At 39.1% G+C, this 144,179-nt stretch overlaps 1 long non-coding RNA gene across 2 annotated transcripts; it reads right to left on the reverse strand.

Annotated features, from left to right (window-relative positions):
- Positions 1–10,641: 10,641 nt before the first annotated feature.
- On the reverse strand, positions 10,642–104,994 carry LOC134297866 (uncharacterized). 2 transcript variants are annotated; one of them, XR_010004756.1, is made up of 2 exons: positions 104,407–104,994; positions 10,642–13,329 (listed from the first exon to the last, which is right to left on the reverse strand). It is a non-coding gene; the product is annotated as an uncharacterized LOC134297866 (long non-coding RNA). The 2 variants fall into 2 exon arrangements; XR_010004755.1 differs by lacking the exon at positions 104,407–104,994 and adding an exon at positions 35,742–38,304.
- Positions 104,995–144,179: the final 39,185 nt, after the last annotated feature.

The raw sequence follows: 144,179 nt of genomic DNA on the forward strand, positions 1-144,179 counted from the left end.
ATGTGCAATGACAATTGGAATGGCCACGGTGTACAATTTTTGGATCATGTGATTTTAATATTTATATTAGGATGTTTTTAATGCTTTTTCTTAGTGTTTAAATGTTGTATATTCTATGTTTAACGGATTTAATGATTTCAACATATAGTTATATGTCACTGTATTATTATTAATATTAATATTATTATTATTATTGTTATTGTTATTGTTATATGTATGTTGGCACTGAATTCTTGCTATTAATATGTTGTAAACCACCTTGAGTCCCCCCCAGGGGTGAGAAAGGCAGTATATAAATATACTAAATAAATAAATAAATCTTGCTTATATTTATTATTTATTTATTTATTTACAGTATTTATATTCCGCCCTTCTCACCCCGAAGGGGACTCAGGGCGGATAACATTACACATATAAGGCAAACATTCAATGCCTTAACATAGAACAAAGACAAGACAAACACGGGGCTCCGAGCTGGCCTCGAACTCATGACCTCTTGGTCAGAGTGATTTGTTGCAGCTGGCTGCAGCTGGTTGCTCAACAGCCTACACCACAGCCCGGTCCATATCTATCTATGATAAATCCAGTATCTGATGTCATGTCAAATTATTGAACAAGCTATCGTTCAGCCAGTAGAGACCAACCCCTTAAATGTATTTCCTGTACATATTCAAATCCATTGTGGGGTTTTCCACCAAATCTCATCCTCTGTACTGAAAAAGGCTAGAGATAAATAAATTATACCACAGTTCATGTCCATTCTGATATTCAGTCTATGTACTTCAATGTCTTCTTCTGCTTCCTGGTCAAAATGCCCCTTTCTCTATTCTTCTCTGCATTTGTGTTACATTTCTCTGTCTTCTCCTCTTTTTTTATTTCTCTAACCTCCAAGACCATTAATTCTTGTTTGACATTGACACTTTTGATCTTGATAAAGTTTGCCAAAAATACACTCTTTCCTCAGATATTAAATCATTTGATCTCACAATCCCCCCCCCCCCAAAAATCTCCCACAGACCATCTTCTTCCTCTGAAAGTATTGAACTGTTCCAGTCCATCTCTAATTCCTCCTTCTGGTTAAAAACTCCAACCATATACACCGCAGTTTCTTCCAAAATGCCCTTCCAACATCTCTTCCTCAACATCTGGTTGACTTGGTCAATAATCCTTTTCACTTTGTTATATATTTCACCTGAAGAATCCTCCTTCACCTGAGGTGTTCCATCACAGGGTGTTGAGTCTGATTTCATTCAGTCCTTTCCTCTGTCTAGGTGTGGCATGGGGCAGGCTAACCTGTCCCTTAGCCTTAGGCAGCAAAATGTCTCCTCTTTTCTCACTTACTAGCTTTCCTTCAAATAAGTCCACTTAGTATTTATTTCAGAAAGTTGAGTAGGTTGCTGTGGCATCTATTAGCCAGAGTGGGGAATTTTAGGCATTTTGCAGACTTGCATCCTCAGAGGTTGTGAGGTATGGATAAACTAAGTAAGGAAAGGAAAGAATATATATCTGTGTAGAGTCCAGGGTGTGGCAAGAGTCCTTTGTCACTGGGAGCCAGCATTAATGTTTCAGTTAATCACCCTAATTAGCATTGGAAATGTTTTGTCTCTTGCCTGGGGGCATCCTTTGTTCAGTCAAGCCCTCAGAGTGTTGGTTCCCATCTACTGTTTTGATTTTGGAGTTTTGTAATACTGGTAGCCAGATTTTGTTCATTTTCATGGTTTCCTCCTTTCTGTTGAAGTTGTCCACATGCTTGTGGATTTCAATGGCTTCTCTGTGTAGTCTGACATGATAGTTGTTGGAATGGTCCAGCATTTTTGTGTTCTCAAATAATATCCTGTGTCCAGGCTGATTTCTCTGGTTGAATTAGTCTTCAGTGCCTTTCATGTTCTTTGACTCTTGTTTGGACGCTGCGTTTGGTGGTCCCTATGTATACTTGTCCACAGCTGCATGGTATCCGGTAGACTCCTGCAGAAGAGAGAGGATCTCTTGTGGCGTACCTCTTAAAAGCACACAAAAGTACTAAAGCACAGAGATTCTGACATTTTGGATCCATTATATAGAATCCCACCGTGAGGAAATACTTTTATACCACTCTTTCATAGTAGCTATTATACACTCTATTAAATCTTGACTTGGATCTGTTGCATTCAGGTTGAGATCCTGTATTAGCCAGACAGACGGCAAAGCTTTGCCAGACAGTCTGTAGCTTCCCTTTTTCCTTGTTCACTTTTTGTTGTGTTGCTGCTATTGATTTTGCTATGGTTATGTCTTTGTATTTTGACATTTTCCCAAGACTGGGACTCAGGGTGCTTTACTCATGGAAAAGATTACAATTAAGATATTTTAAAACCAATATTAAAATCAAATTAAACTATAAACCATATTAAAAACATGTACTCCAGAAATGTTTTAAAAAGTACACAGTACATTTTAAAGAAGTCCTTTTGCTAAAAGACTTCTAAGAGCTTGTCAGAAGAAGAAGAAAAAGAATAATAATAATAATAATAATAATAATAATAATAATAATAATAATAATAAAACTTTATTTATAACCCGCCACCATCTCCCCAATGGGGACTCGGGGCGGCTTACATGGGGCCATGCCCAGACACCATACAATATAACAAAATAAAACAATATATCATAACACAATATAATAGTACAAAAATAATCATATACATTACAACACAAATCAGAGCAGACAGGGCGGGCCACATGAACATTTAATTAAAAACTCGGGAGAGAGAGGCATATAAATAAAGAGAACAGGGGTATAAGATGGAACAGTCCAAACAGTCCAAAGGATAAAATCCAAGGGGAGTAATCAAGAGGTATATAACATTTACTCCCCGAAGGCACATCGAAAAAGCCATGTTTTTAGATCTTTCTTAAAAGCCAATAAGGTGGGGGCTTGCCTGATCTCAGAGGGCAATGAATTCCACAGTCGGGGGGCCACAGCAGAAAAGGCCCTCTCTCTCGTTCCCACTAGACGGGCCTGGGATAGAGGCAGTGGCGAAAGAAGGGCCACCCCGGATGAGCGGAGGGATCGAATAGGTTTATAATAGGAGATACGGTCACGAAGGTAGGTGGGTCCCAAACCGTTTAGGGCCTTATAAATGATGGTATTCACCTTGAATTGGGACCGGAAGGTGAACGGCAGCCAGTGGAGCTCCTTGAACAGGGGAGTAGATCTCTCCCTGTAGCTCGCCCCTGTAATTAATCTGGCCGCCGAGCGCTGAACCAATTGTAGTTTCCGGGCCGTCTTCAAGGGAAGCCCCACGTAGAGCGCATTACAGTAGTCCAGTCTAGAGGTAACTAAGGCATGCACCACCGTGGTCAAGTCAGACTTCACGAGGTATGGTCGCAGTTGGCGCACAAGTTTGAGTTGTGCGAAGGCCCTCCCGGCCACCGCCGACACCTGAGCCTCAAGCGTCAGCGCTGAGTCCAGAAGGACCCCCAAACTGCGGACCTGTGATTTCAGGGGGAGTGCAACCCCGTCCAGGACAGGTTGCCACCCAATACCCCGATCCGACGCGCGACTGACCAGGAGGGCCTCTGTCTTGTCAGGATTGATCCTCAGCTTGTTCCTCCTCATCCAGTCCGCCACAGCGGCCAGGCACTGGTTCAGCATCCGAGGGGCTTCCTTGGATTCAGATGGAAAGGAGTAGTGGATTTGCGTGTCATCTGCGTAGAGATGGCAACGCCCTCCAAAACTCCGGATGACCTCTCCCAGCGGTTTCATGTAGAAGAAGAAGAAAAAGAAGAAGAAGAAGAAGAAGAGGAGGAGGAGGAAGAGGAAGAGGAAGAGGAAAAGGAAAAGGAAGAGGAAGAGGAAGAGGAAGAGGAAGAGGAAGAAATAAGAAAATGAACATGGAAAACTACTCTGGGACTTCTGAATTCAGACTGACAGAGTTTTGGAACACAATACCCCTGAAAAACAAAGCATGGCTCTTCAATGGTGCAAACCCAGGTGACAGCAGGATTGACGAGAAACAATTGGAACGCATGCATAATATGAGGATTTAAAGATTGAACTGCAAAGACTCTGGCACAAGCCAGTAAAGATGGTCCCAGTGGTGATTGGCACTCTGGGTGCAGTGCCTAAAGACCTTGGCCAGTACTTGAAAACCATCAGTGCTGCCAAATTACCATCTGTCCACTGCAAAAGGCCACCCTATTCAGATGTGCATGCATTATTCACTGATACATCACATAGTCCTAGAAACTTGGGAAGTGTCAGACGTGTGATCCAATACAACAGCCAGCATAGTGATCATGCTTGCTGTGTACTAATCTTGTTGTGTATATAACAACAACAACAACAACAACAACAACCGCAACAACAATAATACTTTGCCTGCTAATGGAAGGACAGCAAGAGAGGGACCATTCTAACTTTCCTTGGGAGGGAGTTCCAAAGTCTCGAGGCAGCCATATAGAAGGAGCAGCCACTGCCAGATTGCTAACTGGGACTGGATACAGGAGCGTACAACTCCTCTGTTGCAACAGCACCACTGGCAGTCAACCCATTTCCAGGCACAATTCAAAATGCTGGTTTTGACATATTTTTACTTTATACCCACACACCGATATTTTATTATTTTTAAAATTTTTGTATTTGCTTTGTTTTAAATTGTCATTAGATATTGAGTCCCCACAAGGAGAAAGGTGGGGTATAAATAAAGATGATAGTGGTGGTGATGATGATGATGATGATGATGATGATGATGATGATGATGATGATGGAAGAATGGCTTTCATGATCCATCAATTGTACCTGTGAAGGTGGTGACACTGAGAGAAGGATCTCTCCTGTGGATCTCAGGATACAGGCCAGTTCATACAGACCACTTTTACACTTCTGATCCAGAATCTGATCCCAGATTATCTGCTTTGAACTGGATTATATGGCAGTATAGATCCAGCCACAGTCTGTCAGAGCCTGGGCATAAGATACATATGGGTTTATAGGTCATAACTGCCCCTTCCCTGATGCCTGGGAGTCTCCTCCTCCAGACCATTAAGTGACTGAAGGAGAGTAAAAATGGGCAGGAAATTTCTAGATGTGTTTTAGAAGCTGGGTGCATCAATACAACAGTTCCCTCTTGAACCTTCAGAGAATTTCTGGGAAGTTAATTTGTCTGGCTAGAGTCTTGACCACATTCACCCACCCACTCCTCAGTCACTGAATACCCATGGGGTGTGGCCAATGCAGTAGGGAGGCAGATGGTATAGCTGAGAAATAACTATGAGTTGAGTTGCTGCATAGAAAGATATATGGAGGTGTGTGTCACCAGCAGAATTCCAGCCTCGAGTTAGTTCTAACAGGTTGCTCATATTCAGTTAAAGGCTGTGTGAGGTATAGGTATTTTCCAAGGAAAGTCAAACTGCAATCATGTAAACACTGTAGATACAGGAAATACAGTCCTTATCCTTCTAGCCTTAATAGCCAGGACTTCATGTATTTTAACTGGTAGTGTATATTGGATATGTATTAGTTAAAACTTAGATATTGGCAGAACCACAACAATAAGAGTTTGCATCCTTATTCAATGTTTTCTCCTTTACAATGTACCAGAAACATCTGGATGGAAAAGATTGGGATCTATGTGATAAGTGCAGATCCAAATCTCTCCTTTAAAACAGCCTCTATATTCTTGTTAGTGCTTTCTTTCCAGTTGAGTTCCCATTTAATATCCCTATTTCAGGGGATCCTTGGGGCCAGGGGAGACTCTCCATTGGGAGACAGCAGGAAAGTGCTATTGTCCAAAGGAATTCTACTCATACAGTTTGAGAGCTTGTCTACACTGTCAAAAAACTTAGGACTCACCTCGAATGGAAAGTGATGCACACGTACTTCTGGTGAGTATTCATCATCATCATCATTATCATCATCATCATCATCATCATTTAATTACTTATTAATCACCCTCCATCCACGATGCTCTGGGCGATTTACAAGACAAAATTGTAAAGGATAAAAATACATACATACAAATATTAATAAAATTAGCATAGATTAAAAGCTCTAGTAAAGAGCCAGGTCTTGAGTGCTAGGGTAAAAGGCCCTAACTCACGCATGGCTCTCATATAGGGTGGCAAGGCATTCCATAAGGCAGGGGCAGAAATAGAAAAAGCTCTGCGCCTGGTCCTTTCCAAGTGCACTTCTTTAGGACCCGGTACATAAAGTAAGTCTCGTTGGGATGGTCATTGCAACCTCCGATGATGGGAGAAGGAGAGACGGTCCCTAAGGTACGATGGGCCCTGGCCGTAAAGAGTTTTAAAGGTCAGAACTAGCATCTTATATAGACCATGGTAATCAGTTGGAAGCCAATGCAGATGCTGCAGCACTGGTGTTATTCCAGTTTTTTGCTGTGGTTTAGACTGACTTTGTCCCACTTCAGGCAAAGTTGGATAAATACTCAGGAGTTTGCAAGAAGATCTAGAATATCTCATGGCTTTGGGGTAGTGTGGTCAGCTAGATCGTGTCTGATCCAGCCTAATCTGCTCTCCAGTCTAGACTCCTGCACCAGCAACCTTTCCCTGCACTCATCAGGTATGGATTTTTGTTGAATTGTGAGCTGCTGGCCATCACAGATGTTTCTGTTAACATCAGAAGAGAGTGTCAGCATGACTAGTATGAAGGAGGTGCTGCTCTCCTCTCCTTTTTTCTGGTTACATGGGTGCCCCATTCTGATCTCAGTACAGTCGAGGTACTCACACTGTCAGGTGATGTTCCCTATTTTTTTTCTTGGACGTTCTGTGGCTAGATAGGAATGGTAGCAATGATATGGAGGAGGTAAGATGTGCACTGCCACAAAGGAGTTGATGTACTCCCTAGGGCTGTGTGAACAATGGCCCCAGTTTTGGGACTGCTCCGGGGCACATTTGCATTGCACTAAACTGCCCAGTGTAGCTGCACCCTTAGATTTCAGTATACGCTCAGGTAAAGCTTTACTTTTGGGCTGTTGTCTAAAAGGAAACCTTTTGTTTTTTAAGTGTGGTTTGTCTCTTCTGCTAGAAAAAGTGCTGTACCAAAAACAGCAAGCAAAGGTCTGGCTGCACGAGTATCTCTCTTTTGTGAATGCTTCTCTCCTCTTTAGATCCCAAATAATATCCCCATTGCACGTGAAAAGTCGAGAAAAGAACCTGCATTTATTTTTGTGATGTATGGATCCTATTAATGAGCTCTGTCTGACACAAGAGTCCCTCAAATACAAACCAAATAAAATATTTTTTAATTATTATTGTTCATTATTTATGATGAATCAGAAACTGCAGTTGCAAAGCATCACCTTTGATTTAAGTTATGCATGTTCAGACCTTCTACTTCCATTAGTGCAAAGGTTTTGCTTTTACTTTTGGGTTTTTATCAGTTAAACATGGTTCTTTACATGTATCATTTCAGTCATCATTTTAGTGAGTGTTTCAACCTATGACACACACACACACCATAAATGCTTTCTTGAAAACCAGTGGAAAATGTGCAAAGAAACACATATTGTGTAAAGTCAATTCTTCACAAAGATACAATACTGTAAAAAGGGTCCCACATGATATGTTAACTTTTAAGAATGTTTTCATACTTTTGCTGCAGATGAGATAAGAGCTTAGCTAGTAGATAAATTATTTGGCTCTTGTGTGTGCACATGCTTCTGTTCTTTGGGTCATTTAATATTTGCAAAGTGTAATGGGTGAGTCCTGTTTTATTGCTACCATCTGTTTTCCCTGCATATTGGGAAAGTATCTCTGAAAAACAGGGCAATGATTGTCAGTGGATTCATTGGATCCTGTCATTGGGTTGGATCCAGACTTAGCCATATATAGAGTGGATTTATGGAAACTGATGATAGGACTTTTGTTAGTTCTGACTGATGCAAGTTCCATTAATTTCAGTCAGTAGACTCTAAGGCTAGGCATACATGCATGCATGCATCCATATCCACCACATTCTTGAAAGATTGAAACTATTGCTATATATTTTTGAAAATAGCCAAAAATACATTTTAAACAGATGTATATTATAATGTACATACATAGAAAAACATCTCAGATCTATTTCAATCTATGCTCTATCTCTATCTATCTATCTCTATCTGTCCCTAGGTCTGACTATCTACCACTTCATCTACTCTGAATAAGAAAATGTTTAAACTCTTTTTTGCTGCATCCTGCTGGTGTTTGCTTTCTTGATATTCTGACCATTTGTGAACCCTTGAACTCTGGCAAAGAGGAGGGACTTGGGAAGGTTGTCATCTGATCTATGTAAGAAGGCAAAAGGAATAGCTTTCTCTTTAATAGCACTCTTTCTGCTTAACAGTTGGTGGGAGATTAAAATGATCTAGGTGGATAAGGCAGGTTAAAGGTCAAGGGACACCACCATTTTTTTCCTCCCCTTCATGTCAAAATAGAGACAGGTCGTTAGACATTAGAAATGGTATGTTCTTTTCCCCTCCTCCCTGCAAAATATATTTCAATCTATTTATGCACTAATTTTATTGTAAATTCCAATTCTTCAGGGGGACTGGACCCCTACCAAGCCACTGCCCAGCCTGTATAGTTGTCAGGTGCTGACATTCTGAGTTTCAACCATATTAATTGCTGGATAAAGGCTATAATCCCCTCTCTTTGAAGCCCGGGGTTGATTTTAGACAGTACTTCAAAAGCAGCACACACAACTGAAAGAGACATATTTCCGACTAGCACTGAATCAATATGATTTACCCTTTTTGCATTTGTCTACATAATGCTGTACATATTTGTCTGCATATGCACGAGGTGTGATTTGACTCTAAAAACACAGTAAAAATAGACTTCCTTTCCACTCTCTTTCACACCAAACAAAATGGAGCACTGCAGAACTTTGCTTTGAACATCATTCATAAAGTCTATGTTCTTGCATCATATTTTGATTAACAATGGAGAATATTCATGTACTTAATTTGGGTAATTTATTCTAAGTCTACAGTGACAATAAAACTGCAATCTGGACAGATTCCTAAAGCTTGGATGAACGAGTCCAATTTGAAACAAAGTAGTTTTGAAAGGCCACTCTTAATATTGTAAATTCAAGCAACACTTTAATTAAATAAGCCTGTGAGCAAGTATTCTGCATGCAATAACAAATGTCTAATGATTGATTAAACGTATTGTTTAACTGGGCTGCAAACAGTCCCCCACTGCACCCCATCCCACACGCCACAAAGGAACAAAAACGAACAATGCCCAGAAGTGCACAGAATTGTGTAGCTAATATGGGACTCTTGATTGGCACATATTTCACTTAACGGCTCTCAGTTCTGCAGGCCTGCACTATATGAGAACTCTCTCTTACAGGATTTGCCAAGTGTACTTAGTGTTATGTTTGAAAAAGATTAACAGTATTTCAGATCAAAGGCGAATCCTGCCGCATAGTCTTAGGAGATTGTCATTCACTTCCATTATGGCTCATTTGCACAAGATTTTCCTGTAATATGAACCATTGTTTTGATGGCAGTGATTTGACATCAAGACAGGGCCAAATGCATCTCAGCATCCAAAGCAGCCAGAGCTTGGGGTGACTGGGTCCAAAAGGGTATGATCTTCATAAACTCTAACTGCTGCTTTGTTACATTAAGCCTCTTTTCCAGGTTAAAACAAAAACAGCAACAAAATTCTGGAATAATTCCCCATCTGAACAAAAGCTAGCACTGCATATTTCTTCATCTAGTTAAGTGTCCTTGTTGCTAGAAAAAGTATGACTTCAATTAAATGATGTTGGGGTGGGGACAGAAAAGGCATTTTAAGAAGAACAATTGTAGTTTATTCTGTACCAAGATATCTCTCTTCTTATTTCAGAAATAATCTGGTTACATATTTTATAAAATAAAATTCAGCCCAACACTCTCAATCAAATAACTCTATCGTTTCATTTACTAACAAGAAGGATATAAAATTTGCAGAATTCAATAGACATGGGAGGAAGAAACAGCAATGTATCGCTCTATGCTAGATCATCTTTTGTGAGCAAATGAGTATGAGCAAACAAGGGTTAAATCCCCAACAATGTTAGAAGCTTTATTCAAACGAGTACATTGAGAAGGAGATATGACTATACAAGGTATACATATCCTGATGCTGGCAAAACATAGGATATTTACTTTTGCAAGTAATACATATTTCACATCTTATCTTGCATTTTTTCTTGTGTTCAAGATTCCTCCCCTCTCCTTATTTTCCCACAAAGCATCTTTCTCCACACTTCTGAGGCAGGATTAAAACCCATGATTTCAAACTTCATTATGAGTTTTTGTCCCAGTCCTCCTGATTGCCATTCTATAGAATTTTTAGTAGAAGTAAAGGTAATACAGACTTAAAAGTCCAATCCTATATATTTTTACTGAGAAGCAATCTCATTCAGTGTGTTTGCTACCTGGTAAACATACAGTAAGTTTGAAGCTATTGATTTCACTGGGCAGATCCACTTAAATTTGTGTTGGATTATTGGTACAGGGAGGAAAGTTTAAAAGGTTGTATGATAGTGTTCTGATTGGAAGTAATTTTTTTAAGAAATGCACATGGCATTACCAACTTTAAGTTACTTCAAAAGTTTTAAGTTGAGACAAAATATCTAAGGTAAAAATACACAGTGAGGAAATACAGTATTTGCAATTATCAAACTTTTATTTCAAATACATGCAGTACTGCTGAATAATTTTTTAAAACAGGCATATCGCATCTAACATATGAATTTCCGTGCATGAAATAAATAGTATACAATGCTGATTGCATGTATTACATGGGAGAGTTGCTTTTATTGAGATTAAATCCATATGAAAAAAAATACACAAATTTAAGTTTTTACTGAATTTTTCAAATTGCGGTGGTGACGTTTATAAGGCTTGCTGTGCAATGCTTGAAAAGATGTCCCTTGAGATGTGATCTTGCACACTGTTGTGTGCTTGCAAAGTGTGCTGAAAACTAAGAGAAAAGCATTCTTAGTATAAATGCATGTGCAGAATGGCATGTCGTTTTCAGAATAGCTGGATGTGTGTGTGTGTTTCATTTATTCTTAAACTTTTATTTTGTACAAAAATCTCAAAATGAAACTATTTTTCCTATAACTTTTGGAACACAAGGAACTCGAAGCTGAGTTATCAATCTCTGCCAAAGGAGTTTTATATGGAAACATTGACATTTAACTTTGACAGTGATTGTTTGCAACCCAGCAGTCCTTTGTGGGGAATAAAGAATCTATTTCCATAATGCCCTCAAATAAAAGAGAATATAAAATGTTCTTGTTCTCCATGTATGGGGAACTTTTAAAATGTAAACATCAAGCTATTAAACAAATGTGAGCTTCTCTGCACACACACTTCTCATGTGAAAACTGTTGCAAAATACATGATCAACAGCGCCCTCTACATTTGGAAAAGTGGTGACAAATTAAAGCCGTCCAAGCAAGGCTTATGGAAAAGTATCTTTAAAACCTAGTACTGTCCATTCATCCTTTTGTTTTGGGGCTTTGGAAGACTAAACAGTAATTTGAAAGGTATGCAGAATTATCAAATGAGACATCACTTTTGCTTTGCTTTATTTACAGTACTAACGATTACAACAAACTACAAAGAGAGAGAAAGTGAGTCCCTTACTAGCACAGCTAAGGAAATGAAATTGGGTTTGTGTGATTGATTGTATATGCAAAGTGCAGCGTTCTCTTGTACTCTGAGTACCTAGTGCATTATTAAATGTTACTGATTATTTATTAAAAGTCTTCCATTACAATCCATCAAGAGTTAGATACATGGTTGTGATAGCCCTCCAATCAACATTAAATGCACAAGCTGGTATAAATCAACAAAACAGATTTGTTTCATTTCCCCCTGAAGATGCAGGTTATGAAATAAAATGATGAAACCATGTGAACTGAACACTGAAAAAGCGACACTCTTCAAATATATTTCATAATAAACTGTCATTGCTCTTGCACTGAGAAAAATACTTTTAAAGTGAGTTTTATAAATAAAGAGAGCACAATTGTAATTGTCATGTCTCTGATAATTATACCTATATAGACAGACAGTGGACTTTAACAGAACGTATTTCCTCTAGATATATTTATTAAATGAGGAATATATGCAATGAAAATTTCAATGTTGTATTTTTAAAAAGCAATATTTTAGTAACACATGATGGAAAAGGTATGAGAGCATTCACAATATGTATTGCATTAAAGATATTTGGCAAGCTTTCCACATTTTGTCCTAAATACATGATATTAAAAAATTACTCATATTATTGATTTTTAGTCAAATGCACCTCCAAATAGAATATTTAGGATCAAGAATTATGGTTAGTACAATAGATAAATAAAGATAATAATACATAAAAATGAAAAGATGCATACATCTTAATTTTCAATGCCCTCCATTTAATTTTGTTGCCACAAAGAGTTATTGCTCTAATTAATCCCATTCTGGGAGAAAAGTGGGGAATAAATCCAATAAATAAATAAATACTATTTTATATTTTGTTTTACATTTCAAAGTGGTAAAATCCCTTTAATTTATATGTTTCATTGAAAGGTTTCTTAACTTTTCATTATACTTAGTTAAGGCTGAAGTTCTATACTCCTTCCTGTCATTAAATTCCACTGGGACCTGTTTTTGAGGAGAAATAGATAGAGGTGTTGTGAATGTATATCATATCCATAATATACTTTCCAATTATTCTGAAACTTTCTCTCATGCAAGTATATAACTTATTACTGTATATCTTGCATGTCAAAACTTATACTTAAATTTGTAAGTTAAAGTCCTTGCTCTACCTCAAATATTTTGGAAAGTAGGAACTGAAAAAGAAGGGTGGAAGAAGGTTACAGGTCCTGTGTCCCAAAAGTGATTTCACAAACATCAGAACATGATACTATTATGACAATGAAAGCCATTTCATCATCTGGAAATTATGATTCTTGGTTGAATTTCTATTTTAATGTTCTTTACATGCCAGTTTGAAACTCTGAAGTCAATTACAAAAATTTACAAAGTACAGTGGTTTTTACTAGCATTGTGCCCTTGTTGAGACTGAATTAAAACAGTGAAAGAATGGTGAAAATAATTGTTTCATATGTTCTCTGTGCTCGTGACTTTTATAATCATCCAGGCTGATTTACAAATGTAGACTTCAAGGTTGCTCAGCTTCCTGCCGCGTCGAAGACTGCCACTTTGGCACTCGTACTCATGCCCTTGTAATCACCACTCAGAAACTGTGCCCTGGTTCTTCCAATTCCCAGTCTCTTGATTGAACACCTCATTCTGTGCTAACAAGGTGTCCAAGGTATTTCAACGGGGTCTGCAGTCAGGGAGAAAAAAATTGTTAATGGGGTCTCTCATTAAGACTTGCGGCACCATTTTTTGGTAATTTGGTAACTGTCTAAATTACATGTTGATTTCTCCTTTCTCCATTTCTAAGAACAGAAATTGATGTCATGGGTGTGTGTGGGGAGGGAAGGGATTGGTTTGTATTGTTGGGCAGAAAATTATATAGATAAAAATGCAAATTAAGGGGACTCATATTGATTTATTTGAATCGTTGCTGGGACATTAGAACACTGTTTTGCTTCAATACATTTTGTGTTGTAATTGTTTAGGATTCAAATGTATATAAAGTTGTTGGAAAGAAAACATTATTCTATGTTTTAAGAAAAACATCCACACACACATTTATTTAGAGTTTCTTTCCAATTGGAATCAAATCTAAAAAAGAAAAGAAAAATGAGTTATAGATGGCAGCACATTGTTGGCAAGGAGTAGAAAATTATGGACAGATCAAAACTATAAAATTTATTATATCACTTTGGAACAGGGCTTGGACAAATGCATTCTATAGCAAAATAATGCATATGCTCAACATGTTTTTTTTTATTCTTGTCAAATTCGTTCAGAAGGATTTTGAAAACCAACTCCACATAGAAGAGATGATAGAATTACTTGGGATGGGTATAATATTAAAAATGGTATATGTTTTATAATGTTAAATGTAAATATGTAAGAAATGTGACAATGATGCAAAACAGGATGTAGAATTATATTTGTGGAGGGTCAGAGAAGATGGGCCTTGCCAATTGGGTTTTTCATAAATGTTTTAAAAAGTAAACAAAATTCAAGGATAAAAAGCAATAAACTGTCAAGCAAGTCCCAGGATATAAGTCATAAATAGATTTATTGGAGGGAACATGACTTCATTGGTGTGTATAAAAAAATAGTATGATACATGAAAAGAATTTTAATAGTCCCACCGAAACATACTTGGAGAGAAGTATACGCTCCATTCAATTGGGGCTTAAATCGGCTTTCCTTTATGAAGTCAACTTGTTGACTTGGAAAGATGCTTTCAAGGGATGCAAATTCAGGCTTACTGTTCTGCTTCAGTGCTGAGAGGCAAGTAGATTAACTGGAACATGTTTTAAAAGAAGGGTCAAAATGGACGGATAAGAAGGAGATCTGTCCCATTTAAATTTTAAAACTATTGAGGTTTATACCCGAGTCACTTGTTTCAGAAATGCAAACTAAGGCTGCAGTCCAATGATGGCTTCAGTTCCTTCCCAATGTTTATCAATACAGGATATTGGGTTTGGGAATGTAAGGACCTAAAATGTACAATTGCCTAATGATTCTTTAATTGTAAAGAGAAATCATAATCTGGAAAAAGAAGAGACAACAGCCAATCTGTGGTTTTAACATCTTATTCCTTGATTCTCCAATCCTAAATTATAGTATTTTATGTGGAAGCAAATCCCATCATAGCAAAGAGTAAGTATTTATGTATAATGTGTATTTGTACTGGGTCTGTGAGACTTAACCAAAGTGTCTTTATTCAAACATTTAAGGTGGTGAAATGTTCTCTGTATGGTGAAATGGTTTCTTTCTCTCTTATAATCTCAATTGTTTCAATAATAAATGCTAATGCATCTCTTTTAAGAAAAAGAAGCTGAATTGCCTAAGAAGACACTTCCAGGTAAATGACCACTGGAAATAAAGTCTGTTTTGAATTTCTTTAAAAAATTGCAGTAGTAATATTCAAATTCAGCTTAAACCCCACCAGCTACAATCGCATGAAAACATAGATTTAAGTAGAGGGCATTGCTGATTATATTGAACATGGTCCTTTAATTCATAGCAAGAAATTTCTTTAATTTCACTGTTATTCAGCATTCTTAACATGGTGAATGTTTGACAGGGACAGAAACATTAAACTTGTTTACTTGTCCATATTCGTTTTAGCATCAGACCTTTCTTCATTTGACAGTTTAATGTGTCAGAAACTACATTCCATTCATTCTATTTTATGAATCAACAAACTTTCCAAAATTGATGCCATCAAAAACATAACCAAATGTGAACCTGTTGTTTGTTACTATTCTTAATCATCAAATTAAAGTGATCTGCATCTAAAATCATCGTGTGATTAAGTTTTGCCCTCTTCAGTTTTGCATCTTTGCATAAATAAATATTGTGGATTATTTACATACATTTGGTATAGTTTTTTTTTACCTTAGTGCTACTAAATCTGGTGTATTTGTCAGACACTGCAGTGATACTTCACTAAGAATCTACAAGTGTATATATCTAAGAGCAATGGTTTGTTTGTTTTTTTTATTTTATTTTTTGCATGCAACCAACAAAGAGCAGATTCTGGCTCCAGTCTATTTCAGTGTGACTTTCTCTGATGTGAGAATGCACAGGATGGTTGGAGCATCTTCAGCAACATCCCTTTACATACTTACCTGCAAATAAGTTTCATTGAACTCAATAACATTACTTCTAAGCAGACATATCCAAGATTCCTAACTTACATAATAGTACTTGGTTTCCATACCTCACCATAAAAATATGTTATGTGTCAGCTTACATTCATATAACCTTTTCTCTGGATGTTAATGACTAGGTAAATTGCTAAAATACTCTTTTTTTTCAAAATACGTTTGTCACCTAAACCTTTTTGTTTTGAGCTTTCTCAGTAATATATGTGTGTGCTTTTTGTATGTTGTTGCTCTGTGTCTTCAAGTCATTAATAACTTATAGTGACTCTAAGGCTGGATCTACACTGCAATATCTGTATCCAAATTATCTGCTTTGAACTGGATTATATAAGTCTACACTGCTATATAACTCAGTCCAAAGCAGATAGTCTAGATTCAAAAACTGGATTATATGGTTGTATAGAAAGGGTTAAAGGGGCCTGAGAGAAAACCCACTGGGTTTTCATGGTTGAGCAGGGAATTGAACCATAGTCTTTAGAGTTGTAGTCCAATGGCCCCTTTCTCTCACTCTTGCTCCCCCATTATGTGTATGTATGTATGTGTGTGTGTACACACACACACATTTAAAAATGGTTTATCCCACTGCCCTTATTCAGTAAGAATCCAAACATGTTTATGTGAAAATAAATAAATATAAATGTGTTTCCAAGGACACTTGTTTGATAATGGGATGTATGTATTCAAGGGGGGTTAGAATGTTAAATACTGTTGCTGTTCATGGCTATTATTCAGAGCTTTTAAAATGATCTCTGATTTCATCTCTGTACTGCAGATGCCTTTTACCAGACTTAAAGAAGTATAATTCAATAGGAAAATATTTTTCTGTTCATAGAAAAGATGAAAAAAGCAGTTCCAAGAGTGACAAGTTCATCATTTTTCTCCCTTAAAAATATAAAAGAACTGGTTGTTGAGTTTTTTCTTGACACTTTCACTGAATGGACCTAAAATAGGAAAGCGGAAGATCTGCAAATGACTAAATATTCTGTTACTGGATTCAAAATATACAGAACTAAATCCAGTCTAATGCTTTACTTTCGCTACTGGGGACATACACAAAATTAGGCCACTGCCCCTGCAAATCAGAATTCTATCTCCTCATTGAATTTTCCTCCAATCTCCAAATTTCTAGTATTGCAGAGAAAATCTAGATATTTTACATTTGCTATGTTTGCATTCCCTTGGGAATATTGCCTCCTCTTTTCTTTGGATGCCTAAACTCTGTTTTTGAAATGGCCACTACAACCCTCCTCACTCAGCGATATGTAGCTCCAAAAGGTTTCTAAGCATCCTTAAATCCAGTTTGGGTTTTTTGGAAGGACTACAAAGGACATGGGCATCACTCCCTCTTTCTTCGCCATCATTTGACCCTACAAACTCCCTTTTTAACAACAAATACTGAGATACAACTCCTCCACCCTGAAAATGCATTTTGCTTCTATACTACATCTACCAGGAATCATTCATTGAAATCACAATGGAAAACAATGGAAATGTTCACACTATCCTATAGATGTGTCTACTCCGAAATAACTCCATTAAGTTCAGTGAGTACATGTAGTGAATTAATTGTCTCAGCAGACTGCAGAATTGCAGCTAAAGTCACAAAATAAAAAAGAAATTGTGGCAGCTTTCCAAAACTACGGTACAACCATAATGCAAGTAACAAAGGGTATTTACTATACTCCTTCCTGTAGAAGACCGGGCTGCCCCCCTCTCTGTTCTTCCACCTGGAGGCAAAGACAATTATTATTAAATGGGCATCTGTCTATAATTGGTAATTTTAATTGTTGGAGATGCTGCACTTCCATTTTCATGCTTATGCGTTAAATGTTTTAAATAAATTGTGAGTTTATTTAATTTTTAACCATTTCTCTTCCTTTTTTTGTATTATTATGATTGGTTTTTTTCTGTACTTTGTTCCAACTGTGTTTTGTGCTACCAAGTTGGAAAAAAGGTGAGGCAGAAAAGATGAGGCAAACAAATTACAAAAATAAATTCTACACCTTAGGTTTAAAAGCCTGACTCCAATGATTAAACCTAGGGTGCATGTACACTGCTAAATAATGAAATAGAAATTCACATTAGCCTGCATGCGTTCACACAAAGCATGTAAGCTAATGTGATTTAACCTGGTATAAGATTACTGTGGCCACACCCTGGGTTCAAAAAATAACAGGGGAAGGTCTGTATCCTGCTCCAGGATTCTGATCTTTCCCTATATTATGACAGTAGGGACATCCATCCTGGATGCTTATGCTGGATCCGGTATCATGTCCCCACAGCCACTGTGCACTCCCCAGGCTCAGGCAGCTCAGGGAGGCCGCACGGCTGTGCCTTCCTGTCCACTGCACTCCAGGTTTTCCTCAGCCAAGGTGGCCATTGGATTTGTTGTTCTCAAGAGAGAGCCGGTCCATGATGTCTAGAAATTTGCTTCTGAAAAAAGCATTCAAAAGAAATTTGTTATATAATGTGATGTGGTTGTTAAAAACAGAAAAGAAAAATGGGGAAAGAAAATAAAATCTCACCAGGAATATTTAAATCTTCACATATCGTATATTAAGCTCCCTATATCCTCTTTAGGACTTGGTCATCAGAGACACTGATGTATGCCTGTATACACATACATACACATACACACACATACGCAGTTCTCTTATTTTGTATATCATGGTAGGCCTCATCTGACCCTCCAGATGTTGTTTGCCTACAAACCCCAGCAGTGCTAGCAAGTATAGTTCATGGTGAGAAAGGATAAGAATTGACATTCTGCAACACCTGGAGAAACAGATTGCTCCTCACTCTGATGTGTATCTTGAATGCATATCTTGAATAACGTGTGCATACAAGATACATGACTATAGATCTATTGTCTTATTATATGCTCTGTACTTCAATACTGAAATTGGATTAAACCAGCACAAATTTGAGAAAATAGAAGTTCAAGTCCTCCCCCTCTTTGCATTGATCTATGACAGTGGTTCTCAACCTGTGGTTCCCCACGTGTTTTGGCCCACAACTCCCAGAAATCCCAGCCAGTTTACCAGCTCTTAGGATTTCTGGGAGTTGAAGTCCAAAACATTTGGGGACCCACAGGTTGAGAAGCACTGGGTTATGAAGAAAAAATTCCAACCATTTAACAGCAATTTGCCCAGTCTTTTGTTAATAATAATAATAATAATAATAATAATAATAATAATAATAATACTTTATTTATACCCCGCCACCATCTCCCCACGGGGACTCGGGGCGGCTTACATGGGGCAAGGCCCGACTAGCACAATTTACAAAAACAACAGCATAAATACATTGAACAATATACAAAAAATGAAACACAGTAAGTCAATAAAACAAGAGTTAATAATATCAATCAACCACCAAGTAAAATTCAGTCGACTTCATTGGTGGGGGAGACTGCAGCAGCAATATAAAAATAACATCATCACTTAATATGGGCAATTCTAATTTGGATGGTATAGTTGACATAATTCTATGGATGTAACTTTGGCTCCAGCATGGACAGAGGAAATTGATAATTTTCAACCTGTACATTTTGGAGATACAGACAGGATCATTAGAGAGGTGAAAGGCATCACATGTCTGCCACATGGAAAAAAAACTGACATGACTGAATCAATGAGCTGGGTGAGTCAAGGAGAGACGGAAGGGTACCAACATGTCTAAAAGAGGAACGTATTAAGGTTCTATCAGAAAAAGCCCTTCCCTAAATCCCAGCACAATTTCTTGCAAGTTTCCAATATCTCATTTTTGGGTAAGGCGCTGGTCTGTCAGCTTCAACAGTTCCTGGATGAAGTGGTAAACTTAGACCCATTTTAATCTGGCTTTAGCCTGGTTCTGAGACAGAGATGACTTTGATCGCATTGGTAAATAACTATATTGAGAAGTGGATGGATGCAGAAATGTGATTTGTTGGTTCTGCTGCACCTCACTGGAGTAGATCAGAGAGGCATTATTATACAGTGGCTCCATTCCTTTCTGGAGTGGAAAGCACAAGATGATGCAAGGGAATTTTTGATTAATATCTTGGCCATTGGCTTGTGGAATCCCTTCAGTTTTTGCTCTTTCTCCATTGATATTTAACACATACATGAAACTATTGGCCAAGGTGTTACATGTCTGCTGATGACATGTAACTTTGTTTTTCCTTTTCCAGAAATTCACAAAAATGGTTTCCATTTTAAAACAGTGTCTGTTAGTAGTAATGGGCTGCTTGAGGATGAACAAATCAAAGTTTAATCCAAATAAGACAAAATTACTATTCGTTCTTTGAAAGGCAAATCAATGAACAGAGACTTCAGCCTGTGCTGGACGGGGTGCTTTCCTTTTGGCATGATTGCACTTTACTATTGATGTGAATGCGGTTTTTTTCATTATTATTATTATTATTATTATTATTATTATTATTATCAACACAACAACGTTGTATGGCACAGCAAACAAGATAGATATGCTGGATTTCGTTTCGCAAAACCACAAGTCGAACACTTCCCAAGTGTCTAGGACTGTGTGATGTATTTTCTGATGATGTGTGCAGATCCCAGTAGGGTGGCCTTTTGCAGTTGGCAGATGGTGATTTTGTCAATGTCTATTGTTTCCAATTATTATTATTATTATTATTATTATTATTATTATTATTATTATTATTATTATGGAAAGTCTGCTCAAGCGGGATAAAGTGAATCCTGCGGAGGAGGGAAGACAGTATTTTGGAGGACAAGGGGAAAAAAATACTAGGGAAAACAGAATTAATGATGCAGGAGAAACTGGAATGGTGATTCATGAACCCAGCAATGGATAGGAAAAATCAATAAGGAACCAGCTGGAGGGGATGAACTATGGGTTCAGCTGTCTTTACAATAATATATAAAGCATGGAAGGTGAAAAGATGAACTCAAAATGATCAAAGGGAAAGGAGTTCACAAAACATGGAAGTTTCGTAAAGGTGAGATAGTGAAAGCACAATTACAAACAATTCCTGGAGAAAACAGGGTGGTTGCGTAAAGAACTTCATCACAAGCTGAGGTTGAAATACCCAGTTTTCCTCAAAATCAGACAGAGTCTTATATTAATTGTTGATCCAAAGGATGTGTTAGGGCTTGTTTTCAGGGGCAGTCTTATTTTTCCAAATTGACTTTTTAAAAGGGCTTATTTTTGAAATAGGGCTTATATTTCAAACATCCTCAGAAATACTAAAAAATCATGGTAGGTCTTATTTTTAAGATAGGTCTTATTTTGGGGAAAACAGGGTGTGCATAACAATACCCTCCCCTTCCTCATTCTTGGATGTACATTAGACTTATGGATAGACTTAACTTACTAACAAAACATAGATAGAGTTACAACTCGAGCTGGATGGGGTTACACTCCCCCTGAAATCTCAGGTCCACAGTCTGGGGGGCAGTCCTGGACTACGCCTTAAATCTGGAAGCCCAAGTGACAGTGGTGACCACGGCTGCCTTTGCACAACTAAACCTTGTGCACCAGCTGCACCTGTTTCTGGAGAAATTTGACCTGGCCACGGAAGTACACGCACTGATTACATCCCGGTTGGACTATTGCAATGTACCCTACATGGGACTGCCCTTAAAGAGTATTCAGAAGCTGCAATTGGTCCAGTATGCGGCAGTCACTGCTTCCTGGAGCTGGCTTCAGGGAGCACACTATCCCCCTGCTGAGGCAGCTCCACTGGCTCCCAACTTGCTTCTGGACCCAATTTAACCTATAAAGCCCTACATGGTTTCGGTCTGGGATACTTGAAACAGTGTGTCCTACCTATATACGCCGGCTAGACTCCTAAGGTCAAGCAGCGAAACGCTCCTCTCCACTCAGCTCAGGGACAAACTGCATCTAAAAGTGGCTAGAGACGGCTCCTTTGTAGGTGTGGCACCCAAACTCTGGAACACTTTGCCAGTATTGATCAGGGCAGCCCACACCCTTCTGTCCTTTAGGTAAAGATAAAGGTAAAGGTTTCCCCTGACATTAAGTCCAGTCGTGACCGACTCTGGGGGTTGGTGCTCATCTCCATTTCTAAGCCGAAGAGCCGGCGTTGTCCGTAGACACCTCCAGGTCATGTGACTGGCATGACTGCATGGAGCGCTGTTACCTTCCCACCTGAGCGGTACCTACTGATCTACTCACATTTGCATGTTTTCGAACTGCTAGGTTGGCAGGAGCTGGGGCTAACAGCGGGTGCACATTCCGCTCCCGGGATTTGAACCTGGGACCTTTCGGTCTGCAAGTTCAGCAGCTCAGCGCTTTAACACACTGAGCCACCAGTGCCCTTTAGAAAGAACCTCAAACCCTTCCTATGTTACTAATGTTGACAGGAGCCTGGAGCTGCATTTTAATCATTTTAATTATTTCTACTACTTTAGCTTATTGGGAATTTTACTGGTTTATTATTAAATGATAATTTTATGTCCATTAGGATGGTGAGGGATTTATTTGATGGACTTTTATTTGATGGTTACTTTTATATTGTGTGTAATTGCTGCTGTAAACCGCCTTGGGTCTTCAGAGAAAGACTCAAATAAATAAAATAAATAAATAAAACTCCATAATCAACTTTCCTTGGCCTTTCCCCCATCTCTTATGGCATAAATGTATGAAAATAAAATTTCAAAATTTCAAAATGCAAAAATTACAATTAATGAATGTTAAAATAGGATTACATTTTGTTAATATAAAAATAGCTTAAAACTTTATTTTAAAAGATAAAAACATTAAAAGGTAAAAAGTTATTAAAACAATTTAGTCCAAAACAAGGAAACTCCATCCTACAAAAACTTTCCATCTTAGAACTTGCCAGAGGAAAAAGGTCTTTGCCTGGGGCAACAGAAGACAGGGAGAGAGGAAGGGGGCCATTCTGGCCTCCCCAAGATGGGAGTTGCAAGGTCTATGGGCAGCCACAGAGATGATCCTCTCTCTCTCTCTCTCTCTCTCATCCTCATCAAGTGTGCTTGAGACTTTTAAATAATATTTTATTGTGTTTTATTCTTGCATCTTAATATACATGTTTTAAATAGATTTAATTCTGTAGATAGTTAACAATAGGTAGGTGTCAGGAGTGACTTGAGAAACTGCAAGTCACTTCTGGTGTGAGAGAATTGGCTGTCTGCAAGGACATTGCCCAGGGGATGCCCGGGTGTTTTGATGTTTTACCATCCTGTGGGAGGCTTCTCTCATTTTCCCTCATGGGGAGCTAAAGCTGACAGACGGGAGTAACTATTATGATTTGTCAGGTGCTTGCTTTAATAATTACAAGTCACTTTGAATTCTAGTTGTGGGAAAAAGGTGTGATACAAATGAATATGATAATAATCATACTAATACTACTTCTACTATTACTAATGGATGTAGTCCCATGCAACTAGAGTTTTTTTTACTAAAGAAAATTGCATTCAATTAAACACTTCATTTCTTTAGCTGCTGTGGATATAAAATGAAGAGGATGTCTGAGGCACAGGTGTCTGAATATTTTACAGCACACAACTCCCACCAGTCCTACTTCATAGCCATGGTAAGGGACGATGGCAGTTGCAGTTCAGCTACATCTAGAAGACCGCATGTGTCCCATGCCATTTTTACAGTCATATATAATTACATTGACCCTCCAAAAGAAAACATAATACATGTGTGTGTGTGTGTGTTTATGTGTTTAGTGTCTACAGTAGAGTCTCACTTATCCAACATAAACGGGCCGGCAGAATGTTGGATAAGTGAATATGTTGGATAATAAGGAGGGATTAAGGAAAAGCCTATTACACATCAAATTAGGTTATGACTTTACAGATTAAACACCAAAACATCATGTATACAACAAATTTGACAGAAAAAGTAGTTCAATAGGCAGCAATGCTATGTAGTAATTACTGTATTTACGAATCTAGCACCAAAATATCACAATGTATTGAAAACATTGACTACAAAAATGGCTTGGATAATCCAGAACCTTGGATAAGTGAGTGTTGCATAAGTGAGACTCTACTGTATATCAGTAAGGACAGTAGAACAGTGGAAATGAATTAAAATATGATTGTGTAAATAACATACATTTATTTATTATTTATTTACCATATTTGTACCCTGCCCTTCTCAATCCCGAAGGGGACGCAGAGTGGCTTCACATATTGGCAACAATTCAATACCTTAAAAACATACAACTGGTAAAACATCTACATTAAAACAATCGAAACAAATAAAAACAGTTATCCAACATAGCATAGTTAGTTATCTCAGCCATTTTAAAAAAGAACAATAGACCATACTAACCTCAGTCCCTGTATAAAGCCAAAAAATGCAGTTCTTTGTGGGGTGGGCGAGTGAGTAGGTTCTGTGTTGTTAGCTCCTCCTTAAACTGCTGTCCTTTGAGAGGATGTAGCATTGACAGCACTGATACTAAGCTGAAGAAACTCTTTAGTAGCCTAAGATTCATGCAAGATGTGATTTAAACTAAAGGGTTAAACCTTTTAAATATGTAACTACAAAGTTAATGGAGCATACTAATCCATTCTGAGATCTAATGAAATACCCCACAATTTAAATTGCAATTAAACAGAGAAATGTCAGCGGACATTGCATGTCTGTACAAAATTGGAAAAAAAATGCCTGCCACAAACTTGCAGCTGTTGACGTGACTAAATTTTTTAAAAGCAGCTTGACATGTTTTTAAAAAGAATCAGTTCATGTCTAGTAGGGAAGGAACTCTGTTCTGAGTTTTAGTCTGAACTTTAAAGGAGCCAGGACCCTATTCCCAATATAGATTCAGGACCATTGACTGCTCTTCTAAAATTCAGACTACAACCCAGAGCAGAATAATAGTACTGACATAGAAGCCAACATCCAGCACTGGTGAAATTCATATATGACAAGTTTGAATGGATACTTTTATAGTGCCACTAAAATTGTATCATAAACTCAGCAGGGGGAAAAAATGAGCCAGCTTGACAAGGGCTGCATCAAGACGTTTGCTGTGTGCAGTGAAGCAATTAACTGTGCCACCTACATATCAAGGTACAAAATACCCAAAGTCAACCATGTTATTTCGGCACCTAAGGCAGAACATTCCAAAACCCCCTCAGGCAGAAGAATGCACAAATATATGCGATGAAATAATGAACAATTTGCCGCCTTTTCAAATTCTGCTGTCTGGGGCAGATGCTTTCTAAGTCAAGCCTAAGGTGTTAAGGGAAATAATTATACATTAAAAATGATCATAAGTATAATCACAAGTGAAAAAATTTGATTACCTTGGTTAATATTGTTTATGTTTATTAGTCTATTTAGGTACTTTTGTTGATGAAACATTTATCCACTAAGAAGCATCTATGTGATTGTTTATCATATGAGAATATTTTGTACTGTCACCTTTTTGGGAGACATAGCATCTATGGAAATCCAACATGAAGACTCTGCAAATGTAGTAGCATCAATTGATTCCTCTCCTCTAACAATAAAACATTTCTTTTGAAGAGTATGGCTTATGGTATGTGGACTGGAAGCCTAAAATATATTGGTTATTTTTACAAGTTTTTTTCATGTCAGGAGCAACGTGAGAAACTGCAAGTCACTTCTGGTGTGAGAGTATTGGCTGTCTGCAAGGACATTGCCCAGGGGACACCAGGATGTTTGATGTTTTATCATCCTTGTGGGAGGCTTCTCTCATGCCTCCATGTTAATATTGTGGGTTATATACAGTAAATATATTTTTTTACTGTTTAAATAGCAGTAAATTCCAATTCAGCTCTTTCTGGCCTATAGACTGGAAATTGACATATTTTCAAGGCACCAGTTGGGACCCAATTTTGATCTTTGAACTTCTGGTTGGGAAATCAGCCTGGGACCAATTATCTTCAGATTTGGCCATGATCAAATTAGCATAGTAATGTGGGTTTCCTAAATGCTTGAAAAATGCTTTTATATCATTCTCCAGTCTCTTCTAAGAAATAGAATTAGTCTGCAACACAATCTGTTTTTTCAGAACCAGCCATGTTTCTAAATAACCCTCCCATGTGTGGTTGATGCATGTGGTTCCAGGGTTGAGGAGTTGGCGAGCTCAATAAAGTCCCTGGAAGCCCAGAACTAGTTGCAGATTTGTCTGAATTATAGCCTTGGCTGGTTTTCATTACATCTTTGGTTTCAGCATTTAAACCAAATTTTCTGCCTAATTTTGAGGTGACATCATGCTGGGTGTAATGGGTAGGTGCACTTTGATTCAGATATCCAACTTTGAGAAGATTTGAAATATTTGCTTCAATGTGCTAGAAAATCATCTGTAATCAATAGCCTTCCCTGAAAAAGTTCAAAATGCCCCCTAATTGCCTTTATTTTGCCTATTGAAAATGACTCTGGGAAAAGTGTTCAATAGGTTTGCTGGACAAATCTGATAGTGATTCCAAACTGATCCCTAACATCTCTGTGCTGTGCAGATTGACATGGAGCAGCTATAGCCTGAGCCCAGGTACTCGCTTATCATGGGTTCAGAGGTGTGTCCATCCCATGGAAATGAAAGACTTTGAATGACAGGTATTTCATGCACTCTGGTCTTTTTGGAACTTTTTGCCACCTGCCTGAGTGAACTTGTGTAAGGCTTTTAGTAAACCCTAGAGTAGGCTGTTGATAGCCAATGCATTCATTAGCTATGACAGAGTTCATGCTCAGTACTAGAGCATGACAAGTCTTTTCCCCAAGGGCTTGAATGAAAAGATCCTGAAAAGTGGATGCATTCTTAGCATGCTTGCAAGATGGTAGTCTGGAAAAGATATTCTACTTGATAAACTTGAGTCTTCAGACTGAATAATCCCTGAAGATGGGCTCACTGAGTTGCCTGTTCAAGTCAATTCACCGTCTTGCTAGTGATTCCAATCACTGCCACTCCAATGACATTCAAGCAAAATCCTGTGGAACTGGGAAGTGTTCACCCTAAATGACCAATGAGAAGTACAGATGCTAACATCTGAGACTATAGGATTTATGTTAATATACTTGGTCTACAGTCCCCATCCCCTTGATCAAGGTTGTTGTGTTATTTATTGCTTATTTAATTGTATAGTTTTTACCTTGTTTTAATAATGTGTTATTATGCTGTTATGTAATGTACTTGTTGTTTTTATGATTGGAAACCGCCCTGAGTCCCTTCTGGGAGATAGGGCGGTATATAAATAAAGTTTTATTATTTATTATTACTATATAGCTATTATATTATCAAGAAACTTCACTGTTACAGCAGCCTTGTTGTTGAAGAATTAGATTTAGTGCATACCCTGAAGGTACAAAGTCCTATCCGATCTTGGAAGCTAAGTAGGGTTAGCCCTGGATGGAAGACATTCCAGAGAATCTCAGATGCAATGTCTGCAGAATCTGTGATTTCTATTTTATTTGGGGGGCGGGGTGGGAAAGAGAATCTACATTCAGAAATTCAATTAGTAATATTTGAATAATGCCTGCATATGTAGCTTTGGGGCTGTACAATACCTCTTGCTGTACAAGGAGTCATTCATACTTTCTTGTAGTCTCTCCTTGCCCAACTGAACCTATTGAAGCCAGAGTTGTTCCCTCATCAGTGTTTTGAGGAGGAAAGACATGGGTGGAGGTATCTGGCTATGGTTCTACAGCCAAAAAAGAAAGACACCATCCTTATGAATATCCAGCATACTGATGTTTTCCTACTGAAGATTTGAGAGGATAGTATTTTCTGTCTTCTTCCACATATAGAATCACTGCTGGATACTTCTCCTCTATCCCATACATTGCCTTGTGCAGTAACTGGCTGTGTGAGCATGCTACAGTGAGGAATAAGTTGGTTGCACCATGGCAAAATGGGAAGAGGGTCAAGATCCTTTGGTGGAGCATTATTTTTATGTCACTGACTTCTTGGTGGGTACAGAGGTAACGTCTTTCTCACCAAGGTGGAATTTGGGTCTACATTAGAATACTTAGCAATGGTATTCCCCATAGTAACCTAAGATTGCGAGAGCTGGACCATAAGGAAGGCTGAGCGAAAGAAGATAGACGCTTTTGAACTTTGGTGCTGGAAGAAAATCCTGAGAGTGCCTTGGACCACAAGAAGATCCAACCAATCCATCCTCCAGGAAATAATGCCCGACTGCTCACTGGAGGGAAGGATATTAGAGGCAAAGTTGAAGTATTCTGGCCACATCATGAGAAGACAGGAAAGCTTGGAGAAGATCATGATGCTGGGGAAAATGGAAGGAAAAAGGAAGAGGGCCTGACCAAGGGCGAGATGGATGGACAGTATCCTTGAAGTGACTGGCTCGACCTTGAAGGAACTGAGGACTGTGACAGCCGACAGGGAGCTCTGGCATGGACTGGTCCATGAAGTCACAAAGAGTCGGAAGCGACTGAACAAGTGAGACGATGACGACGATTAGAATACTTGCAGAATTCTGGAATTGGTTTCAACTATGCCTTGGATAATGTTTATGAAAGACGAGTCTCCTTTACTGATTGTTTCAAGCTAGCTGAATTCTACTATTTTCAGGATATTTCTGGGCAGATGGATTTCGCCCCATTACCTTTCACATGTTCCTTTCCACAGACAAGCAACAGTAGCTGTAAAGCAGCTTAAATTGTTAATTTTTGCCCAGGGAAAATTGATCTTTGTGCCAATGATAACATTTAGCATATGCAGTTTAATTCAATAGACTGGTTCTTATTATTCAATTCAGTTTGAGGTTGGGAAAGATTGAGATTACCTCAAGGGGATATTTTGTATAAAAATAACATGAAGTTGAACTACTAAAATATCAGCCATGGTTGAGTGATATTAACCACATGAAAAAAATATAGAGGGCATACAAATGTAACATGAAAAATAAGCATTCAACCACACACATTTTTTCCTTTGAAAATGTATGTCCAGCTTTTATATAGTCTTAAGTTACCCTTCTTAAAATGCAATGGAATTTACGGAGAGCAGATATGCTTTGTTGGCAATACACCACAGTATAAGAGGGGGCAGAGAATAACCTCTCATTACTTTTAATGCAGGGTGGAATATAATGAAAGATTTTCAGAACTGATGTTTTGTGCCATATGTGCTTGCACCATAGTCATGTGCCATGCGAAAGAGTGAGGCAAAGGCTTCAGCAGAACCAGCAACCTGCTTTCTGTACTGGAATTAGCAATAAAAACATGTTATACCTCTACTCTAATATTTACATTGATTCTATATTCTATATATAAGCAAAAGTGCTCAATTTATTACAGAAGAGTTAGTTAGCATCCTTTCTTGGAAAAATCCCCAGTTTTGGCTGCAAATTCAAAATGCCTTGTTTGGAGTTGTAGTCCAAAAGGAACTTTTCACGCTTTATCTATGTCATGGGCACCATTTAGGTCTGGCCCATGAATTGCTTACTTGGGGTAAACCCCCCTTCCCCTATGGATACAAGAAAGCTATTTTAGTAATTTAATCTTAGTTCAACATTCATGTGGAGCCTCCGGTGGCTCAGTGTGTTAAAGTGCTGAGCTGCTGAACTTGCAGACCGAAAGGTCTCAGGTTCAAACCCGGGGAGCGGAGTGAGCGCCCTCTGTTAGCTCCAGCTTCTGCCAACCTAGCAGTTCGAAAACATGCAAATGTGAGTAGATCAATAGGTACCGCTCCAGTGGGAAGGTAATGGCATTCCATGCAGTCATGCTGGCCACATGACTTTGGAGGTGTATACGGACAACGCCGGCTCTTCAGCTTAGAAATGGAGATGAGCACCAACCCCCAGAGTCGAACATGACTGGACTTAACGTCAGGAGAAACCTTTACCTTACCTTCAACACTGATGAGGTGTCTTCCATGAAATAGATAGGAGTGGATTAGAAAGGTGATCTAGGAGATGTTCTTTCTCCCCTTGCTCCCACTTTCCACAATAGTTACCATATCCTGCCTTACAGAACATCTAGATATAGACTAATAATTCAAAAATTAGCATCTCTTGCATTGTTGCTTCTAAGCTAATAGTTTTGGGCCAGCCACATTGGAAGAGGACCTATGAATCAAGACCATGAAGAAATGAGATCTTAATATGCCCTCATTTCCCTGATTATTGCATTTGCTATATTTTACTGTGGACAGTATCATTAATAAACGCCATCATGGAATAGTTGCTCAAGAACTGGGCTATGGAGACCAGGATTTGAATCATCACTTGGCCAAACCTACTGGATGGCCTTGGGCAACTCACACACTCTCATCGTCAGAAGAAGGCAATGCTAAACCTCCTCTGTACAAATCTTGCTGAGAAAATGCTGTGGTAGAGTCACCAGTGCAATAATGTAGCATACATTACACATTAAGTGAGAATCAAAGTGATTACAATTAAAAATCTTTAATCAGATAACATAACAGGAATGCCATAACAGATGTCCTTTCCCGCGTTCCAGATCTCTTGTTCTCTGACTACCTGGACTGATGGGACACAAAAGCGAGGATCCACCAGTACTTTGTATCTATCAGGAACAAGTCTTTTATAAAGCCAAGCTGCCCAAAATATCAATTACAGCCAAGATAACTCTGAACAATACATTGCTGTTGGAAAAAAAATCCATGTCCCCTAATCACTTTGAAGCTAAATTTTGAGGAAGCAGGGAATCCAAATGGTGGGACAGATAATGTCATAGTTCTTGCTAGTTTCACACCTTTGATCCAGGTGAGTCCTGGATCCACTGCATCATCTATATATATAAAATGATAAAGTTGTTTGCGCAGTGACTATAACAACAAAACTAAACATCCCAGAAATACGAAATTTGGCAACACAATGCAAAAGGCTTGCCTCCAGGTTACAACAACACAACCACACCACAAAACCACAATCCAGACCCACAAAACTCACAACAACGCATCATGCAATAACAACACAACTAAACACCCCAGAAATACAAAACTTGGCAACACAATGCAAAAGCCTTGCCTCCCAGTTGTAACAACACAACCACACCACAAAACCACACAGGGCCCACAAAACTCACAACAACGCATCGTGACTATAACAATGCAACTAAATGCCCCAGAAATACGAAACTTGGCAACACAACGCAAAAGCCTTCCCTCCAGGTTGTAACAACACAACCACACCATAAAACCACAATCTGGACCCATAAAACTCACAACAACGCATCGTGACTATAACAACACAACTAAACGCCCCAGAAATACGAAACTTGGCACACAACTAAACGCCCCAGAAATATAAAACTTGACAACACAACGCAAAAGCCTTGCCTCCCGGTTGTAACAACACAACCACACCACAAAACTACAATCCGGACCCACAAAACTCACAACAATGCATCGTGACTATAACAACACAACTAAACGTCCCAGAAATACGAAACTTGGCACACAACTAAATGCCCCAGAAATATAAAACTTGACAACACAACGCAAAAACCTTGCCTCCCGGTTGTAACAACACAACCACACCACAAAACCACAATCCGGACCCACAAAACTCACAACAATGCATTGTGACTATAACACAACTAAACGCCCCAGAAATACAAAATTTGACAACACAATGCAAAAGCCTTGCCTCCCAGTTGTAAGAACACAACCACAACACAAAACCACAATCCGGACCCACAAAACTCACAACAACGCATCATGACTATAACAACACAACTAAACGCCCCAGAAATACAAAACTTGGCAAAACAATGCAAAAGCCTTGCCTCTCAGTTGTAACAATACAACCACACCACAAAACCACAATCCGGACCCACAAAACTGACAACGCATTGTGACTATAACAAATACAAAATTTGACAACACAACTCATCCACCTCCCCAATCCCTACATTCACACTTGACCTCCAAAAAAAACAATTACAATAATAACAATGACAACAACAACAACAAGAATCAACACCATCACAGGCAAGAAACAGCCAGGCACTGAGGCTGAGAGGCCAGTCAGTGCTACACTGGGCCTCCAAAAAACAATACAGTAGCATCTAATTTATCCAACCTTCATGACCACTACAACAATAATAATAAACACCTACATAGGCAAAACAAAAAAAAGACTATTGTACCACAATAAAAATATAAACCGCACTCAGCAGAATCAGACATTACAACTAACAACAAACCAAAGACAACAGGGATCTCAAGCAATTATCAATCAACACAAAAATTGAAGAAGGTAACAGACTTCAAATACTATTACTAATGTGAGTATAAAGAAGGTGGAGGTCACAGCATAAATACAACCTAATGTAGACTGACCAACACCACCAGACTAAGCCACAGCAACGCGTGGCCGGGCACAGCTAGTAAATTATAATTTTCTCTGCTTATTTTTTTTTGTATCAGGAGTGACTTGAGAAACTGCAAGTAACTTCTGGTGTGAGAGAACTGGCCATCTGCAAGGACATTACCCAGGGGACACCCGGATGTTTTACCATTCTCTCATGGGAAGCTAGAGCTGACAGATAGGATCTCACCCCACTCCCCGGATTCGAGTTCTGCCAGCACAAAGGTTTGACACATTGTGCTATTGGGGACTCCATTCTCTGCTTATATTGAAGATAGAAACCTCACATTATAATAAGCATGAACTGAGCTAGAGAATTTTGTTTATGCATAGCATGAAGTCTACTGAGCAACATCCCTTTTCCAATCAAAGTTTGGTTTGGCATCCTGATCAATTTTGTTCACTAAAATCCTGCACATAGTTTACAGAACTATTTCTGCTGATGAGAACATGATCTAGTTTTTTGGACTTGCTTGTAAAACAACAGCAGAAAAAGGAGTCATTATAGTCTGTGCTGAAGAAATCACTAGAAATACCAGCTTCAAATCAAATAAATATTACACTTGTTTTACAATGTTCACAGCCCAAAAAAACATTTCTAAAGTCTGGAAGTGACTACACCGCTACATACATGCAAACCCATTACTCCAGGGAAGCATATCTGTGTGCTGTGTGATGTGTTAAAGGCTTCAGTTCATAGATAAACGGCTGTGTTGCACACATTGCCCCACTGTATGCTCCAGCAATTACTCACTTGAGTGGACAGCATGTAATTTTTTGCTTCTCCCAGGGCACTAGTAACTTGTAGTTCCCCACTTTTTAATGATTTGTTCAAAGGCTTTTGATGAATATGCGCATTATGTAGCTTGGAGCTATGCTGGCCTATTTAGCATCTGACTCGGTGCCCTTTTCAGAGCTGTACATCTTGGAGGTGCTTAAAAGTGAAGTGCTCACAAAACTAGGTGCACTGGGGTATGGAAACACACGTTTAATAGATGTCACACAAGAACAACTTATGTAGGAAAAAGCATTAGATACTTCCCTTGAGTAATGATAATGTGAATCAGAGGGAAACAAGCCAAATATTTCTTTTTGAATAGGACTCTTAGTTTCCAGCATTAGCGTGAGTCAGGCCATTCAAACAAGGCTCGGAGTGTTCCTAATCTTAATCCCCAAGTGCAAATCAGGTGAGAATTGACATTCCCTTTGGAGCGGGTAATTGATGTATAGGCTGAGCACATGAAGTTGCTGGCTTGTGATGTTTTTATGGATTCAACACCATCTTTTCTCACATTTGAAGTCTTGCGCTTCTCTTTTTAGTTGAAATCAACTTACTTTCACTAAACAATATATTCCTTCTATTGTTCTAATTTAGAAAAAGAAATTATTTATAGCCTGCCCTTTTCAGAGCCATTCAGTACATTTCAGATGCTGTATAAATAGGTCCCTGCCTCCCTACAAAATAAAAATAGACAGAATAGTCTGCATGGATATTATAGAGTACTGAGACTGGGGGTTCTTTCACACTGAAAAATTATAGCACTATGATTACTTTAATTGTCATAGAATCAGCCAATTCTGGGACCTGTACTTTAGGGCAGCAGTTCCCAAACTTTCTTGGTCATGGAACCCTTCAGATGACCCTCTCCCTCCAATAAAAGCCCTCTAAATATGTCCCTAAGCATTGTGAACCCACAAAGTTATTCCTTCTTTTATTTACTACTATTGCCAGAGTGTTTTGTATAATGTAATAGATCTGAAAATAAAAATAGAACATTTAAAATATAACCAAAAACCATTATTTTAGTACAATAAAATTTTGGATGTACAGTGTTCCCTCACTTCTTGCGGGTGTTCCATTCTAGGACCACCCACGATAAGTGAAAATCCACGAAGTAGGGACTCTATATTTATTTTAATAAATACTGTATAGCTTCCCTCTCTCCCTATTTTAATGTACAGTACGTACTGTATTTCTGAAGCAGTGGCCATCAAAAAAATCTTTTTTTACAGAACCCATACAATGCTTTTGTGGAACCCTAGGGTTTTGAAGAACCCAGTTTGGGAACCATTGCTTTAGGGAGAAGTATTTAGAATTTTCAGTCCGAGAGCTCTAGCATTTCACCAAACTACAAATGGCAGGATTCTACTTGATTGTGCAATGGTAGTTAATGTGAAATCATAGCACTATAATTGTGTGGTATGAAAGAACCTTTGGCAAGCAAGGAAAAAAGAAGCTAGGAATGATAAATGTTTATTTTTTTTCTTGGTTACATATCCTTTAGATTCCTCCTGATGATTTTGTTTAGCTTTCCCAAGAAATGTGCAAGACGGGATTGATGAGAATTGTGTCCCAACACACACTAAGGATATTAAATCAGAGGAAACAATTCTACCACATGGAGCAGTCTATGTCCAAACCAAAGTCCTTAGCGTGTGACTACACATTTTGCCTCAACTTCATGTTTCAAAGGCCCACCCATTGCCTTCATGATGCTAATTGCAGCTGGAAACATGTGATTCGCAGTAGAGAAATCTTGAATAAGAGGCATTCACTTACCCTTATAAGTTGTTTTCCCTTCACAATTCTCTTATAACCAGCTCAATTTTCAGAACTTTGTACACATTTTGTTTTTACTCACTTATCCAGCTCTTTGCTTCATACCTCAACTTCATCAGATGGGCAAAATTGCCCATCCTACAACACTTGGACTTCAGTTGAGGCACGGAGCCCACCAGTTCCCATCACACAACGTTGATCTACTTCCGGTGGGGCTCCATGTCTCAACGGAAGTCCAAGTGTGTTAAGAGGCTGCATCTGCAACATGGGGGGCTTTTTGTGTTGCACAGAAAACAACGGGGGGGGGGGGAGCTGGGTGGTGATGCTTCCCTCTATGGGATGGGGTGAGGGGTATGGCGGGCGATGTAGGTGTGGGGTGACAAGTTTTCTCTGTCTGACCCAGCTGGATTTGCCATGATTTGTAGTGAACCCTCCCCTCTTAATGTGATGAGGTCCTAAGAGTTGTAGCGGAGAGGAAAAATGAAGGCATATCTACTAGGCACGTGCGATCCATGAAAAAAATGGTTCAATACTCGCTTTGAAAGCAGGGGGCGCTGGCGCTTCGTTTCTAAAGTCATTTCTGAATTCTGAAGCAAAAAGTTCAACACTTTCTGAAAGTTCCGATTCTTTGTATGTACCTCATTAATGGTGGGTGTGCATGCGCATGAAGAGAAACATTATTGTCAATGGGGAAACTTGAGGAGCCCTTCTCTCCCTCATTTTTTGACCTATCTAATGAAATTTGCTACAGTGGTAGAACACATTTACCACTGTTAGCTCACCACATCTAAGAACATTTGACTTATCCTCAGAGTTTTGGCGAATTTTCAAAGTTTTGATAAAAAAAACATTTTTTAATAATAATTTGGTAGTGTTATTTCCCGTTTCATTTGGTTTTTTGGGGCTCAGAGTGTGTGACTTGCCCAAGATCACCTAGTGGGCTTCCACGGCTGAGTGGCAATCAAGCACAATTGTAGTCCAACTCTCAAACCAGTATACCAGCGGGCCGTTTTGAGAACCATACTGTTTCAAAACAGCCTGCTGTTTCTTCCTATGAGGCTTAGCCCTGTCCTAACTACCCAGGAGGGGAAACGCTCACCTTTTCATCCTTCTCCCTTCCCTGGTAGAGGATCACGAGGCAGCCCTCATCGCTGGGGAGTGCTTTTCTCTCCTGGCAGAAGCGCCATCGCTGCAAAGGGAAAGAGAAGGAGAGTAAAGCACTTGACTTTCCCTCTGTTTCCTTCCCTTCCCTGGGAGAGGAGCAAGAGGCAGCCCTCGTTGCCAGGGAGTGCTTTTCTCTCTTTCTCCTCCCCTTCCCTGGCAGAAGCGCCATGGCCGCCGAGGAAGGGAAAGAGAAGGAGAGTAAAGTGCTTGACTTTCCCTCCGTTTCCTTCCCTTCTCTGGGAGAGGAGCAAGAGGCAGCCCTCATCAACTGGGAGTGCTTTTCTCTCCTTCTCCTCCCCTTCCCCAGCAGAAGCGCCATCACCCATATATCCAAAGGTTTTCGAGGCCATTAAATAAATGGGCTCCAATGCTTCGAATTAGAAGGTTAATTCTGAAGGGCCAAACCACCTCTGAACCAATTCGGAACCCAAAAAGATAGGATTTTTTTACGATTAATGACGATTCCGAGAAATTTTCTCATTCCTATTATCTACCCATCCACCAAATGACCTGTCAGAAGAGATCCAACAGCTAAATCAGCTGTCAAAATTTAAGATGCAGCTGACACCCACCTCTTCCAGCAGGCCTATCGAATCAATTTTAACTTGTGAATTTTAAGCCACAGGGTGAATTTTAATCTATATTTTATCTTTGTATATTTGTTATATGTATTTGAATAGTGTTTTGTTTTATCTTGTTTTAACATGTTGTACCCCGCCTCAAGCAACAAGGAGAATGAAAAATAATGATAATAATAATGATGATGATAATAATAACAATAATAATAATAGAATTCTGATACACATATGCATATTTTCTTTGGATGTCAAACATTACAAACATTACATTCTAACATTACAAAGTGAGTCAATGAAAATTGTTTACACTTGGAGCTCTTTCTTTCTCCATGCTTACATTCCCTTCTTGACTGGGCCTGCACCTTTCCTTTGGATGTCTCGATTGTATTTCTAAATGTTCAACTGATATTTTGAGTTACTGTAATGTTAGAATGTTAGGGGTTAAAGTACAATTTCGTTCAGAAGAGACCAGAATTCTTATTTGAGAGGGCAGTAACCACACTTTGCTCTGCCATAGCGATACTTCTGTTGCCTTAATGTCTATGTCCGCAATCTGATTCAGAAGCAATTCTGACCTGCCACTTTAGCCTTGAACTGTCCCACACCTAGACATCACAAAAACCTATCATATGACATAAAATGTTTGGGTCTAAACTACCTGTATCTCACCCTGAGTTATTTAGGGAAGGCTTTCTGTCATCCCCACCATCCCCACAGACAGATTTGATAAGGATTTTCTTGGTGGATACTCCCAGACTGTGGAACTCTCTTCCGTGGGAATCTAGTCTGGCTCTGCTCTCCCTGCACTGGGCAAATACCTTTTCATTTAGGCAGGCTACACGTGAAGAATCTTCTTAATTGTTGAGGGGGGTGGTATTTGCACTCCTCTCTTTTCTCATTATGTTTTTAAATGCTTTTAAAGCATTTTAATTCAGCACTTGGTTTAAACATGATAGCTTATTTAATTGTTTTTAAATTGCTCTTTAGGGTTATAATTGACTGGTTTTTTAAGCTTCTTCTTGTTTTAATGCACACCATGCGCCACTCCAGTATTGGGAGAAAGGCGTGATATTGAATAAGTAAGGGACTGGAGTCCTCCTGCAGGTAAGCATAATTCCTGCTCCCATCAAGTGGGAAAGAAATGAGAGATAATGAAAATGGATTGTCTCCAGTGCTGGATTTAGGACAAATGAGGCTCTGTGCTAGTTAAGTTATGAGGCCCCTTACTTGGGCCCTGAAGGGGGTCGGCCCGGTAGACCTACACTGCCTGCTTTGTGGCACACTCCCATAGATTATCAGCTCTATCATTATCTCTGGAATTGCTCTAGAACAGAAGGCCTTCACATTTAGAATTGTACCACATAAGCAAAATCAATTGTAAAAAAAGTTTTTGGCAAGAAGATGGGGCCCCTAGCCAATGGGCCCCTGTGTTTAAGAACAGGGAGATGTTGACAAGCTGGAAAGCGTCCAGAGGAGGGCGACTAAAATGATTAAGGGTCTGGAGAACAAGCCCTATGAGGAGCGGCTTAAAGAGCTGGGCATGTTTAGCCTGCAGAAGAGAAGGCTGAGAGGAGACATGATAGCCATGTACAAATATGTGAAGGGAAGTCATAGGGAAGAGGGAGCAAGCTTGTTTTCTGCTGCCCTGCAGACTAGGACACGGAACAATGGCTTCAAACTACAGGAAAGGAGATTCCACCTGAACATCAGGAAGAACTTCCTCACTGTGAGAGCTGTTCGACAGTGGAACTCTCTCCCCGGGGCCGTGGTGGAGGCTCCTTCCTTGGAGGCTTTTAAGCAGAGGCTGGATGGCCATCTGTCGGGGGTGCTTTGAATGCGATTTCCTGCTTCTTAGCAGGGGGTTGGACTAGATGGCCCATGTGGTCTCTTCCAACTCTACTATTCTATGATTCTATGATTCTAAGCAGAATGGTAAATCTGGCACTGATTGTCCCCATCCAAAACTAACCAAAACTCTAACCACCACACTTTTATATTCCTGATTTTAAACCTCCTCTGCACTTGCCAAGTTAAACATGTGTAGGTTTCATAAGAATCTCTTCTATGGGCATAATCTTCATCTTATGCAGGCGGGTCCTGCTTAAGTATGTATATGTTTGAATAAATGAAAATCTATTCTTTGTAAACTAATTAATAAAACAAATATATAATTCTAGGGATCCTAACAATATGGGTTTTTATGAAATCTGTCATCTGTGGATAATTTAAGAAACCCAGTTAGACCATCAGTCCAACAATAACTTGTTTGAGACACATTGGGCCAACACTTTCCTTTTCTCATATGCATGCATGCATGCCTATACATACATTCTCAGTTTAATAAATCATGCTGTAAGTTATTGTTTCAGTGATCTTTGTTATGTACAAAGCAAATAATGAGCCTAAAGAGGTAAAGGTTTCCCCTGACGTTAAGTCCAGTCATGTCTGACTCTGGGGGTTGGTGCTCATCTCCATTTCTAAGCCGAAGAGCCGTCGTTGTCCGTAGACACCTCCAAGGTCATGTGGCCGGCATGACTGCATGGAGCGCCGTTACCTTCCCACCAGAGCGGTACCTATTGATCTACTCACATTGGCATGTTTTCGAACTGCTAGGTTGGCAGAAGCTGGCGCTAACAGCGGGCGCTCACTCCGCTCCCGGGATTTGAACCTGAGACCTTTTGGTCTGCAAGTTCAGGAGCTCAGTGCTTTAACACACTTTGCCACCGGGGCTCTTAGGTAGATATAAATTTACTGATACAAAATTTGGCTACCTGCAACATGTTCGTATACAGGATGTTTACAACAAATTTGAAAAAAGACAGACATATCCACTTTAGTTCATACTTGGAACTCAGCTGGAATTGGATTCAACTTCAGGAGCATAGCCAGAAATCTTGTATCAGAATGACCTCAATAGAATGAAGGTGGCCAGCAAAGCTAAATGAAAAGCAGTGAAGTGTAATACTTCTAACTATTTTTATTACAAAGGGCCTACATCCTCCATCAGGAAATAAATGTATACTGGGCAGAATTAAGATAAGGTTATACACACATTTGTATTCCATAGGATGTTCACTGCCTATATCATTAATATTCCTGATACATATGTGCAACTTCACTTAGGTGTACAACTTTGACTGAAGAATTACTGGTTTTAGCTAGTCTTCCAAATACTGTGTTTTGATGGAGACACACACTTCTCAAAAACCTAGTGCCTTCTGGAACTATAATATTATATGTATAAGATTTGTAGAGGCATAAATCCAGCTTGCCTTAGACTACAGTCAACTCTCTGTACCCACAGATTCTACATCCATGGATTCAAATATCCACAACTTTAATTCTTAAAATTGAGTTTTGATTTTGCCATTATGTATAAGGGGCATAATTTTACTATGCCATGTATATAATGGGACTCAAGTATCCACAGATTTTGGTATCCATGTGTATGTGTGTTTCTGTGCGTGTCCTGGAACCAAACACCAGTGAATGCCAATGGAAAACTGTACTTTGGGGCAGTGCTTTCTTGCTCCAGTGTGTGTATTGTACACTTGACACTTCTATTGCTTTAAGACACACAAACATAACAGGCTCCATTACACTCATTGTCCATTTTTGTGTTTAGAGGGTGTTGTAAACTGCACTGTAATGGAGTTGGAAAGTCCCTTGGAGGATCAATGAAACACTTCAGCAGGCACAGTTTAACACTAACGGAAGCAAGCTTGTTGCTTCTTTGGAATAAAAGGCACAGAGGTACCATGGGACCTTCTTAACATCAACTGGCCCCAGTATCAAGTATTCCCATGCTGCCCATGTAATGTGAATTATTAGCAGATTGGAAGTGACATCAATTAGTTATAAGTCTGCCTTTCTGGTGGAAAATAAAAATGAGCTACTGTACACACAAATCTCAAATTCATCTCTACATTGCCTAAGGATTTTTCTCTCTCCTTTCCTTCCCACAATATCAATTATCAGTTTATAATATAATATTGTTGACTTAACAATGATATATTTCCGGCTGAAGGCAGAAATGCATTTTGCATTAATAAATTGTTTTGAAATGGGTTTAAGGAATATTTCATTATATATGAAAGGCAGCTACAAACTGTATTTGGTGGTCTCTCAATCACTAGTACCTGTGGCCTGTTTGTGAGGCTAAGCATTTATCAATGTGGCAGGAAATATTATACATGTGATAGACAGCTATTAGTTCTCCTCAAGCAGAAGTCACTGTACCTTATATTCCCAACGCCATGGGAAAAATTCACTTGGTATTTTCTTTCTGACAACTGTGCGGCTGTTCATAATTTGATGGAAAATTGATTAATCACACATTTAACTCAATGCAAGATCTTCTGCACTGTAATAAATTATGGCCATTAATCAATAAGTACAATGTAATTCCAGGAGTCTGGAGACATGCTGGTTTCTAATAGAAAAGCTTGCGCTGAGGCCTTCCTGCCAGTGACCACTTCATCTGAGGTATTTTGCACCTGCCTCAATCCAATTAGATGACATAATTAATGAACCTCAATGCACTTGATAATGTGTTATACAAAAGGAAGAATGTTTTGGCACATCCATTAAATTCTGATGTACAGCCTTCTACAAAGAGAGATAGAGAGAGAAACCAGAACAAGAATGAAAGAACAGTCAGAGCTGTATTGCTCAGAAGTATATACTTGTATGTAAATAATCAAATTGGGGATGAAGAAGAATTACAAATGAACGTGTCTGCTAGAAATGAGGGAAACTACATGTGACTGAGTGTGTGCATGCACACGCACGCACATACAGAGTGTATCCAGGCCATCTTACTCCTTTTATGACAAATTAAATGGTATGATTACAGTAAGTAGTCAGGAAGTATTGTTTCCCAGCCAGTCTAATCAATGTTTCCTTGGTTAAGTATCAGTTACAGTTTTACATATCGCAGTCCTTTTGCACCTGTTCTATGGAACCAACAAATAGGCACTCATTCGATTTTATAGGGAGAGAAAAGCATGCACAGATAAAAAGAAAAGCCAGGCTGCTGGTAATTCTGTCACCAAGAGACGACATGAGCAGATTTTGTTTAGAGACTTTGAAAAACAATTAGCTGAGGATTAGAGGACTAAAAGGCCTTTCCTAGCTGTACCTGGAAAATACTTTGCCCATTTAATGCCTTCTAAGCTGTCATTGTGCTTGAACTTCAGTCCCAGTGATTAATGAAAAGCTGGAGGGCACAGCTAGGAGCTAAAGTCTCAATTATGAAAAAGCAGTAACTAGTTTAATGTGCTGATGCTTTTATACTTAAAGTGACAGCTGTGAAAAATGGCAATATTTCCAATCATGCTTTAATAATTTATCATTCATTTATTGGCATGTCCAATGCACTTTACTCCCACTTTTCTTTTTCTCCTTTGAGGTTCACAGTGGCTTGACAGAGAGAAGAACAAGAACTATTGCTAGTCAGGGAGGCTCAGCTTTCCTTTTGAGGAATAACAACCCAATTCCTTAAACCAGTTTTACTTGGAAGACTGTATTTAGGATCTGAGCAGTAGTCCTGCTATAGAAGTACTATACTACTGTTGCTCCTATGGGTACCACCAATAGTATCCTTCAAAGTTGTCACCCTATCTATCACTTGAGACCATCTTTAAAAGGCTCTTCTCTGTTGAGAGTTTGCATCGATAGCTTATGTCTAGAGTTATAATGAGAAACCCCAACAGTGGAATCCCCCCTTAGCTGGCCCAACTGCATAGCCATCTTCACTCATCAAACCAAGTCCTCGTATTAATCAGATGACCAGAGTCTTAATCCAAAATGAATATCCCCTGTCTTGTTGCATAGTTGCATCTGTGACTGCATATTTATTATTATGATTTAACTGCTTGCAAAGCAGATGGGTGCTAGTTCACTTTCCCCAGTAATCAATTGATATAAATCCCAAGTTAATTCCATTTTATTAATAAGGAAATCTGCAAAAGCTGATATGTTTGTAGAAATAAACAGGATATGTCTATATTGTGCAGGCCTAAGCCAAGGCATTTTTTTGCCAAAGGTCCAAGATATTTTGTTACCCAACACCCTGTAAAGGTATATAACATCTAAATGTAGATACATGTAACAAAAAATCCCACTAGTACTTCTCACCATTGTTGGTAATAAATATAATACAAAATGTAATGACAGCAAATTAAATGATTAGTAATCTGTCCCATGACACCCAAGCTTGCTGTCTCATCCTTCTTGTGGCAGGGAAAGCCCTGACATTGGCCAGACTCAACAGGCAAAATTATGTCCCAGTATGAACTGAACTGCATTGTATTGTCCTGTCATGTAGACAATGAAAGGGTGCTTACTGGGGCATGTTATAGGGAACATAAACCCAAAATAGCTCCACTGGTTGCCAATCTGTTTCTGAGAAAACTTCAAATGCAAGTTACAGCCTTTAAAAATCCTATATGGCTCCAGAATATCCCTATATGAGCTTATTTGAGCTTTAAGATTGTGTGTGTGTGTGTGGGGGGGGGGGGGGTCTCTTGGTTCTGCAATCATCGCAAGCTTGGTTGAAGAGGAAAAATACATTTTTAGGGAGGCATTTGACTTTTAATATATTGGGGCAGCTGGAGCCTTTTATGGATATGTGTTGTTGTATGATCTCTAATTGCATTTTTAAATCTGTATTTTAACTTGTGTTTTTAAAACAAAAGTTGGCTTAATGGTTTTAACCATTCTGTTCTAAGAAGGTCTTGTTTTTACTCGTGTTTTTTATGAGGTTGAAAGCCACTTTGAATCATATGCTGGGTGAAAGGAAGGATGTAAGCGAAATGAAATAAATAACTACATAAAGATTATGAGCCTGTTAGGAAAAAGAGAATGACAGTCATGCTTAATCAACATCACAAATGAGGTTGAATAGTAAGGACAGAAAGAATATTCCAAAATATTTGAACAACAGGTAAAAATGGGTTTCTCAAGAGCTGGAAAACATCGATGAGGAGACTTTTTGATGGAAAAAAAATCGACACTGACAGTTCTGTCCAGAAAATGCTACTTGACATATTCTACGCAAATGAGCTATGTAGGCTAAATTCCAATCTGGAAAGAGTCTTCAAAAATTGCCTAGTTTTTAAAGATATCCTAGCAGTGGGGAGAATATTGGTAAAATTATGGGTATACTCCCATAAAAATAAAATTGATGAAGTTTTATATTCCTCCATATCATTTGCTACTGTGTTGTCCTCTACAAAAGGGAAGAGGCATAGCACCATTGTACCTGGACTCCAGATGCTGAGGAAGGTCTTTTTTCCAACTGCTGTTATTCTGGCCTTTAAATTAGAAAAAAACAGTCAGCATCTGCTGGACTTAATCCTCAGGTCCCCATTGGGGAGGTAGGGTGGGATACAAACAAAGTTTACTGTTATTATTTATTATTATCCCCTTACTAGCTGTCATGCCCTTTTCCTTGTCTTTCTGTGTCTTTTTAGATTGTAAACCTAGGGCAGGGAATTGTCAAGTTAACTCTGTAAATTGCTCTGGGGAGACAGAATAGTGTTGAATGTTGGACTACGATTATGGAGACCAGATTTTGAATCCCTGCTGAGACATGAAGCCCATTGGGAGACCTTGGGCAAGTCACATTCTCTAAACCTTGTGATGTCTTAGGATTGTCGTAAGTGAGAAGCAACAGGAATAGCAGCAACAAGCTGATTTGAGAGCTTTTGGGGCTGTTGGATAAATACTCTAAATAAACAAATAAATATTGAATTCATAGAGGATCAAACACTGGCTTTTAAGAGCTAAGCATTCAAAGCCCTCTGGGTAATGGAATAAATCTCCTGTTATCATTTATTCCTCCTTTAAAAACAAACAACGAAAGCGCTTTCTAATTCATGACAAATTTGTGAATGTTTGTAAGAAAATATGAATGAAATTTTTGCTTAGTTTATTTATTTATATCTGCTAGCAGCATTCCAAAGAGATGCATAATAGATTGCCTGCTTAGGCCTGAGCAGGGCTTTTGGTGACTAGGGATTATGGAGCTCCTTCACTCACATGGTCACCAGAAGTCAAAGCTTCCTTGCTGGTGACAAGAATGGCATCAACAATTAGGCAAAAGGCAAAAAAAGAAAAAGAAAAAAAAGAAGTAAAAATGTCTGTCTGACTGAACTAAATAAAAAACAAAAAGAAAACTAACTTATAGAAAATCAATAATTATTATGAGCAACAAATAGAGTACAACAACTAAATCAATTGGCTTTACTTATGAGTTGATTGACCATTTAGTCACTTATTCAATGGATGTACTTTAATTAGGAATAATCCACATGATTCAAATAAGATTGACATTTTTACCTTACTTCTTCACTTGTCTCTGACCATTCCTGTAGAAATGATGGATTCTTCCTCCTCTTCCTATTGTTTCTGGTTGAAGTTGAGTGGCAGCCAGTAGGTGTATGCCTGTCTCCTCTTGCCTCATTTTATATCCCACTGCCACCACCATGTCATATGCTATTTTAAGGCTGAGGAGAGTACCCATCAACTTGCTCTTGCTAAAATGTACCCTGCTGTTTCAACTTTGCAATTCTAGGTTTACTTTACAACTGCTATTCCCAACACTAGGCTCTCACCAACCCTTTGACCTAAAGATGCAGTCAGATAAAAGAACGTGCTTCAGTCAAGAGAAGCACACCACAAGCACACCAGAGTAGAGATCATAAGCATCTTTTTGGACTACAGTTTCCACAATCCTCCATGGCTGGGAAATTTGGGGAACTGTATTCCAAGCAACACCCAATTTCCAGGTCTTGGCACATACAGATGTTAATTACCCAGCATGAACTTTAGCTTATTTACTTGAAGTCCTGTGGAATTCAAAGGGACTTCCATCTAAGCTTTGCTTTGAAACATTATTAAGACATAAAAAGCAACTGAAACATTATGCCACATTTCCTAAATGCACTCACAAATAGAGTGCACCTCCTTTATCTTTCTCTGTGGAGACCAAATTAGATGAAACTTCATTGTCAGCATTGCCTTCCCCTCCGTGCCCTTCCAGGTCTTAAAAGCTACACATTATTATATTTATTTATACCCTGCTTTATCTCCCTGAAAGAGGTCTCAAAGTGGTGATTTTGGATAATACGCATAGTTTTGGATAATAGTTTCCTGTCCCTATCCACAAACAGACATGTGTAAATCTAAACCACACTAACATGGATGCATGTCACTAGTGGTGGACTGGCCAGGATGTTAGCTTGCCTGATGGCAAGTGAGCCTCCTTAAACATGAGACGGTATGTTAAAAATGTTGATGATCTTTTAGAAGCTTGAAAATATAATAGTTTCAATATTATTACTAATGTATAAAACTAAAATTTATGTTGTATTACTATTTTAATTTTAAAAATAAATAAAATCATTTTGAAGCTCCTTTATATTTAAAAATAGAACAAATAACTCTAAAATTATTTTTAATTCAGGTTATGTGAGACCCGCACATACTTTATTTAGGTTCAAATCTTTACTATTTCATATAAAAAATAAATGATAGCCTTATAGTTGTGGGTGAGCCCATTTGTCTACTGGAAACCAATGTTTTTAGACCCTGTTCGCCAGGATCCCAATCTAGGTCATACATTCTCTGATGTCAGCAAAATATTAGAATGAGCCAAAGGCAAAACAATTTTTTGTAAGGAAGGTTTATATTTTTAACTCATGACAACTCCATCTGGATAAGGATAGCTCTCCCACTGTTTCATACACTGTTATTTTATTACTAGACTACAACAATACATGATATGTGGGATTACCTTTGCACCTGCTTTGAAAATTACAATTTAGGCCTCATCTACACTATAGTAATTATTATTATTATTGTTAATAAAACATTATGTATATTCCACCCTATCTCCCCAGAGGGATTCGGGGCAAATTCCAAACATAAAAGGCAGACATTCAGTGCCTGAACATAATAACTATACACCCATAATAACAAAAATTGATAATCCAAAATATAAAAACAAATTATGACTTAACAACTAAAATTAAATGAAAAACGCAACCTGTTATATCAGACATGAAACAAAACACTACATCAGAACTGAACAATTATAGCAAATTAAAACAATTCAGCAAGATCAAGTAAGGTATAGACATCTATAGAGAAATAGATCAGAATTAAACCATAGTCATTGAGCCCAAAGGTTTTGTAGGGACAACACAGTTTTAATTTCCTATTGAAATTAAGCCTATTTTGGTGCACTCAAGGAGACAAGGTGGGGTTGAGAGTAGAAGAGATGTACTGGGTTCAGACTTCCCTTCTAGCTCTTTCCTCTTTATCATTCTTGCTGTAGCTCATATCAGTCTGGTTTTCTTTCTTTTGTTCCCCTTTTTCTCTTCTATACCCTCTCCCCCCATTTCTTTTCTCTCTCCTATATGGCAAAACATGGTAAGGTCTTCTGAGTGCATACTGGGCTGAGAAACTATTGCTCCAAGAGCGTTGAAGTTACTTTTTTTGGTACTACAACTCAAGCAGCAAGCATATGCACTGGCCATGCTGACTGGGGGGATTTTGGGAGATGTATTGTTAAAGAATGAACGTTTCATAAGGTTTCATGGTTCCTGAGAAATACAGTACAGCCCTTTACCCATGGATTTAATATCCGTGATTTCACTTACTCATACTGGAGCCCCCAGTGGCGTAGTTGGTTAAACCATTGTGCAGGGAGGACAGCTGAACTGAAGGTTGGGTTGATGACTTGAAGGTTGCTGGTTCGAATCCAGGGAGAGTGCAGGTGAGCTCCCTCTGTCAGCTCCAGGTCTCCATGCGGGAACATGAGAGAAGCTTCCCACAAGGATAAAACATCAAAACATCTGAGCATCACTGGGCAACGTCCTTGCAGATGGCCAATTCTCTCATACCAGAAGCGATTTGTAGTTTCTCAAATCGCTCCTGACACAAAAAAACTTACTCATGATCCAAAAAAATCCCCCCAGAAGCATTTGTGGGTCTTTTTAGGTTCTCCAGTGTGATTCTATGATATGCTTCTGGCCCAATATATTCAAAATATAGGGTTCACTATTATTAATGGTTTCAGGCATCCATGGGAGCTCTTAGAACATATTCCCTGCAGATAGATAAGGTCATACTGTATTAACATGTGAAGTGAAACAGAAGAAGAGTGAAAAGATTTTTCTCTGTTCTATACATCTTGCCCTGATCCTATTCTTCTTTGGGGAAAATTGCTGGCATTGAAATCTATGGGACGGGTTTAAAAGCATGTTGAAGATTTGGGTCTAAATACTCCTTTTGTGTGTGTGAAATTCGCATCTTATTGAAGAAAGGCGAATAAAAGGTTTTTTACCTGCAAGATTTATTTGAGATAAATAATTTTGGGATCCCTTGGAATGTTCATGGTATCAGTGATAAATACATGATTTCATACATGGAAGGATAGTGTATGTTGATAATAAGGCTGTGTTATAATGGTCTGTAAAACAAGGCATTCCAGATTTATACTTTGAGAGCTCTGTTAGTAGTTAATCTCCTGCTGACCACCTGTGGAGGAGAGCTGGAAGAGCTGTCTTTTGATCTTCTTTGTGAAAGGACCTTAAAGGGTGGGAAAAAATAGAAGGGGAAATAAATGTGGATGAACCTTAAAAGCTTTTGGTGAAAATATTCTGTTTGGAACCATTTGGTCTTTTGAACAAGGAAAGTCCATATAGAACATTAAATGTATGGCTGGGGAATTAGAGGAGGGGCAAGTGGGATGGACATCTGTGTTTTAGGTCAACGTACATTTAATGTAACTTTGTTAACTTCTCACAGGTCATTGCCTGCCTGCTAGACTCATTTGTAAAAGGCTTCTGTTCTCCTGTAATGGTTCAATAAAAGACACACCAGTTTGACCTGAGTAGAGGAGGTGAGTGTGAGCAATGTTATCTGCTACAATTTAGAATAATAGAATCACAGAGTTGTGAGGGACTCCAAGGGTCATCTAGCCCAGCCCCCTGCCAGTGCACAATCTATAACTAAGCATCCTACTAGGTGGCCATCAGGCCTCCATTTGGAAATCTCCTATGAAGAAGAGTCCATCATTTTTCAGGGCAGTATATTTTATCATCAAATTGCCCCTTCAGCTTACATTTTGTCATTTGAATCCACTAGTTAAATAGAAATAGGACATTTCTGTAGTAGTCCTATTCAGGGCTAGCGCCACCATCATGCAGAATGGGTTGGCTGTATCAAGACCCAATGTGTGTCATGAAAAAGCAGAATATTCTTACTATAAGTAGGTGTTAGTTATTCATCTATTTTTATTGCATGTACTTATGGAGAATGGCTGATGTATTAGTAGTATTTCCTGCCCTGGTGTATCATGATTTGGATAGTAGTGCCATTTGTTGTTCTGCTTGGGCCAGTCAAGGTTATGTTGTTTTTGATCAGCATTGCTCATTGATTAACATGGTATTTAATTCATATAGTGTTCAATTAGAGCACTACATAGTTTCCTTAATAGCTGTATAAGATAATCTGATATAAGTTCACTATCATAAAGTTTTGTGTTTTGAAAGTTTTTTGTGAACATCTGTTTAGGAAGAAAAATTAGGAATAGGAGCAGACTATGTCCATGTAATCCTACCTTTGTCTTTGTATTTCTCCGTGTAGCCAAATATCATTGGTAGATGATGGAGATCAAATGACAAAAGAACATCAATCTGTTCAACAAAGATGACTATGAAGTCGACCATTGTATACAGTATGGACTTGATTTATGTGTAAGATGGCTTTGTGCAATTTGGATCTAACTTAAAAGGTCTGAAATTTCGGACTAAGGGCTGTTCTTGTTTTGTTGTTCATTCTTTTTGACAGCTGGAACAAGAAAAAAGGATTTCATTCTCTTAGCAACTGGTGATTTTATTTTCCAGGCTCAAATACTACAGGTTGAGTATTCCTTATTCAAAAGGCTTTAGATCTGAAGTGTTTGGATTTGGGGGTTTTGAGGGTTTTGGGATAGCTCTATTTGCATTTTGTACATAATGAAATGTCTTGGAGATGCGGCCCAAACCTAAACACAAAATTCATTTTGTGTTTTACATATACCTTATATACCTCTGGTGGCACAGCAGGTTAAACCGCTGAGCTACTGAACTTGCTAACCAAAAGGTTGATGTTTCAAATCTGGGGAGCAGGATGAGCTCCCACTGTTAGCCCCAGCTTCTGCCAAACTAACTGTTCAAAAGCACGCAAATATGAGTAGATCAATAGATACTGCTCTGGCGGGAAGGTAACGGCACTCCACGCAGTTATGCCACCCACATGACCTTGGAGGCGTCTATGGACAATGCCAGCCCTTCAGCTTAGAAATGGAGATGAACACCAACCTCTAGAGCAGGGGTCCCCAAACTTTTTAAACAGGGGGCTGGTTCACCATCCTTCGGACCGTTGGAGGGCCAGACTATAGTTGGCCACCGAGAAATAATAATAATAATAATAATAATAATAATAATAATAATAATAATAATTGTGTGGTTTTCTGGCATTGTATATTTTTGCCGCTTCTGTGACTGTTCATTTGGGTTTTGATGATTCCGTAGCCCACTTGTCGATGGATGTCCAGAATCAGCAGCATCCACCGCGGTCCTTTTTATCCTGGGCGACGACCGAGCCAGTATAGACTTCGTTTGGGTTTGATTCTCCATAATGCTAATGGGTTAGGTGCTCTTGGTTGTGCTCCTCAGCTGAGGCCTCTCTGGCTTGGTTGGACCTGCCGGTAGTTACACTACCGCCAGCACAGCCCTCAGTCATCATTGGAGCAGCTAAGCCCCCCCACCACGTCAAGGTGGCACCTGCGGGGGGGGGGGGGGTGGAGGGGGCACCCGGATAATAATAATAATAATAATAATAATAATTCCAGCATATCTATCTTGTGTGCTGTGTCATACAACAAAATAACAACAACAACAACAACAACAACAATCAAAAAGAGGGTTGAGAGACCCTTTGGGCCATTAAGTCCAATCCCCTTCTGCCTTTGTGCATCGAAAGCACAAGAAAAGCACCTCTGACAGATGGCCACCCAGCCTCAATGTTAATAATAATAATAATAATAATAATAATAATAATAATAATAAAGAGGGTTGGAAGAGACCCTTTGGGCCATTGAGTCCAATCCCCTTCTGCCTTTGTGCACCAAAAACACAAGCAAAGCACCCCTGACAGATGGCCACCCAGCCTCAATGTTAATAATAATAATAATAATAATAATAATAATAATAATAATAATAATAAAGAGGGTTGGAAGAGACCCTTTGGGCCATTGAGTCCAATCCCCTTCTGCCTTTGTGCATCAAAAGCACTAGCAAAACACCCCTGACAGATGGCCACCCAGCCTCAATGTTAATAATAATAATAATAATAATAATAATAATAATGTGATTTTGTGATACGAAATCCAGCATATCTATCTTGTTTGCTGTGTCATAAAATATAACAACAACAACAACAACAACAACAACAAGGGTTTTAAGAGAAGAAGAGACCCCTTGGGTCATTTAGTCTAACCCCCTTCTGCCCTTGTGCCATGGGGGCCGGATAAATGGCTTCGATGGGCCGCATCCGGCCCCCGGGCCTTAGTTTGGGGACCCCTGCTTTAGAGTCAGACACAACTAGACTTAATGTCAGAGGAAAACCTTTATCTTTACCTTATATACATAGCCTGAAGTGACCAATTTTGGAATTTGGAGTATTTTTATTTCAGAATTCCAGACAAGAAATGCTCAACATTTTAACCAAATATAATGGGGTGGGGGGGGGGGGATTGGAAAACTTCAGATAGTGGAGTTCCGAAATAACTTCGACCTCCAAGGTGAGCCTGTTCCTTGGTATACTCATCTTAATGCCAATGTTCACTCCAATACTTCACTTAATGCTCACTCCAATACTTTTTTCCCCATCCCCAGCCAAAGCACTGCTCTAGTCAGCACATTCCTTTAGCTCCTTATTTTGATTCTTTCTCTCCTTTCTCTCCTTTCCCCATGTGAATCCTGGCATCTACAAACAATCACTGAGATTTCAGTTCAACCTCTTCTGCATCTCCCACATTCAAGGAAGGGGAAATGAAGCCAGCTATAAACTCAGACAATGCTAAAAACCCATTGAGCTTCAAACTCCAAATTAAGTTGGCTCTTGCCAACATAGACTGAGAGCAGGTCTAGCCTCACATACTTCTCTTCATCCCAATTGCAAAGGGGGAGAAGTACATGAAGGATTCCTTGATGCTATTTCTGCTCAATGATGGAAGTAGCAGCAGGGATTCTCTTGCATGTTGCCCTCCTTTTCAACTGGAAGGAAGAGTAGTAATCTGTGCCATTATCAGAGATCAGACGTAACAGCAGGGAACCCTGGTAGCAAAAGCAGGGTGGAGCTTCAGGAGCAGAGAGGGCTTGTACTCTGACCTGGAAACTACTGTGGGCTTATATTCTAATGCCCATTGTTGATGATAGTGATGTTGTGTGCCTTCAACATTTTTCCAACTTATGGTGACCCTAAACCTAAACCTAAGGAACCCCAGTGGTGAAGTGTGTTAAAGCACTGAGCTGCTGAACTTGGAGACTGAAAGGTCCCAGGTTCAAACCCGGGGAGCGGAGTGAGTGGCTGCTGTTAGCTCCAGCTTCTACCAACCTAGCAGTTCGAAAACATGGCAATGTGAGTAGATCAATAGGTAACTGCGTTTCATGCAGTCATGCCGGCCACATGACCTTGGAGGTGTCTACGGACAACGCTGGCTCTTCGGTTTAGAAATCGAGATGAGCACCAACCCCCAGAGTCGGACACGACTGGACTTAACATCAGGGGAAACCTTTACCTTACTAAACCTAACCCATCTTTTTTTTCTGAGGGCGTGTGATTTCCCAAGGTGAACTACTGGATGTTTGTTGCCAAGTGGGAACATGGACCCTGGTCTCCAGAGTTGCAGTCTAATGTTCAAGCCATTGGATCACACTAGCTCAGCCCAGAAGCCCACTATCACCAACATGGAGAATATATTCAATGCTTTAGATTTTCCATAACCAAGGAAGAGACGGTATTACTCAGACCGGTCCAAGATGAACCCCTTTCCAAAATATTGCAAATAATCTTGAACATTTTGTCCTCATGTTTCTAGTATAGAGACACATGTAGGAAAGAGGCTTAGGATGAAAGCTTATGGATGACTTCATTGTTAAAGGCACAACAGAAGAAAAAAGAACTCCTCTATCCAATAAATAAAATACTATTACTGAACATAACAGTTTTGTCCAGCATACATAGACTGGATAAAAAGACATTAGACAATTTTTTTTGTTATTTTCACCCATCACTGTACCTTTGAAACAAGAAATTCCCCCTGTGTATAGATTTTAGATATTACTGTGTGATGAACGCTGCCTAAGGGAGACCTTGGGGAGAAATTCTCGCTATGTAACCCAATAAAAAAGGTTGCACTTTATAATATTCCTAGAGGTATCATTTTGAAGGAGGAAATTCTTCATGGATTTGTAATGTGCAGACAGAAACAATAATTGTCTACATTCTCTAAAATGCCACAATGGTAAATAAACAGCTGTTTTCTAGCTGCTTGAAGCCATCATGTCAGATATTAGACAAAGTCTCATATCAGCTATGTCTCATGCACCAAAGACAAAGAAAAGGGCTGATAGAAAAAAGAGACTTGTTCCATTGGGGGCCTCATTCATTCAGGAGTAATCTTTTGGGACCATGAGCTGGAAAAAGATAGTATTAGGATTAAGGCTCTACACTCCCTCTACTCCAAGATCTGATCCCAGATTATCTGACAGTGTAGATTCATATAATCCAATTCAAAGCAGATCGCCTGGGATCAGATCCTGGGATATAAGGTAGTGCAGATCCAGCCTGAGAAGCAAAGTCTGCAGGGTCAGCTCAAACACTGAAGTTGAGGCCCTTTCTACACTGCCATATAATAGATTATCAAATCAGATAATCTACTTTATCTACTTTGAACTGGATTATATGAGTTTACACTGCCATATAATCCAGTTCAAAGCAGTTAATCTGGATTTTATATGGTAGTGTAAAAGGAGCCTGAGTTTGCACCACTGGAGATATATATAGTGTGCTTCCTCTCCTTCTGTCTTTTCCCCTTCTCTCTATGGGCCCTTCTACACTATATCAAGGCAGATAATTCAATATTATCTGCTTTGAACTGGATTATATGAGTCTACACTGCCATAGAATCTAGTTCAAAGCATATAATCTGGTTTTTATACAGCTGTGTTGAAGGGGCCTCTCACTCGTGTGATAGTATAGTACACCAAACAATCCTATTTCTCTCTCCTTCCTACAAACTAGAGTGACTTTCTTCCTTGTCAGTCTTTTGTAACCATCAGGGAAGGCACCAAATCCTATCGGATCTTGGAAGCTAAGCAAAGTCAGCCCTGGTTAGTACTTGGATGACTGCCAATGAATACCAGGTGCAGTAGGCCAAATTTCAGAGGAAGTAATTGGCAAAACCACCTCTTGAGTATTCTTCCTTTCCCAAGAAAATATCCTATGAAATACAGTGTCACCATAGGTTGACAGGTGACTTGAAGTAGAGTGAAGAAACCCTTTCTTAACTGCAACCTCTTCTTTCTAATCCCATCCAAGAAAATTAAACACTTTTCTTTAGACCCACACAAGGAAATTTAACAGTGAAATTAACTATACCGTATCATGGTCAGCCTGGCTGTCTCAAGCAATCAGAATCAAAGAATAATAAAGTGAGAAGAGACCACATGGGCCATCTAGTCCAACCATGCAGGAAAAGCATAATCAAAGCACTCCTGACAGATGGCCATCCAGCCTCTGTTTAAAAGTCTCCAAAGAATGAGCTTCCACCACATTTCAATGCAGAGTTCCACTACTGAACAGCTCTTAGTGTTCTAGTTCTTCCTAATATTCAGATGTAATCTTCTTTCCTGTAATTTGAACCCATTGTTCCAAGTCCTAGTTTCCAGGACAGCAGAAAACAAGCCTGCTCCCTCTTCCTTATGACAGTTTTTCAAATATTTATACATGCCTACCATGTCTACCTTCAGCCTTCTTTTCTGCAAGCTAAACATACCCAGACCTTTGATGATTTTAGTTGTCCTCCTCTGGGCATGTTTCAGTTTGTCACTAATGTATCTCTCTTAAATTGTGGTGCCCAAAACTGGACACAGTTAATGTCTCAACTGTTTCATGTTAATGTTGAGACACTGAATGTTAATAAACTTAGCTGACTGATGCTCAGTACTTGCTTTCCTGACTCAAGACATGAGAAACATGATGAGATGTAGAGCCCATCTACACTGCCCATTTAATGCAGTTTCAAACCAACATTGAAGGAAGTGGTTGCTCTGTGCAGATACTACATAGGTAATTCTGGAATCAGTTTGAAGCCCAGATGGTGAATACACAAACCACAGAGCACTTTCTTTCCACAGCCCTAATCATTACAGAGTCTGATGTTATTCCTGTTTTTCCCACATGTCAGGAGCTACTTGAGAAACTGCAAATTGCTTCTGGTGTGAGATAATTGGCTATCTGCACAGATGTTGCCCAGGGGACACCTGGATGTTTGATGTTTTGCCAGCTTGTGGGAGACTTCTCTCATGTCCCCGCATGGGAAGCTAGAGCTGACAGATGGGAGCTCACCCCATTCCCCGGTTTCAAACCACCGAACTTTCGGTTAGCAGTCTTGCTGGCACAAGGGTTTACTCATTGCACCACCAGGGGCTCCGGTTTCTCATCCTGTGTCTGTCCTAGAGGGAATCTACATTACAAAATTACATCTCCTCCATTCTAGTTCAATTATCATAGCTCTGTTCTGTGGAATTCTGGGATCTCAAATTAGCTGTAAGACTGTAATTCAGGGGCGCATATTAGAGCTGTCCAGAAGAGGAATCTAAGTATCTTAGTAAACTACAAATCCCATAATGTGGAGCTCTGGCAGTTAAAGTGACACCATACTGTTATGCAGAATAGATATTATCTCCATCCTAAATGCCCCCATTCTGCTGAATTTCCCTATCACCCCATTATACACTTCCAAATAATGATTCCCAAGAAACCTGTATTGGTTCCTTAGGGAGGTATTTTTGTTCTTTGAATTGATATTCTGAAAGTTGCTTTTTCCAAAAGAAGAAATGCACCTTTAGTTTATTTTCACGCTGAATGGGAATGCAAATATAATTCTGCAGGGACTAATGTTGTTTGGTTAGCCACAAAACACACTTGACATTTACTGTTAAGTCTTTGTGTGTACATTCTTGGAGTACACTGTTCAGACTCACTGCAATAAATCTAGAAAAAGTGCTTCCCCAAAGTTCATAGCAGAATTTGCCACCTTTAATATTAATAGGAAAGTATCTTTTAAAGTGAGCAAGTCGAGAAAGTGGTGGAAAGTATAGTTTATAAAAGAAGATTAGTGGGTTTAATATGCACTGGAGAGTCAAAGGAAAATCTTATTACTGTATGGAGAAATTACCTCATAAAGAAGCTAATACAACAGGCTAGGGAGTAATTTTTAACAAGGTTTTTATGATGCACAAGTGTAGGCAAGCTAATGAACTTATCTTTCTGGTTATGTTCACATTAGAACAGAGTTACTCCCGCCTTCCCTTCCAGATCTTGTTTTTTTGAGAAAGTAAAATATATTTAATCACTTTCAATAAAACCAAGTCATTAATTTGATGAATTAAGCAAAGCCTTCTGCTTTGCACTTCACAGGGACTTAACAATAGTGTTAGAACCAGGATCAGATCAGAACATTTAGTAAGAATTGCACTGGAAGTTTAACTTCTTGGGTTTTTATTGTTATTGTTTTAGGAGAAATAGGAGGAAGGGCAAATATTCATTTCTGGAGAGGAGCTGCTAGTGGCTAAATGACCTAGTTATATTACAAGTCAATAAATGTTTATTTCTTGATAAGTCTGGATCAGTGGTCTTAACTCAGGGAAGTTGTACAAGCTTTCAGGCATAAATGGGAAGGCCAAAGTACGTAACCAAACTTTTGTTTTAGCACTGCTGTTGTGTGTGAAAGAACCATGTGGTCTTTGACATTCATAAAACAGACATCTGAAGAATGTCATCTCCAATAGCAGGAAGCCATGTGGGGGAGGGTATTGGTAAATACCAAATGTCCATCTGTCAGCACCTCAGCAGGCCATGCAGAGGTATTGTTGAGGAAGAGAATGACCACATTTTTCTTTTGCCCAGATGCCAAAGACAAACTGCTGTGTAAAACAGAGCCTTTCTTTTTATTGAAACCACAATGTATGCCCCTCAAATTAATTTACTCATACCCTAGAGTTTAGAATGAGGTTTGGAAGATATTCCCTGTTAGCTTGATGTGTGATTATGCACTTATTGGAAAGTTTCATGACATTTTTAGACCATGACCACACAATCTAGCATCACATTGGGTTCATTGCGTTTAAACATGTTTTAATTTCATGCTGAAATACATTTACATTTACCTGAATTATCCCCCTTTGAATTCTGCAGGATTTTATTTTCTGTACACGCACAGGATTAGTGTGCAAGACAGTAGTCCTATATGTCCTTACCTATCAATGTCAATATCATTGACATTGAGGATTTTGATGATAAACAGGTTTTTTCATAACATTTGCAACAGCCAAGCTGGAGAACTTTGAAAGTCAACAATTAAAAAAAGCCAGCTACACAGAAACCCAAAAATTGTCAGAGAAATAAATTTAAGTAGGGGTGAGTAATGGTGGAAAGATCAGATCCACATTAGACCCCAAAATACCTTGAAGGACTGTATCTCTATCATAGCTACTTCTGGAAAAAAAAAAAACCTCAGATGTTTTTGATGGAGCAAAGGGAGCACTTTAACCATGGTTTTGGTCTTTTCTAGGTGATTTTACAGCAAGGGAAGTTTTTTTTTGAAAACACAGGAGAAAGCATCAACTCCTATTCATTTTCTGTTTTAAAATGACCTTCTGTGGAATCTAAATTAGCCCAGGATGGTAGGCTGTTAGGAATTGTGAGAGCTGAAGTCCAAAACATCTGGAGGACCAGAGTTTGCCCATGCCAGCGCTAGAGCCTTCAGATGAGGTGAAAATATCCTCCCCACATCTTAGAGGGCCTTTTGGGAATTTTGAAGCGAAATGCTAAAGGCTTCAAGCATATATCAATTATTTGATTTGAATCTTGATGTTTGGGCACATATATCGATATGGAGAGACATTCCCTTGGATGTCTCAAGCTGTTTGGGATTTTGAATGGCAACAGCACGTGATCTATTGTAATATGTGGTATCTTAAAATTGTGTAATCCCAATTCAATCAAGGGAACCCACTGGATGATTTTGAAGGTACCACATAACATAACTTGAACAAAAAAATGTGGATTCTGTATAATATTCTGGACAGTAGTCTGCCATATTTGGTACTACCTAGCTGTAGTTTACAATTTTGTGTTCAGTGAAAGCACCATGCAGAACATATTGCAGTAGTCTGTATGAACTGCTGTGATTAGGCTAGATTCAGAAAAGGTCATATTTAGCAATCCCTCTGAAGCTTGCCCAAAGCATTCTGAATCATTCTGCCAGTTGAGCCTCCAGGGGCAAAAGTGAACCCATGAATGCTCCCAATGTATGCAACTACCCCTTTAGGAGGAGTGCAACCCCATCCAGAACAGGATGCTTTTCTAATTTACCAGCACTATAATGTAGATAGGATACTATAGATGTTAAATAGAATATGTGGAGCTGGAAGGAAATTACTTTATGCAACTTCCTGTGATCTGCTCTGAAGGTAGAAGCAGAACTCTAGAAATTCTATCCCACATATCTTGTCCAGCTCTTTCTGATCCATGGTTGATAGTTTTGAAACCATTAACTATGGCAGAACTGGAAGAATCAACAGAGGAGCACTGCCCCATCTGTCCTTAAACAGACCATCTGCTGTGACCAAGTCTGTTTCATTCCAAAGTGCTGGTCTGAAAAAGACTGAAATTGGTCTAGAGGCAATCTGTTTCTCAATTTGGAGACTACCTCTTCACAAGGCCCTTTTGGACTGGGCCGTTGCGCCAGCAATTGCCAGCAAAAGGGAAGGTGCGCAGGGTGGCTCATGCCGCCCCGCTTGCCCTTCCTCCTGCCCTAATCACATGGAGGGGACAGAAGAAGGTGCTTTGGCACCCTTTCCCTCCCCTCATCAGATGGCAGAAAGAGCAGCAATAAGCTGCATTGCACGTTGCCCCGCTGCCCTTTCTGCCATCACATGACAAAAAGGGGAGGAGAGTGTGGGTAACTCCATCGGAGCCACTACACTTTCCTCCCCATAGTGGAGGAGAAGTGCCGAATGTGGTTGGGACTGCTGTGCATCATGTGATGGCATACGGCAGGCCCCGTCCTTGCCATGATTAAAAGCGGCAAAACAGGGCAAAATAACCTGTGTGAAGAGGTCCCTACTGCCATGGTAGCTATAAAGTCTTGAATAGCTCCACTCAAGACATCCTCAGTGTGAATACTCAAGTCATTAATATCAAATCCTGGGGTTCTTACCATCTTGGAGGCCAGCATAGACAAGAGGCTGCTAGAGAACAGTTGAAAAATGCAACAGCAGCATGATTGTTTTGTGTCTGGTCGAAATTTTTGGGTACAAGAGACCTCATTGACCCTCTTCATCAGCCCTCCAATCAAGCTTGATAATTCACCGAGTAACCAATATAAACAAAACGGGGACAAAACCACCTAATTTAACCATCCACTCAGATCTCAGAAATGTGCATGCCCAGCCATAAAGGACAAGCAAGGCATGGGCAATAGTTATTTTATTACTGACTCACCTAGGAACAGTTAGACCAAAAGGCTGCTTGTTAGGACAACTTGAATTTTCAAGAGTGGGAAAAGGACCAACACAAGATAGAATTCAAGTACCTATCCCATCAATCAGAGATGAGTAACAATATCGATATCATTTATTAAGGTATTGTGTAAGAGAGATGACCCTTAGAAGAGACCAGAAGATCATAATATCTTATATTCTGATATCTGAAATATTGTTATGTTGCAGACAAACATTATATAAATGTTAAGACGGATACAATTTGTTATTAGGCAAGTAATGCAACTATGACCTTGCCAAGACATGAATGGGAATATTTATATGAAAAGAGCATGATAACCAAACAACACCACCAAATATGACCTTGTCAGAGACATGTCTGCAAAAGGAAAATCTGCTGGCAGGGACTGACATTCTTGCTGCTTCCCTATTTTCTTGCTGCTCTGACTAGCTGAGTGAACCATCCTGTGATTTTGGATAAACAGCTTGCTGCTATCTCTGGTGAGATTTCTGTAGGTTGTTCCAAGATCATTGAAGTGTGAGGATCTGGCACTAAAGAAGGTGGGCACTTCCCTGTGGACTTTCAAATGCAGGAAGAAGCTCTGCATCCTGAACTCTTGGAGGGAGGGAGTTGATATTTCATTGTCAGTAACTGCTGGCAGCTTTTGGGGGAGATGGAGGCATGGCTTTTGTGACCTGGGATTCTTGGCCTCTTTTTCTTCCCTAGGCTATTTAAACAGAACTAGCTCACATGCCGAGAAGGGTTGGCTTGTCCTGCTAGTAGAGCCATGGCCGGAACTCATCCCGGTGCAGAGAGACCATCTGCTACCACTGTTCCACACAGGAAATGATCTCTGAATGAAAATAGTTCATACACACACAGCATGTTGCTTCCTGCAGGAAAAAATAGGTGTATAAGGTGATTGCTAATATACAACATGCAATATACAACTAAAAGAACACAGTGATTACTCCATGGTTGAACAGGTGGGCAATTCAATGGCATAAGATGCTAAATTGACATTAATATTAATATTAACTTTAATATTGTAGAAACTGAAGGAATGATAGTCTTAAATTATAGGAGGGTAGATTGTAATGGTTTTAAGTTACAGAGAGGTAAGATTTTGATTGAACATTAGAAAAAATGTACAAGCAGTCCCCAAGTTACGAACAAGATAGGTTCTGTAGATTTTTTCTTAAGCTGAATTTGTTTGTAAGACAGAACCGGTACATTTTAAGTGTAACGCCAGACATAGCTATAGAAATAAATATAGATATAGATATTTATTTATTTATTTATTTACAACATTTATAGATAGATAGCAAAGGGAAGGGTTAACACCCCTGTAGGGTTTGTTTTACTGTCTGTGCCCCTGTTCAGAAGATTTCACCTCACTTTCTGTCCCCATGATAATTGGATTTTGAAAATGGATTGCTGTGTGGCATGTATGGCCATGCTTCAGAAGCTGTCTCTCCTGACATTTCGCCCACATCTGTGGCAGGTATCCTCAGAGGTTGGGGGATGTGTGCCACAGATGTGAGCGAAACGTCAGGAGAGAAAGCTTCTGGAACAGCCTAAAAGACTCACAGCAACCCAGGGATTCCGGCCATGAAAGCCTTCGACACTACAGATTTTGAAAACGTTAGCTGAATTGATCAGATTCATGGAGAATAACTATATAAATGTCTACTAGGCATTATAGGTATGAATTACCACTGGCATCGGATAAAGTATGCCTTTGAATATCAATAACTAGGGGAACCAAGAAGGATGATGCTATTCTGCCCATCATTATTACTGTTGTTATTAGTTAGTTTATATCCTGCCTTTCCCCTCAAACTGGGATGTCTTGCTCATAAGCAGTCAGGTAACCATTATGAAAATCATACCAAACTAAACACACCTAAACCCATCAAAGGATCCTGGAGGATCCCAACTCGATTGATTTTATAAACTAAGGAAGGTTTAAGTTAGCATTTGAATGAGAGACCAATAGAGAACACCAAGGACTCCCAGGTAATGCTAGGGAATGAACTTTGCTAAAATCCTGGACAGCCACTGCTGGTCATTATTGACAATCTTTAGTTAATTGGTCAGACAATCTGACTGAGTATTAGAAAGCTTCCTATATTTCCCATGGAGAAGAATACTGCACTGTAAAGATATTTAATCTGATTCTGCATAGTTCTCCTTTGATTCTTATGTTATTTTTTCCTTAAACTTTCTTTCTGTACAGGAAGAAGAAAAAAGGAGAGAGAAGAAAATGAGGGAGATACAAAAGTAGTATTCCTCCACCTTTTCTCCAAAATGGTTCAGTCCACAAAAGCATTCTCTCACATCATTGACACCATGTTCTGTAGTGTATGCCGGTGCATCCATGTTCTTCACAGAGGTCAGCATAACCAAGTTCCTTGAGGTGTTCATGAAGAAAGTTCATCAGAACATTGGGTCCCACAGTCAAACCTATGACTGTTTCATAAGTGCACTACAGATTGCTTCCTCCTCCTTTATATGCCTTTGAACCCATAACATTAAAGATCAAAGATTTTTTTTCTTCCAAAAAGCTTTCAAGAGTTGAATGTTTCTAAAGAAAGGACTTGTAAAAGGAGCTGTACTGTTTTTATCTGTACTGCTTTTTATTATTATTTTTGATGTTATTACATGACATTTTTTCTTGCACCTTTGCATGTTTCAGCTATATTGCAAGTCTTTTCATTTATAATCCCCCTTGAGTGCTGGTCCCGGGGAAAAGGGTGGATAAAAATAGTTAATTACTACTACAAGGATCTTAGGTTTTTTTGATAGTTCACTTATTCACTTTTCAATGATCTAGCTTTTTAACTCTTTTCAGAAATAGCTAGAACCCATACATTCAATGTATGGTCGGCTCTTTCAACTTATTTCATCATGTTTCCACAAACTTCCATGCACCTCTTTGATAACAGGCTGCTTTCTTTCACAATAAACTGAGCTATTTAGCTTTTACATGTAGTCTTTAGTAATATATATATATATATATATAGTATGTCATTTACATTTTTTGGCAGCCAAAATTCATTTGTGAGCTAAAAAAAAAGGTGGAGTTTCAAATTTTGACAATTTTAATAGTGAAAGAAATAGCTAATATTTTACTGACCTTTATGATGATCTAGAGCAGTGGTTCCTAACCTTTGGTCTTCCAGATGTTTTGGATTTCCACAACTTCTAACAGCTGGTAAGCTGGCTGGGATTTCTGGGAGTTGAAGTCCAAAGCAATGGGAGTACCAAAGACTTTATGTTGTTTTATGTGATTTTATGTGGATATGATGTTTTTAAATTGCTGATTGTGTTTTTAACCCATGTTTCATCGGGCTTGTCCCCATGTGAGTTGCCCCGAGTCCCTTCGGGAAGATGGAGGCGGTATACAAAAATAAAGTTGTATTATTATTATTATTATTATTATTATTATTATTATTATTATTATTATTATTGATTGCTCTTGAGTGAGGGAACTTAAGGCTGCCCCTTCAGTTTACTTAACAGTATAGCAGCCAGGAATGGGTGTGTGGGCCTTGAAAATTTTGCTGAATCAAACTCATGGTTCATCTAGTCTCAGATCTTGTTACCATTGGCTAGACCTTATGCACCTCATATTGGCCACCACAAACCACTTCCTTGTGATACACTATCCATACAGCAAGTACAACACATGGCATAGCTCTATGGATTATGTAATCTTGAGCATGTTACAACACTGGTAAATATATATAACTGTGATTGGCTTTCTTCTCCTCTACAAACTTCTCTTTAGCATGGCCTGTACAAGACAAACAGTGACACAATAAAGTAAATTTTTCTTATTCATCAAGGCAGGTATGGCAGTTAATTGCTCGGGTATTAGAAGAGGTAGGAAAAGGGTGGCATCCTCAAGGATGGGCATTTTTCAATAGAGAAATATTAAAACAATCAAATTTAGGAGGAGGTCTGCAGTTCCAATACCCATGTATTTCAAATGCCAATAGAGTTGAAATGTGCAATTTTCAAATGCCAATAAAGTTAAACAGTAGAGATATGGGATATGTTTTAGTCTCTGAGCTGTGCATATGCTGCAGGAGAGGGTGGGAACTCCACCTGCTCACAGCCTTGCTAGACCAAAAGCAACTAATATTCATAAAACTGACCTTTCTGTGTTTTCCCCATCTCTAATTTCCTGCATTCCTAACACTCCTCTATTCTCACTTCTACCAGTCTAGTTTGCTTTTGAATGCACTGATTCATAAACAGATGTTATAAATTACCTTTCTTGTCTCTGCTAACTCATCCCACATGCCTTATGTCATTTTATGAAATAGTTTTCCTTAACCTTTCCATTTGCCTGTGTTTCCCAATGGTCAGCATATAGCCTTTCCCCCCGTCAAGTAATTTTTCCCCTCTTACAGAAGACAATATACAGATAAATAATGAAAATTTTAATGCAAGCCAGAAGCATGGAAGACCTTCTTGTCCTCCTAGGTATGGGAGCAGAATTTGCCCCTTAGTTACACCCTTGTGGAACATGAAAATAAAGTAAAAGCAAAATAAACTACAACTCCCTGTTGGAATTACTTCAGAGCTTTAACACAGTTTGGCACATTGGTCTGATTTAAAACTTATCTGGGACTCAGTTCAGACACACACACACACATACATATTCAAAGGAAGGTAAGCATTTATTAAGTTCTTTTTCAAGAAAGCAGTTCCATCCTGATTTGGCATGCACATGATACATGTGGACAGCTGTTATAAGATTATCATCTAGATGGTAAATCATCTCTCAACAGGCAATTACCCACATTCCATTTATTTGTCAATCTTGCAAGTGTGACACTCCAAACCAAAAGTAAGTGACTGAGTTTGGCAATCTGGAGACATGTCACCTCTCCCCAGCCCAAAAACAGTTTGAGAATGGGAGTAAAAGCTTTGAGTTACATGGAGTGAGAGGAGGTTCTCAACTGAGACTTTTGTACTAAGATCTTGAAGGCAACTGCACTCCAAATCTTCTTCTTCCTGCTTAGATCTGAGTATAGAGAGGAAGGAAAAGAAAAACGATGTTCCTTTTCTTTGCCATGCTTCTGACATCTTCACCTGACATGCTATTAGGGAATCTTCCCAATTGATTCTAATAAATCATAGAATCACAGAGTTGGGATGGGCCTCATGGGCCACTAAGTCCAACTCCCTCCTCAATGCAGGAACTTTAGCTAAAACCTCCTCAGCAGAGAGCTTTCCAGCGGCAGCCTATTTTTGAAGGTGTCCAGAGAAGGAGACCTCACCACCTCTCTAGGTAATTGTTAAACTCCTCTTACTGTCAAGACATTCCTTCTAATGTTCTATAGAAATCTGCTTTCCTGTAACTTAAAATCATAAGGCCTGATCCTCTCCTCTGCAGCTGCAGAGAATACTCCTTTGCTGTCCTCTCTCTTGACAGTCCTTGAGGTTTTTGAAAAACTTTATCATGTCACCCCTCAGTCTTCTCTCACCAAGTTGAACTATCTCATCATCTGTTTTGTTTTCCATACCTTTTATCATTCCTGTTTTACTTGTCTGAATTTGCTCAAGTTTGTCTATTTCCTTCTTAAAATAAAGCACCCAAAACCAAACTCAGTATTCCAAATGAGGCCTGACTACTGACTTGGAAAATATGTTTCTATTAAATTTTAGCTGGAACAGCATTTATCTTCCTAACTGCATCATCACACTACTGACTCATATTCAATTTATCATCAACAATAATCTCAAGGTTGCATTCACATGTGCTGCTTAGCCATCCTATACCTTTGCATTTGATTTTAGTGGTCTAAATGTAGAATTGTTTAATTTGTCTCTGTTAAATTTCTTTTTATTAATTTCATCTAGGAGCCTCCGATGGCCTAGGGCAGGGGTCCCCAAACTAAGGCCCGGGGCCGGATGCGGCCCTCCAAGGCCATTTACCTGGCCCCCGCCCTCAGTTTTAGACTTAGGTTCGCCCAAAGTCTGAAATGACTTGAAGGCACAACAACAACAATCCTACTTGATTATCTCATTGCCCAGAAGCAGGCCCACACTTATTTATTTATTTATTTACAACATTTATACCCCACCCTTCTCACCCGAGGGGACTCAGGGCGGCTTACAAAAATTGGCAAAATTTAATGCCCAAAATACAGTCATAAAAACAAAACAATATATACAGATCTATTAATAACATTGTTAAAACACATTATAAAAACCTTAAAAACGTATATATAATTAATTCACTTCCCACTGAAATCCTGATAAGTTTACAGTATGTTGGTTAAAATTATTTTTATTTTTAAATATTGTATTGTTCTTTCATTTACCAATATTGTAAATGAATAATATGGTAATAATATATTGTGTATACATATAATATTCATAATAATATTGTAATACAATATAATATTTATTTATTTATTACAGTATTTCTACCCCGCCCTTCTCACCCAATAGGGGACTCAGGGCGGCTAATAATAATACAATATAATAATATTGTATAATATAATAATATTAATTATATATTATATATTAAATGTAATATTACTAATAATATTACGGTATAATGGTATAGTACAATATAGTAATATATAATGTTAATATTGTGCTATGCTAATAATATAATATATTGTATGTACAGCTGCTCTGAGTCCCCTTTGGGGTGAGAGAGGGTGGGGTATAGATGTAGTAAATAAATAAATAAGTAATTGTTGCTGGGGGGGTTTTCTGCACTACAAATAAGACATGTGCAGTGAGCATAGGAATTTGTTCGTTTTTTTTCCCAAATGATAATTCGGCCCCTCAACAATCTGAGGGACCATGAATCGGCCCTCCACTTAAAAAGTTTGAGGACCCCTGGCCTAGGGGATAAAAGCCTCGTGACTTGAAGGTTGGGTTGCTGACTTGAAAGCTGCCAGGTTCGAATCCCACCCAGGGAGAGCGCGGATGAGCTCCCTCTTTCAGCTCCAGCTCCATGCGGGGACATGAGAGAAACCTCCCCCAAGGATGGTAAAACATCAAAACATCCGGGCATCCCCTGGGCAATGTCCTTGCAGACAGCCAATTCTCTCACTCCAGAAGCAACTCCGGTTGCTGCTGACATGAAAAAAAAAATTAATTTCATCTGATTTTCTAGTTCATCTAAGTCCTCTTGAATTTTGTTTCTATCTTCTAATGTGGACTTTAGGAGACCAGGGTCCCAAATCTTCACTCAGCCATGGAAAACCACGAGATGATCTAGGGCAAGTCACATTTCTTTGACCACAGAAGAAGGCAATGGTAATTCTCTTCTAACCAAGAAAATCCTGTAATGTTCCTGCCTTCAGCTGGAAATTACATAAAGGGTTACAATATCAACCAGCCAGAAACTATTGGGATATAATGTCTTTGGAATATAATGTAAAATAACAGAAAATTTGTCCCTATATTTTAAAAAATGAGAATTACATTAACAAAGATCACAACTCCAACCATTTTCCATCGAATTTGCCCCTTCTGGAAGAAACCTAATTACTCTATTGCCATATTGGGAGATAATAGCTAAGGTAGTTACTAAAGAAAAGGGATTTTCGCCCCTGTTTTGCCCACCTGAAGCTTCTTTGTGGGTTTTTAAAAACATTACACACATTCCTTCCAGTCCCAAGGTTTAAGCAAGGGCCCATTTATGCCACATGCTTATAGTGCTGTGATCGCTAGATAAAGCAATGGCAGTTAGATTGGCACCAGATGGCTCCAATAGTGGAATGTAGATATACATGGCTACAGCCTGCTATTCCACTACAGGTGTTGAAGTAGGTTTTAACTACCAATCAACCAGTTCTGTAAAAGGAGCAATGAATTGTGTCCTTCACATCAGATAGCAAAATATTTCGGATTGAAACATAATCAGTAAAGCAGGGTGTTATGAACTGTAGTAAAATGTAAATAAAACAACCTTTCCACTTCCATTATTAGTTGATTGTTTGAACATCTAAAGAAAGAAAGAACTTTATCTGAAAACATCACTTGCATTGCATAATTCATAGTGAGCATACAATTGTTTTGCATAATTATGTGTTTAATTCACACTGAACATGAGCAAAGGAATAAGATAGATAAAAATGTTAGGACGATGTGGTCAGGGCACATGGTCCCAAATACAGCAGGGCAATAATAATAATAATAATGATAATGATAATAATAATTATTATTACAACATTATTCTTATATCCTGCCTCCATCTCCCCCAAGGGACTCGGGGTGGCCAAGCCCAGGTGATTGCAATCATTGTAAGTAAAACACATCCAAGTAAAATACAGATCCCTGTAGAGCATAATAAAATAACAATCACATCACAAGTAACACAAATAGTTAAAAACCTGAGGAAGCTCATAAAAGCGAACTGGACCGATAAAAGTGCATAGAGTGAAGATTGTAAACTAGAGAGTGAAGTAGGTAACCAAAATGATATAATTGGTAAGGGGTTTGGGATGAGGTAAACTAGGAGCCCCCACTGGCACAGTGGGTTAAACCTCTGAGCTGTTGAACTTGGTGATTGAAAGGTCAGTGGTTTGAATTTGGGGAGCGGAGTGAGCCCCCACTGTTAGCCCCAGCTTCTACCAACCTAACAGTTTGAAAACATGTAAATGTGAGTGGATCAAGTGGTACCGTTCCGGCGGGAAGGTAACAGCGTTCCATGAAGTCGTGCCAGCCACATGACCTTGGAGGTGTCTACAGACAATGCCGGCTCTTCAACTTAGAAATGGAGATGAGCACCAATCCCCAGAGTCAGACATGACTAGACTTAATGTCAGGGGACAACCTTTACCTTTACTTTAGGATACAACACTTGAGGTAAGTAAAATAACTTGTATTACATTGTAAAGAGTCATGGCCTGAGAACAGAAAAATGAAGTTGTGAGATCTACAGAATAAAAGAAGCATTTTTACAATGCTAGATGTCAATTATGTCATTTTTTAAATCCAGACATCATTTATTTGAATTTTATCCATACTTCATGACTCCTCAGCTCTTGTATGTATGTGTTTAAAAATACATATGCCTCCTATTCTTTATTTAATTGTATTGAGTCATACATTTTATCTTTAAATCATATGGCAGGTTAATAGATGTGGGATGAGGGGGAAAATGGGATTGTTCACACACACACACACACACACACACACACACATACACAAATGTTCTTGGGCATTTCATTTCCATCAAAAAGAGTCCCATGGGCCATCCATGGATCAGGTTGTGCATCGTTTAATGGGATCCAAGGGATTTCACAGCCTTCTGTGTTATGAGGTTCTGACAAGTCGGGTAGAAAAAAAACAGCATTTAGAAATTTCTAAAGACCACCTGAAGACTTCTTTCAAAATTCATGCAAAGATTATTTTTCCTATCATACTTATGATTTTCATTTTTGTGACTGTGTTGAAGTGGAAATAATTGTATATAGAGTTGTTTAAATGTAATTGAGTTATAGTGTTGCAATGTGAGCTGGGGATTGCATCATGCACTGTCTGCTGTCTACTATGCGAGTGTGTAAAGAGTTAACTGTGTATTGCATCAGACAGCAGAAGTGATTATAAATAGCTCCCTGTGTTATCTGTTCTTCCCTCTGCCCTCTGCTCTCTGCCTCTTTGCATTCTGTCTGTATATATCGTCTTGAGAGTTTTCCGTTTGTTAGTAAACCTTTTGTAGATAGCCAAACAGGCTTCAGCCTCTTTATTGGTGCCAGTGATTCTTCGTTGATCTTCCGCTGCATGTGTGTTTATCCAAACCGCGCACTCTGACAGACTGAACCATACATCTATGCTTTTTAAAAGCATCCTGTGGGGAGCTGGTGAGACAGTTATTTGTTTTCTTCTTTTTCCTCGTTTTGTAGTTCATGAATGCTCAACAGGCATTCTAAAGGCAGCTGCTGTTTGCCTTGACTGTTGTAGGTAGGTACAGATTGTTTGAGTACATTAAGTTCCATTAGAATTTCACTCTTTCCCAGCTCAAGCAATGTATATTGCATTGTTTATTTCCACATACACTACTGCAACCTGACATGAAAAGCCTTTGTTTCTCTAGCTATCCTTTACCCTCTTCTCGGTATTAATGCTGCTTAAAAACTGCTTCCATCTAGGCAGTGGATGGGGTTGAAAAGCATGTGGTGGGGGAAGAATTAAAAATCTTCATAATAAGAAGCTTCACTTTTCAGAAACTTTATTATCTGAGGTATTCCTGCAAATCTTTCTCTAATATCTGAGTAAGAATAGGGAGGCAATGGAAACAGAAAAGTGCATTATTTCTGCATATTTCTAAGCATGGTAATATGGAAGAAAAAGATTAGAGCTCAGAAAATAACAATGGAAAAACAAAAGGAAGAGGAGAGATACAAATAAACACACAGGAAACTTAATATGACATCTCTCAAAAACATCTGCAAATGTTATTATAACCATAAATGTATTTCATTTAATAGGAGTACATTGCCCAGCTTTTCTTTTATACAAGCCCTAAGGTGATTCATTTCACTTTTAACAAAAATAATAATTGAATTACATATAATAAAATAGTTAGATGAGGAAAACAAAGATGCAGAAAACAAGGGGGGAAAGTGTGATCTGTGTGCCAAGTTTTGAGAATTCAGTGAATTCCTTTCTCCAGCGTAACAATGACACATTCACGCGCATCAAAACAGTAAGTCATGGAGTATGTAAGCACGTAATGCCACCATACCAAAATTTTGGTCATGTGATGCTTGTCCTTGAAGCAAAGTGTTGTATAGAGACAGCTTTTTTGGCAGTAGTCCCCCCCCACACACACACACACACCTGTGACACCAAAAGAAAATATATGCTGCTGATTATGTTTTTAGCAAACATAAATAGTCAACAGAGCAAAGGAGAGCAGATTCTGTGCATAACAGGAATGGAAATATTCTTGAAATAGAACCACTGAAGAATTAAGAGGAAAATAGAAGTATTGACATGAAAGGTAAAATAGAATTATGATAAAAAGAAAACCAAGGTAAGATCTGGGGATACTTCCACCATTGCATAACAGGAAGATAATGAGAGATATGGCAAAAAGCCTAAATACCAGAGTAAAATGGTAAGCTTAAAATGTAATATCAGGAATAGCAACAATTTTATTATGATTTTTAAACCTACACAAATATATCCTATACATATCACCACCATCATTTAGCTGCCGTATTGTGAAGAACTATACATTGTGAAACAAGGAGATCACTTAACGGAGTTGTTTTTCACACTATACACACAACACTACCATTGCTGTATCCAGTGAAAGCCTGGAATTTGTAGTTTCAGGAGGCATGCAGTGTTTCCTAAAGTTTGCTCTTCCAAATTTTCTGGACTTCAGCTCTCCGAATCCTTGATCATTGGCTAAGGCTTTTGGGAATTGATGTTCAAAACACATGGAAAACTCAAGGTTGAGAATCACTGCAGCAGAGAATTCTAAATCTCTCATCAAACTAGAAAGTCCTAGGGTTCCATAGGATAGAGCAATGGCATTGAAAGTGTACCATCTGCTATCAATAACATTTACTTTTTATCATGTCAGAAACGACCTAAGAACATACTGCAAGTCGCTTTTGGTGTGTCTACAGAGACATTGCCCAGGGGATGCCCGGATGTGTTATCTGGGAGGCTTCTCTCATGTCCCTCAAGGTAGAGCTGACAGACAGGAGCTCACCCCATCTCGTGGATTCGAATTGGCAACTTTCAGGTCAGTAACCCAACCTTCAGGTCAGTAGTTCAGCCGGCACAAGGGTTTAACTCATTGCGCCAACACGGTTCCTATAACATTTGCTGAAGCAGCAGGAAAACACACACAAAAAACCAGTGACTCATGAAATTAAATTATTAAGACAGACAAATAGTTAAAATTAAATAAAACTGAATGTGGAGATGTTGGTCCCCGGTGCTTACTGTGTTTCAAAGATACATTCTAATCAGAACCATTCATTCAAGAGCATTTCTACTTCCCTTCAGCAATGGCAGTCATCTTGGAAATAGAAAGCCATGTCCTTTGAAGAAAGTTCAGCTTTTCTGCTATCTTGCCAAATGCACATCACAATATACAATTGTTATTTTATATTGTGGGCCTTCTCAGTAGTGGCTATACACTATTTCCCAATTCAGTATCTCTGTAGTTTTTCTCTATCTTGCTTCAGTAGATGATCAGACAACATCGATCTCATCTCTCTTCTTTTGACAATCAAGGGGTTTGATTACCCGACAAACAAAAGCAATAGCTACAGATCATAGATCAGCAACCAGCACCATCTGATCCATCTGGGTCTGGTAAATTGGTTGCAGCTGATGAAATTGTTGTTTGGCAGCTAGGTTTTATGGTCCAGTCTGAGACACTGCATCATGCAATGAAGCAGATGGGCATCTAGGCCCTGTCTAATGGGGAAGACTCTTCTTCTTAAGCCAACACTGGACAGCTGTTGGAAGCAAAGTCCTGGAACAGCATACACACTCATTTTGCTCTGCTCCGCTCCACTTCCCCTTACCCTCCTTATCATACAACTTTACCTTACAAAGCCAGGGTAAGGCAGAGCCAAGGATTATGGTTTGTGCATGGATCTTTAAATTGTAATGTAAAGAATGCTCATCAAAGTAACTAAGAATGTGTGTGGCTCTCCTGCACTACTACTCTTCTTTGCTCATTAAGATTGCCCTTAAGTATTTGTCAAGTGGGGGATGCAGATTTCATGAAAATAGCAAAACAAAAAACAAAAAAAACCCTACTGGACAACTACTAGCCCATCCATGAAAGCGGTAACATCTCGGATACCACCATGCCGAGCCAGTTGGCATTAAGTAGAGATGCCGTAATAGTGGGCATTGTCATTCAGTACTTATAATCCCATGTTTAGATACCCGCATTTCCCCTGCAGACAATCTGAATAATGAATCAAATGGTCTCTGCAGTAATTGGATCTTTTTTCTGTGTAATTAGCCATTTCCCACCCTGCATTATAATTTTAAGTAGTATGGGTGAATTGAGCAACTCTTGAAATGAGTCATTATGTGAAGGCTTTCAGGGAAGTTATTTCTGGAGGTCTTGCAATGGAGGCTAAAATCTGTCTAAATTAAAAGAACTGACAAGCAGCAATCAAGACTGCAAAATAAAGGTGCTCAGTAAGCAGCCCTATTACAATCAGAAAGAAAGGGGAAGCCGATCCCTGTCTTTTGCTGAGAAGCAGAGGAAATGATGAATACCTTAGGTAACTCATTCTGTGCAAAATCAATCTTTCACTGTCAATTTTAAATGAACTAATTTGTCCACAAATCTGCTCAGTCAGTTTGGAAGCATTCTCAGTTCATCCATATTAGCAAATCCTTTAATCTTGACTAGTCCACTGAGTAAGAAATCTAGAAATGTGTTAATATGACTGGACATATGTAGTAGGATAAGAATTGATTCTTTTAATTAGTGTCTACTCAAGTTATAGTGCCTTCTTTTCCTGAACTATTGACCCACTGATACATAAAAAAGGCTAGTGTTATGACTAATATACCTTGCACAGATTGGTTTAACTCTTTCTTGATTAGTCATCAGTCGTTTCTCTCCCCCCATCTGTCTGTTTCTCCCTCTTTTTCCCATGCGCTCTCTAGTGATCAAGAAAAGGATGATTGCAAATCAAAATTTTAGGAATTCTGCACCTTTATTATGCATCCTTTGATTACAAAGTATTTATTCTATGTGTTGAAATAATAAATCAGTGGGTATCTAACCTATTGATCACCATTTTCAAGTCCTGCCTTTCAAAAGGAACCCAAGACAATATAAATAACTGTCCCTGCACCTGTTTCACTTCTCTTCACACCTCTTGGTGGAAGATGAGAAAGAATGGTAGACACAACATCATCTAGCAAGCCAATTCCACAGTGAAATTTTCCCCAGCCCTCCTCCCTCCTGTTTTTAGGCTGCAACACATCATGTAGCTAATAGTACATGATAATGAGAATTGTATTTCAGCAACATTTGGGGATTCATGCTTGGTAACACTTCTCTGATCTCTAAACCACACAGAACTTTTGCATTTGTGCCATTTGTAGAGCGTGTTTCTAAGGACAAAATCCATAGAGTGATTTCAGATATTTCCATGGATTTGTTTTACAAGATCGCTTTGTTCTACTGAAACTTCCTTCTGCCTTCAAAGTGGCTTGCATGTGCTATAATTAATTGCTGTTTGAGAAACCCAAGTTCAAAGTCTTGTAGGGTGCAGTTTTTGGGACATTGGCCAAGAGCTGCAAATAGAAGGTGATGAGTGCTAGAGCTGATGTGTGGAGATGGGATACCTTCTGCAGGGACATACACTTATATAGTCTACAAATGTTATACTTGGCTTGCTACTGGTTCATGTTTGGAATGATTTCCAGAGCTAGATTTTGAGTATTCTAACAAAGCAGCCCAAAGGTTATATGTTCTATATGTTCATATAGGCTAATATGATATGATTTACAGTGTCTGCATAGGTCCTTTAAACTGATTTTCTAGGGCCCATTTTAAGTTTCTAGAAGACTGAAAAATGAAAAACCTGTAATAGCTTTAATTCCACTTCTGCCTTTTGAAAAACCCACAGTATTTCTGAATGTCAAACAGTGCAGGGTAATGGGAATACAATTTATTACAGGTTTAATTGTCACTACTGCATTTCACTTTTTGGGTTTATAAAAAGAAAAGTCCACCGCAGCTTACCCATTCCTGTGCTAAAAAGTACAAGGAAGTGCCACAAGTAAGTAATTGTAAACATAAATTGCTGCTTTGAAAATAAGTTGTAGCGCTACAAAACATATGTGCAAATCATCTGCTAATCTGCACTTTTCCTGTTGTCCTGTTGATGATTTTATGGTTATTTAGAATATTTTTTTCCAGTAACATTGGTGTGTTCTTAGAGAGAAAATAACAAGAATCCACAATCACAAGATTAGGAAAATAGATAGCGATTCACATGCTTATTGTCTTGATATTGCTCCAACAAATATTCTTAACCAGTGTCCTTCCAATGTTCTGCTCTCTGAACAGATTTAGATGGAGAGTACAAGGATTAGACCTGGAACTTGGCAACACACAAGATCTACCACTGAGCTAGGAATGATCCCAGTTTTACCATATTTCCTTAACTTATTTCATTTGTACCCAAAATAGCCTTTATAAAAATGGGTTTTTATGAAAAATAGTAAAAGGCTAGCACTATATACCATACCAGAAAGTGCCTGGTGAAAGCGACATCTTCAAATCAATGTTTAAGTCATTCTTTATTAATTTCCTGTCTACTAATATACTGTATGGTACTTGATTGTGGCTTTAATGGTGGATGGCCATTACTCATGGAGTTGAAACATTACTTGATGCAGAAGAAAGAATATGCCCAGTGACTCTGGAACATGAACACTCATATTTTTCTTTGGATTTTTTCAGTTGTTTTAACTGGCATTTCATTAGTACCATTAGTTGAATTTGCATTTTGCCATGGATTTATTGTGTTAGTATTGCAGTCCTTTAAATCATGTTGGAAATCACCTTGTATTACAATCCTGGCTGAAATATAGGATATAAATCAAATATATAAATATGGGATCCCCATACACATCTTGTTGGTTATTGTGGGGACAGAATGGAGAACTAAGATAGGCCCCTTGTTTGATCCAGATATTTTTTTTTTTTTTTGGACTGGTAGCACATCCTCTTGTTCCTTCTCTAATTTTCTCTGGTTTCTGTTCTGTCTAACATTTCCTGTATGTAGAACTGTTTTCTGGCAAGACCTATACATTTATTTCAAGTAGTTAAAGAACAACATGGTAAAAATAGTGCCATTGTGGTACGCATTGAGCTTAGCCAAGTGATTTATACATAGCATGGATATAAAAAGAACTTCATTGTCTATCATTGGCACATTGGGTATTTTTGGAATAATACATTAACAAAAAGACAAATATATATTTCAAAAATTGAAGTCCCAGTTCCTCATCTAAATCAGTATATAACTGAAGTAATACATTGCTTTGAAGAAGAAGAATGAAGGCACTTCAACCGCATGTTTATGCAGATAGGTGCATGCTTTCACTCAAATTTCAAGGTTCTCCTTTGATTAGAGTCTTGGGCTTGAACCTGAGTGATCTGAATTCAAATCCCACTTACAGCAAGTTATCCTGTAGCTTCTGGCAGAACTATGAAATAATTCTCTTCAAAATCAAAACATTAACTACATGCTTCAGACAACTGGTTGTGCAGGGAATAACTATCAGAATGTAAAACTTTCCAGGGTGCTAAAAAGAACTTTCAGTTCACTGTATCATATTACTAAAAAACACACTAGGTCCAAAGACCTATGAACCTGGTTGTTGGATTCAGGAAGATCAAGGTAAACCTATTATACATCCTGGAATTTTAAAAAAGGTTCTGGTGTGGTATTTACATTTTGTTTCATTGTGTGTATCAGAAAAAAATTCCTAGAAATACCCGGACTCCTCCACAAATAAGATATTTAACAATTAGTTTGATTCTAGATAGAAAACACTTTGGATCTATCTTGTTCTATAATGCTGCAATGCAGTGACCAGAACTGAAACTCTTTAACAATATAGGTAAAGGTAAAAGTTTTCCCATGACATTAAGTCTAGTCATGTCCAACTCTGGAGGTTGGTGCTCATCTCCATGTCTAAGCTGAAGAGCCGGCGTTGTCTGTAGACACCTCCAAGGTCATGTGGCCAGCATGACTGCACGGAGCACCATTACCTTCCCGCCAGAGCAGTACCAATTATCTACTCACATCTGCATGTTTTTGAACTGCTAGCTTGGCAGAAGCTGGGGCTAACAGCGGGAGCTCACCCCGCTTCCCGGATTCGAACCACCGACATTTTGGTCAGCAAGTTCAGCAGCTCAGTTGTTTAATCCACTGCACCACCAGAGGCTTCTTTTATCAATACAGCAAGGAGCAAATCACATGGTTGGTGGACTAAGATATAGCAGTCTGGCTTTAGACCTGGTCACAGTACTGAGACAGCTTTGGTCGCCTTGGTGGATGACCTCCGCAGGGAGCTGGACAGAGGGAGTGTGACCCTGCTGGTTCTCTTGGACATCTCAGCGGCTTTCTATACCATCGACCATGGTATCCTTCTGGGACGGCTTTCCGGGATGGGCCTTGGGGGTTCTGCTCTGCAGTGGCTCCAGTCCTTCCTGGAGGGCCGTTCCCAGTTGGTGAAGCTGGGGGACACCTGCTCGGACCCCTGGCCATTGACCTGTGGGGTCCCGCAAGGTTCCATTCTGTCCCCCATGCTTTTTAACATCTACATGAAACCGCTGGGTGAGGTCATCCGGAGTTTTGGAGTGCGGTGCCATCTCTACGCAGATGACACCCAACTCTACTACTCTTTTCCACCAAACTCCAAGGAAGCCCCCCAGATACTGAACCAGTGCTTGGCAGCTGTGATGGGCTGGATGAGGGCGAATAAGCTGAAGCTTAATCTCGACAAGACAGAGGTCCTCCAGGTCAGGCGCATGCCTGATCGGGGTATTCGGTGGCAACCTGTGCTTGACGGGGTCGCACTCCCCCTGAAGGCGCAGGTCCGTAGCTTGGGGGTCCTCCTGGACTCATCGCTGACACTTGATGCTCAGGTGTCGGTGGTGGCTGGGAGGGCCTTTGCACAACTAAAACTTGTGCGCCAGCTGCGACTGTACCTTGTGAAGTCTGACTTGGCCATGGTGGTTCATGCCTTAGTTACCTCTAGATTGGATTATTGCAATGCGCTCTACGTGGGGCTGCCCTTGAAGACGGCCCGGAAACTTCAATTAGTTCAACGCTCGGCAGCCTTGGTTCTAACGGGAGCCCAATACAGAGAACGGTCAACCCTCCTGTTTAAGAAGCTCCACTGGCTGCCGCTTATTTTCCGGACCCAATTCAAAGTGCTGGTGATCACCTATAGAGCTCAAAACGGTTTGGGACCCATCTACCTTCGGGATCGTCTCTCCCCCTACGAACCTGTACGGTCTCTTCAGTCATTGGGGGAGGCCCTCCTCTCGCTCCCGCCAGCATCGCAAGCGCGGTTGGTGGGGACAAGGGACAGGGCCTTCTCTGTAGTGGCCCCCCGGTTATGGAATTCGCTGCCTAGGGAGATCAGGCAAGCCCCCACCTTGATGGCATTTCGGAAGAGTCTGAAAACTTGGCTTTTCACTCAGGCCTTTGGTTAACATCATCTTTTTTCCATCACAATTATTATGCTCCTCGACCTTTTGCACTGGTCGCTCTTCCCGATTCCTGATTGATTGATATTACTCAGGACTCCTCCCTACCGTACCTAATGTGACCTTAAATGATTCTAATGCACTTTATCCATTTATGAATTTGTTACCCATAATGTGCACCGTACACTTTGCTTATCCACTATTGCAACCTCATTGTTTTTAACCTGATGTTTTAATTCTGCGTTGTGTTTTTTAACTTATTGTGTATATTTTTTATTGGTTTTGTTTTTGTCCTGATATTTTATATTTTATCATTGTTTGTATTTTGATTTTGCTGTAAGCCGCCCCGAGTCCCCTTCGGTGGAGATGGAGGCGGGATACAAATAAACTTATTATTATTATTATTATTATTATTATTATTATTATTATTATTATTAAGATACTGATGATGGCAAAATGCTTATTATCTATACTTCACTGTTTTCCCCTGAGTTCAGAATTTGGGACAGTTTTTAACAAATTCAAAATAAATTTAGGTTTTTAAAAAACAAAACAAAAAAGTCAAATGTGTTTAAAGAGTAAAGTAAATCAATAAAACCAGTTAAAACATATATTATTAAGAAAAATGAAAAGCAACAAAACAAAAATAGGAAATACAAAATCTAGCACATTGTCTAGGTAGGACTGGCCTTGTTCAGTGAGTCATCAAAGGCCAGCTGAAACATAAAGCTCTTTTCTTCCAGTGGAAAGAGAGTAGATTATACAATAAAATCATAACTGAACAACCACTTGCATAACTTCACTGTATCAACATCAATGCTTGCCACCACTTATATTTATACTACTGGAGTTTTTACCCTTAAAAATATTTTTTAATACCATCTGGTTTTGAAAAGCTATAATGCATTACTCAATGTGAACAAGGAAACCATAATGTGTCTTTGAGGCTGAATATGTATTCACAATACAACATCTTTACTTCTACTACTGACAGTACTGGTATTATAGATGCACTTCCTGCAGCAGAGCATTCAATGTAGGGTATAACACTATTAAGGGAAGCAATGAGAGTAGCAGCAGTTTTTAATGTCTACATTATTGCCCAATCTGCAAACACTCTTTTTGCAGATGCAAGGGTGAACAAAAGATGAATGGGCCACTCTGTGAGTGAGTACTTTTTGCTAATTGATCACATTTCCATTTTAATTAAAAAGCGTGTGCTCGGAGTGGGTGGGATCACAAGATGTCATCAGCTCTGGTTTCCTCAATCATCAAAGGTGAATAGAAACTTTGAAGTGCCTGGCCTCTCACAACCTCCAATGCATCTTGTTGCTTTAACTATTGGTGGTCCAGCGCATATTTTTTGGGATACTTTTTTTCTTCCAAAACATACATGTGAAACCAATGCTAATTAGTCATTACATCCTTTGATTGAACATTGTCACCTATATTTAAGGCACTTCTTAAGGATATTGCAAACATACCCTAGCTTTGCCTAAATGCTCTGGGGCATATTGGCAATGGCAATACTATTACACATTGAAGTATTGCATGATAGTGGAAAAGGCACAATGTTAGGAATTTCATTCTTCAGTGTTTCTCTTTGATAACTTTCTTTTTGATAAGTTAGTGACAATTTGTCAAAACTTATCAGAGCTCCTGGTGGTGCAGTGGGTTAAACCGCTGAGCTGCTGAACTTGCTGACCAAAAGGTTGGTGATTTGGATCCGGGGAGCTGGATGGGCTCCCGCTGTTAGCCCTAGGTTCTGCCAACCTAGCAGTTTGAAAACATGTAAATGTGAGTAGATCAATAGGTACTACTCCATCAAGAAGGTAACGGCGTTCCCTGCAGTCATGCTGGCCTCACGACCTAGTAGGCGTCTACGGACAACTCTGGCTCTTCGGCTTAGAAATGGAGATGAGCACTAACCCGCAGAGTCGGACACAACTAGACTTAATATCAGGGAAAACCTTTACCTAGTGATAAGTAACTTCTGCAGTTTTATTCCCACTGCAAGTACAATAGGTCTTCAAAAACCATAGTTTCCAAAGACTGCTTACAACTTAAGCAAAATTTGCATTTGTTTTGCACAGAAAACAGTATGGAAAATAAAAATTCAATGCAGAAATATTAATTGCTCTGCCGAAAATACTGTTTTCTAAGCAAATTAATAATGTGTGAATTTTATGCACAATAAATTCCCAATTTAAGCATTTTCTGCATAGGAGTTAATATTTCTGCATTGCAATACTATTTTCTATGCAGAAAGTGCTGTTTTCTGTACAAAACACCATGTGCCGATGTTGCACAGAACTCCAAAGATTCTTGTCAGTCCAGGATTCTTTGTAAGATTCTCAGCACTCCAAAAGCTTGCTTTTCAACAATTTTCAACTATTTTTCTACTGCTACACAACCTCTGGCTATGATGGGGCTTGATGTTCTGATAGTCATAGTACTGTACATCTGCACACACTCCTCATGTTTTAAAAAAGAAAGCTAGTGGCATTCACTGTGAAGATAGGGAATGTATCTTGGCTCTCAGGTGGGCAGACTGGACAAAGTTCATTCACAATGCTCAAAAAGACAGGGAAGACAAACAGGATTTCTTTCATGTAACAAGGGAGAAAAGCAAAGCAGAAAAGAGATCCAAAGCTACCAAAACTGCACTAAAATAATTCACAAGTTTATCTATATGACTAAAGTGGATATTGTTCTTTAGGTTATTGATTTGTTACTTCTATAATTGAAGAGCAACAGAAGAGCAACAGGCATCTTTATTTATCTTTTGGTCAACACACAAAAGACCAATATATACAAAGAAAAAACCTGGCATGTTTCTTTGATATTCTTTATAACCTAAAGCAAGAACCACCTTGTGTTGGTATGACTTGAGAATTTCCCTCCTAGCATGCTTATTTCTAACCAGAGAAAAGGATACGAACATCATGACTTGTAGTGATGGGTGGCATCCCTTGAAGACAAATAGTGTAGTTGCATACTTATTACTTTCAAACTCTGCAATGGGAAGAAAGTAACTCTAGCTCAATACAGTTTCAGATTGCCAAACATGACCTGTTTGTTTCAAAAATACGATGTTACTGTGTTTTGTTCTTTATTGAATACTAGCTGTGCCCGGCCACGCGTTGCTGTGGCGTTGTCTGGTGTTGTTGGTGAGAACTTGTTGCGGTAATGGTGGTATTGAATGTCTGTTGTATGGTTGTCTTTATGTTTAGTATGCATTTAGTTGTTTGTGTACTGTGATAGAGGGGGTCTATGTCCCTGTGTAGTATTGTATAGTATTTATACGTTGTCCATGTGTTGGGAATGCTTGGATTGTGTCCTGCTGCATAGTAGAAAGGGTTGGGCTGGATGGCCCTTAGCCGTCTCTGCAAACTCATGGATTCTATGCTTCTATTGTTATTATTATTATTATTATTATTATTATCATCATCTTCATCATCATTATTATGTAGAGGCTGGATGGCCATCTGTCAGGATAATATAAGATTATAAATGGGTAATATAACTGTGTGGAAGGGCCTTCAGTCTACATTGCCATATAATCCAGTGCAAATTAGATAATCTGTAGAAGAGGCCTAAGTGAGGCCTAACTGTGCCTGTCCTCTGGGCTGAGTAAGTTGCTAGGAGACCAAGTGGGCGGAACTTAGCCTTGTAACTGGCAGCAATTGGATAAAAACAATTATTCCTCTCCCTCTAATTAGGACTTTATTTTTCTTTTCTTTTTGTTGTATCAACCTAGAGCCGTGGATGATGGGTTGTGTTGTCAAATTTCGAGGTTGGGGGGCCTGTAGTTTTGTTGTTTTGTCCGCTGCCCTGATGCCATCACTCTTTTATATATATAGATGTGTTCTTACATTGCTTCTGTTTCTACTGTTATGCCATCCTAATAATTTGACTGAAGGCCAGCCTAAACACACACATAGAGAGTATGTGTGTGAGAGAGAAACACAAAATGAATGGAGTAATTGTAACAGCTTCTTGCTATCTCCATATGGAGAAGAAGTACAAAACTGATAGAACTGAAATGTGTACCTGAGATGTACAGCATAATAGTGTTATGTATCTATATCTGTTATTGGTTTGTTGGTACTTTTGGGAGGTTGTGCATGTGCTAGGAATATATTAGATATGAATCTATCTATCTATCTATCTATCTATCTATCTATCTATCTATCTATCTATCTATCTATCTACAGTTGAGTCTCACTTATCCAAGCCTCGCTTATCCAAGCCTCTGGATAATCCAAGCCATTTTTGTAGTGAATGTTTTCAATATATCGTGATATTTTGGTGCTAAATTTGTAAATACAGTAATTACAATATAACATTACTGTGTATTGAACTACTTTTTCTGCCAAATTTGTTTTATAACATGAAGTTTTGGTGCTTAATTTGTAAAATCATAACCTTATTTGATGTTTAATAGGCTTTTCCTTAATCCCTCCTTATTATCCAAGATATTCGCTTATCCAAGCTTCTGCCGGCCCGTTTAGCTTGGATAAGTGAGACTCTACTGTATCTATCTATCTATCTTGCTCACCAGAAGTTTTACCATTAGAAGGTGACTTTGATAAATTGTATCTTCATCAAAAAATTGTTTGTAAACCCTGACAATCCTTCTTCTGTAATTCTCTTTCTTTCTTCTCACTATCTGAAATGGGTTGATTCATCCCAATTTATCTGACTTCATGTATATTTTTAAGCCATTCATAAAAATATTTTCTAAAAACAAAAGAGAAATGTTTGTTGGTTGATATGCAAACTATCATAGAATTAGATGATATATTTTCAGGGACATTAATTGCTGCTTTAAGAAACCAATGTTGCCGTATTTCCAAGTGTGTTGAACTGAGATAGGTACCGATTTATGGTCCTCGCTCAAGTTCTCAGCCAGCTCCCTGCCGGCTTCATCCCAAGCATCTTGAAACCAATTTCCAGTACAGCACCACCATAACAACCTGCCTCAGACTGAGATTGGCTAGAAGTGGAAACTTTTCAAAGTGCATCTGCTCAGTCCATGCATGCTGTCTTGGCGGGACTTGTCAGTACACATTGGCAGTGTGCAGTCAGGCTGAAGATTTCCTACTGGCTGGGACCAAGTCATTTGCCAGGCTCTCCTTGTCAGGGAGAGTTAAACCAGTCACTGATCCTAATTCTAACACTGTTTGTTGCAGCATTCCAATTTTTAATCACTACATGACTTGTCAAGTTGAATACAACTCGCATGGATAAAATTTAAAAAATCTTCTAATAATGAGAGTGCCTGATATTGCCAACTCGAAGTTCTGTTGCAGTTTCACATTGCTTAAAATAAGTTCTCAAGGAGGTTTGAGAAATTTGTTTTGTAGTTTGTACAGAAACATTGCAATGGTTTTCCTTATTTTGCCAATAATCTTTTGTCTGTCTTTTTTGTCCCATTGATAGGAAGCACTAAGAGTACATGTCTCAAATTGTTTATGTTTGTAGTTTAAGTATTCCAAATCAGTGATATCAATTGAACTCAAATCATACTTACTTCTTCCCCTTGAATACAGACATGTAGTGTGGGATTGTGTACATTTTACTTTTTGCATAGGAATTTTCCAAGCCCATGTGTTCTACGTATTTTCCCCTTCTATTAGAAGTGCAAATAATTATGGTAGATTTTGCAGTCTCGGAGCCTGTGCTTCCTGTATTTCATGTAAATGGCACAGAAATATTTTGCTAGTGTCAAAATGGCTAGCAAAAAGATTGGCACGTGAACATTCACAGAACTTGACCCTTGAGGAAAGCAGGAGATTTTTATACAGTCACCATCAACTGTAGTGTAAGTTCCCTGGTGACTGTATATGTGATATTCATGGGATTAGTATGCAGAAGGTCCCAAGTAAGACTAGGAAAAAGTCCTGCCTGAAATGCTAAAAAGCAAACAATATACTGAGAACAAATGAAATGGAGAGCAGTTAATAAAGATTTGTGACCAACAAAAATACCAGACTCTTTTTGGGTTTCCTTTGGGTTGGATAGAACCATAATCCAATTGACTTTTTTCTCTGTCCTGACATTCTAAGAAATCAAAGGCTAAGTGAGATTTGTGTTGGCCTATGTCAGAGAAAGACAATTTGCAGTCTTTCATATGTTGTCAGACTGCAGCTCCCAGGACCTCATCTGTCTGCAGTATTATCCAGTGTGGAATTCTGAGAGTTGCTGCTCGAATCTTAACTTAAGAGTTATATTAACACAACTTCTGTGAAGTTGAGGTCCTCCTGTCTTAATTGCACTTTTCCCACTTCACAAGCATCATCTAATAAATATTCTGTCACAATCATCATCATCTAATACATTCTGCCATTAATGTCTTTTTTTGTTTTGTTTTTCCTCCTGACATTTTTCTTTTGTCTCTCTCTTTTAGATTGTAGATTTGAGTTTTGTTCAGGGACTGTTCTGTATTCTTTATGGTTAGCTAATCCATTGAAGCTTTTTCAGATATACAATTACCATAGATGGACAAACTGAGGGAAGGAGGTTATCTTTTTTTAATCCCTAGCCTCTGATTATTATATTCAGTCCAGCATTACAGGTCTACATTGACAGAAATAGAATGTGAGTGTATGTATGAATGTACCAATGCTACCAGCATAGTTGTAATTGCAGGTAAAGTTTGGTTAGGTTGTTGTTGTTTGTCTACATCTCAAAAATTCAGTGTATTTCTGCCAGGGGTTTTTTGATGGTTGTAGTCAAAAAGAGAACTCTTCTGAGCTTTGGTTACAAATGCCACAAGTAAAACCATTTGGTGTGCATGCTACTGGTGTGTAGTAGAAAAGTACTATAAGATTATGATTATAACTACAAGAATACTCTTGATGTTTATACTAAGATAAAATGATACCAAAGATACAAAAGAACCTAGAATTATAGAAATATCTCTAAAACTACCTTCCTATTTGCTGCTTGCTTTGAAGGCAGAGAGAAACAAGAAATGAAGTTATGCACAAGGAGAAGGAAGTAAAGCCTAAACATAGTAGTCTACATATGGATCTAGGAAGATAAGAGGTAAGAAAACCCTCTTTTTGAAGCACTGCAGAATAAATTAACTCATCATCCAGTACATTTCATAAAGTGCTGAGGCAATTGACAAAATATCCTCTGTTTTTCTTCTCTTAGGAACATAGAAACCTCTCTTATCTCATATCTGTTCCACATCTTGTGCTTAGCTTATTTGGAAGACATCATTAAATGAGCACAGACATGGCAGCCATCTGTCTATTCATGATCTCCTTATATACACATGAAAAGGCAGAGTCTTACTTGTTTCCATTTCAATGCCAAAATTGTTAACTGGACACAGAATGATACATCCCATTTTAAAACCCCAGTTTGATGCTCCCCAACTACATGACAGAGTGTGGTTAGGGCAGATGTGCCGTCATGCTGCACATTCCCAGTTGCTGACAAACAAATCAAATCCAATAGGTACTGGGTTCTCTCATCCAAATGAACTAATTCAGCCTCTTCATCTGCGGTATGAATGAAAGAAACTCCATGAACAGACTCACACACAAATGTTGTCCATAGCATACTACTTTTACAACCAGGAAAATAAGTCTTTAGAATAGAACGTCTTAATCTTAATTGCATCTCCCATGGGGTAGAGGCTGTGATGAGAAGGACTCAAGTTCTTGTACAAGCAGCATTTCTTCCGGAAATAAAGTCATTTGGAAGTAATTTTATGATGTTCTTCTCCGTCCATACTAACTTTGTTCTTAAATGAACCTGTTTGTGTTTTTGTTGTCATTCAGACTTGCTGCAAGCCATCTCAAGGACTATATTTAGAAGAAAGAGAGGATGAAGTGCCAATAAGTAAATTCGCAATGGTTCCTATTCTGTTATAGCAAAATTTGGATCAAAGATTGAAATGAATATTTCTTAAGCTTAGACTGTAAACAAAGTCTTATCTATTCATATGCAGGGAGAAATATATGTGTTCTGATATAGCTTTAAATCAAACTGTACAACAGTTTCAGAAAACCTATATCTAGTAAAATATTGAACCAATTCAGAGAGATTCAGAAGACTTTTCAAACAAAGTAAGGTGGTCCTAAATGAGCTAGAAAATATCTTCTACACTGTCCTAATATGGGATTCGTAATGGGTTTACCTGGGGCATCCAAACGATGCCTCCGGCCAACTTGGATTGATTTGGAGAAAACTGGGGAATCCCAGTTTTCTCCGGATTTGACACCTTCAAAGATTTGGACCTTAAGCTAAGGTTGAAATCTTTACAAATCCCAGGGATCAAACCCCAGTTCTTTGGGCTCCTGGAGCCTGAAGGAGCAGGATGGTGCCTCCATCCCCCCATTTTTCCCTCAAAAACTTTTCTTCCCCCACCTTGCACCTTCTACTGCATATTTGCACATCAGAATAACTTTTTGGAGAGACTTGTGTTACCGGTACATATTTGAGGGGAAAGGGGGTAGCTGGAGAATGGCTGGATGCCCTCCTGACTCAATCTTTCATTGACCGGTGAGGGCATCTTGCCACCCCCGAGGGAAAGCCTGATATTTGGGTTGGGGATGAGGACAAAATCCCGAGAGGAACTGGGTTAGGTATTCAGATTTTTGGAAGTAAAGAGGTACACAAATGTGGGGCTTGCATAATGCATGGATTAATGAATTAAGGGAAGTAAACCCTTCCTGTGTGTGTGTGTGTGTGTGTGTTTTGAACAACAGAATTCTTTTTATTTTCCTTATGCATAGAGATATTTTAGTCAAGGACAACTTGAGAACACAAAACAACAATTATTTAGAAGAAACCAGTAGCCATCTTGGATGGAGTTTGGCCAGGTTTGGAAATTTCATTACTGAGAAGGTTGCCACTTTTCAGCATGGTTCAGGGCATCATCGGGCAATTGCACAACAATTACAGCCCATGTTTGCAGAGACCAAGGTACAAGGTAGCAAAGAACATGGACACATACATCATTTAAATTAAAAAGAAAAAAGAAAAAGCACAGCTTTATTGGTTATAGGTGTAAAGACCTGACCTAGCACAGAACCATGCATATAGTTATCAGACAACCTGCCTTTCAACCACTAGCAAACCCAGCACCCATAATGGCAGAGTGGCATCGTCCACAGGCAACCCCAGTCCCAATAATGGGTAGAGTGACATATTTAGGATCCCACATAGACACTGGTCTCTGCAAACATGGGCTGTAATTGTTGTGCAATTGCCCGATGATGCCCTGAACCATGCTGAAAAGTGGCAACCTTCTCAGTAATGAAATTTCCAAACCTGGCCAAACTCCATCCAAGATGGCTACTGGTTTCTTCTAAATAATTGTTGTTTTGTGTTCTCAAGTTGTCCTTGATTAAAATATCTCTATGCATAAGGAAAATAAAAAGAATTCTGTTGTTCAAAACACACACACACACACACACACACAGGAAGGGTTTACTTCCCTTTATTTTCCTAACCCCTGGAAATGAGGCAGATCTAACATTCTTTCAAACTGAACTTGTCCTTGGGAGCTTTAAGGTGACTCTCATAATGAACTGATAGATTTGCAAGACCATTCTGTCCTGAACTGGATTTGACTCCATGTCAAGTTTACCCCCTTTCATTGGACAAACTGCTGTAAACTATGATATTATCCATCAGTCATAACAAAATCATAAAAAACTATTACCTGGAGAGGGCAGTTGGGAAGACGAGAAGAACTTGAATTAGACATCATGCCATGAAGATACTTTAACCTCATAGGTGCACCTGACTGAGAACTTTAGCTTTCACATCAAGATTCTTGTTCACCAGAAATCAAATCTGGCTTTCTGGTGGCAGGTGAAATAGGAGGCTCAGAATGGGTGCACAGGCCTTTGAGAAATATGATACACAGGTCATAGTTCCCTGCAGCTTCACCTCATATAATCCTCCCAAGTAAGTCTCAAGAACCAGGCTTACAGCTATACCTAACTACTGTCCAATCTCCTAGTATTAGGTTCTCCCTTCAGGAAAGTTGTTTCTGGAACCTATGTGTGTGTGTGTGTGTGTGTGTGTGTGTTTATGTGTATGCGTGCAATGCTATCATACCTAACATTTGGCATTTTCTCAATCCTCTTTAAAATATGGCAGAAATGAAATGTCATAAATAATTTTGCTAATACATCTATGCTCAGTAAACATGTTCTTTTATAGCCATACTGAAAACTCTTTGTGCATTTAGAAATTATCCATCAAGAGGCAGAAATACCATATGACTTAGATGACTAATCACACAGTATGAACTCCTAATTAGAAGAAGTTTATACTCAAAGTAGCAGTCTCTGTGAACAGCTTCCAAGCAATCCATATGCTAAAATATGTTTGCATAAACTATCTTATCAAAAACTGTCAGATTACATTCTTTTTTTAAAAAAAAATCCCACAAAAATACTCCTTAAAGAGAGAAAAAGACCATTTAAGTTTCAGTCATTTCAAGAGTTACAATTATTTCAACCTCTTATAACATTATCAAAGTACTGGAATATTCTTTATCATGACACAATTACATTTTTATTATAACTTCTTTTCCAAGGGCACAGTCCTATTGTATGGGCTTAATGACAATGTGCCTGAATCCTGAGAACGTAAGTAGTATAGTAATATAAGTGTTGGACTAGGAGTCTGGGAGACCAGAGTCTGAATCCCTACTTAACTATAGTAGTTCTACAAGAGTACTGGTGCTTCAGCAAACTCCACTGGAGCCCCTGATGGCACAGTGAGTTAAACCCTTGTGCCAGCAAGACTGATGACTTGAAGATTGGGTTGCTGACCTGAAAGATGCCAGTTCGAATCCAACCCGGGGAGAGCCTGGACAAGCTCCCTCTATCAGCTCCAACTCCATGCGGGGACATGAGAGAAGCCTTCCACAAGGATGGTAGGGCATTCCCTGGGCAATGTCCTTATAGACGACCAATTCTCTCACACCAGAAGTGACTTGCAGTTTCTCAAGTCATTCCTGACACAAAAAAGCAAACTGCAACTCCCAGGATTCCATAGCAATTAGCCATGGCTGTTGGTAGCTGCTGTGTATTCTGCCCTAAGCCATGTTTAATATGAGAACAAAATATGGTGTCTCCTTGTGTTTGTTTTATCAATTTCCTGAAAGTTGAGTTGATTAGGACACAGAAAGTATGTCTGTTAATGTAAAGCCAAGGTGACACTAGATGTGACAGACTCTATAGAGTAACCATATCCAGTTTAGTTTTCCTAAGCACATATAGATCAGTCTGAGATGGAGGGTGGCTATGGACATCATTTCATGAGACTGCTATCCCATGGTGTTTCCACAGTCTGGGAAAATGACTATGTGCTAGTATTGTCACCATCCTCTTTGCACCACTGCTGGCACGGCATGGCTCCGAGGTGCACTTCCAGGTGAGTGGCATACCTCCGCCCTCCTGTTGTGCCACTTCCCTCCAAAAACACAAATTACAATGTTAAAAGAAAATCTGCAAGGGGAGAGAATAATCCTTCCTCCTGACATCACTAGCATGCTGCCACAGAAGTACCAGGACCTCATCACACAAGGGATTTTCTGGCACTATTAGAAACTATTTATGGGTTTTCCTGTCAATAGCTAGGGATAGTTTCACACCAGGTGAGTGGTGTACTGGAAACTGATATCGCATTAAATTTTTTCTATGCCAATTCACTACCTCCATGTGCAAAAGTCCTAAGTCACAAAGTTTGTATTTTTCTTCTTTATTAAAGGTTGGTATGTCTTCCACTGCCTCTTGCTGGGAAATGTGAGCAGGAGGATGCTATTATATTCGTGTCATCTATGTGGATTTATTGGAAGCATCTGGTTGTCTACAGTGAAAACAGACCACTGGATTAAGTAGGCCTTTAATCTGAACCCATATAACCCTTGTTATAATCTTATATGCATAAATTGTTGGAACTTGAAATGCAGACTGTCAATGCCATGAAGATATTGACTACTACTATCTGAAACTGGAGAAAAGAAATGATAATTTTCTTATATGTAGTTCCTAGCTAGTATTGTGTGGTTTCACCCCTAGCTGAAGTTTGCAAGTCCTTTAGACATTGTCCATTCCTCCTTCTCAGTGTTCTGGGTTATTTTTCCCCCCATCTGTAGCTTGCACTGCAAAATGGTTTAGGATGAGAAAGTGAGAAGGCAGTCAGGCAGACAGATTGGCAGACTTGTATAAGATTATACAAAATAACAGTTGTGTTTTATTCTGTCCCTGCTGTTTTATTCTTGTTTTTATTGATTGGTTGTGTTATTCTGAGTGTCAGAAATATTTTAAATTACTCTGGGAGTAATTTCTATCAAAGATAGAAGATATAATCTGTGTAAATAAATAAATGAAACAAAAGATTCTCAACGGGGCATACATAAATAAAAAGTAAGTTTTGGGCATTTTTCTGAGATTTGCAAACTGAGAGAGTGGGATTTCCAGTTTGGTTTTACAAATTATATTTTCTTTTCAATAATAATTTCAGAAAATTGTTGTCCCTACTGCTCCAAGTAACCAGATTTGTGAAGAAGGAACAATAGGAGAAGGGAAGGTCCATCTGGAAGAATCGCTTTCTCTAGTTTCGACAAATGACAAAATTACCAGAACTTTCCTTAGCTATTTTAGCTCATCTCTTTAACTGCAAAAGGATCCAGGATTGAATGTTCATGCTCAGCAGGGGCTGTGATGGTTTGATGAGAAAAATATTTATTTTATACATCTTGGTTTTGATCTCCTCTTGAGAAAAAGAAACTGATCTTGTGCTTGTAGCAGTACGTTTCTCAGAGTTGCTTTACTGCCATCTCCGTATTTGCAAAAGCCATAAATTTATATGAACAGTTAGCTGAGCTGTTTTATTAGCTCTTGTGCAAATTAATGCATTAAAATGCTAAGATGGTTTCAAGTGTTTAGCTTTGGCTTCCTTTGGGCTTTTTAAAAAGGTGTAAAATCCAAATGCAAATGAACTCTAAGCATTTATGTCTATTTAGCTATAGTAGTATCTGCCCAAACACCTTTAATCCATTTTCAAATTGCTCTGGGTTGAGATTGATTATGTCTTTATGCAGAAGAAGACATGGCTAGGTAAAGAATGGCTTAATATTTATTTGCCTAGAGCTTTTACACCAACAAGTGAGGCAAATAAACACCTCTGACAGATTTCTGCTCTTTTAAGGCAATCCTCCCCTGAAAACAGAAAATAACGGTTCCCTCTCCCTTTAGGCTTTCCCTTTCATGCACTACAGTGACATGGAGATGTTTAAAAAGGAAACCTGTCCAAAGAGAAAAAAAAATCCCATCCTTCTTGCACATACATGACAATGCTTGGATACAGCTGCACAAATTTTAAAGTCTTAGGGAAGGTGGGTGTGCAGTTCCAAGGGTCCTGGTATATCTTTTAATTTTAGAACTAAAATAGGTGTGATATGTTAAGAGACATGGGAGCTAAACCTAGTGATTGTATTATTGATGAGAGAAGTGCTCAAATATACCGTATATACTCGAGTATAAGCTGACCCAAATATAAGCCGAGCCACCTAATTTTACCACAAAAAACTGGGGAAACTTACTGACTCGAGTATAAGCCGAGGGTGGGAAATGCATCAGTTACTGGTAAATTTCAAAATGAAAATAGATCCCAATGAAATTATATTGAGGCACCAGTAGGTTAAAGGTTTTTGAACATTTACTGTATTTCAAAGAAAAACAGTAAACTAGCTCTGTAAGTGGAAAAGTAGGGTCAACAAAAACAATATGGTATTAACAATAACATAATAATAATAATAATAATAATAATAATAATAATAATAATAATAATAATGACAAAAACTTCATTTGTACCCTGCCCTATCTCCCCATGGGGATTTAGGCCGGCTTCCAACATAGTAACAGGCAAACATTCAATGTCTACATAAACAATGCAGAGCTAGATATAGATCTATAATTATATACTATAGACTAATTTCACATATGCATTTTCCCCTGAAACATTTGCAAATCCTTTCTCTATATATGTGCATTTCCCTCCCGCAATATTTGCAAGACCTATATATCTATATTCATATATATATCTATATAGACATTTGTCTATATATAGATAATTATATCTGTATAGGATTTGGAAAGACTTGCAAACATTTGAGGTGAAAATTCATATATATATAATATATACACATAGATACAGATATATAGGTACATGGAAATCTCTAGATATCTATATGTATATAGGATTTGCAAAGACTTGCAAACATATGAGGGGGAAATTCATATATAAAATTAATGTAGATAGATAGATAGATACAAATATAAAGGTACATAGGGACTGCAAAGGCTTGCAGGGGGAAATGCCTATATATCTATAGCAAAGATTAATAAATATTTCAGGGGAAAATGTTTTTATAAGATTAATGGGTATATATACATATATATATTCTTCTTCCTGACTTGCAAGGGCTTCTTTCCCTTTTCAAAACATTCCTTTGGTTAAGAGCAGGGAGGCTTTGGAAAAGTAAACACTGATAAGGGAGGGTAAGATGAGAAATAAATATATCATCTATTGCAAGCAACAGTCTCCAGGCTCCGCTGCCGGCTTGACCTTGACCCGATTATAAGTTGGGGGAGGCTTTTTCAGCTCATAAAAAGGGCAGAAAAACTCAGCTTATCTTCGAGTATATACAGTATATGTATATATTCAGTTTTATCATATTTATTTACTGTATTATTATAAGTGTCTTATTTTAACTTACTACATTGAGTGTAATCAAACCTTATCAAACCTTGTTGTTTGGTTTTATATTGTGATATGGCCTAAGGGCTAATCAACAAATGTATTGATTGATTGCTCAAGTCAGGTGAAAATATGACATAATGATTATAGGAATTGCAGTCAAACATTTTTTGGAGGGACACATATCTCTAATCTCAACTTTTTTACAAATGAAAAGCAAACACTTCATGTTCTTGAAATCGTGTATTTCTTGTTTGTCAGTCAACTTAAAATAAAATAAAATAAAAATAATGGGACCAAAGATGTTAATTTAAACATTTCAATTTAGTACTGAGAAATATGAGGAAAATACATAGGAAAATGGAGCAATCTGAGATAAGAAAAGAATACAGAGGTGAAAGACAAGGTGCAGACAGCTGTATCATTCTAGTGAGTCTTGAAAATGAAAATGGTCAAATACAATATGAAGAGAAGCAGAAAATCAGCAAAGTGACATATAAATCCAAGAGGTGATATTGTCCCAGTATCGGTTTTGTGATGGGAATGTGCTAGACAGGTCTGTGATAATTGGACAGATAGACTATTTGTGAGGCTAGCTCCCTTGTTAATTCTAAAGGAGTATTAAAAAGTTCTTGGGCAGAAATAAAGACGAGTTTTGCTTCATAGAGCTTGCTTAGTGGATGGATATTTAACAGATCATATGAAAGAGGAGCACTTTTGAATAAATCAATAAAGAGGAACAAAAGTGACAAGGAGTGGACTTGGAACAGCTAGAATAAAAACAGAAATAGGGGAAAAACTGGAAATCAGGATAGGTTTTGCAAGATTGTAAAAGAAACAAGTTTGCCTAAGATAAAGCCTAGCCACTTGAGAAGGCCTCTGAACAATATGCTTAATACAGAGCAAAGACAAAGTGAGAGAGACAAAGATCTGAAGAACTGTCATAGTGAGGTAGAGGAGCTAACAAAAACCATGTTTTGACATTAATGCTGTGTAGAAAAGCTATGGCTTTGCTTCCCAGGAAAGTCAGAGGCAATAAAGAAAATACCTGATAGCAAGTGAGAGCAAAGGTGACTGAGGGTACAAAGTTATAGCAGCCCAATGCTGTTTTAATTGTTGTTGACCTATTGCCTGGAATCTGGGGATTTCTTATTAGGATTTAGGAACCTTAGTGCAACACCTAAATTATAACACCCATGCTCTCTATCATAGAATTGTAAGTACTTCATCAAACTATACACCCCAGGATTCAGGATGATGAAACCACAACAGTGCTATTACTGTGCTGGGTAAGATATGCACAGAGATAGGAGTTAAGAAGAAAGAATGATTACAGAGGCCAACAAAAAAATTATTGGCATCTTGTTTGAAGGCCTGTTCCTGGGTTATATTGTTTCGGGGGGGGGGGAGAGAGAGATTCAGAAAATTACATTGGATAGACCACATCAGTTCTAGTTTCTTAGATTGATTTATTTATTTATTTACTCTATTTATATCCTGCCTTTCTCTACCCCAAAGGGGACTCAAGGCGGCTTTACATATGGCAACTATTTGATGCCTTTAGACAACAGACAATTGAATACATTTAAGTTAAAATTTAAAAATTAGAGTTAAAAAAGCACATTAAAACATATAAACGTTATAATCACTGTTAAAATAACACGATCCATAATCATAATCTGGGGCTGTTCCATGAATCATTGAATAGATGATTTTTATGGACAAGCAGATGAAGACGTGGATGGCATTTATTCTGTATCTCAAAAACTATAGATGACAGGAGAAAACTATGCCATTTTTGGTATGAGCAGCTCAAATATGACCAGAAATAAGTCTAACATATGAGGCAGTATTGGCCAGTGTTATCAGCTAAGGATGCAATATACAGTAGTATGTGAATGGGAGAGGAAAGAGGAAGACATGATATTAGAGCGTGAATTTGTCATAACAGCCATACTAGTATATAAACAAGTGTGATGACTCATGGGCCTTGTAGTCCTGCTCATGACATTGTGATACCTGATGAAGAAGAAAACTTGGGTTTTTTACCTTCCCAGTCAGAACTGGAATTTTCCCAGCCAGATTCTTCCCAGCCAGATCTGGGAACCTTGCACCTGCAAGAGAGTTGTGTTCCAGAAGTATGTCAAACAAACCCTGAGCCTACATCTCCTGTGTTTTCTCGCCATGAGTTTTGTAAACAACAGAGAGGTTTGGAAGCGGCCTCGCGCAGGAGTGCTAGAATAGCTGCTAAGAATTTAGCCAATTAAGCCTGCTTTCCATGAGAATCTTTAAGGAGTCAAACATCTGGTCTCAGAGATTAGCTTTCGTTTCTGGTTCCCAGAGAACTGCTCTCGGCGGGAAGTTAGACTCTATATAGGTGTTTTACCCGCGAAGTAACTTCGCGGAGTCAATTCGTCAGCCTCCGGAGCGAGTTGTGTCTGGACAGCGCGCTCCGTTCCAAGCCTAGTTCCTGTTCAAGCCTTGTCCTTGTTCTCAAGCCTTCGCTCCTGCTTCCCAGCCTTGTTTACCTTCGGACCTTGCCTCGCTTTCCAGGACTAAACCTTGCCTTGTTTCACGGATTTTGCCAAGTAATTCCACGAGCCTTGTTCTTGTTCCACGTTTCCTTGTGTCACGATTCAAGCCTTGTTTTCAAGTATCAAGTTAATTCCTAGCCTTGCTCAAGTTCATGGACTAAAGGACCTTGTCATCTCCCCTCACTTTGCCTGGCAAAGTGAGTGTTTCGGTTATTGGATTACAACTTTGGACCTTAATATTTCATATTGGACATTGTTTTCTTGGACTAATTTTGACCTTTCCTGAAAGGTCTACTTCTGGACTATTTCATACACTTGCTTTTATTAACTTTATATATTCCTTCAATAAAGATATTAGATAGATTCTGGCCCCTGTGTATGGTTATTGGTGCCTTTGCAGCCTGGGTCCTGACAGTTTGACTCCGCCACCATAAGCACCAATTAACCAAGGCCAGAATGTCTACCGGAGCCGTGCCGGGTGGACAGCCACTTAGCTACACCATCAGCAAGGACGAAGTGGACCGCATCCGTGACAGACTCAACGCGCAGGATGGAGAAATAAAAGGGTTGAGGGAGCGCGGAATCCGCCTCCCGGCCATGGCGTTGCCAACTAAGTTTTCTGGAGAAGCCTCCAAGGTCCAAGTATTCCGCCGCCAGTGCCAGGCTTACCTAGAGGCCCGTGCCGCCGAGTTTCCCCAAGAGGACATCAAGGTGGCGTGGGTTTACAGTCTTCTAGACGGGCCAGCGGCCAACTGGGCGACGGCACTGTTCGACCAAGCCTCTCCACACCTAAGATCAGCGCAACACTTCTTGGACCACCTTAAGGAGACCTGGGGAATCGAGGACAATTTGGAGGCAGCCGGTCACAAACTCCGCCGCCTCTTTCAAGGAGACAGACCCATGTCTCAGTACATAGCCGAGTTCCGAGTGCTGGCCCACAACACCGGCTGGAACGATGTAGCCCTCAGAGGACAATTTCGGGAGGGTCTCAACATTGAAATGCTGGAGGAAATCTCCAAGGTGGATCCTCCCCACACTCTTGAAGCACTCATTGATCAATGTTTACGGGCTGAAGTCATGATTGCCAACAGGAAACAGTGGGTACGAGGCCAGAGCCCCGCCAGCGTTCAGCCGCGTCCAGTGTGGAGACCCCCACCACCATCCCCATACCCCAGAGGGAGCGAGGAGGTGCCGATGCAGTTGGGCAATGTGCGTCCCAGATTAGATGCCGCCGAGAAGGCCCGCCGCCAACGCCTAAACCTCTGTTGGTATTGCGGGAATGGGGGCCACTTCGCCAGAGAGTGCCCAGCCAAAGGGAAGCCCGCCGCCCGTCTTGCGGCGGCGTCCTCCACGGAGACGAAGGCGTCTGAGGCGGCTGGCACACAGCCGGCGGGGGAAGCCAACGACCGGGCGTAGAGAGGCTCGCCAACCCGGTCAAAAAACCCATTCAAGAGCCGCCAACCGGGGTCCTGTTCCTTCTAGTGGTCACCTTATGGTCAGCAAAAAAGGGACCCGTCATGATCCACGCCATGATAGACTCCGGAGCCACCAACAATTTCATTGATAGAGAGTATGCCGACTCTCTGGGATTACAATATCATGACTTCAAGAATGCCCGTGTGGTGCAAGCCATCGATGGCCGCCCTCTCAAGACGGGCCCCGTAAGCCAGTGGTCGGAACCCACCAGGATGTGGATAAGGGAACATATGGAAGAGATTTCCTTCTTTGTTACTGAGGTTCCCCACTTCCCTGTGATTTTGGGGATTCCATGGCTGACACTTCACGATCCAAGCATCTCCTGGTCCAACAGAGAACTGCAGTTTGCTTCAAAGTACTGCCAAAACCATTGCCTCGTAGCCAAGGTCTGCCATGCCACAGACACCGAGCCCATTATCACCTTGCCAAAGAAGTACTCCGAGTATTGGGATGTATTCAATGAAAAGGAAGCCGAAAAATTACCCCCACATAGACCTTATGACTGTGCCATTGACTTGGTGGAGGGGGCCCCGATCCCGCGAGGGCATCTCTACTCCCTGACTGAACCGGAGCAAGAAGCTCTCAGGGAATTCATAGAGACAAACCTTCGCAAGGGATTCATCAGACCCTCTCAATCCCCAGCCGCCTCCCCAGTGATGTTTGTGAAGAAGAAGTCAGGGGAATTACGCTTGGTGGTGGACTACAGAGCATTGAACAATATCACTAAGCGGAACAGCTATCCCCTGCCCTTAATCTCGGATCTACTAGACCGACTTCGAGGAGCCAAGGTCTACACCAAGCTGGACCTACGGGGGGCTTATAACCTAGTTCGCATCAGAGAAGGGGACGAGTGGAAGACCGCCTTCCAGACTAAATTCGGATTATTCGAGTCCCGAGTTATGAATTATGGTTTATGCGGAGCTCCCGCAACGTTCCAGCATTTTGTCAACGACATCTTTCAGGATTATCTAGATCGGTTCTTGATCATCTACCTGGACGATTTTTTGGTGTTTTCTAGATCACAATCAGAACATGAGAACCACGTTAAAATGGTGTTACAACGATTGCGGGATCATGGGCTTTATGCCAAGCTGGAAAAATGCGCTTTTGATCTACAAGAGGTAGATTTCCTGGGGTACCGCATCTCGCCTCTAGGGCTCTCCATGGACCCGGCAAAAGTTTCAGCAGTATTGGAATGGCGGGCGGCAACCAACAAGAAAGAGGTGCAGCGATTCTTGGGGTTCGCGAACTATTACCGCAAGTTCATTCCAGATTTTGCCCGCTGGTCTGACCCAATCACCAGCTGCATCCGTGGGAAACAGCCCTTCCGCTGGACTGATCAAGCAGAGAAAGGGTTCCAACAACTAAAGAAATTATTCACGTCCCAGCCAATCCTTCAGCATCCAGATCCTGAAACCCTTTTTGTTGTGCAAGCGGACGCCTCTGATGTGGCAATTGGAGCTGTACTCCTACAACCGGTGGGAGATCACCTTCATCCTTGTGCCTTTTATTCTCGTCAACTAACCGCACCAGAGAGGAACTATACCATTTGGGAAAAAGAACTATTAGCCATAAAGGCAGCTTTTGAAACTTGGAGACATTGGCTAGAAGGGGCCAAATTTCCCATTGAAGTCCATACTGATCATCGGAATCTAGAACATCTAAGAACTGCCCGCAAGCTAAATCAGAGGCAACAACGTTGGGCTTTATTCTTTGAACGTTTTAACTTCCAGATTCATTATGTAACCCCAGCCCAAACCAAGCAAGCAGACACCCTGTCACGTAAACCGGAATACGCTGCAGGACGCAAGGAGACCTTTGAATCCCAACTACTACAACCCGAGAACTTTGCCACGCTCACAGTGGGGAACACCAAATCCACTCTCATTGATTCAACTCCCTCTACTCCAGGGCCCCTCTGTGCTCAAGAAATCAAGGCTAGTCAACAAGCAGATGCCTGGGCGCAGGACCAACTTCGTCAAGGATTGCATTTTCCCTTTTCGCTTAAGGATGGACTGCTCTGCTATAGAAATCATGTTTATATCCCACCAGGACCGGGCAGGGAAAAAGCACTTCGTCTGTGTCATGACTGCAAGCCAGCAGGGCATTTCGGACTATTTAAAACCATGCATTTGATCCTAAGAGATTTCTGGTGGCCCAAGATCCGCAAGGATGTGGAAAAATATGTCAACACCTGCCCAGTATGCCAGCGCTCCAAGACAAGAAGGGAGAAGCCCTCAGGGCTTTTACACCCCCTTCCTACCCCATCTCGCCCATGGGAAATAATTTCTGCGGATTTTATCACTGACTTACCACCTTCCTGTGAATTTACCACGATCCTAGTGGTGGTGGACCTTTTTACCAAGTTAGCCCATTTCATTCCCTGCAATGGCCTCCCCACGGCCAAAGAAACTGCAGATTTATTCCTTCAACATGTTTTCAGATTGCATGGGTTGCCCAAGAGTTTGGTCACAGACCGTGGGTCCCAATTCACCTCTCGTTTCTGGAAGGCACTACAAAAACTATTGGGCATAGACTCTCGTTTATCTTCCGCTCATCATCCCCAAACAGATGGGCAAACGGAGCGCAGTAATGCCACTTTGGAACAGTACCTTCGCTGTTATGTAAACTACCAACAGGACAATTGGGCTTCTCTGTTACCACTGTCGGAGTTTGCCTACAATAATGGAGTCCAGGCTTCTACAAAAGAAACGCCGTTCTTTGCAAACTACGGTTTCCATCCACGTTTCTTTCCCCCTGTCATTGAAACTTCAGAAGTTCCCGCAGCAGAGGATTGGCTGCAGGAACTCACAGCGGTGCAACAACTTTTGCTCCAGCAACTGGACCAAGCCAAGGAGGACTATAAACGTCACGTGGACAAACATCGCCAGCAGGGCCCCGAAATCAAGGTAGGAGATCGGGTTTTTCTGTCCACTCGCTTTCTGCCCTCCCATCGCCCTTGCCGGAAGTTAGATGCCCGTTTCATTGGCCCCTATCCAGTGGTGGCGCAATTAAACCCCGTGACTTTCAAACTCCAACTTCCGCGTTCAATGCGCATTCACCCAGTGTTTCACCGCTCCCTGCTCCTTCCGGCGGATGGTGTGCGGCCAGATGTAAACCGGCCGGCCCCCATCCCTGTTTTGGTGGATGGAGAGGACGAGTTCGAGGTTCAGGACATTTTGGATTCTCGCTTTCACCGCCGCCGCCTGCAATATCTCATTGACTGGGTGGGTTTTGGCCCTGAGGAACGCTCTTGGGAAGACGCCTCCACAGTCCATGCTCCTGATCTAACCCGTCGCTTTCATCAGACCTATCCCGCCAAGCCACGACCTCGCGCCTCGGGGAGAGAGTCCCAGTTTGGGAGGGGGCTTGAGGAGGGGGATAGTGTGATGACTCATGGGCCTTGTAGTCCTGCTCATGACATTGTGATACCTGATGAAGAAGAAAACTTGGGTTTTTTACCTTCCCAGTCAGAACTGGAATTTTCCCAGCCAGATTCTTCCCAGCCAGATCTGGGAACCTTGCACCTGCAAGAGAGTTGTGTTCCAGAAGTATGTCAAACAAACCCTGAGCCTACATCTCCTGTGTTTTCTCGCCATGAGTTTTGTAAACAACAGAGAGGTTTGGAAGCGGCCTCGCGCAGGAGTGCTAGAATAGCTGCTAAGAATTTAGCCAATTAAGCCTGCTTTCCATGAGAATCTTTAAGGAGTCAAACATCTGGTCTCAGAGATTAGCTTTCGTTTCTGGTTCCCAGAGAACTGCTCTCGGCGGGAAGTTAGACTCTATATAGGTGTTTTACCCGCGAAGTAACTTCGCGGAGTCAATTCGTCAGCCTCCGGAGCGAGTTGTGTCTGGACAGCGCGCTCCGTTCCAAGCCTAGTTCCTGTTCAAGCCTTGTCCTTGTTCTCAAGCCTTCGCTCCTGCTTCCCAGCCTTGTTTACCTTCGGACCTTGCCTCGCTTTCCAGGACTAAACCTTGCCTTGTTTCACGGATTTTACCAAGTAATTCCACGAGCCTTGTTCTTGTTCCACGTTTCCTTGTGTCACGATTCAAGCCTTGTTTTCAAGTATCAAGTTAATTCCTAGCCTTGCTCAAGTTCATGGACTAAAGGACCTTGTCATCTCCCCTCACTTTGCCTGGCAAAGTGAGTGTTTCGGTTATTGGATTACAACTTTGGACCTTAATATTTCATATTGGACATTGTTTTCTTGGACTAATTTTGACCTTTCCTGAAAGGTCTACTTCTGGACTATTTCATACACTTGCTTTTATTAACTTTATATATTCCTTCAATAAAGATATTAGATAGATTCTGGCCCCTGTGTATGGTTATTGGTGCCTTTGCAGCCTGGGTCCTGACAACAAGTGACTAATAAGATATCTATTTCTATGGAAAGATTTATTGAAGGGTTTAGAGGTCAGGCTACAATTTCAGGAACATCACATGCTTTGCATGCCAAAGATCTCATGTTTAATGGTTGATATCTGTTCTGAGCCATCACTCCTACTTTACTTCCGGTAAGTATCTTGGGTTTTCTGCTCTTAGTCCTATTTTGCTTCACTTAAGTCAAAGTCAGGGGATATTCTGGAGTCTGCAGGAAACTTTGAATTATTGTGGGGCATCATGGCCACCTGAATTTAGTTCAATCCACTGTCCAGTTGGACATTGCAGACATTACGCCGATCAGCGAGGGAAAGGGGATGACTTGTCACCACTACTGATCACTGATCACAGTGGAGCTCCGTATGAGAGCCTGTCATGTCTGTTGATGCCAGAATGGGCGACCACATGCTAAGGAAGAAAGGAGTTGAACTTGGTGGTCTCCTTTTCCTACCCCTGCTTTATCTTTTAGATCATATGGGATTTCAACCTCATCATAAAAACCAGGTGAAGCGTCCCATGTAGCCACCAGACAGAGGGGGCAACAGGGTGAATCTATCATCCTGCACACCACTCCCTTGTGGAGAAGCTTCCTCCATCACACATGTGAAGCGGTGCCTTCCCAGTGAGGCTCCAATGCAGCCAGCACAACATGGACAGGCTCCCGTGTTGGGAGCAGAGCTGGCCCTAGATAATTTTCAAGTGTAAGCTAACAGTATTTCGCCCCCCCCCCCCCAAAAATGTAGTGAGAGTGGAAGAAGAGAGCTATGGAAATAAATAGCAAAGATAATAGGCTTCTTGGATGGCCATCCATCCAAGGGTGGAGGGTTTTAAAGGTGCCTTCCTTTCTGGCAGAAGGGATCCTTCCAACTCTAGTATTATTATTATTATTATTATTATTATTATTATTATTATTATTATTATTAAGCAAGGGCTGGACGGCCATCTGCAGTGAGGGCTTTGATGGTACTTTTCCTGCATGAAGGCAGAAGGAGGTTGGACTAGATGGCTTTTTGAGGGGTCCTTCCAACTCTGGGATCCAATTATTATTATTATTATTATTATTATTATTATTATTATTATTATGCAAAATCTAAACTGTCATCTGTCGGGAGGGCTTTGATGATGCTTTCATTCCTGAGAAAAAGAGGCTAGACTGGATGGGCTTTGGGTTCCCCTTCCAACTTCAATTATTATTATTATTATTATTATTACTACTACTACTACTACTACTCAAGAGCTGGATGGCCATCTGCAGGGAGGGCTTTGATGGTGCCTTCCTTTTTGGCAGAAGGGGGCTGGACCGGATGGCATTTGGGGAACCCTTCAACTCTTGGATCCTATTATTATTATTATGCAGAGTCTGCATGGCCATCTGCAGGGAGGGCTTTGATGGTGCTTTCCTTTTTGGCAGAAAGGGGCTGGACTGGATGGCCTTTGGGGAACCCTCCCAACTCTGTGATCCTATTATTATTGCTATGCAAAGTCTGGACGGCCATCTGCAGGGAGGGCTTTGATGGTTCTTTCCTTTTTGGCAGAAGTGGGCTGGGCTGGATAGCCTTTGGGGAACCCTTCCAACTCTGGTATCCTATTATTATTATTATTATTATTATTATTATTATTATTATTATTATTATTATTATTCAAGGGCTGGATGGCCATCTGTAGGGAGGGCTTGGATGTGGCCGGGCTCACCTCCATGGTCATGAAAGCCACCAGGCTCCACCTGGGCTTCACGTGCAGCACGATTTCCTCCTCTTCCTCCCGCAGGGTCTCTGACTCCACGCTGCCCCTGGGCCCTGGGCTGCCTCCCAGCCGAAGACCAGGCACAACCACACACCCCACGAGGGTGCAGCCATCTTTCCAGGGCGGGGGCAGGACCTGCCCATGGTGTGCTCCCTGGGTGGGGCTCTTCTCCCTCAGTGAATAGCCTTGTAGAGGGCTCATTCGGGAAGGGAAGAAGGCGGAGCCACCTGAATGATGGACAGCCACGGGATGCCCGTCATTCAGGCAGTTCCGCCCCCTTCGCTTCCAGGCGCCTCAAGAGACCTAGCACCTCCGGGGCGGCTGTTCTACATGGGTGGCGCAAAGCCACCCACGTGAAACAGGCCTCAACAGCACCCCCCACTGGCGTACGCCCAACATCCAGGTGTAATCAGCTTACCACGTTGGACCGGCCCTGGTTGGAAGAGAAGCATCCAAGGATGCTTCCATCCCAGTTAGGGGTAGGGCCTCCACCAGAAGTCACACAGCATCATGTGATGGCCAGCATGGATCTCCATCCCCAAAACAAGGTGGAAGCATCCCAGGATGCTAAAGTTGCCTGATGAGGCCCTTAGTGACTTTAAAATGTTCAGTTGAGAACATTACAACTATTGAAGCCATAAATAACTTTGAAGGGAAAAGACAGCACATTTACATTAAATGAAAGGAATAATAGTTAATTTTCTAGTAATCATAGCTCAAATAATTATTTCAATTCAAAAATCAGAATTGATGGATTTGTTTATGAGTCTGTCTGCCATCCACTCATCAAGATGAAGGCCACCTTAGTTTTTGGTGGCGGGCTTGATTGTATTTAGAGCTCTTTTAAAATGTTTCATTGCATTTTTAATTTTCGATTGTTTCTGTAAGTTACTTTGAGGAAAAGTATTTTGAAAAACAAACCAAAAGTGTGATATATGCTTTAAAATGTAAAATAATTTTGACTCTAGGCAATTGCAGTTCTTATAAACCTGGCAATGCATAACTTTACTTCTTACTTTTATTCCCATTTTTATGTATTGCAGTTTAAAAATAAAATGAGATAAATTATATAATCCAAAATATATTATGCTATATATCACCTCTCATGTATATTGAGATATAGCAATACATAAAGAACTTTATGATATTATATAATTAGAGTACACTATTATAATGAACATATATTTCTTAACATAGACAAACCAGAGGCCCAAAATGCCTTTGAAAGTCTAATGTTATCTTCTCTTCCCCAAATGTATGCAATAAAACATTTCCATGGATTATGAAAATGCATCCTTTTTTCCTTCCTTTAGCCATTAAGAGTTTTTATTTCAATCAAGTTATTTTTCAATCAAAGCTACTTGTCACACTTTATTATGACTGGCTACCACAGATATTGCTTTTAAATTCTGCTGAAAGTCAGCAGCCTGCCATCTATTAAGAAATAACTATGTTTATAAGACACTTTTCCATTATTTCCCTGGGGAAAAACCCAATTTTTCAGTCTTTGTACAATTATTAATATTATTTATTTTTTTAAAAAAATCCATGATTTAGAAACTTTACTTTAGAACCATGAGAGACACTGCAAAGATCCTGTAACTTTACAACATTTCCAGCACAGAAAGAAAAAAAATGTTTTCCCTATACAACAATTGGTGTCAAGTGGGTTATGCAGAATGTGTTCTTCCTAGGTGATGTAGAAACACTTTTAAAAGGTCACTTCTCTAACACAACATCCCATCTTCCCTTCTCTTTACCAATTTAGATTGAGTTTCTCATACCCTAAGACAGTGGTTCTCAATCTGGGGTCCCCAGATGTTTTTGGTCTACAACTCCCATAAATCTCAGCCAGTTTACCATCTGTTAGGATTTCTGGGAGCTGAACACCAAAAACATCTGAGGACCCCAGGTTGAGAACCACTGCCCTAAGGCCATATGAGGAACCCATGTCAGGAAACAAACTCTAAGCATAGGTATCCATTTAATCTAACAAAACTACGGAGACCCCAGTGGTGCAGTGGGTTAAATCCTTGTGCTGGCAGGACTGATGACCTGAAGGTTGGGTTGCTGACCTGAAGGTTGGCAGGTTCGAATCCAATCCAGGGAGAGCGTGGATGAGCTCCCTCTATCATCTTCAGCTCCATGCGGGGACATGGGAGAAGCCTCCCACAAGGATAGTAAAAACATCAAAACATCTGGGCATCTCCTGGGCAATATCCTTGCAGGCAGCCAATTCTCTCACACCAGAAGTGACTTGCAGTTTCTCACGTTGCTCCTGACACACAAAAAGCCAGAACTTTAATGCACAATTTTCTGATAAAACATTTTTAAAAACTTCTTTTTCACTTTTCCGGTGACATACATAGCAGAGGCACTCTATAAGTTTTAATTGTCTCTGTTAGCAGTAAATTTCTCTATCCATCAAAAGGACATACCCTCTAGATGTATTACATCTCTTGAAAACTTGTATTGTTGATATATTTGTTTGTGTGAAGCTGGCAAAAGCTTTGAACATGCAAAATGCTTGCCTTCCCTCTGCCCTAAATAGATTCCTGTAGTTTCTTCCCATGGCTTCAGTTGACTTCTGACTATTCCTAAAATATCTGACACCATCACTACAATTCTTTCCCAGATTTTTTAGAGATCCTTGATTTGTAACCCTTAGCTACCCACTCCATCCATTATTCCCCTCCCAGGCTCCTCGGTTTTTTTCATACTAATAAAGCTGCTGGAATCCACCTCCTAAATCAGTCAAGTCATGACCATATCGATAGTATTATTCTCACAGATTCCTGATAGCTACCTAAGAAGTAATAGCATCCTGGAAATAATCAGCATATTATAATTCTCTCTCTCTTTTTTTAGTTTCCATTGTTTTATTGTATATATAAGACATAGAAGAGACAATCAGAAAAAAGACAAAAAAAGAAAAAAATGTACAAAAGAATGAGCAGGTTTACAAAAACAGAGCATAATATAATTCTCAATAACACAAATAATGTGTGGCAATGAACTACTGCAGCTATTAAAAATAATAGAATGGGAAAAGACACCTGTGTGCAGATGCTAGGTCATTGCTATCCAAACTGTTTGAATGCTTGTTAAAATATTTTGTGTTCTATTCCCTAGAAGTTTACAACATTTTTTCTGGATCAAATCCCAATCTGTTTCTTCTTGAATGATTAATAGCAATACAGCAGCAGTTGTTTACAACACCACTGGGATATTATCTATGATAATACTTGTATTGTTTAGAGGGAGAGGAAAGACAGAATGGGAAGAAACTGAAAATCAGAAAACAAGTCCCAGTTCTTATTTAAGGATTTTATACTCCTCTATTCTCTCCCCAAATTTAGTTTGGAGCATTCCCAATGGAACCGGAGGGTGTATTTAAGATAAAATATATCAGATTTGGTTCAGATTTTTAAAAAAACCAAAATACAGTATATGTAGAAGTGGGATGTTTTGGAGTCCTAGCAGCATTTTTACAAACCCCATATATAAAGCATCAGTTTTGTCTTGAATTGAGACAGAATAATCTGAATCTGAATTTCATGTGTATCAACATGTCACCCATGCACAAAGTTTCCAATAGACAACTTCAGTTTCATTTCATTATTTTTAACCATATATTGCACCAATATTCTGCACATTTGAAATGTCAGTACCAACACAAGTGCATACAACTGTGGTGTGTCAGACTCCAAAGGGACCAGCATAGAAAAATAGGAATCATGAACTTATCCGCAACAGAACAGGAGCTTTTCACAAACCCAGACAGATTTAAGAGAAATAATGCCAGAAACATAAAAATAAATTCCCTTTTGGGAGAAAGATGGGTTATTCAAAAATAAATGAATGAAAAAAATGTGACCAAAAAACTGGAAATTCATTTTCAAACTCAGAAATAGGATTCCCCCCCCCCTTTTTACTACTTTACATGGATTCCACTGAAGGTCATCAATCAGATGCTCCCAAACACTGACTGCTACCACATATCATCTGTCAAATGTTGTCAAAAGAATACCTAAGAGTATCAACTGTTGACTACTATTGCTTGTCCTTTTTTGAAAAATCAATGCCACATGTGGGAAACTGTCAAATGTTAACTGCTATATGTCAAATACTCATTGTTGCTATATGCTACCCGTCAGACATGGCAAATGCTGCACAATTCCTATAACAATTTTTTTTTAAAAAAAAATGCCTTTTTTTACCTGCGATCCAAAATAACTAGTTGAATGACAGTTTACCCTTCCTCACTAGAAGTCAAGGTAAGGAGACAAAGCAGTCAATTACACTGTCTTTTAGCTATCTGGGGATAACTCAGACTGAGCTATGGGATCAGAGTTGAGATTTTAACTAGGCCTCTATTTAAACATGGACCTTCAGAACTTAGAGCTGTGGAGGTCATTTGCTGTCATCTTGAGTTCTTTTTAGGAGCTTCCAAATGAATCTCACATAATCTGTCAGTAATGTTAAACCCTTGTCACTGACACAATCTAAAACCTGAACCTCCCCTCTATCAATTAAATGTTCATGTACTCGTGCTTTCAAAATATCATCACAATGTGTTATCCTCGTGTACTATAGGAATGAGTGGCTTCAGTGATGTGTCCTTTAGTCTTGGAAAAGCTTTCCATAGAATCCAAGGAATAAGGTAGCATCAGTTTACAAAAGAACCTTTGAGCGGCATTAGTCTAAAACTGTTATTGGTCAATGAAGCTTTTAATTTAGTTTCATGGCCAAGTCTGTCATGCTTGACATGTTGTGTCAGCTGCTTCTTCTTTGTAAAAAAATGCTGTTGATAGAGCTGTGATTCATTCTTTTTACATACACACACCAATTCCAAAATGATACTTAACTTTATACAGAAATTGTGGAACTTAAAAATGTTTATTGCTTTGCAAATATTCTGCCATAGACAGAAGTTTAAGATTATAAGTGATGTAGAATGTTTCCTTAATGCTAATAGTTTTCTACCTTCTGTTACGAAATATGGACTATGTTGCTTTGGATCTCTTCCTTTCTTTTGATTCATCTGGTTTTTTTTCGTGATAGCAGTCAGAAAGAATAGGCATTAAGTGATTCATCTTAGATTGCCGATCTCACCAAGATCACCATGGTTGTTAAGTTTTTTTCAGTTGTGATTCTTTAAACTTTCTTTTTTGAACCACTCTCCTTATTCTAGCAAATGTATGTCTTTTGATACTTTATATCAAAAACTCATTAGTTCTGCCCCTCCCATCATTCTGATAAGGATGCTAATGTAAACAAAAACAGTTACTGATGTGAGTGCATTAAGTATTTATATTATCTAGGTATTTCCTTCTAGTAAATTAACATTGACTAAAGCACTTGATTAAATGGTCTTCGTGAGAGAGGTTGGTAGAAGGTATAAAGACTGCAATCAACAACATTATGAATATTTGGCTTGGATGCATAGATGAAAACAGGAATTTTTGTGACTCATTTGCTGCTGGACAGTGCAGATTGTATCAAGAAAAAAGAATAAACCCTCCATAAAAGATGGAGAGCCGAAGAAGTATACCTCTTATGGAACCATTCCAGGATAGAAGTAGTTTTCTTTTAATGGGAAGAACTACTTTGATGTCAGTGTTAAAACTGATGTAAATCAATATATGCACAATGGTGTTCAGTGTACATGAAAACAAGACAATGGGTTACATTCCTTTTCAACCTTTTGACCTGAAAGAACCCTTGAAATAATTTTCTGATATCAAGGAACCCTGCATAAAAATATTGTATTCACAGTGCTTATAACAAAAAATCAAATCACGATCTCTGAGCTTAGCATTTTATTATGGAAACCTCCAGAGAACTCTGATTGAAAAATCCTGGGTTAAGCATTTAAGTCACATATTTCAAAATATCATAAATAACATCCTGCAACTAAATAGTTCATTTATTCAATTGTTGTTGTCCAGGGAATCTTCCTGAAACCCAAACAAGTCATTTAACTACCATAATACACTAGCAGTGTAATCTGAAGCTGTCCACTAACCAATTGGTGTTACACAGGCTTAGTGTATGTTTTGTTGCTTGGCTGGGTGCATCCACTCCATAGTGTGGGATTTAAATTGTCTTAAATTCTTGCCATTCAGTATACCTAGGGTGCAGCTCATCATACTGACACTCTAGTCACAAGGGTGGAACTAGTCAATTACTACAAACCTCCTGCTCTAAGTAGGAACAACAAGCCTCCTGTAACCTCCTGCTAGGCAAATTGAGTTTTTATTATACTGATAGTGATAACCACACAACTTTTTCAGCAATTGCAAGAATAATAACAAAATGACAACAAATGCAAGATGCTGTCTCTGAGGTGCTTTTAACCTTAATAAGAGCTCCATTAATTTTTCATATTATTGATAAAGCAAATGAAGAAAAGTCTATTCTCATCTAAGTCAAACATAAAAAGTCAGCAGATACCAAATTGAAGTAATTCAATATTGTTTCTGGAGAATGCAATTAAAATAATGCAAATGAGTTTCATGCATAAGTAGGTATGATCAACACAAGCATCGACCTCTGTATTGATATTGGCACGCATTTTAATAACCTCTTAGGGGGTTAATTTAATGCCACTATAAAATATTGGTGTTTAACAACACAAAAACACTGTGTTACCTCAGAGAGAGACTTCATTCGTGAAAACCATAATCCCAGTTTCAGAGTAGTAAAAAAGTGTAACTTTTCTTTCTGTTGTGGAGGAGCATAGGCATCCCTACATGTTATATGGAAACATTAGGAGAGGGACAAGGAACTTTGAGCAGGTATGGATTTACTGAGATAACAAGTCCAAAATCATGCTCTCGGTTTCTTAGATTTCTTGAATTGGTTTTGAATTTCTTCTTACTGAGGATGAATCTTTTTCAGACTAGTTTACTATTTGACAAAAAGTAGGGTAAAAAAATACTGAGATTACAATAATGACATAATAGTATCTTTTTTTTTGACAAAGCATAATAGTTGTATCAAGATGATAGTGGCATGAACAGAGTTGTGGTTGTAGAAACCATTGCATGTGCTGTAGCATATTAACCCAGCAAAGCATGTGAATGTGCATTGCTTCTCGGCATCCCCTTCACACATTATGCATTGCACTTACACAATGGGTTGCCAGCCATGTACATTGATCATTGCTGGACACACATTGCACTGTGTAGGCGTTCACTGCAAAAGTTGTATAATGTAACTCTGCTGGCAAATATTTACATAATATTTGCCAACAGAAAAAGAGTTGCTTCATGTGATACACACACACATTAGAGAAGTAGCTTTAAATTTTCCACATCTAAGGAAGTTGGTATTTGGAATAAAGTAGATTTTTGTGCATCTCTGGTAAGCTTTTGGTACTACATTCAGTAAGTGTGGACGTTGTTCACCACCATCTACTTACAAGCCAAAATTATGTCAAAAATTGTTATACTTTCTGCCAATCTTTTTTTTTGGCTGTTTAAACATTGACCCTTCTGAGAATAATTTTGATTAATTTTGAATGTGATATTTAATGAACAGATACAAATAAAACATTTATATGAAGCTCTAAAATTGTAAGAGTAGAAATGTGAAAATATACACACATCTTTAATGGCTGGGAATGAAAGTGATGGAAATCAGGCGATGATGTGGGAACATTAAACAGTCAGACCCTCTATATCTCAATGATTATTTCTTGCTCCTGTAGTACTAATTAACAGATAATTTACTGGGAGTTATTGTATTGATAACCAACCAGTGACAATAAGTGACCAATATAGTGTTATCTGAGTGCAACTAGGTAAAAAAGGATAGGTTATAATAATCACTGTCTTATACTAAGTGTGAATTGAATGAATTGCAAACCTTAATTATAATCACAAATAAAAGGCCAGTCCAGAGCAAACACGGTCACATGGGCATCTTTGCTGGTAGTACTGGCCCATGTGGACAGCAGACCAGTTTGCTTTGAAGCCGATCTGCTATCCACACCTCAAAGAGTAAAGATGCTTCAGCGATTTGGCAAAATTTAATTTTGCATAACCCATTTAAACCTTTGATATGGATCAAAAGTCCCTGGACATTTTTTGGACATCCAGATTCAACTTCTGGTCCAATGTTGGGTTTGAGTCCAGTATAGAAAAGCCTTAAGAGGAGTATTAAGTTAAACTCGGAAATCAATATATATTCAGAAAAAGATCCACTGGATGTATCTGAAACTTGACATTGTAGACAATGTCATTTCTGAGATGATCTGTGCCAATGTTAAAGTAAAAAAGTGTGAAAATGACTTATATGAATGTTGCTGTAGTTAGTTTGGATCTACACTGCCATATAATCCAGATTATCTGTTTTGAACTGGATTATATGAGTCTACACTGCCATGTAACCCAGTTCAAATGGACAATATGGATTTTATATAGCAGTGTAGATGGGGTCTTAGCCTCCAGTTCTCTGTTTGAATAATGCCTTTTAGCTGTGTATTTAATAAAATGTTTTCATCAATTTTAGACGGAGATATCAAGGCACAGCCAATAAAACAGGATTGCAGATCATGTCAGCGCAATAGAAACATTTTAAAGAAATATAATCAACATAAATCAAGAACATTTATGTGAACTGTAGTTGTTGTCAAGAGGGTAACATGAAAGGGGCAGTGGTAGCCTCAGTCTCAGAGATTCCATGAGTCTGTTACAGACGCCAAGAAAGTGGAAGAATTGTTGTTAATTGATGCCACATTATCCTATGAAGCTTCTATGAATGAAAGATCTTAAAGACTTCTTGTGACTAACAAGCCATGTAAACTTGTGGTCATGGTTTCCTTGACTGTAATTCTGTCTCCTTCTTTTCTTACTGCTTGGAATGCTGTCTTCCCTTTTTCCACACTTCTTTCTTCTTCACCAAGCATGATCATATTTTCTAATAACTCATGTCCTCTCATGGTGTGTCCAAAGCACAATAGCCTCAATCTGGTCATTTCTACTTCTAGGGACAATTTGGGTTTGATTTGCACTTGGGCCTATTTTTTTATTCGTCTTTTTAGCCCTCCACAATATCCATTGAACTCTTGTCTAGCACTATATTTTATATGAGTTTACTTTCTTCCTATCAGCTTTCTTCACTGTCTAGATTTCAGACACATATAGAAATCAGATATACTATGGTAAAGCAGAGGATTCTGTACTGTATGCACCTTGTAAGGATGTGGTCCTTACAATATGTGATTTTCGATTGAAATTGCTTAAGGTTTTCTCTTTATTGATATTTATTTCATAAGGAAAGAATGTCTCCTATTTGATAACAGATTCTTGCTTCTTTAGTAAACACAAACATGTTGGTGTCTGTGGCCCCATAAGATAATTACTAAATAAGAAATCAATAAAATGTAGGGCTTTTTGTTATAAATCATGTTATAATTGATACATTTTACCAAATTTAGGAGACTTATCTTCAGTGGGAATGCTTGTTGGAATGAGTGTTGGCTGGAAGGAATCCATTGAATATTTTTTGAATGCTTTTATTTTATACATGGTTTGTAAATAATTCATGTTTAGTCATACCAAAAGTGCACATTATATCATGGATATTATCTTACCAATTTACTGTAACTAAGTATGTATTTTGACACTTGAGAAAAAAAGGGGGGCTGGTTTTTGACCTAAGAGACAATAATGGAACTTTTCAAGCTAGTGTTAATGCAGCTGCCTTGTCCTGAAAAGCCATGTGAAATACTGAACATAAAGAAAAAATGTATGTTCGATATAATGTGATAGTAGGTTCAAATGTTCTTTAAATAAACAAAGACACAGGCCCACATTACTCAGTAATGGCCAGAAACATTCCAAATTAGAAATGGAAGTGAGTGCCAACCAGCAGATGTGATTTCAGTAGTTTTGTACCTGAAGATGGAAGAGCTCAAGTAGGGCTGAGGGTAAAGTCCACACAAAGCATCCTATATCTCTCAGCTATGGAATGAATAAGAAGTAGTCAATCATGTTTTTGAGGTGAATGCCACAAAAAGTGAACATATCTGAAAGCTTTATGAATTTCATAGTTTCGCCACCCCACATACCCCTACTGTTTAGGCTACAAAATTTGTATAGAATCACATGGTGGTCATCATCCATTTTGGAACAGTACACACACATATAGCTTCTCCTCCTTCATCACCTCCTCTTTCTGGGTAGAAATAAAGAAGTTATAGCCCCAATTTTCAAATATTTTAATCCAAAAATGTAGAATGAAAATACATCCTGCTATATCCGCAAGCCATTCAAGATGTGTAAAGGTACATTTAAATTTGTATTTAATAACAGAGATTTCAAATGCTGAAATCAGGTAAAGAGCATACTCCATTTTAAGTAGGTGTGGCAAAGGTTGAAAGGAGGTAGTCCGCCTTTCACATTTACATGTTTGATTTTTGCAGATTTGTTTATTTACAGATTTGAGTACTGTAATATGTTCTCTCCAGGAATCTCCATATCTCAGTCTTTACCACAGTGGACCTGGAAGACCTAGAGCTTCCTAGGGAGAAATCTCTTTATGAGTTTTTAGGTACACTAGCACAACCCTAAGGCCAACTTCTGGTGGAAGTAGACCATGGAGCCACACTGCGGGACCTTGAGATTCCTAGAGAGGTTAAAAAAAACATGTCCACAATTTCACTTTCAGAAGTGCACTCCTAACCTATACTAAAGAAGAGGATTTATTATGCTTCTTATTCATTCCCAAGCCAAAACATGAGTTCACAACAGTCAGAAAACCCCACCTTTCTGGCCAGCACCAGGCCAATTGAAGGGTTTTTAAAGTGCTGTAGATTGAAGTGCTAGGAAATAATGTTTGCAGTGCTCTCCCACTTGAGGAGAAACGTGATGGGGACTCTTCATCTGCCTATTTTCAATGGCCTCTTCTACACTGCCATATAATCCAGATTATCAAATGGATAATCCATATTATTTGTTTTGAACTGGATTATATGAGTCTACACTGCCATATAATTCATTTTCAAGTAAATAATCTGGATTTTACATGGCTGTGTAGAAGGGACTAATGTGTCCTTGACTCAAGTGGAATGTAGATGCCATTTCCCAGGGCCCTTCCACAAAACAATATAACCCAAAAGGCAGAAAATCCAACAATATCTACTTTAAACAGAGCTATCTGAGTTCACACTGCCATATATTACAGTTCAAAACAGATAATGTGGGATTTTATTGCTGTGTGGAAGGGGCCTCAGTGAACCAATCTTCCGGATCTTAGAAACCAGTGCATTGCCTGATTGAAAGGGTTTTGTTTTTTTTAAAGAGTAGCACGATCAGATATAGCTACAATGATGAAGCTCCCTTAGTATAGTCATGTCTGATGATGTAAGGATCTTCTCCAAGTGGTTTTTCTTGGGGCACAAACTTGATTTCTGTTTAGAAAAAAAAGTTTCTCTGGTAGTGGGGGATTATTATCAAAAATAATTCCTCCACATTTTGGGACATTTGAATGCAGGGCGAATACTGAGGAGGAATATTTGGTTTTTCCCACAGAAGAGAGAAAACAACCATAATTATTCATTCTTGCATATAAGGATGATATTACATGTTTGGATATGGCACAGAGTGAACTGGCAAGCATGCTAACCAAACTCTCCCAGATGTTTATATTTGGGGAAATCATCCTTAGTGGTGTGAGACTGAGAATGGAAAAATGCTGGGAAGGGGTGATTAACCCTTCTTGACCCAGCATTTATTAATTGCAAGTTCTCCCTATGGGGTTCCCCTGGAATATGGGCTTGAGACTGATGATTCTTGTATCCATTTTTCCTTCCCTTCAGGGTGGCCTTTTTCTGCACTTATCTAACACTGGCAATTGCATGGATACATTTTGGGAAGAATCCAGTATGATGACTGATTTTTCAAAACAGGCTAATTAAATTATGTTGGCCAATTAGATCTGGATCTCTGAGATAGAAATCTCCAGATTCAGATCCTCAGTGATGGTGCTCACTAGGTGGCCTGGAGAGATTCAGTATTTCTTTGCATAATATTAAGCAGTACCCTGTTTTGGGAGAGCAATAATGCTAGAATATACCCTTAGCATTGTTTCATGCCACCATATTCTATTTGTGTATATTGAACAGTCTTTTCTCATAGTCCACTCAGACATGTAATGCAATATCTTCTCCATTAACATTCCATTATGCTGAACAGCTTCTTCCAGTCTTAGTTCTGCGAGACTAAGGGGGAAGATGTGCCATTGGAAACTCAAGCTAGCTAGTGGACTTAGTCAACTTTGGATTTCAGCCAGATTCCCCTGCTCTGTTAGATATTTTATGATTTATCCCTCATAAAGGATATATATTTTCTGAAATATTTTGTTAAAGTTGCATATAAGGCACAAACAGATTTAACAAATAAATGGCAGATAGAAACATTCTGAAGACCTACTTGGAAGACTTGTATATGTTGGCATGTAATGCTGAGTATCTGAAGAATGAGTTATTACACCCTTGTCAAATCTTAAGTATCACACTGTTAAAAATATTAGTCACACTGAGTGCTATTCAAATGCAACTGAGCAGTAAAGCTTCCTTGTATATATAAATGTGGATAATGTGATACCTAATACTACGTATCAGTTGAGGGATGATGGAAAACAGAGACATGTTAAGAATGGTAAAAGTTACTTCAGAGGCTGCCAATACCCTGCCAATAGATGCAGGATGCTCGTCATTTAAGCCAGCTGAGCAGTGCTTTGCTTCTCCCTCCCTCCAGTTTTGACATTCCCCAGGGGCAATGCTTTGGAGAACAATCCATTTAAGTCAAACAGTTATTGTGTAAAAGTGAGGATGAGCAGGCAGAGGAAGGAGGGGGAGAACATCCAAGGGGTAGCAAGGGAAGATCTAGACCCTGAGGTTCAGCAAGGTTAAAGCTACTGAACCAAAGGAATTCTCAAAAGGCAGGGACTTTTTTCACTTCAGAAAAAAAAATAAGATTAGAAACTGTCTTGTATGAGCCCAACTGTGATTAAAAAAATAAGTCTTTTATAGTTAAGGCAAGGTTTTCCCCCTTCCCTTTTTGTTCTTTGACTTTTCCTCACAGAGAAAGAGGCTATCTCCACTTAATCACTGTGCAAAAAAAGAGTAGCTGAGGCAGAGGCAGCATCATGTGGGTGAAGGTCAGGCCAATTTTCACCCATGTGATGCTGCTTTATCACTCATTGAACAAAGATTAAGGCCTTTCTTTTCTTTATCCTTTTGTGCCTTCCCCCCATTACTTTAACAGATCTGAACAAATCCCAGACATTTCATCCAAAAGTTCTTTTTCGCTACATTTTGTTCAGATGCCCTGAATTCCATATATGTTGAAATGCTGTAACAACATGAGAAGAGTAGAAAATATCTTGTAGTAAGGAGGAGAAATGGTGCACAGAAAAGTAATATATAGCAGAGAGGATGACAACAACATCACTTGCACTATGATGAATCACTCAGGTGCAGAAATCTGAAATATCAACACATCACAATGTCTAAGCTCTACATGGACATGGTCTTACTATGGCAACGTGCATAATAGATTGGAAAGTCCAAAGAGAATGTATTCAGGCATACCACTATTGACAATTATTTGATTAAACATAATTCATCCTTCAGATGTCTCTGACACTACTAAAACCTAAAACGCTACAGGCAAAGTCATTCTAGATTTAAGTCTGTGGTTCTCAACCTGGAGTCCCCAGATGTTTTTGGCCTTCAACTCCCAGAAATTCTAACAGCTGGTAAACTGGCTGGGATTTCTGGGAGTTTCTGGGTTGAGAACCACTGATCTAAGTGCTTGCTGCATTGCCGTCTCCAAAAAGCTCAAAGTTATATACCTTATTGCACATAAATATTATGACTTCACATATTTGCAAGGTAGAAATAGTGGGACCTAATAATGAACTAATTTTTGTTAGTGGTTCATATGAATCTGATATCTCCTGATCCATAGGAGAGGCCCTTCACTCAGCCTATTTTCATAGGTGGAAGCATGAAAGAGGGCCTTTTCAGTGGCTTCCCCTAGCCTTTGAATCACCCTCCCTAGAGAGGCTAGAATGGCCCACCTCCTTACTCTCCTTCCATCAGCATGAAAACACATTTCCTTTTTTTAAAAAAAAAAACACACGGACAGGCTTTAAAATGAAGGCTTTTAACAAAAGGGTTGCAAGTACAGTAGAGTCTCACTTATCCAACATAAACGGGCAGGCAGAATGTTGGATAAGCGAATATGTTGGATAATAAGGAGGCATTAAGGAAAAGCCTATTAAACATCAAATTAGGTTATATTTTACAAATTAAGCACCAAGACATCATGTTATACAACAAATTTGACAGAAAAAGTAGTTCAATACGCAGTAATGCTATGTAGTAATTACTGTATTTACGAATTTAGCACCAAAATACCACGAAGTATTGAAAACATTGACTACAAAAATGCGTTGGATAATCCAGAACGTTGGATAAGCGAGTGTTGGATAAGTGAGACTCTACTGTACTGAAATGTGTTAAAATACATGGTTTCAGTTTCTAAAACTTGTTTCAGCATGTATGTTTTCAGTATCATCAGTTTTACAGTTCCCTCTCCATATCCATATATTCTGCATCCACGGATTCCACCATGCATAAACAAAACTCCAAAAACCAAACCCTGGTTTTGCCATTTTACATAATGAACACCAATATATATATATATATATATATATATATATATATATATATATATAGAGAGAGAGAGAGAGAGAGAGAGAGAGAGAGAGAGAGAGAGAGACTTGATCATCTGTGGATTTTGATATCTACGGTTGGTCCTGGAACCAAAGCTCAGAAGATACTGAAAGCCCACTTTATTTCATTTTAATGTTGACTTTTAAAATTAATTTAATTACAATTTTTGAGTCCCAGTCTTGTGGGGGTGGGGAGAGATATCTTTGTCCTCCTCCTCCTCATTACCATTGTCACCTAAAATCTAAATCCAAGAAACAAATACTTATAGTATCACTTTGTTTGGCAATGGTTAGAATAGATCTAAATATATTTGTGACAAGGAAAGGATCCAGTTCTCCCTGTATCAATAACAGCACCAAGATCTTTGCACCTGATCCTGTAATCTTCTGTTCACAGCATTGCTATTTATAGGATCAGACTCATACTTTATGTACTGAGGCTTTTCCCCCCAATTAACTGTGAAGAACTTGCACTGCTGAATACGGAGCTTAAGAAATGGTGAAGATGACTAAATGGTCAATTGGTTGTCTTTGCTCACGTTTCTCTTACCCAATGGAGGAATATGAATCTGAGGAAATCCCATTTGACAAGGTGTCTGTTAAGGAATGTAATCATTTTACTTGGGGAGATGATCAATTAGTAATGACTTAAATCCAGTCCTTTTAGAGCATCTCAGCTGTCCCTTCGTTAAGCAACAGGACGTGACAGGCAGTGCGTTTCTGGGCAATTTAGCACACCTCTCAAAGCCTTTACAAGACATGAGGTTGGAGGTCAAGCAACTTCAGCCACCTGAGAAGTGTAAAAACTCTTTAGGCAGGAACCTTCTGAAGCAACCAAATTCTGCTAACAATTCTGCAAAGCAAAACAGCTGGCCTTTTAGAGGTTTTAATCATTGCAAAGTTATACTGAGATCAACTAATATTTATTCATTGATAGTAATTTAATTATTTATTAGTATTAACTTTACAATGGGTTTTGCAGACAAAAACCATACATAATTTTTTATATAAGATAATAAAAAATAAACCTGAATGAATCAAAACAGGAACAATGTTTAAAAGTGCAAAAACTGCCAAAACTAGTTAGAAAAATACTTCTTGGAAAATGCTGTTTTTAAAGCCTTTTAAAAAGTAGCCAAGGCAAAAAGGTACGTGAATGATCTGCAAGTTATTAGGGAAAAGAACCGTTTCTTCGTGGCAACCAAGCAAACAGAGAACAATAAATTCTCAGAAACTGAGTGAACTATAGAACAAGAACAACTGTGTTGGATCAAACCCAGAACCTTTCTCATCCACCAGCCTATGTATACATTTCCAGAGAGGTAGCTGTGTTGTAGTAAGAAATAGTAATCTTGTAGTAGCTTAAAGAAGGACAAGTTTTATTTGGCATAAGCTTTTCAACCACATCTGAAGAAGCAGGCTGGAGCACATGAGCGTTGATGCCAAATAAAACATTTATTTTAGGTACTACAACACTCTGGTTCTCAAAATTGCCTACCAAATGCCTATGGAAAGGCCACAAGTAGTACATGAAGCCAATTGTCCTCTACAGTTGATCCCTAGCATTGGAACTCTTTCCTCATATATTTATAAGACAGTCTCTGATGATCTCAGGTTTTATGGCCATTTAACAGAGAACTTGAGTGATATCCTGCAGATCAGAGCTATTTCACTTTTGTGTTAAGATCAGTGGAGGGAAGGCAAGGAAATCCTCTCACATTCAACAGCAATATATGCATAATTACACAGTGGAGATGCAAAATGGCGATTTCAGGTGTTCTACATGATGTGGATAGACGAAATCTGGTATCAATACCTTTATATTTAACCCCCAAATCCAAAGACCCCAACATCCAAAGTCACCCAGATAACTATATGACACTCAAAGGTATTTATTTTGCATGGCTGATACATGGAGCATTTTCAGTGATGGCTCCTTTAAATATTCTCTACTTGAAAACAAGTAAAAATATGAAAATTGAATTAGTTGGGGTGGGGGAGGGGTTCTAAAGAAAGCAGGCATATTTTGGTCTTTATTTCATCAAGAATTTCAAAAAGCATGCTCCTGAGGTAACTTACTAACTTTAACTTTTACTTTGGAGGTGTGTAATTTAGACTCAGCATGCTGCGAGCTGGAGCCTTTGATGTTAGCCAAAGTTGTTTATGAACAGAAAATCCAATATCTTCCAGGGAAATTCTTAAACGTGTTGTGTCTCTTTTTGCTATGTATTTGTGTGTGTGTGTGTGGGGGGGGGGGAGTGAGGTGATGCTAGAGTTGTTTAAACTGCAAAAATATAACCAAAAGCTAATTTCTTATGCCAACAAAAAACTAAGAGGAGGGGGAGTTGTGATGTGGTTTTTAAAAGTCATTTAAATAAATGGCATTTGGACAGGGAAAAAGGTACATGCTAGTGATCCTTTGCTTAAATTTGAACAGGGTTCAATAATTTGAAGTGTAATGAAAAGAAATGAGCAATTATATTTCTCAACGGCCTGATAAAGAAGTTGCAAGAACCTTTATTTTGTTTTGAGCACTATCATATCTACTTATCACAAAGTGCAGCATCCCAAATATTCCTTAATTATAGCTCTCACAGCTTTTCCAGACAGTCCCAAAAACCATGAAACCTCAAGTGAATTCAGATTAATTAAGAGTAAACTGAGATTTCCTAATTTACCCTGGATTAAAATACATCTTAAAAGGTCTGGATCTTACTGCACAGTTTGGATGTCTTCAGGTGTTGTGTCTGTGGGGATTCACTCTTGGGACCGCTATCCCAGAGACCAATCCCCATTGCCATCCCGGTTCTTCAGGCTCTAAGAACCTGAAGGAGCAAGATGGTACCCGCCCCACCCCCAATTTCCCCTGTAAACGTACCAGAAGGGCCTGGCTTTGTTCTCAGGCCCTTTGGAGAAAGCTCTTGGTGCACCATTTTGACACTTCAGAAGCTTTCTCTGAGTGGCCTGAGAACACAACCAGGCACCTTCAGTAAGTTTACAGTGGAAATGGGGGCTGTAGGCTGTCTAGGTGTCTTGCTAGGTCAACTTCTGGTCAACCCGGGAGGGCATGTAGCCACCCCTGCAGGGAAAACCTAGGATTTGGTTCCTCTGTGTGGCCTAAATCTCAAAAGGAATCAAGATTCTAAATCCCAGTTCCTTTCATAATTTGGGCCTGTCTGGAAGGGCCCTCATTCATACTAACTATGCTGGTTACCATTTTCGGAGCCCAACAACTTCTGGGGTGCTTCACATTTGACTACTGGTGACATATAATCTTAAAACCAAAAGTCACAACTAGGAAGTCTAGTAGCAAGGGATAATAGGAATAAAAGTCCAAAAGATCTTGAGAACATTGGGGAGAACTTCAGTCAGAGATTGACTGAAGTTGGTTGGACCTATTTTTGAGCAGACATGCATAGAATGCTGTTGTATTATACATAAACATTTTTAATGTAAATGAATTGTACTTAAAATGGCTCAGTGTTTGCTTGGATCATCTTCGGCAAATGTACAAATAAATATTTGTTCTGCTGAAAGTTCTAATTTGTGTTTTCTTATGTATTACAGTGTATAAAGTACAATTGGTCAGCCTCCAGCAGTACTTTTGCAATTGAAAGTTAATGCATTTCATAAGTGACATCACATTGCTTATGGCATCATTTGTCAAGTCTCCCATGGAAAAACAAAGGCTTGATAACCACAGCATAATTATTATAGTGGCAATTTCTGCCAATACATTATAGAGGTGTCTGGGCATGGCAGTAATAAATTCTATTTTAAGAGCTATTACCTACTCATAAAGATTTGCCATGGGCTGAAAAATAGCTCTGGGTTGGATATATTGTAAAATTACAATAATATGTTACCAAACTATGTATTTTATCAAGCGAATGATATGGTTTGGGATGCACACTTACATAAATCAGTCTATTATTTATAGACTAAATTAGATTTGTTCCCTTTGAAAAAGAAAAATTGGTTTGGATCAAAATAACCTGCTGTAGGATTCTTAACATGCAATTGGGCTTTCCATTGTCTCTTTCCAATATGACCTCTCACGCTCCCCAAAAGACATTCTAAGGTTTAGAATTATAATGGTGTAATGCAGAATGGTGAGATCTGGTACTTGGGAGGTCAATGTTATAGCTGCTACTGAGCCATAAAATTCACTGGGCGACCTCTCTACTATAAGCTTAACTCACTTAAAATGAATTTGTGGATGGAGAAGGAAAAGTATGTGCACTTGTATATGACTTCATTGGGTAAATATAATTTATGCCCCATATCTACTTAGCTTTCAAATGCAAGACTAGTCTACCTCCAGAATCTCGATGACCCAAAGTGAAAGTATCTTATACTCATGCAATAATGTATTTGGGAAGTGTTCAGAAACTTCACTGAGTCTGAATGACTAGAATGTTGATTGAAGTTAGTTACGGAGAACATGTAAGTCTCTTTGTAGAATGGCTACACTGATTTATTTGCAATCACAATGTGTGACCTATAAAGTCATGTATAGCTTACATTTAAAAGACCATATCTTCCCATGTGAATCTTTCAAACCTTAAGATCTTGAGTGATAGGGCTTTCTTCTGGACCCACCCCATGAATTTTTCTGTAAAGTTTGAAAAAGTGTATTTGTAAATGTAATCTTCAGTTACGCTTATGTATATCCTCAACTAGATGTCAGCTCCAGTGGATGGTTGACTAAACCTAACAATTAAAAAAATATGTAATTGAATGTCATCTTCAAAGTAATTAAAATTTGGTTTCACATTCTGAAATCAAAATGGTGAGGAAATCTTGACAGAAGGTATATATATATGATCACATCAATATTGAAATGTTTGTTTCCAAAAATAAAACTAGACTTTTTCACCAAAGGTTTCAAAATACCTCACCAAATCAGAAATCCAGAATGCTTTACAATAGAACCATGCCAGTGAAAATATCCATCTGTCTAAAGTGTTCTTAGCCATGTACAAGATCTTAGAATCTTCTAGAATCATTCCTGAAAGTGTGAGTGTGAAACAAAAACGTTACCAACCATTCTGCCACTAAATATTTATGAAACATGTCATTGTGAGACCCACTGGATTCTGGTAATATAGGGAATAGCTCTAAAAATGGTTTTGTTACAATTTCTCTGAAAGACAGCATCTGTTTGTGAATGTCTGGATGTAGAGAGTGTGCATGCAACAGGCAGCCCTTCTCGATGCATCTCCTTCTTAGGCATGAGTTCTTGGGTCTCCAAATAAATTTGGCTGATGTCTTTTGATGTGTTGGGTGTGAAGTCAGTACTTCACAGCATTTCTCTGTGATTAAATGCACATTTGTGTTCTCTCCCCACCACATACAACCCCCTCCCCTTTTAAAATGCAAGCAGGATATTCACATTGACAAGGCTGCTTCTTTCTATAGTGGAGAGCATTTAAATATCCTGCTTATAATCATCAACAGGCTTGTGGTGTGAGCAATGTGTATATGAGATGCTTGTTCATGTGTTTGGGGCCTCTGCCTATGAGCAAAAACAAAAGCATATTTTTAGGATTGTTAGATTTAAGACTATCCCAGAGGAATTATTTGCTTTGTTTTCCTGGTATATTTATTCTGCTGAATGAGTTCAATATCCCACTTGTTATCATGAAAGTGAGTTGCATCTGACACAGACTCCTTGTCTTTGATACAAACATTCATATTCTGCCTTCTCTCTAATCTTTGAAACACACATAGCTAAAGATGAATATGTCAGCCCTCCTTTTTTAAAAAAGAGTCCACATCAAAGGAATGTTAGAAATCATTAAAAGAAGTGGGAAGGCACTGCATAAGCTAAGTAAAAGATGGAGGTTCTCACTCAACCCAATCCCTATATTCCAGTCGTCTTGCATTTATTACTGTCTCCAGCAAAACTCCTATTGCCTCCAACATGTGCATGATTGGGCCTTCAAAACACAAAGCTTGAAAACACCAATAGAGACTGTTCAGAGGTAAATGTTTTTAAGAGACTCTAGACAATTGAACAAAAATTGAGATAGCATACTTTAAAAACATAGGGAACTGTGGGTTCTGGCTTTGGGGGGGGGAGGATTAAATAACAAGAAATTGAACCAACAAAAACATAATTGTAATAACAGTGAAGAGAAATTTAGAGGGTAATTGTTCTGATTGAATATTTCTGTTTTTATTCTTTTCTTTTAAAACATCCAAGTGATTTGATAGATTGTCTGTACCTTTAAGAATGCTACAAAATTAGATTAATTAAGGCCCCACCTTCACTGCCATATAGTGAGGTGTAGCTCTTGTATTAGCCTGGGGTGTCCAAACCACACACCTAGGGTTATTTATTTATTTCGTGTCAAAAGCATTGCATAACAAATACATTTTTAAATGATGAAAAAAAAGGAAATCACAAGCAACTAAATAGTTTTAGACCAAAAACGGGCAACAGCAACCGCATTGTCCGTAGCTTTAAACAACTCCTCCTCCATGCATGAGGCAGGACATTGTGGGCAAGCATACACATGAGGAGTTGTTTGTTCTGCTCCACAGTCACACAAGGTGGAGGATTCCTCCAGGTAGTGCCACCTTGCCAAGTTGTCTTTAGATCTGCCCACTCCACTTCTGAGTCTGTTCAGGGACTTCCAAGTTGCCCATTCTTGGTTTGCCCCTGGAGGAAGACCCTCATGGGGGGCCATCCAGTTAGAATTGCCAGGTTTAGCTGCCCAGAGGGCACCCTTGCTGTTGCTGGAGGAACATCAAGAGGAGCGGTGGTTTTCATGAAGCCCTTCCTTGATTTGAGTCTGGTGGGAAGAGGCTGATAGTCATGCAGTGGGTGGCTTTCACAGTGTTCAACCTTATTTCTCTCACCGTTAGCAGCAACTTCCCGTCGCATGTCAGGAGGGGCACCTAGGGTAAAGCGTTTTAACCTGGGGTAGACTGTTTAATCCTGCTTGAACCCAGATTTAAAAATGAAAGGTACAACTCTTCCAAGATGATTCACGCCTTTCCCTTTTGGGGGGATGTGGGGACTCCCATTTCAGAGTCCCATGTGGGATCCAAAATCACATCCCAAGCTCAGACAGCTCAGGGATGTGGGGTGGCAGTGCCTCCCAAGTCTCTCTGGTCCCTGTTTCCCTCCAAAAAAAATGCACAGAAAACCTGCTTACCATTGCAGGAGCCTGTCCTCTAGCTGGATTGCCCTCACTGATGATACACTGGAGCTTTGGAGAGGGAAGGGTGGTTTCCTGCTCCAAAGTTCTGCTGCGTCCTCAGTGAGGGTAATCCAGTAAGAAGACAGCCTTTTGCAATGGTAAACAGACTTTCTGTGCATTTTGGGGGAAAACAGGGTGCAGGGACCACACTGGCTTTGGCACAGCTGGGCTGTATGGCTGCTCCCCAACAAGGTGGAGTATGTAGCCACATGTAGCCGCCACAATGAGACTCTGAGCCAAAATTTTAATTCTAGTTCATCTCACATTATGTGGCTGTGTAGAACCATGCTTAGCCCTTAGCCCCTCTTGTTTCAAACCATTCTGATATCTTCTAAATATCTAGATTTCTTAGATAAAATCTCTAGGATGGACCTCTGACAAATAAAGTGGAATTAGGTGCATATAACTATGTAGTAGAAATGAATCTCATGTTCGCTTGGGAGTAAAATAATGAGCAGATGCATTTCAAATGTCTCTGCGTATCAAGCATTGCTTTCCAGGACAACTGTGATGTTTACTGGAAATTTACCGTGAATAATATAGAAGAGATAAATGGTGATGGAAATTAATACAACCTGGCCTGGCTCATGTGATTTATTTATGATAAATAAAACAGCAATATTGGAATAAAATACAATTATTGGAAACTTTTGCACAAAACTTTTTGTTGAAGTGTAAGGCAAATATCACTTGTCTAGGGGCCCGTTTTCTGTCTCCAAGTCCTTTGATCAAGGACTGCAAAATGGCAAAGACTGCCAAAAATGGCCAATCAATAAATCCAGGAAGTTTATTAATTGTCATTCCCAGAGGTTTCCAGAACAAGCAATTCACCCTATATTATGTAGAAAAGGGATGGTACATAAAAGTCTGGCAGAGTTGCAGAAGCTGCCTTGAGAGTTGCTCACTTTTACTATCCTATTCAGATTTTATATAGTTTATGGCTTAGCAATTATTTAATATAATAATAATAATAATAATAATAATAATAATAATAATAATAATAATAATAATAATGGCTAACAACTGGAAGAACATACCTGATACAAAAGGATCCAGCAAAAGGAGTAGCACCAGGAAACTACAGGCCAATAACGTGTCTGCCCACTATCTTTAAACTACTGACTGGCATCATAGCTGACAGAATTCAAGACTATCTTGAAGAAAAAAACATCTTGCCAGATGAACAGAAAGGCAACAAACGGAAAAGCAGGGGCACAAAAGACCAGTTATTGATTGACAAAATGATTCTGGAGAACTGTAAGAGCCGAAAAGCTAATCTTCACATGACGTGGATTGACTACAAAAAGGCCTTTGACTCACTCCCACACAGCTGGATCATCAAGTGCCTGGACGCCATCGGGATTAGTAAAAACGTTGGCACCTTCATTGAAAACATGATGGAGCACTGGAAAACTGAACTGTTTGTTGGAAATGAAAGTTATGGACTTGTCAACATCAGGAGAGGAATTTTCCAGGGAGACTCATTGTCCCCTCTGCTTTTCATTATTGCCATGATCCCTCTGTCAACAATCTTACAAAAAACAAATCTCGGCTACCAAACATCTAAGAATTCTCACAAAATTTCACATTTGATGTACATGGATGACCTGAAGCTATATGGGAAAACGGAAACTGAAATCCAATCTCTGACCAACACTGTCCGAATTTTTAGCACTGATATCAACATGGAGTTTGGTTTGTACAAATGTTCGACAGTGGCATTGAAGAAGGGAAAAATAATTGAAAGTGAGGGCATCAATATGCCCAATGGCCAAACAATAAGGTGTCACCAGCCAGAGGCCTATAAATATCTGGGCATATTACAGCTGGACAACATCAAGCATGAACATGTGAAGACTGTGGTCAGTAAAGAATACACACAAAGGGTCAGAAAAATTCTCAAAAGCAAGCTCATCAAGGCCATAAACACCTGGGCCATACCTGTCATAAGATATACTACTGGCATTATAAATTGGACACAGGCGGAACTGGACAATTTGGACAGAAAAACAAGAAAACTCATGACCATTCATCATTCAATGCACCCTCGCAGTGATGTTGACCGGCTGTATCTGCCTAGAAGATCAGGGGGCAGAGGACTCTTGCAAGTAAAACAAGCAGTCAAAGAAGAAGAACATGCCCTGGCAGAATATGTAAAACAAAGTGAAGAACCTGCTTTGATTGAAGTCAAAAATCAGAAACTCCTCAAAGCACAGTAGACAAAAAACCAGTACAAGAAAACCACACTACAAACTAGAGCTGACAGCTGGCACAACAAAACACTGCATGGAAAGTTCCTTGACAAAATTGAAGGAAAAGCTGATAAAGAGAAGACCTGGCTCTGGCTCACGAATGGGACCCTGAAGAAGGAGACAGAAGGCCTGATCCTTGCAGCCCAGGATCAAGCCATCAGAACAAATGCAATCAAGGCCAAGATCGAAAAATCAGCTGATGACCCAAAGTGCAGACTGTGCAAGGAAACCGATGAAACCATTGATCATATCCTCAGCTGCTGTAAGAAAATTGCACAGACAGACTACAAACAGAGGCACAACTCTGTGGCCCAAATGATTCATTGGAACTTATGCCTCAAGTACCACCTCCCAGCAGCAAAGCACTGGTGGGATCACAAACCTGCAAAGGTTGTGGAAAATGAACACGCAAAGATACTGTGGGACTTCCGAATCCAGACTGACAAAGTTCTGGAACACAACACACCAGACATCACAGTTGTGGAAAAGAACAAGGTTTGGATCATTGATGTTGCCATCCCAGGTGACAGTCGCATTGAAGAAAAACAACAGGAAAAACTCAACCGCTATCAGGACCTCAAGATTGAACTTCAAAGACTCTGGCAGAAACCAGTGCAGGTGGTCCCGGTGGTGATGGGCACACTGGGTGCCGTGCCAAAAGATCTCAGCCGGCATTTGGAAACAATAGACATTGACAAAATTACGATCTGCCAACTGCAAAAGGCCACCTTACTGGGATCTGCACGCATCATCCGAAAATACATCACACAGTCCTAGACACTTGGGAAGTGTTCGACTTGTGATTTTGTGAAACGAAATCCAGCATATCTATCTTGTTTGCTGTGTCATACAACGTCGTTGTGTCAATAATAATAATAATAATAATAATAATAATAATAATAATAATAATAATCTTTATTTATATTCCGCTCTATCTCCCCGAAGGGACTATTTCTAAAAACATAGTTTAGAAATACTTTTAAAATTAATTAATGCTGTGCATTCAGACAGAGTGTGGCCATATCTTAGTGGCCAATTCATCCTCTCACTATTTGTAGGTACTAGGTTTCTCACAAACAAGTTCTTGCAGCTAGTTATAATAAACAGCTCGTAGTAATAATTGTAACATAGGCCCCATCTACACTGCCATATAATGCAGTTTGAAACAGTGCAGACTCATATAATGCTGTTTAATTGCATTGAACTGCATTATATGACTCTACAGTGTCCTTAAAATTCAAAAATATTCATAAAGAATAGCAAAAGTAATGTAATGATTGGGTAAAGTGCTTTTTTCTAGGTGTGTTTTCTTAATTGCTAATTACTTTTCAAATTACTTTTAGGGAAAGGGACAAAGAGCAATAAATGACTGGCAATAACATTTCACATCCATCAGCAGCACCAACCTCAAAAAACAAAAACAAAAACAAAATATTATTGACTGTTTTTCACTGTGCTTTGTTCCTTGACCTCCACATGGCCAAAAAAGGGTAAATCCTTTTGAGTTCAAAGCAGGTAATCTGGGATAAGGTACTGGATTATATGGCAGTGGAGATCCAGCCTCAGACAACTCTCTTTATCTTTTTGTGCTCCCTATCCAATACTTTGCTAAGTGAAGCTCTGTTACAAGTGCTTAACAGGCTCACCAATTCATCAACAGCTTTTCCTGTAGGCTAAGCGACAAAATAAGAATGTCCCCTTAAAAATCTACCCAAATTTATACAACTATTTAAAACTTGATATGAAAAGAAAACAGATTGTGTTCGGAATGAAGTGGAGTTCTATGAGCCTGACATTTTAATCTACTGCTTTCAATAAAATTGTCGCCTGTCCCATCTGAGAACTTACACTTGTGTTGGCATTTTGACTTATGATTTTTATATGGAGCTGAAAAAATTGCTTAAGGAATATCACTGAGTGTTCTGGCTTTAAACCAAGCCTGTCATCTAGTGGAGTGCTATGCTATTTCCAACTTTCATCTTAAGAGCCAGCATGCATTAAAATACAGCAACACAAATGCAATGCAGCTGTAGCTAGTCTTGCAGAGCTAAAATGCTTAGCTGTATTTTATGTCTGTAATACAACTCTTCTTACTAATGGGAGAGAGGGGGTTCCTGTGTGTATAAATAAAGTGTGAAATCAGATTGCCTTTGATATGATTAGTTATAAAAATGTTGCAGATTTAGTATTTATAGTCCCCTCCAGGATATAATAAAATGCTTCCAGTGTTACCATGCTGGAATCAGTGTTTAAAATGCTGTAAAGTTTTGAAGCCCACTTAACTAATATCTCACTTGACACAAGTATAACTAGCAACACACACAGCTGAGAAAAGGTTCAGAGTTTACAGCCATCCTAATTATGCAAACTTTTGCATCATGGTGTTTTGTTGTATATTCCTAATGGCCTCTGAATAACATGTCTGATGCCCACTGTGTATTGTTGAGTGTGTATTAAGGTTTTCAAAGCAAGAGGCAGCATTGTAAAACAAATAAATGGCATGTAATTCATATGCCTTTGTCAATAATGCATTGATTATAATGCTCCATACCATACTCAGAAATCTGATAAATAAAAAATGCCAGCTGGATAACTGGAATAATGGTAGGTTAAGTTATGGCACTTGAGACTAATACATTTAACCTTATTTATATTGTTGGATTAAAGACTTCTTTTCCTCTGAGGGGGGAAATATACAATTCGTCTGTGGCAGTGGAAATTGAGCAATAGAACAAGGTATCAGCTCTGAGAAGAAATTAAGAAAGAAGACATAAGGCATTACCTAACATAACATTTTATATCATGAGAAGAACTGGCCTGAAACATTTTGTTGCCTGAGTCAAATAACAAAATGGTGTCTGCTCCCATTCTATGTACAAAAGTGAACTGGATAAGCTGAGCTAAATAATTCTTCAAACATCCCACTCCAAACATACACATTAGGCACATCCAGACTGATTAATTTGATAGAAAATAAATTTCTTTGAGAAAAAGAAATTGCTTAAGTGTGGAAAATAATTCAACAAAATTACCACTAATGAGTTAATTGGTTTTACCATATTTCTGAGGAGGTAAAAGAGTGTGTGGGAATATACTGTCTTCCCCTGTTATTTCTGACAGACGTTTGTTTCCCAAATTCTTTTAAAACCCACAGAAAGGTGGCATTAAGGAGGAGGGCTTTCAGAGATGAAGATGTAAAGGCAGCCAGGATGTTGGCACATAAGCACACCATACCACCTGGTGGGCTGTGTTTCATCCATTTCTGAACATGTCACCTGGTGCCTTTCTGAATTGTCATCTGACCCAGGTTCCAATCATTCATTTTTTAAAACCCCACAAGTCTATGGGAGTAAAGCTGGGGGACAAAATGTGAAGTCACTCGTCTTCCCAATTGTTTCATGAGAAACTAGTACACTGCTGCCTTTGACTACATTTAACCAATGAGTGAAGTCTAACTGACATTTGTGACTCCTCTTTTCTCAACTACAATTTCCATTCTCTGGGTCATTGTTACAACTCTGCAGGAGATGGCAGGCTTTGGAGGAAAGTGTAGTTGAAGTCTTTTTTGCAAAGCTGCTTATAACAGTACTTCCATTTTGGATTTACCATCTAAAATTACCTACACTAGCTATTGAAGAAATAAGAAGGCAGAGAAGAGGAGGAGGAGCAGGAGGAGGAGGAGGAATGTCGCTTCCAACCAATACAGCTGCATATATACCAGCCAAATCCGGACTATTGTGCTGTAGGGATGTCCCGAATAGAGCATGGTATTGCCCTGAATCTCGTTCAGAGTCCAGATAGCCAGCCAGGTGCCATCGCCACGGTTTCACCAGCCAAAAGCAGCTCCCTGGCAGAGCCTTGCTGGTGATGTTGCTTCTGATAAGGTCACAGCAGGGCACTCAGCCATGTGATCAGCAGAAGTGATGTTGTCAGCAAGGCTCTGCTGAGGAGCTGCTTCCAGCTACTTCTGGTTGGTGTCACAGTAGTGGGTCTGTTTATGATGTGGGCACTTTATCAGGCTAAATTCTGCCTGACCTAGCTGTCCACATGTCACAAACTCTGGGGTCACCCCAGAGTTTCTGAGAAGCTCTGGAGTAACTTGCAGATTTGCATGTGCAGGATTAGCAGCTGGAAATGGTGCTTCTGCTCAAAAAAAGCTGCAAATTGTGTAGATTTTTCCTGTGTACACATCAATTTACAGGCCACAGTATAATGCAAAGTAATGTCTACCTTTTAAAAAATCATAAATTACAAATGTCTGAAATCAAGAGATTAGCTAAGTATCATGTTCTGAATATGACCGCTCTCCCTCTGATGGAGAAGGGACTTCACTTTGTGTGCCATATGGAGATTGCAAGTGGGTGACTGGAAGGCCTGTAGCAAGAGAAGTAAGAAACTCTGGGCTAATGGAGTTACTTTGGGCAGGGTAGGAAAGGGGCTCCCAGCTGTGCATGAAGGGGAGAAATCCAAGCAAGGTGGTCTTCTGTCTTCCTATGGGGCAGGAAAAGATTCCACAGGCCTACTGATGAGACAGGACTCCAGTCTTGCAGTGTGCCTTATGAAAGGGAATGTTGGCAGGTGGTGGGTGAGTTGAGTGAAGCATTCATTTGATGCAGCAATCACGAAGAATAGAAGGGAGTTTCTGATGAATGGAGGACTTTGGGACCTGGTTGGGCTAGTGAGGAGAAGACTTTGCTCCTTTATTTACACAGTTAGGCTGCCTATGGTCTGAGTAAAGAAATAGAGTTGCATTGCTCTGTTAAGTTCATTGAATGTAGACTTTGATGCAAATTGGTTCTCAAAAGCCTGGGTTGTGTGTGGGTGTGTGTGTGAAGGGGCTGCAGATTGCATTATTCAGGATTTAGCCATATCATCTGAACAGCCCTAATATGGGAATCATCTGTAGGGGTTCCAATGTTTGTAGGCCCACATATGTATTATTTTGTCAGTATAAATATCAACAAAGTCCAGGTTAATACACTACTGTTGGGTAAGACTTAGATATTAACCCAGATTCCAGACTGATCTATTGCAGCTCTGTGGTGGGACATGGAGCTGCAATGAGCCCTGAAGCTGATCAGGAAGGCAAACAGATAACAGTTAAAACTTTGGCTAAAGGACCCACTGAGAACCAGGTCTATTTTCAGTCTTGCTCACAGTACCGGCAAATATGGACAGACTTTATTTCAAAACATCAGTTATTTATAGGTTTTTTCCCCCAAGGTCAGATTATTCACATCATTAAACTTCTCACAAAACTCAGACAATAATAAAATTTGTTCTTTTAATTTTTAGTTCATGTTCTGGTCATTTTTAACTGCAACTGTTGGTGTGTTTTTATTTTCCTTTAACATTTAAATAATTAAAAAAGAAAAAAAAACAGAATTGGAATCAATAAATGAATTTATAATTAACTGGAATACATTTTCAATGACAGCTGGTAAATCCCACTCTGTGGTTGCTCAAAACTCAAACCAGAATTCTGATGACAGTAGACAATAAAGCTATCATGTACAGGATGTATCTTAATGCTCAAGAGGACCAATCTGTAAATGACACCTCAGTGAAAACAAACTTGTTTCATTTAGATCCTGTTAATTACTATAATGTATACAATCATCATAGACATCTGTTTTCTCTTTATCTTTGTCCATCTCATTTTCGGTTCATAGTCAATCAGAATCTAAGGTGCTGGAACAACTGTGCAGTAGCCTTTTTGTACAATGCTTCTAAATAATGAATAATTCTAAGTACTTATTTTATGACTTGTGATGTCACTACTAACAATCTGTGCTGGCTTTGCCCTACTTTGAAGTGAACATTGTAGTTTTTAACAGCAAAAAAGAAATATTAAGCTGGATATATGCTTGTTTTATAGAGCTGAATGTGATATTGAAGAGATTAGGAAGATTTATGTTACTGTTTCTTTTTATTCTGTCTTTCTTTCAAGATGCCCATGGTGATATTCATGGTCTCTTCCACATTTTGTATGCATATCCAACTAACCAAGGGTACATCTACACGGTAGAATTAATGCCATTTGACATCCCTTTATCTGCCATGGTTAAATGCTATGGAATCATGGGAGTTGTGGTTTGGTGAAGGACTAGTACTATTTGGCAGGTTTAAATACGGTCTAAAACTACAAATCCCAGGATTCCATAGCATTGAGCTATGGCAACTAAAGTGATGTCAAACTGCATTAATTCTATGGTGTATATGCACCCTTAATATATTGAATTTTTAACATATATTTCACATATATTGAATTTTTAATTTTACATCAAAAACCTACAAAATGTGTTGATATCAAACTATACAAAGGCATGGATCTGCACCCAGCTACTTCAGATCCATAAAATTAATGACACATTGTTTAATATTTAGCTGTTGATACAATGAATCTATTCTAGTTGGGAATAGCAATTAATTTGAAGCCATATACCAGCAAAAATGCCTTCTCTTTTTTTAAAAAAAAACTTGCAAAGGTAAAACATTTTTACTTTTTTTCTTTCTCTGCATGGTTGGAGCTGATGAGTAATTCTACCTTAAATTTTAACTATATGCTTGGAAATGATAATTTTTTGACTTTTTGTATTGTTAGAGACCATTTGATAATGTCTCTCATCCTGGGCAAATCTAAGGACATTATACCACATGGGGAGAGTGTCATATTACTGTGGCATTATGTCCCATTGCATTAGAAATGAAATCATATTATTTCTCAGATCCCATCAAGTTGTTCTTTCTTGCCTTTTTTCCTGAAATCATCCATCTTCAGAATTATCACGAGTGAGCGCAGTTCCGGCCCATTCCATTTAAAAAGAAAAAGAAGAAGAAAAAGAAACACCTTTGAGAGCACTTGAGTTTCCCCTCCAATCCCACTACTCTGGAGTAGACCCAAGGCACTGTTCTTAACTAGACACCACTTTGGGGATACTTGGCTTTCCTCCCAATCTCAGTATTCTTCATCACAAAAGTCTGAAACTTAAATAGCTAGCAGTACTGCAATTTCAAAATCCAAGAATACTATGAAGGGGAAATAACAGGAAAAACAAAGATATTTTGAAATTTCAGTATTTCTAATCAATACATTGATTTTAAATATTTTACCATGCCAAGCTCATGGGGCAGGATTTTGGAAGAGAAATCTGTGAAGATGAATGTGTGAAGGATGGTAGCAGATTTATCCTAACGAATGAACAATATTCCTATCTCCATGAGTTCACCGAATAAGAGCACAGTGATATACTGATGACTTGACAGATAATACATCTCCATATGTCACTCAGTTCCTACTTTGTGGTAGAAAAAAACCATCCTTTACAAGAAGACAGCAAAATAGTGTTGTTTTCTTTACCTCTGCCATCAGATTCAGCTGTAAGATTACAAACTGAATGGTGTATCTATACTGGAAGCAGAAGGAAGACAGAATTTGAGGTGATCTCAAGACTTCAGTGTATTAGTAATGCCAAGCCAGCCATGTAAGCCCCAAAGGAGATACATATATTTTAATTTAACATTCCTGCTGAGCCTATCTATAGCATTTCAACTTGTTCTGTGCTAATCCGTGGTCCACAGCTTCAGGGGCTTAGATTATTTTTCTCCCATTGAGCTATCTTATCCACTACTGCACAGAAAAGAATAAAGTAATATCTGCAGCTGATTGATGGAACCACAAAGCCTTTCTGCACTCAAAGCTATAGTATATAATAAGAAAGAAGGCAATGAATTGAGTTTGAGCTTGGTGAAGATTTGTCTTATTAATACCCTAAACCAGATTATATCCAGGGCATTTTGGGAAAAAGTCAACAATCTGCCTGTGTTAATGAAAACCAAATTTGCTCCCACCACATTAAAACTTTATTCAAGCTCATATACATTTACTTCAAAATGTTGGGATTACGGTATATAGAATGATATCTAAATTGCTTTCTCTGGAACAGAAAATATTTTTGCCTTGAAAAGCAGATATTTTCTCCAGCACCTGGTTCACCTTTGACTTCTCAGCTTGTTTCTTATTATGGAGGTGTCCTCTTATGGTCCCACAAAGAAGACCAGGCCTAGTTTTAAGTATGAAATAAATCCTGTTGCTTCTCTATCGGAGAGAGAATGAGCACAAGATTAGACCAGATAAAACACACTTGAGATAAAGTGCACAAGGTGGATTATACAAGAAAAGAGGATTTAGTGAAGAACATATCCACAACTTTTTGTTAACACTAAGAATGGCAGCTTTTGTAAGCAACATTTATGGAAACCCGACTGGAGCTTTAAAAGCTATGCCTTTTGTTGTACATTTCTCTGCATACATTTGCTTTGTAGTCAGTAGCTTTAACTTTAGAAACCATGCTGGGCCTTGACTCCTGTTCATTTTGTCTAATGAAAAGCCAGGGATGTACTTTTACACACATATTCCCGTTTTGTTTTCTTTGAAGTTTATTAAGCTATCCGGTAAGATGCGAAGCTCATTAAGGTTTTATTATCATGGGCCCAAATTAAGCATGTGTTCCCTGGGGAGTGATAAACTGCAAGTGGATATCAGGGCTACGTACCTATTACAATATTTACTCAATTAGTAATTTACAGTTTCTTGTCAACAGAAATACCATCTACATAGTTCAAACCTGTCACAAGGTATGCCTTTACTATTCAGACAGTTGATATGCCAGACACCTTCACTCCACTAGTTGGATCTTTATTTTTAATGGCTCTTTAATGTGATCAGCCAAATTAAAAATGAAGTTTTTCTGGTGACAGACTGACAAGCATGTGGAAAACTCATTGTAAAGGGTGATTCGAGAAAATGCGAAATTTAAATCATGTTAAATGACCTACATTCTGAAGTGCCACTTGATATTATCAAAGTCTTTGATTTCCTTTTCATGTTCTCAAAACATGTGTACTTGCCAATTCCAACTAAGGTTTTACAAAGTCTGAAGAGTATGCCTGAAATTGTGCTGAAGGTCAGGAAATAAACACATTCTGTGAATTCATCTGAGAGGAAACTGTTTCAGCTGAATCCCTTCCCTAAAACGCAGCTTTGTGAGAAGTCAGGAGTGCAGACTGCACATTTTTAAAAATGAAAGATGTTACATATCATTATTATAGATGTCATCTCAAATTTTATATTTCCACAACTATAACAAAATAATGTATATGGATTTTCAGCTGTTTGTTCAGCTGTTTCATTGAAGACATCAGAACACAATCATTTCATGTGGTATCCTAATGATTTTTAAAAAGTTAACATATCTGTTCAGAACTTCACAGTATGACTGACATGTTACTGCAGTCAGAAATTCTAGCACTATATCTCTACGTCTTCTCTAAGCAATAATGCATAATAGAGGAAAACGTAGTATATTATAGGTCTACAGAATGTGTGCACTTGTGTCACAGACTTAGAGGTTGTCTACACTTGCAAATCAAAAACACTCCCCCCAGACTTAAACCAAATGGCGGCTGGCCTTCACATATCTTGGAAAGAAGGCAAAGGTTGACTTTAAGGATGCTGCAAGGGGAACTATTTAAGGAACCTATATGGGTAGGTATTACAGGGTATAGATATCTTAGTGAGCAGGGATAGAAATCCATGGTGTTGGGTTCAGGGTGTGGGGATAGAGGGGATTTATTGCCTACTGTGTTAATTAATGTCTGTATGTTGTGTGCTCTGTTTGTAAATGTATTTCACTTTTTTTTCCTCTTTGTTTAAATAATAATAAAATTTATAACAAAAAAAAAACCCAGTATCTCACACCATTAGATCAGTCTGGATAACTAGAACAGATGCAATTCAGGTTGATCCACTGTATAGACTGGACACTGGTACCATCACCCCTTTTCATATGCTCAGCAATGCAGGGAAAGTAGATTAATTGTGACTATGTTACAGTCCACCCCTGCTTCTAACCAGCTACAGAGCTCAATCTAAGCTCCTGTCTGTTGTGGGGAGATCTGCTGACACCATAACAGGGCGCTCACATGACCAGCATGAAAAAAGGGAGTTGACATCACCTCCTCCTTCACAGTCACATGAGGCACATCCAGACAGCCCTCTCGCGTTTTCCCCTGTGGCATCCAGATGACATCTCAGGGGGTAAAATGCTTTTGGCACAGAGCAGGAAAACCCTGCTTTGTGCCAAGGTAATTTGTCTGCTGTAAAGACCTGGGTCTTTCAGAAGACCTGTGTCTTTCCAGGTGCAGGGGTTGTGTTGATGGGACTGGGGACAATGCAGCACGACTTCCAGTGCGCTTCTTGGCCTCCAAGAAAGCCAAGACAGTCTAAAAACAGCCCCCACCCCCTCCCAAAATGCCTTTAAAAGCCTTAAAACAAGGAAAATAACTCACCCGACGTCCATTCCCCCTTCTCCAGAGTTCTCCTGGCAATGTACTAATGATGTGCCAGGAGAGGGAGGGGAGGAGTGCTCCTGGCCTTCCTTCTCCTGGTGTATCATTGGTACGTATCAGGAGAGAACTCCAGAGAAGGGGGAATGGCGGCCAGGTGAGTTATTTTCCTTGTTTTAATGTTTTTTTCAGGGTTGTTTTGTGTCCCAGTACTCTGCTGGAAAGCCCAGCAGGTCATGTGGCAACAGGGGCCAGACCACATCTATGCAGAGACCCTCACTGATTGACTTTGCAGCTTCAATGCTAAAATGTTTTTTGTTTATGTTTGCTGGTTTATTGTTTTTAATGGTCTAATTTATAGTCCTATGTAATTGTTTTAGATGTGTGATATATTGTTTTTATAATATGTGAGGCATTGAATTTTGCCATTTATTTGATGTGAACCACTTTGAGTTCCCCCAGGGGTGAGAAAAGTGGTATATAAATGCAATAAATAAATAAATAAATGTGTACACCCCCCACCCCCCGAACAGCATACACTTTCTGGGGGGGGGGTGGACTAGAACCTGGGAACAATCACTTTTTTAAATGCGATTGCTCCCGGTTTAAAGGGCTGTGTGGAACTGCCCATGGGCACTTTGGCATGGAGGCTCATGAATGGCTAGGGCCAGCAGTGGTAGCAGTCATATTGGGGAGGTGAGATTTTAAGCACCACAGAAAAGTTGATGCCTTCTGACCAAATATCCTGCATTCGGCATGAAGATGCCAGATCTGAGGCTGCTCCAGGATATACTAGACTGAATTGCAGAACATAGGTGAGACCTTAGTTACCATTTTTTGAGTTCATTGTATCTTCTATAAAAAGCCAGTGTTACATTCCTTGCATCCCTTCCTGTAATTTGGGATCCTGGAAAATGTATACTCCATTAAAATGTTCCAGAGGGTTAGAGAATTTCCTGAACCGAGTGAACTGTGAAAGGGGGTTCTCAAAAGGCAGGCAAAGGTACCTTTTGCGAGCAGAGTTATTTTGGCCACTTAAAACAAAAACTGGTTCCAATCCATGTTTATGTTGCAGACATAAATGCAACAAGGATCTTTCAGAAACAGCTAAGTGAACAAATTGTTAAAAATCATTTTAAAAAATCATATTATACATGAAGAAAAATCATTAACAATGCATAGATTAACTTAAAAGTATTAAAATGCTATAGCAGAATCTTTCAGCATTCAGCATTTTTCTCTATTATGAATGGCAGTACACTATGCCCAAGGTTTTAGCTATAGAATACAGGTGATTGAGTACTTCAAAGTGGATGAATGGGGCTTGGTGCTTTTTTCTAGGCTTTGGCCATGTTGCATCAGGGTGAAAACTCTTTATACCCAGGGGTTCCCCTTTCTTTCTAGTGTTCTTGGATCTGATGGGAATTTTAATCTAATCAATCACAATTCAGTTCTGCCATGACATTCTGAATTAAGGTATCTTTAATGCCAATGTAAGATAGTTAGTTACTATAACCACCCCGTCTCCCCAGTCGCCTGAATTTGATGCTATCTCAAGTGGAAGGAACAGCTTTAATAGAGTGGCAAGAAGTATAATACAGCATATTTCCTACATTCACTGTACATTCAGTAAAATGCATGCATGCATATATATATGCATGCAAATAAAAGCGGTTTCCGATGAGGAATCATGTTTGGAATTTTGAAATTATATTGTGAATACCTTTCTGCAGATGCAGTTAAGCAATTTAACACTGCTAATGGAAATACCTTCCTGGCATCTATGAAAATATACATTTCAGAACATGATGTGCTGTAAACAACATGTCCCAAGGCTAACCTTGACCTTTAATCAATGGGAATGGTCTGTCTTCTTGATCTCATCTAAATACAAAACAAGTACAAAGAACTAAACCCATTTAGTTTGTGCCCTGGTATCACAAAAACTATCACACTATGCTTCCCTACAGGAGATACTTAACATGTTTGTAGTCCATGATTATGTTTATCCAGTGGGGGAAAATAAAATAAGCAGAACTGTGCTTACTATAGTGGAACCTCAAGTGAAAAAAGAGAGAAAAAGAAAACCTATGATGTCAGGCAGCTTTTAAAAGTTGCCAGTAAAAACTACTACATCAAAAGGGAAAATAAATAGTCCACCCTGGTATATTGCTTATAAAGTCAGAAGAGGAACGAGAAGATTGGCAATGACCATCTTAAAGTATTTGCAACAATTCTGAATGTCAAGAGTGATTACGTCCAGCTGGCACAGAACATAACAAGATGGTAATTTTAGAAGTGCGAAGGGTTCTGTAGCAGTTACAATAGTGTTCCCAACTATGATCACAATTTTCTTTTCATAGATAGTTACAGTTTCCATAGGAGCCTAGTGTGGCATTTTAACAATCCTTTAATGCAGTTGGTCAGGTAATTAAATACTTCCATGCTAAATTGTGCATTTTTTTAAAAAAATGTGGTTATTTAATTATTTATTAGGCTATACAGTATAGGCCACCTGGCAACAAAAAAAGTAAAGAAAAAAACCTAGCCATGGAAGGGTTGGCTCTCAGGCTGTTTCTTGAACAGGAGGGCTCCTTCAAATCATAGAATACACCATAGTTTCAAATTAAATTCTGACTTGTGACTTCCTTTTCTCAATAGCAAACATATAACTATGATGGTTATTTTGCAAAGGATGGTGTTCACTTTTTTTTGCATTGTAGCAGTGACTTTTAATTACTTTTATAGTTTTGGAGGTATGTCTTCACTAAATGTTAGAGGAGGAGGAGGCTCACATGCTGTCTCTTGCCATGCTATTCTGGGTATAGAGGTGATGACAAGATGGGAACAGAGTGTGTTTTGTACAACAGACCAGTTTACAGTATGCAAATATGGCCTTTTAAGTATCAAAATGTAACTAAGTATTGAAAGGTAAGTATAAAAAACTCTTTTAATTATGTTTGAGAAATTGTGCTGTTTAAAATTTCAAATTAATTAACACCCCACCCTTCTCTGAATGCATGTGCAGTTCCAATACAGTTTAATATGGAATGCACGCTTTAAAAAACATAATCAAAGAGAGTATTAAAAACAATTACATAAAGTAATGTATTTTAAACAGCAAAATTAAAAAGCTTAAAAACTTATAAGACAATGAGAACAAGAGTACAGTACCGACCATTAAAAAACACTTCCACAACAGCTAGTTAACAGGCAAAAATCTGTGTAAAAAAGAATGTCCAGCAGAAAGAAATAAGAAAGGAGGCCAACTACTAAAAATGACCTTTCATGTCCTCACCAAATGTGCCTGAGATCGTGGTGGGGCCAAGAGGAAGACTTCTACTGAGAATCTTAAGACTCAGGTGGTCTCATGAAGAAAGAAACTACAAGGGCAACCAATTAACTTGGGATTTTTTGGAATAATTGTAATTCACTACAATAAAAAAACCATGGGTAGGTCTGAATCCAGTATTTTGCTATCTTTAGATGTGCAATGACTTTTAATTTAGAATTAATTTCAAATTAATTCTACATCTACATTGTAGAATTAATGCAGTTTGGCACCACTTTATTTGCCATGGTTCAGTGCTATGAAATCTTGGGAGTTATAATTTTACAAAGTATTTAGCTTTCTCTGCCAAAGAGTGCTGGCACCTCACCAAATGACAAATCTCTGGATTCTTATAGCACTGAGCCATGACAGTTAAAGTGGTGTGAAACTGCATTAATTCTACAGTGTAAATGCAACCTGAGTATTCTTTGCTCTTTAGTTTAGTTTGTATCTGTTAGGAGTTCGCCAAAGTTCACTTTCCACTTCAAGTTTATGAACAGTTTTGTCCTAATAAACAAGCTAAGGTCAACTCTCTTTGCTCTCTCTTTCTGCCCTGAGATTACATGAAATAGAATAGCAGATATTGCAAATAAATAAAGTTTAACCATATAGATGACATGACTACCTGCTCTGTTGGCTCCCTAACATCCTATCTGCTGATGGGCAATGATGATGATGATGATGATGATGATGATGATGATGATGATGATGATGATGATAATAATAATAATAGAGCTGACAATTGGCACAACAAAACATTGCATGGAAAGTTCCTTGACAAAATTGAAGGAAAAGCTGATAAGGAGAAGACCTGGCTATGGCTCATGAATGGGACACTGAGACAGAAGGCCTGATCCTTGCAGCCCAGGAGCAAGCCATCAGAACAAATGCAATTAAGGCCAAGATCGAAAAATCAGCTGATGACCCAAAATGCAGACTGTGCAAGGTAGCTGACGAAACCATTGATCATATCCTCAGCTGCTGTAAGAATCACACAGACTGACTACAAACAGAGGCACAACTATGTGGCCCAAATGATTCATTGGAACTTATGCCTCAAGTACCACCTCCCAGCAGTAAAGAACTGGTGGGATCACAAACCTGCAAAGGTAATGGAAAATGAACACGCAAAGATACTGTGGGACTTCCGAATCCAGACTGACAAAGTTCTGGAACACAACACACCAGACATCACAGTTGTGGAAAAGAACAAGGTTTGGATCATTGATGTTGCCATCCCAGGTGACAGTCGCATAGATGAAAAACAACAGGAAAAACTCAGCCGCTATCAGGACCTCAAGATTGAACTTCAAAGATTCTGGCAGAAACCAGTGCAGGTAGTACTGGTGGTGATTGGCACCCAGTGTGCATTTTGGGTCATCAGCTGATTTTTCGATCTTGGCCTTAATTGCATTTGTTCTGATGGCTTGCTCCTGGGCTGCAAGGATCAGGCCTTATGTCTCAGTGTCCCATTCATGAGCCATAGCCAGGTCTTCTCCTTATCAGCTTTTCCTTCAATTTTGTCAAGGAACTTTCCATGCAATGTTTTGTTGTGCCAAAAGATCTCAGCCGGCATTTGGAAACAATAGACATTGACAAAATTACGATCTGCCAACTGCAAAAGGCCACCCTACTGGGTTCTGCGTGCATCAACCAAAATTACATCACACAGTCCTAAACACTTGGGAAGTGTTCGACTTGTGATTTTGTGATACAAAATCCAGCATGTCTATCATGTTTGTTGTGTCATACAATGTCGTTGTGTCAATAATAATAATAATAATAATAATAATAATAATAATAATAATAAATATCTATCTTGTTTGCTGTGTCATAATAAAATAATAATGATAATAATAATAATAATAATAATAATAATAATAATAATAATAATAATAATAAAAATAAATAAATAATTTCTGCACCCAAGAAGTGACATAAGCTATACCTAGCAAGATCTAAAGGTGGAAGAGGGCTGCTTCAAGCCAAGCAATCAGTAGAGGAAGAGAAAAGGGGCCTGAAAGAATACATCCAAGAAAGCCAAGAGCCAGCATTGAAAGAAGTCCATAAGGCTGAGAAGCTGAAAGCCAAATAACTGATCACCTCCGCCCACAGATCCATGTGTTCTGAGCTGAAAATCACATCAAGTGTATGACCTGCCGAATGTGTAGGTCCGAAACCAATTGGGACAGTGTTTTGTCATGGATACCCGCCAAACCTACCTCCAATAGTATGTTGAAGTTGCCCAGAAGCAAAAGTTTGGGCAACTCCAAAAACACCTCTGAGACCAGTTTCTGTGAGCTTGGCTGGGGACCTTGTTAAGCAGCAGGGTGGACGGTACACTAACAGAATCCCTAACCTATCCCTGGTTTTCAGACTCGGATACACACACTCAGCGTGATTCAGCTCCCTGGTGGGTAATCTGGTCAAGTTAAGATGGTCTTTACAGACCACAGTTACCCCTGCCCACTTTCCCTCACCCGCTCACTAGCACAGTACCCGACTGGGAGGGCCTGAGCCCAAGGTAACTTCTCTGCATTACAGTTCTCAGTGGGGGGTTTAAATCTTAAAAACAACTTATATCAGACAGCCTTTCAAATAAAGAACACAATCATATAAATGATTCTTTTCTAACAGTTCTTCTAACAAGAGCTGGGATACATGGCCACCCTTATATGTTGTCCAGTACAATATACTTGATGTGACCTGAAGAGCAGAGATATTTCTTCACACTATTTTAAGTTCCTCTTTAAATTATCATGCTAACTAGTCATGAACGACTTCCTATTTATGCAATATGCTCTTTGTAATGTCACCCAAATTGAACAAACTTCTAATAAATGTATGTTTACTTCATGAATTGGTGAGCAATTACATAGTAATCATGTCTTTGAAGGTGCTTTCTTTGCTGACATATAGAGCACTAGTGCCTTTTTAAGTGTAATTGCTATTCTCTGTAGCATTTAGCAAAGCTGCACCATTGTTATCGGCTGGCAAATTACTTACATTTAGACCATAGGCAACTGGATAAATGAGGTGACTCTGTCAGTAATGTTACAACATAAAGTGGTACAAAGTAGAAACTCAAGGCAGATGTTTTTCTAAAGAGTAGACACTTTTGTATAACGTTTTAGGACAATGAAGGCAAAAATATCAATTTCTGAACGGTACCTCCCTAGCATCAGATTAATTTGTAGCTGTGTTTCTCCTACTACTTGATACTTTTCCAGGTAAGAAATGCATGTATCTTTGTTTTTGCTATATTTGAAACTCAAATTTCTGTTGCTAATTCTACATATTCTCAATCCATATTAATTTGTTTTCAACTAGTCTCAGAAGTTGAAAAATTGATTTAAGTGTAATGAGTTGCAATTCTCATTTCAAAACCTGCAAAGTTTTGTGAATACTTTTTGTTGTTGTTTTTAAAAATCGAACTCTTTACCTGCCAACCCCTGAAATAAAGGGGCCACACAACAGTTATGGGTTGAAATATGAGCAACTTTTATTAACTGTTACCTATTTAACTTTGTAACTGTATCTATTTCTAAGGGTCTCATGAACTTGGTGTGGATAAAGAGCACACCACCTACGTCCCCTGCTCACCCAACCTGGGCAAGCTTTAAGGGAAATGTGCTGGTGAAATCTGCCCCAAGGTTGTTGAGGCCAGACTCTCCCCATTCCTAGGCCATTCAGCTTCACCCTCACCTCGTCTAAATGAACCACAGGTGAGCGTTTCAGTTCATGGCCTTCACCTCAAAGTAGAGTGTGTTGGGTGTACATCAAATTGTAAGTTCCTTTAGCTGTTTCCTTAGAAAGTTTTTTTTTTACTTTGCATTACTTTAAGAAAAGAAAAAACCCTAAGTACCATACCACAAACTGCTGGCCTATGGTACAAAAATAGTTTGCTCCCATATACCTCATCATTGTCTCAGTATCACAAGGTATGAGCTAGTAGT

Source organism: Anolis carolinensis, chromosome 3, assembly GCF_035594765.1.
Source record: "Anolis carolinensis isolate JA03-04 chromosome 3, rAnoCar3.1.pri, whole genome shotgun sequence".
Lineage (NCBI taxonomy): Eukaryota > Metazoa > Chordata > Lepidosauria > Squamata > Dactyloidae > Anolis > Anolis carolinensis.